This window comes from Pseudochaenichthys georgianus, unplaced genomic scaffold (assembly GCF_902827115.2).
Source record: "Pseudochaenichthys georgianus unplaced genomic scaffold, fPseGeo1.2 scaffold_587_arrow_ctg1, whole genome shotgun sequence".
NCBI classification, from domain to species: Eukaryota; Metazoa; Chordata; class Actinopteri; order Perciformes; family Channichthyidae; genus Pseudochaenichthys; species Pseudochaenichthys georgianus.
The window spans coordinates 1-141,645 of record NW_027263146.1 but is presented as its reverse complement, the minus strand read 5'-3'; the positions used below and the strand labels follow the sequence as shown (position 1 = coordinate 141,645).

Sequence of the window (141,645 nt, the reverse complement as noted above, 5' to 3'; positions counted from 1 at the left end):
TAAGCAGAGTTGTGCAGCTCTGTTTATTGACCTTTCCAAAGCGTTTGACACCGTTGATCATCTCATCTTAAAGCAGAGGCTACTCAGTATTGGCATATCCAGCCTTGCAGTGGGGTGGTTTGTGAACTACCTCTCTGAAAGGTCCCAATGTGTTCATTTTGATGGACTGTCTTCTGAGTGGTTAAACATTTCTAATGGTGTACCACAAGGTTCTGTTTTAGGACCACTTTTATTCTCCATATATATTAACAGCGTAGGTGATAATGTGGATGAAGCTACTTTACATTTTTATGCGGATGATACTGTGATGTATTGTGCAGGTCCCACCATTAAGGAGGCTGTTGTTAAATTACAGGCTGTTTTTAACATTATTCAGACTCAGTTCTCTGAATTAAAGCTTCTTTTAAATGTGGATAAAACCAAGGTAATGCTCTTTTCAAAAGCAAAAAAGACACCAGAGCCTGTTTTAGATATTGTAACTACGCAAGGAACAAAACTTGAAGTTGTTGCCTGTTACAAATACCTTGGCATCTGGCTTGATGATTGTCTCTCTTTTAAACTTCATGTCAATAACCTGCTAAAAAAACTGAGGGTTAGGCTAGGGTTCTTTTTCAGAAACAAGTCCTGTTTCTCACTTGAGGCCAGGAAAAGGCTAGTCACTGTGACCTTTTTACCTGTGCTGGACTATGGGGATCTGGTCTATATGAATGCACCTGCCAATTGCCTGGTCAAGTTAGATGCTGCGTATCACAGTTGTTAGGAGATTTAGTGGACAACTCGTCCGCTTTCTTAAATCTCCTCGCGTCCCTACACAAGCCGTTATCTTACAGGAAGGAAACCCAGAGCATACAAGTAACCGTTTAACAATAATCAGTTTTAATGGTAATATACAATGCAATACAATCAAATACATTACCATACACAACCATATCGTATCAGATGTGTAATGTCAGGAGTTTGGCCTACTCCTGGCTCCTGCCCACAGGCCGCCAGACCTCCAGTCCCAGCGACGCGAGAAGAGAGAGGCCGAACACAGCGGGGTTCCTGTCTATATCCCTCGCTGACCCAAGGAGGAGTTATCTGCGCCTCCCTTCCAGACCAGTGATTGGCTGCCCAAATTATCATCAACACCCCACATCAGGGATGACTGTATGTTAACTCCTGATCTTCCCCCTCTTCCTTTGTCCTCAAAAAACCACATGTTAGCAGGCCCAAAACCAGCCCAGTTTTCTACACAAATCATTTTCAAGCTTCTTCACAGTTTGCATGAATACATACAAATATTTCCTTACAATTCCCTCTTTTGCACTCTTAAAAAAGAGAGTGCAATTTACACAAGGCACTTGCAAAAAACTGCATCCTTGTCTGCTGAGTCTCCATACTTTTTATTCTCAGTGTCCACAGTGAAGGGCACTCCGTCCAGGCTCTCGTTGCAGATGACGCAGCGGAAGCAACCGGGGCGGTAAGACTTCCCCAGGGCCTGCCGGCCTGCATGTCCATGATTAGATGTCCACCTGCGTTGCACTTGTCTGCAGACTGCTGGAACCCAGAGTACAGAAAGTCCTCTTCACAGAAAACCCTTCCTGCGTCATAGTAGAACGCCTTCCCTACTACAGGCGCTGCAGGTGAAGCAGCTGTCATGGTAGAGGCTGCCCATAGCTTGGCAGGCCTGGCTGGCTCCATACACCGTCTTGTTGCACTTAACACACACTCCTGTTTCAGCGGAGAGTGGAGTCCCCTGTGCCGTCCTGGCTTGCCGTGTCTTTGTCCCCTCTGATCCGCTGACGGCGGCTTCTGGGCTGCCTGCTAGAGAGATGTCTTCCTTCTCCTCCGGCTTGCTGATGGCGGCTTCCGAGTCGATGCTGAATAGATGTCCTTTCGATCTTCCTTCTCCGGTCCGATGATGATGCCTCCCGGGACGACTGCTGGATGGATGTCCTCGAGGTCCTTCTCCTCCAATCCGCTGATGACAGCATCCGAGTCGACCTCCATGACGAGAGCCAGATCTGTCCTGATGTCGTCTAGGGTCCTCGCAGGTGTTTTCCCCCGCCACACACTGGCTCCGCACAGTGGTACCAGTTGTCCCCCTTTCCTTGTAGGCGGACGGCATGGGATGTCCTCTGGGTCACTCGGTCGGGGCCGGAGAGCCTGGGGTTGACAGTCAGCCTCCTGCGTCTCGGGTCCCCCTTTCGGCGTCAGCAACCTGTGTGGAGAAATCTGATACAAATCCCTCAAGCCTACGCTCCGGGCTCTGGGGCCCTCGGCTGTTTGACCCACCAGTGTGTGGGCAACTTGGAGCCTGTTGGTGGGGTGTCTTAAAACAACAGACGTGTGTGCACAGGTTTTCTAAATTAATTGTGCTGCTTCAGAATCTTGGACTGTGCCCACTAAATAAGAACCCCAACATCTTTAGGTAAACTAAATAACATATTTCAATAGCTCTGAATTTCTGACAAGCATCTGTGTTTATTTTTAAATGAAATCCTTGAGATCCCATTAAAAATCTAAATATGATTTGAACTGCTAATGTTTCTGGTAAAGAAACACACTAATGTTATGGATTCAAAAACAACCAATATCACGATACTAACAAAGTGAATGGCTTCCTGGTGATACTGCTTCTACCCGTCAGTGCTTAGATATTATCCCACTGAAAAAATGAATACAGAATTCCAACAAACTGTCATCAAATGTCTTTCTATTATAAATGTAGATGAAATGTATATCCCCATAATGACCTAAACAATAAAGTCTATGGCTTTTACGTCTTTACCAGGCTAGTTACATGATGTTGTCTGTTGAAACATTACTCACAGGTCAGCTCCCAGCATTCCATTCTGGACTTACATCTCTCACAGTAGCCCCTTGGCCACTGATTCTCTATCTGTGTTACCTGCTATAACTCAATCAATACTAGAGACATGTCAACATTCATCAAACAGCCTCTTATCCCCAAATATGGAGCAGGTCAATTCTAAAACTGTCAATCAATGGTCAGATTGAACAATGGAGTTGTGCCAGCCGGTTCCTTTCAGTCCCTAAATGAAAAATGTACATTGTAACGTTTACACTCCCCCTTTTTTACACATTTTCTCATGTGTAAATAAAAACCTGTATGGAAGAAAACCTTCAGGTCATAATGGATTATAAGACAATACCAAACATTTTCCCGGTAAACACTTGAGAGTGTTTCTCTCCATCATTCAGTCCTAAAAGAAACAGAATTCCAAATGTCATAGTTTGAGTTTCACATTCTTCAAACCGCCACCTCCTGTGGGAGTGAAACATCATGAAGCAGATTAGATACGGTTTCCCCTTTTGTGCAATGTTAGGAAACCTCTCATTTCACACATTATTATCACCCAAAAATAATGTGTTAGTCCAAAACATGCTTGATTAGTCATCGTTTTAAATCATGCAGTTGCACTGATCAGGTGCAGACATACACTCACTCACACTCACACTGTCAGGTTGTAAAGTCAGGTTTGGTCAGGTTCACCGCAGAGTCAGTCATTGACAGTGCCTTCCCAAGTTACCCTGTCGGTCAGTTGGTCTCAGTCTTTTTGGCCATGTGTCTTGCTCTGCAGAGACTTTGATGTTCCAGCACAGGCCAGCATCCTCCGTCTATACAAATCTGTATATATGGAGCGCCATCATTTATTAATTCACAATTACAACTATAATGTTCAAGATATCTCCAACCCCTCCTTGCTGTTTCCCACATTCCCTGAAAAGTGTCTAGCCAAAAAAATGTCACTTCCTTATTGTACTATTACTATTACTGCAATTCATTTACACCTAATTAGTATTAAAATGACTAATAGATCTATTTCAGAAACATGTGTACATCACTATCTTGTGTCAAAACATTACTAGGATCTGTAAAGATCTGCTATGTATTCCATAACTCATTCTATCAATTTATCTTCAATTATGGTGCACTTAAAGAACAATGTTACCCTCTTTAACAGTGCGTGGAACTCTGGGTGTCTGAACATGAAACCAGTACCTCAAATTGAAATACTATATTTTGTTTAGAACCAGCTTTCCCTTCAACATGACCTATATAAATAAATATTTATCTGATCTTATAGAGCTGTTACTAAAACTCTCCCTTTGAACTGATCAATACTGTAACAAATTAAAACACTACCAAATTCACACACGAATAAAAAGTCCAGTGCATACTTCCTTCATGCCCCCCCCCCTTTTTTTATCAGTGTGTATTAGACTGATTTTCCACTTCCCTTTAATAGTTCCCCTCTTTTCCGCAATTTTTATTTACCACTTGACTAATTTATGGTCTTATCTTCACTTATTTATCAAGTCAATTCAAATTCTTTACAATACATTAGTAGATACCTTGTGGAGTCTTCACAATAACTAATCCCCTCTAGGATATGAAATCCATTCATCTTCAAGCAGATACTATGTCCTTATTTATGTTTTGTTCACGATAACAATGGTATAACAACCACATGTCATCAATTCTGGTCCACCTAAAAACCAATGTTAAACTCTTTAGCAGTGTGTGAAACCCTGGATGTCCGAACATGCAACCATTACTCCCTCCTTTATCAAGGATTTAAAAACAGAAGTCATTTCATATTTCCTATGGTAATAACTATGCTACAATGGTGAAATCAATTATTTAGATTGGAATACGATATCTGGCTTGGCACCAGCTCTCCCTTTAACATTATCCATACAGATAAAGATTTGTCTTATAGAGTGGTTCCTAAAACTATCCCACTACCTTATTCACACGTGAATAAAAAATGTCAAAGAATATTTTGTTAACCTGATGAAAAGATTGAAGAATATGGTTGTACTCTGAACCCTCAGTGTGTTCTCATTTTACTCTAATAGTTTACTGCTATTTTTAATTTAATAAATCTTTCTGTCTTTACGTATTTATGCTTTAAATGTGCGTTTTGTGAATAAGTGTGTTTATGTGTAAACTCACTCATTCCCGTTTTCCTTTTCTCCTCCTCTGGTTTTCTCAAGCCGTGACCCCGGCCTCCTCACTTCTAATCGACCATGCCTACTCCTCTGATTCTGTGTTCTCTTCAGTCCATCAGCTGTAACTTCATCAGCTGTAACTCTTTCAGGCAGCCATTGGCCCAGTTACATCTGCGTGCCTCATCATGCTAATGTTCTTGCACTGCTTCGCATTTCATCTCCTCCTTTACAGTCTCCCTGCTGTTTTTATGGAGGGCGGATTCTGCTCTCATGTCTCACACTTTGCGCTTGTGCTCAGCTTGGAACTTCATGGTCCCGTCTGAGGGACTGATGAGCGTAGATCTCTGCCCGTCAGCATGCTGTTTGGTTCTGGATGCCACAGGTGGAGATAGTTCTGGCTGCAGTCTTGTTGTTGTTGTTTCAGCTCTGGTTCTCTGTCTGTTCGATGGAGAAGGAGGAGTCTCCTGTTGGGTTAGGTCTTTTGTCTGCTTGGAGGGTCGGGATCGTAGCCTTTTCTAACTCAGAGGGGGAGTCCAGGTCTCGGGACGCATTACCTATAAAAAATCTAGCACACTGAGGTTAAATAAATCCAACCCTTTCCACTCTGACTCTTTCTAATCATACTATCTGTCTTAATTGTTAAATGCCATCTAAACAACATAATTGATGTCTACTAATGATATCACAAAAACTCACTCTAAAAATTGTTTCATCCATTGCTACATATTTACCCAACATAACTCTTTCAGGAAACCATCTTCTCCTATACATTGAAAAACGTACATGTTTCCAGCATCACATATTCCACACACTACGAAAGAACATCTACATATTTTCACCAATATTTTAAGCTAGTTTCTATAACAAGATTATCATGTGTGACATAATAATCAGATGTCTTGTTTGCTAACCAAGAATATTAAACTTTAAAATCTCTTTTGACCAGTTGAAGTCCTGCTTACTTCATCCTTAAACTCTTCTTTAATTTGAAACCAAAAAAGGTCTTCCTTCTCCACCATGATCCTATCTCTATATCAAAGTCCAGACAAACTGATGATTTATCTTTATAAACCATGAGGACTGACTCATAAAACACTATTCTCCCTTACTTCAGTTCTAAATCAAATGAGCCAGACAGGAAACCCCCTTTAACCACTTGAAATTGTTTATCTAAGTTGTGTTGCAAGCAGGTTAGATCTGTAATGAATTAAAATCAATATTTAAGGACGCAATATAAGTTAAATATATTGTTAAGCTAATTACTGTTTTATTGTGAAGGCCTCTCTGGCGAACAGCGGCCTTTGGCTTTTATTTTGAAAGGCCGTTCCGGAACAGCGAGTCCGATTCCTAGAAACACGGCAAGTTGACAATCGTTCTAATGCATTAACTATAGTCGTGAAAGAGACAAGGAGGGGGAAGGCCTGTGGAAGCAAGCAATGAACTGAAAATGCCACCAATCCTGTTTTAACGTGATGGCGCACATTGCAAACCTAAGCGCCCTGTCATAACTGACAAGCGTTCAAAAACCTTTCTGCTTATCCCTTAGGCCACTACTTTTTGTTTTATTCATAACCTAAAAATACAATTGTGATGAATAGCTTGCTTTTGTACCATTACATTTACCAACATAAAACAAGGTCTGTACTAATCAACAATGACAACCTACAGACAGCTCATTTATTTAAATATACGCACTATATTGACTTTGCTTTTATTTATCTGACTCAATTAACGTGCTTCCCTTCCTTTCAGCCACTAGATGGCAGCAGCAGAGCACAAATGAGCTTCACTCTTCTGAGCGAATGTCTGATTATCACAGACAATCGGTCACACAGGTTATTCAGGTAAAAATCACACAGATTTATTCCCCGTACAGTTTGTCTAGCCTAGCTTGATAACGTGCCTCATATGTCGTCACGCAGGACTCTCTGCCTACCTTGCGATCAACGTTATGTTTACGTCAGCCTTTCAAATTAATTTTTACAGACAAGGGAAAACGGGAGCCGGTCTCGTCACAATGTAGGTGACGTTAGCGCTCTCTCCCCAGGATTTAACAGATAGCTGTCCACTGACACTTTCGCTTATTCGGTCTCAGACTGCTATTTTACCCCCAGTTATAAACGGCGGATCGATCTGAAATATCGATCATCCAGGTTCCGTCGTGTAGGACTTACACCTACAGCCCACAAACTGCACCGCTTCTACGTCACTTCAGGAATATACTACCTGAGATCCACGCTAACTGCTTTATATTTCTCGTCACGCAGGACTCTCTGTACCTTGCGATCAACGTTCACGTGTTTCATATAACTTTCCTAACATGGTAAAAAATATGCATTGTATACTCCATTCAAACTTCAAAAACACTCTGAAACGCCTACAGACAATCCTACAGGGCCCTGCTATTGTCCGAGGCGTCTAAAAGTGCTTGTTCCCGACCCAGTGTGGTCGTCTGAATCCTTCCACAGCTCATGTTTATTCAGAAACGTCGGAGATCACCATTTGTTAGGAGATTTAGTGGACAACTCGTCCGCTTTCTTAAATCTCCTCGCGTCCCTACACAAGCCGTTATCTTACAGGAAGGAAACCCAGAGCATACAAGTAACCGTTTAACAATAATCCGTTTTAATGGTAATATACAATGCAATACAATCAAATACATTACCATACACAACCATATCGTATCAGATGTGTAATGTCAGGAGTTTGGCCTACTCCTGGCTCCTGCCCACAGGCCGCCAGACCTCCAGTCCCAGCGACGCGAGAAGAGAGAGGCCGAACACAGCGGGGTTCCTGTCTATATCCCTCGCTGACCCAAGGAGGAGTTATCTGCGCCTCCCTTCCAGACCAGTGATTGGCTGCCCAAATTATCATCAACACCCCACATCAGGGATGACTGTATGTTAACTCCTGATCTTCCCCCTCTTCCTTTGTCCTCAAAAAACCACATGTTAGCAGGCCCAAAACCAGCCCAGTTTTCTACACAAATCATTTTCAAGCTTCTTCACAGTTTGCATGAATACATACAAATATTTCCTTACACAGTGCACTGAGATTTGTGACAAACTGTAAAGCATTAACCCATCACTGTACCCTGTATGCAAGGGCTGGTTTGCTTTCACTAACTGTACGGAGGCTCAGTCACTGGTACATTTTTATATACAAAGCCATGCTAGGGAAACTTCCATCTTATATCTGCTCTCTGATCTCACGGAGAATTGTAAGTGGCTACTGCCTGAGATCGAATGCTGTGGTTTTATTAAATGTGCCAACTGCTAGGACTGTCTTAGGGAAGACAGCTTTTAGATGCTCAGCTCCTCTGTCTTGGAATAGTCTGCAAATTAAATGGAAACTGAACAATCTGGTGCCACTAAATGTTTTTAAAGCTCGGTTGGATGCTACTCAATCGGAAGCTGTTGGTACCTGTTTATGTGGATAATTTTGTAAATGATGCTGTATGATGTCCTTTTGTTGTTCTGTTTATGCTTTTATGTTTCATGTGGAACTACTTGAACAGGTCTCCCTTGGAAAAGAGATCAATGATCTCAATGGGATTTTATCTGTATAAATAAAGGTTTGAAATGAAATGAAATGAAGGAAGAAGGCTATAAAATAACCCTGTTTTATTTTCTTCTACAAAATATGTGTTTAGGGAAGGGGGTTGTAAAAGGTTGTGATTGCATTTTTAGTTTTCTGAAGAGGAGGGATATTTTGGATATTTACTATAACTTTTTCAGAGTTTTTACCTTGTGTGAAATTGTTTTTAGGCAACAATATAAAATGTTAATAAAGATCTTTGTTTTTCAGGGGGAGGGCTTGTTATTTGTTGTATTTGCTATACCCTCTCAAATGCAATATTCCTTTACTGATTTGAATATAATGTGAATTTAAAAAGATGGTCTCTAGTAATCATAAATGCACAACAAGCTCCATGAAAAACTCCTCATTCTCAGAGTTTAATCTCAGATAAATGGTGTTTTCCTCTGTGCAGAGAGACAATCAGTGCTGATCAGCAGCAGCTGCTGGAGGTTTCCCTCCTTTAAAGCTGGCTGGTGCTCAGGCAACACTCTCTTGGAAAACTGCAGAGATAGCAGCTGTTTGGAAGCTCGTCTGTGTGCTGACTGTTTGTCTGGCCAGAGGTATTTACCTGTTTGATAATTGTGTTGAAGATGAAGGAATAATGTTTGATTTAACAGCATGTTTCCTGTCCACGGTCTCTGGTTTTCCAGCTGGTGAATATAAGCTGCAAAGGAGACTGAGAGTTGAAAACATTTCATTTTATGCAGTGTTTCTTCTCTGTCTGACACTAACCTTTAATTATACTGTGTCCTACAGATCTGTGTCCCAATGAGATCTCCTTAAAGAGATACTCCACACTTTTCCAGTCGATGGAGTCCATCTTTGAGCGAGAAGCTGGCGAAGGTGAGTCATGTCTTTTCTCTTTTACTGATCTTCATGGGATCGTTTGAGGTACTTTGCCATTTTAAAAACAATTGTATTAGAGTACAGGTATAAAGGGACATTTTGCCACATAACTTAATTTACCTCACAGTTTTAGTAACGTTAAAAACATTTTCAAAATGATTTATTTAAAATTAAACTACAACAGATTACCAAAAGCTGTTTTGTTAAGGCTTGTATAACTTGATAACTTAAAGGGAAATTGAGCGGTAAAAAAAGGTTGCCTATCTCTGTCACTTTAGACTTTTAGAGGAAGGTGCCGTGGTAATTGTAGTCTTTTATAATCTGTTGACTACAGAAGTCACGATGGAGTGGCCTTTTTTCATAAAAACAAAATACAGGATCAAAGTCTGGAGAAGCTAAAATAAATTAAATTTCTGTGAAGTTTTTAATGAAAGGTATTTGTTTCAGTTGAAATGGCGACCAACGAAGTGGAAGCTGAGGCGTCACGTCACCAGAGCGTTCGCCACGACGGGATCAACGAGACGGATAACGTTCGCCACAACGGGGTCAACGAGACGGATAACGTTCGCCACGACGGGGTCAACGAGACGGATAACGTTCGCCACGACGGGGTCAACGAGACGGATAACGTTCGCCACGACGGGGTCAACGAGACGGATAACGTTCGCCACGACGGGGTCAACGAGACGGATAACGTTCGCCACGACGGGGTCAACGAGACGGATAACGTTCGCCACCATGGGGTCAACGAGACGGATAACGTTCGCCACGACGGGGTCAACGAGACGGATAACGTTCGCCACCATGGGGTCAACGAGACGGATAACGTTCTCCACGACGGGGTCAACGAGACGGATAACGTTCGCCACGTCGGGGTCAACGAGATGTAAAACGTTCGCCACGACGGGGTCAACGAGATGTAAAACGTTCGCCACGACGGGGTCTACCAGACGGATAACGTTCGCCACGACGGGGTCAACGAGACGGATAACGTTCGCCACGACGGGTCAACGAGACGGCGATTATCGAGCTTTTATCTTTGCCATAAAATAAAACTTTCATTTAGAAATCTGTTTTCTTTTCCAAATATCAAAACTTTATTTTTAGAGTATGTTATACTATTATTCGTGTATTTCTGCTTTAAAATGTCCTTAATATTCAAATGTGACAGAACTGCTGGTAAAACATCAGTTTTTTTTAATCCATTAGTCAAACTTGGATTCTTTTTGTTCAATGTCATGTTTTAGACCAGTGGACAGAATTTATAGAATCTGTATTTAGGGTTTTCTTTTACAAAATCTCCGTAGACCAAAATATTTCAAATGCAACGGAAAGAAATGCTCCTTCAAGACTGGAATGAGAGGATATAAATCATGATTTATTCATAAAAGATCTGTTTCAGTGCAAACATTTGCAAAATATAATTTGGTTTCCAAGCATTCACTACTCTTCTAAAGAGAAACTTCAGTATTTTTCCTGAACAGTGTCCCATGTCTATTGGGGAAACAATTTTTGAAATGAGTCAAGTATTGTGTAAGCAAAACAAAAGTATAATGGGGGCTCTTTAGAGCAAAAATATCCTGAAATAAACATTTGAACGGTAACTCCCACTCAATACCGAACAAATTATTCATTTGGGGTTGACAAATAATGAAGTTTCCCTTTTTAAAATACATTATATTAGAGTGGAGTTGAATATGTATAGCATCTAATGGAGAATTGTCTTTAAAGTTGGCACATCAGGAAACTTAGTTTTTCAGTGCTTTGGATTGATAGAAAGTTGAACGAAAACTAAGAGCTTAACGGGTAAACTGCAGTACCTAATGGCTTTTATTACGTATAATTTAATGTCATTATTTCTGTCATTGATCCCAGACAGGACGGAATGAAATGTTGTCTTCAGGTTATTTTCCAGCCACCAGTAGCATTTCCTCTACAGTCAGCGGTTTTTCTCGGGGTTTCACCAATCACCACCCCCCTCCGAACTTCCTCACTGTCAATCTTCTCCCACTTGGAGAAAGTCACTGTTTTCACTCCTGCAGGACACACAATCAGAGTCCGTAACATGCATTTACTAAATTAACCCTGAGCCTCGGAATCTAATTAGATCTTAAATTATGTTTTAAGGCATATAGCACATTTATTTATTTCTAAATATCAGTGTATATAGTGTGTAGCCCAAACACACAGAGTCCTTAAGGACTAAAATCTCCTTAAGTGCATACATCTGACTTTATCCATCAGATTCTCTCATTTTTGCCCTATGGGATAAATGCATGCTATGGTCCTGGTTCCCAAAAACATTGGACTCCTTTGTTCACTTCCAGAACATAGTGACATCACTATGAAACACTCACGCTCCTATTGTCTAGCGCTCCAACACATTGTATGTGTTACGGCCCGTCCACACTACAGCTTCGACAGCTTCAAAAATGGTTTCCAACGCGTCTGCCCATTCACTTTGAATGGGGTGACGTCACTTTTCGCCGAACTGCATTTTGGGAAGCAGAGCGGAGCTTTTCTGGCGTTTCATCCTGCAAAAGTTGAGCAATGTTCAACTTTTGAAGCTTCTGAAGCTTTCGGTGGAAGCGTCAGCCAATCAAATCATATGCCAGTACAAGCTCTAGCCAATCAAACTGCTGCTTGTGTGTTGTGAAAGAAACTTCTGATCAGCAATGTGATGAAAGAATGGGAAACTGCTTAATCATCCACTGAAGTTTATTGAGAGTCACACGGCCGGGAGCGTTCACAAGATATTTCACACAACTTTCATCATGTCAAGACCAAGTCAACACTGAGGAATATACAGAAGCACAGCACAGATCTACACAGAAGAAAAGGAGTGGCCTATATTCGCGCGCTTTCCATCCTAATCGATACCAGACATGTTAAAGACAAAGAACCGATCTGTTAAAGCCATCCGCGCATGGTCCACACTTCCCCCACAGGAAGGCAGGGCGCCTCTTGACCTGTGCCCTCCTCAAGTTACAGGCAAGAGCATAGGCGACTTAATGAAAAACATATCTTTGAAATAACAGATTCTCAGAAAAGCTGAGAATCACGAGACACAAACAGATCACATTAAAATATTCTTTAACAGATCCTTCCTTTTATCAATTTATTGATAACCAATTAACATTAGTCTAAGAATATTCCAGTCACTACTTAAATCAAATAAAACGTCCTCAGAGTTGTGTGGGTTCCCATTACATTAATTACATCAAAAGCAGAATAAGATTGAAACACTCAATCACAATGGTTGATACAGACAACCACAATAGAAAAATCATCTCTCTTCAGTGTTTGATTTCTTTTGTCAAAAGGCACAATAATAACACACATGCAATACAAAAATATAATGGTAAAATATATGTTTCAAAAACAAGATCTTTTATCATTTATCACTCAGTTAATCTCATTCATCAAACACAAATTCAAAATCAGCTTACATCTTAAATATTTACCTCAAGGCAATTACTTATTAAAACACAATTAGAATTTAGGATTATAAGAAATCCAATTGAGGTATACAATCAGAATCATGAGAGATCCAGTTAAGATTCCCAGTTAAGGTATACATTCACAGTGATGTATCGATCAATCTGTAATCTGTAAAGGTACAGTGTCCTCAATCTTTAACATTACCTTACGTTTACTTCAATACACTTATTCAAGAGTAAGGCACTTTACTACATACATTTTATTCAAATACATTTGTTCAAAATTTGTAAAGGAAAAGTCAGACATTTTATTGTAACAACCTGAGGAAGGAAAAATCAAAAACATCTGTTCTTTATTCAAGGAAAATCAAAATATCTATTCTTTATTCTGAGTGTCAACTTTAATCAATTTATCAATCACTGAAAGGAGGTACCCATGGTACAGGAACTGCGATGGAGACCCATGGATCTGGAAGGTCAGCGTCGTACATCAACATTGTGTCATTTACAGTTGAATACCCCACTAGCCTCTGTGGGGCCTGGAGGGCAGTCTTGGCAACCCTGCGTATGGCTAATTTAACTACAGTGATCAAACAAATCACTAGGTTTAGCACAACCAAGATAAACACTGCAACAGTAACAACAAATGTAACCAACCCCGCTCCCCAGGATACAAGGGTTCCACTTAAATCCCCAAATGTAAACCCATGAGTTTCATGCAATTCTTTTATCCCGCAGTATCATGAATCATATTCATAACTTCCGGTGTGGCATCAGATACAAAGGAACAGCACTCCGCACCAATTACTTTACATGCGCCTCCCTGGGCAGCTAAGAGGAGGTCCAGCACCATGCGATTCTGTAGTGCTACTGTCCTAACTTCTTGTAATTCTTTGTGTTCAGCTAACATTGCTGTGTTAGATACATTTAGATGATTTTCCACTACTTTGGATAATGCCATGATTTCCTGCTGACTAACATAAATGCCGTACCAAGGCAAAATTAGGCTCGCTATCTGTTGTCCTTTTGTAATGGACCTGCTGTTCCTGTGTAGAGAGGGAAGTATCGCTGCAATCTCATTTGCCTCTACTTTACGGATTAAAGGAATTAGGTAGGCTAGATAACAGGTGCCATAAAAAATGTCATAGGGCACACAGCCATATGCTCGGTCCCCACAACTAAGTAAACTCTCTGTGGGAGGGGAATTCTGGCTAATTTTACCCTCACTATGGTATTACAGTCGCTGTGTCCCACATCTGGAGAGGTGTGAGATCCTGCTTCATTCTGGAAACAGATGGACACATTCTTCCATTCATGTACTACAATTGGGGGAACATATATTGAACAGTCACATGTAGGGGGATTGCCTAGGGGTATTGGTTGCGTACAATCATGTATTTTAACCTCAACGGAGTCCACTGTTCTGGAGCCAAACCAGGGTACCACTGTCACTAAAGCTTCAGCCAATAAAGATGCCATGTGTGGTTGTTTTGTGCATGTTGGACTTGTGGAATTAACCGAACAATTTGTTTGTACCAGAGCTAACTGGAATCTGTATTCAAAAGCTAGGTTAATGTATTTCTTCACATATATTAGTTTTAAAAACATCAATCGTTTGAAACCGTCAGGCAGGTAATTTTTATTTACTGTCTCAACAATGAGAGAGACTAAACCCTCATACTGTTACGGTTTATCAGAGTCTGTTGGATATGAAGGAGTGTAGCAGTCCTCAGCCTCATCGCTAATTCTGGAATCAATATCATTCCAGCTGACTAATTTATAGTCCGCTTTTGTAAAAGGAATTGGGCTAAACATAGGAGAATGCATAGATTCTGGTATATTTTGGCACAGCCAACAGTTGCTAATATTGCGTTCATGTGCATAGTCTAACATTAAACTTACTGCAGAATTAGTTTTAGTTCGTTTAAAAGGAGTGATTAAGGCCTTTTTTGAAAAATCTACATCATCTCCTGAGTGTTTAAGTGGAGTGGATAGAACATTTGTTTTTCTATCTGGTCCAGACATTTTGCATGCAGTAGCATCTGGATTGGGAACCTGGTAATCTGGTTTCCTCACTCTACATGTCGCCTTATCCCTTATCAGTGTCTTAACCTGTTCTCTAGTGCTACACCACAGTTCTGGGGGCTTGTCTTCAATGGTGTTGAGTGCTATTCTCACCCCCTCCGATGCGACACCGTCCGCACGGTACTGGTCCATTGGATATATCTCCGACGTTGAGTGAACTAAGGACACATCAAATATAATAATACAGTTAGGTGGATCACATATTGCTGCTGGACAGTTAAAAGAAAAAGTCTCTGATTTATGATCAGGGAGGGAGACAATCCTCCTGATTCTTCCTCCTTTTCTCTCTCATTGTGTCTCTTGTACCATACTGAATGTCTGTCTGGTGATTGGATACAACCTGTCCTTGTCGCTAGGCACTGATTTGCCCGTTGGTGTCGTTTTTCCCTCAGGGTCTGGGCCCTGAGTGGTCAAGTCGTCTGCGCTCGTAGATAAGAGCACCTTATTTTCTTCCTCAGACGGGCGAGATCCCTCGTCACCTGTCGTTGGGATTTCCACAGCTCCATCTAGCAGGGCGTCCTTGGCCAGGTACAGAAGACCCAGCATTACGATGATGATGACTGCCTTCACACGCCAGCATCCGGTAGAGGAGAGAGACGACATCTGGTAGCGTGAATCCACTCCGGTCTCCCTTGTACTCTCAGTGCTGTTCTGGTCACTATTAACACCTGGAAAGGACCTTTCCACCTGGGAGACAGAGCATCTTTTTCAAGAGATTTGATTAGTACATTATCACCAATCTGAAAGGGGTGGGTGGGCTCCTCTCCCGGCTGGGGGAGCCTGTCAGCCACCTGCCTGTGAAACTTTCTCAACATGTCAGTTAGATATTTGACATAGTTAGTCATGTAATCATCTGTCCACAAAAGAGTGAGTTTATGGGGTGTTACTGGGGGGATAGATCCTGCGAACATTACCCTTCCCATCAATACCTCGCGTGGGCTAAGCCCTGTCATTGCATTTGGTGAACTTCTGATGGAGCACAGAACTAGCGGCAGCACGTCTACCCATTTTAGTCCTGTGGTCAACATTGTTTTAGTGAGTTTCTCCTTTATAGTCAAGTTCATTCTCTCAACCTGGCCTGAGCTCTGTGGGTGATAGAGAAGATGCAATTTCCATTTGAACCCTAACACTGTAGCTAGACTCTGGGTTATCTTAGAAATGAATGCTGGACCTCTGTCACTGTTAATTCCTGTGGGCACACCAAATCTAGGAATAACATCTTTGAGAAGACACTTTACAACTGTTCTAGCGTCTTCTTTTCTGGTAGGGTAGGCCTCTACCCATTTGGAGAACTGGCACACTATTACCAAAATATATTTGAATCCTTGGCATGGTGGCATATGTGAAAAGTCAATTCGCATATTTACAAATGGCCCCCGAGGGGGGCGGTAAGTGTTCATGCTGAATTTGACCACTTCTTCGTATTGTCTGCTGGCATATCATGCATCTATCTACAAGGGTCTGTGTAGCTAGTGTGATGCCTGGAGCAAACCATTGGGACTTTATAATCCCATTCATCCCTCCCTTTCCTCCATGTGATTTGCCATGTGCAACATGTGCCAAAACATGGAGGAACGAACGTGGACAGACCATCCGTCCGTCTGGGTGGAGCCACAAGCTGGACTCAGCGTCAAGTGCACAACCTCGTCTTAGCCATACATCTTTCTCCCTAACATCAGCACGGGCTTGCATGTCCGCGACATCATTAAAGGAAGGCAAAGAAATGGGCTCTGCGGATTGTGTCAAGGGGCATTGGAGCACCATAGAAGAGCAGGAAACTGCTGCTTGTCTAGCCGCGGTGTCGGCTAACGCATTTCCACGCGAAATAGGATCATCAGAATTTGTGTGAGCAGCACACTTAACTACTGCTAGCTGTGTAGGGAGCATGATAGCGTCTAATAGCTGAGCTACTAACGCATGATGTTGAATAGGCTTACCGGCCGATGTTAAGAAACCGCGCATTTTCCACAAGACACCAAAATCATGGCACACACCAAATGCATACCTGGAGTCTGTGAAAATGGTTGCAACTCTATCTTTAGCCAAAATACACGCCCTCAGCAGAGCATACAACTCTGCAGCCTGAGCCGACGTGCCATTTGGCAAGGCCCGGCTTTCTAAAACCTCCCAGTCGTCCACAACAGCATAGCCTGCTAAGTGTACTGTGTCAGGCGGCCTGCTCGCAGACCCGTCTGTGTATAGAATCATATCTGAATTAGGGATAGGAGTTTGCAACATATCAGTTCTGGGGGAAGAAGACATGTCAATCGTTGTGACACAGTCATGTGTTATTTCAAAATCTGGAATTGGAACCAGCGTAGCTGGGTTTAGAGGGGGGGAGCGTTTAAGTGTGATGTGTGGGCTTGAAAGAATTATTGCTTCATAACCAGATCGCCTTGCTGCTGTCATGTGCTGAGTAGCAGAGGTGTTCAGAATATGCAAAACTGCATGTGGGACATGTACTACACAGTCACTGGCCAGTACAATGGGAGAGGATTGTTTGATAACAATTGCAACTGCGGCCACTGCCCGCAGGCATGAAGGCATACCAAGTACCACAGGGGAGAGTCGAGATGAGTAGTATGCAACAGGCCGGAAATTAGAGCCATGCTTCTGTACCAAGATGCCCGTTGCAAAGCCCCCCTTTTCATGGACGTGCAGGTGAAACGGCTGATGGTAATCAGGGAGCCCCAGGGCAGGAGCTGATGTCAGGGCTCGCTTTAAGTCCTGAAAAGCTGTGTGCATGTCCTCAGACCATTGAACAATGTTAGGAGCAGCCTGCAGAGTGGCAGCACGCAGGGCAGAGTCCATAGCAGCGTACTCGTATATCCAGTGTCTGCAATAGTTAGCCATGCCCAAACAAGACAGCATGTCTTTCTTTGTGCGGGATGGTGCCACTTTATTCAAAAGGCAAATCCTTGCTGGCGAGAGGAGTCTGTGTCCATCCCTCAGAATGTGACCCAGGTATGTGACCTCAGTCTGGCAGTACTGCAACTTAGCCAGGGATGCTCTGTGTCCGCATTCAGAAAGTCTTTTCATGAGCAGAATGGAGTCGATGCGACATGCGTCCATGTTGGGAGAAGCTAACAACAGGTCATCTGCGTACTGAAGCAACTTACTACCTCCTGTAAGGACCAAAGTGTCCAGATCTCTCTTAACCGCTGCTGCATACACAGTAGGCGATTCAACATACCCCTGTGGGAGGCGCGTGTATGTGATTTGTTTACCTTTAAAAGTAAATGCAAACAGATACTGGCTGTCTGCTGGATGCAGAGGAACAGAGAAAAATGCTGAACACAAATCAATTACTGTGTAACATTTTGAATCTGGCGGTAATGATGCAAGAATTTAATTAGTGTCAGGCACTATAGGAGCTGTCGGAATGACAATAGCGTTAATAGGTTGCAAATCTTGGACAAAACGCCACTCATCAGGGCGATTGTGTTTAGGTATGGGCAGAATCGGAGTATTACACGGGCTGGTCGTGTAGATTAATACGCCCTGATCGAGTAGAGATTGGATGACTCCTTCAATTCCCAAAATGGCTCTATGGGGTACATTGTATTGTCAATCTGGCATTGGCTTTAAGTGTGACTCTGTGTGGAGGGGCTGAACAAACAAACCCCACATGATTCTTGTGTTTAGCCCATAATGTGGCCGGAACCTCAGAAAAATCTGATGGGGGTACATATTGTGTGAGTGCAGGTGGCTGTAAATGAAGAAATGTGCTTTGAGGGAGAGAAAGTTGCTCAGAGGGATACAGCATGTAATGTTCTTCTCCGAGGTTAATTAGATTATGTGTGTGTGTGTGTGTGAGGGAGAGAAGCTTTTGCAGCCTTCAGCAGAGCATGGCAGTGGGCTGCCATGGCCCCCACTTCCTCAGGTTCACTTCCTGAAGTGACCGCTAGTATGAGGTGAGGGATCGTGTCTGCAGCATAAAAAGCCTGCTGTGAGGGTGTGAGCCTAACAGGCAATGCGCACCCCTGGGGTCCTAAAAATAGAAACTGCTCACATTCCAACTGATCTGAGCTGCTGCAAAAACCTCTTACTGATAGCGCATAGTCATCTGATGAGTTAAAAGCAGCTGTGCAGTGACAATTCAATACAGGCCGCATAAGGGACATTAAGGAAGCACACACAGGGGAAATGCTAGCAATTTTCTGAATTCCTGTTGTTGAGAAAAAAGAAATCATGTTGAAATCTGGAAATGACCAACAATAAAGGTTGTCTTGAGATTATTGAATGAATTGGACAGCTTGATAGACTTTGCTGTCAGGAATAGTCAAAAACAATCCGTCTGGAGTGCAATGTATTGTTGCTTGTAATTTACAAAGCAAATCTCTGCCCATTAGATTAATAGGACTTCCATCTGACATAATGAAAGAGTGTTGGACATGTGATCCTTCGATTGAAATATTAGTGCGCTCTGAAACGGGCTCTGACATAGGAATGCCAGAAACTCCCATTGTTGTAACGAAATTATTGGTTGCTTCACACACTTTTTCCTTCGTGCGCACTGCTGATAATGTTGCTCCACTGTCAATCAAAATGTCTACCGCCTTACCACTGAAATCAACGGGCATAATCGGATCTTCACGCGGGTTATTGGAAAGGCGAATTGTTGCTGCTTGAATGGGGAAATGCTGTGAATTTGACCGTATTTCTTCATGGTACCCCTATCTTCTGTCAAATTGACTTTGCTGACCGTTTTGGCTCTGTTGAGCCTGCCTATCATATTGACTGTTAAGGGGAGGGGGAGGCAATAATGCAGGGTGGCGGGGGGGCTGGGGGAGAGCAGGCAATGTATCCTGCTGTGCTTGCCAGCGCCGCTCGCACTGCCCCGCCCAGTGATCTGTTCCACCACAGACGTGACACGGCATCAACTTTTTTGAATTTGTATTCTGCTGCTGTCTGCCCTTGTCTTGATAACTCTGTGATCTTCTCTGATTTTGATACTGCTGTGTGCGGTTTTGTCCCTGAAACTGCTGGGAGTTATCCGCACTCTGATAAGCCTGTGTATTTTGAGGCAACTTTTGCATCAAATGGGCAATTCTGGGGGTCAGAAATATCTGATTTCTATGTAACGCGCGTATTGTGGCTAATGTTATTTTCCATGTTTTGATTTTCCAGTTCGGAGTGGTCATCATATACGCCTGAGCTGTTTCAGGGATTAAATTATGTAACAAAGTCTGTATGGCGAATAAATCATTGCCCTCCCTTTTAATGCCCGCGTTATTATCCCACACTGTCATGAAACGCTGGAGAAATTCTGGGACAGTTTCTGTTGGGTTCTGTACGCAAGCCGTCACTAGCGAAACATCTGTGTGAGTTTTAGCGCATGCTCTGATCGCAACAGCAGCTACAGTCTGGATCCACATATCACGCGTCTGTGTCGCAGGCCAGTCACCTGCAGGCGTACAGACAGGGAATTTGAATTTGTGCCTTCTGCACGTGGGCCAATCTGCCTTGTATGTTAGGACTATCAGCTGTTTAACATCATGAACTAGACAGTTATAAACTGAGCAGACATTAGTCAACCACGACAGATACTCATCTGGGCTTTTAGTGGGACTTGGAGCGTGATTAGTGACATCCATGACCTCAGCGGGTGTCCAAGGCTTATAAACCGGAACGTCTCCTATTAGAATTTTCGGTGCGGTCACAGCTTCAGCAGAATTATTATCCTGAGATGTTTGCAGTCTTGTGATAATTCTATGCGGGACATAGTTGTTAAAACTGGTGCCGTACGGCGTGTTTGGATTGTGTAACACTTTTGTTGCGGAACCAGAGGTCGGGGTGTGTAATGAGCTGCTATCTGGCATTTCCTCTCCACTGTCCGCTGCACTGTGTTCCTGCTGCTCACTTTCTTGTTGTCTATACTGTCGTGCATGATATGTCAACCCATTTTGATTCATGATAGCTGCAGCTGACATTAACAGATCATCATCGGAGTTTCTTGCCCCAGAATTTGAGAGTCCTATCGCGGGAATTATTTGTGTGCAGAGAGCTACAGCCTGATTTTCCTCCAGCAGCCCAGCGTCTGTTAAAAAGGAAATTAGCTGAGCTGTGCTGGGAGATTTCCCTTGTCTTTTCAGCCAATCGTACATAACTGATTTCGCAATGGCTGCAACGTCCTTTCCGTGTCTTTCCTTAATTCTGGACATGTTCTCTGATTTAACATCAAAAGCAGCCTCTAGGCTAAGCAAATGACAATTCGCTGCGCATTTCGAAACCCTATCAATCAGAGCTTTGAGCTCAATGGAGCCTCGCTCGGCGCCAACTGATTTTTCATTTTTCGGCTCATCATAACCTCTTTTTTCTGCAATAGTCATCCAAGCTTTAACACATTCCTTCATGTATGTTACATCCCAGGAGCAATTCGCCTCATGTTCAATTAATTTGAATGCCTGCCACAACACGGCCATGTCAAAAGTACCCGTTAACGGCCAATCAAACAGAATATTTCCTTTCTGACTATTCTGTTGTGAATGCTCAGAAAGTAACGATGTGAACGGCATAACTTTAGTCCAATCCAAGCTTCTTCCAACAATTCCAGACGGCATATTGGGGGAAAACATGTGAGTGTAATGGCTGTCTGTAATAGGATTTTTTGGATGTATGTTGGTGCGTGAATTATTTGTCCTCTTACCAACCGAATCATTTGTGGAGACAGTATTACCCATGTTTAATGGTTAGTACAATAAAACAAACACTGCAATTAGACAAACAAACATAAACTCTCAACAACCATCAGTGTGACAAAAAAACAAAACTCTTCCAGCTTAGTTTTAATCCGAATTAGGGAGACTTTCAGAGGGGGTTAGAGAAATATCTGTTTAATTATGAGTGCCTTCTTACTCATAATCTTGTATTCAGCAATCCATATATGACATTCTCACACCACGTTTAACCACTTTCTTTAGTTCAAAAATGGCAATAATCGCGGAAATAATGACTATTTACTATTCCTCTCTGTTTGTCTGCATGCGCCTCTCCACAGGGGGGAGAGAATCGGCAGTGCAGCAGGAATGCTGTTGATTTAGGCAATTTATCCTCTGAAATCTCCTGAATTCGGCGATTTGTTTCAATACAAATCTATCACATTGCTTCTAATGCAGAAGCTCCACTTTACTGATGCTCTCTTTCAAGGTCTCTCCAAATATTTGCTGTGTGTAATTGTTCGGTGATTTAATTCCGAGAATCACACAGAGGAAATAGATGAAAGTCTATATTCCGAGGTTATTTATTAGCCCCAAATATTCTCATTGTTTTTACATGGGCCGTGTTTGTTCTGTAAGCACATGCCCCAGCAACAACCATGGGGAAAATCGGCCAGGACAACGTCCCCTTTTGACATCGATTCCCCAAGGTTATGATTAATCCTCCGAATGTAAATGAGTAGAGAAACCAAAAAAAATTGCAGCAGCTCAGTTCTTTCAGGTAATTTAGAATACCGTCAATCACAGACACTGGCAAGCCAATCTCAAAATAGAAATGTACTTACCAGCCTCTGAAGATCTTTTGGTATCCTGTCGTGACGCCAATGTGTGAAAAAACTTCCGATCAGCAATGTGATGAAAGAATGGAAAACTGGAAACTTCTTAATCATCCACTGAAGTTTATTAATAGTCACACGGCCGGGAGCGTTCACAAGATATTTCACACAACTTTCATCATGTCAAGACCAAGTCAACACTGAGGAATATACAGAAGCACAGCGCAGATCTAGAAGAAAAGGAGTGGCCTATATTCGCGCACTTTCCATCCTAATCGATACCAGACATGTTAAAGACAAAGAACCGGTCTGTTAAAGCCATCCGCGCATGGTCCACACTTCCCCCACAGGAAGACAGGGCGCCTCTTGACCTGTGCCCTCCTCAAGTTACAGGCAAGAGCATAGATGACTTAATGAAAAACATATCTTTGAAATAACAGATTCTCAGAAAAGCTGAGAATCACGAGACACAAACAGATCACAAAAATATTCTTTAACACGTGTCAGGGGCGGGAGATTCATCTGATTGGTTGTTGGTCGAGCTTCAGACACGCCCAGCTCCAAGCATTTTTTGAAGCTGTATTGTGGACGGGCCGTTAGGCTAAGGGGCAAGACAGCTCTATACACCTGAACATCAGCAGGAGAGGACTCTTTAAAGCAGAGAAACTACACACCAATAAACACCTGAAAATGAGGAGAATAGGGCCCCTTTGATCGAAGCACAGTGTCAATTAATTAAAGGGACAGCAGGAACCTCTGTTTTCCAGCAGAGCGTTGATGCTTTGTGATCCCGGCTTCGCAGCCAATGTGTTCAACGTTCCCGAGTCCATCACACCAGTGGGGGCCTGTTTTCAGCCAGCCACTACAGTAGAGACCTAGAAAGAAAGATAAAGGACATTTATTTTTCACTGCATGTCTGTGGAACACTACAATCACACCATTTCATGTATACGACTAAGTGTCTCTACAGGCAAAAATACCAATACAAATTGGAAAATAATTCATAAATAATTATTTTTATACATTTTAGTTTTAGTTTCTTAGTAGCATCATTATTGTTACATCTTGAAAATGCAAGTTTCACGAGCAATCAGGTATTTTAGGTGAGGCATGACAGGAAGAAGGCTATAAAATAACCCTGTTTTCTTTTCTTTTACAAAATATGTGTTTAGGGAAGGGGGTTGTAAAATGTTGTGATTGCATTTTTAGTTTTCTGAAGAGGAGGGATATTTTGGATATTTACTATAACTTTTTCAGAGTTTTTACCTTGTGTGAAATTGTTTTTAGGCAACAATATAAAATGTTAATAAAGATCTTTGTTTTTCAGGGGGAGGGCTTGTTATTTGTTGTAGATGCTACCCTCTCAAATGCAATATTCATTTACTGATTTGAACATAATGTGAATTTAAAAAGATGGTCTCTAGTAATCATAAATGCACAACAAGCTCCATGAAAAACTCCTCATTCTCAGAGTTTAATCTCAGATAAATGGTGTTTTCCTCTGTGCAGAGAGACAATCAGTGCTGATCAGCAGCAGCTGCTGGAGGTTTCCCTCCTTTAAAGCTGGCTGGTGCTCAGGCAAACCTCTCTTGGAAAACTGCAGAGATAGCAGCTGTTTGGATGCTCGTCTGTGTGCTGACTGTTTGTCTGGCCAGAGGTATTTACCTGTTTGATAATTGTGTTGAAGATGAAGGAATTATGTTTGATTTAACAGCATGTTTCCTGTCCACAGTCTCTGGTTTTCCAGCTGGTGAATATAAGCTGCAGTGGAGACTGAGAGTTGAAAACATTTCATTTTATGCAGTGTTTCCTCTATCTGTCTGACACTAACCTTTAATTATACTGTGTCCTACAGATCTGTCTCCCAATGAGATCTCCTTAAACAAAGCCGTTGCACTTTTCCGGTCGATGGAGTCCATGTTGGAGCGAGACGCTGGCGAAGGTGAGTCATGTCTTTTCTCTTTTACTGATCTTCATGGTATAAGAAAGTCAACAGATGCTATATTAAAAACACTTTTGAGGTACTTTGCCATTTTAAAAACAATTGTATTAGAGTACAGGTATAAAGGGACATATTGCCACATAACTTAATTTACCTCACAGTTTTGGTAACTTTAAAAACATTCTCAAAATGAATTATTTAAAATTAAACTACAACAGATTACCAAAAGCTGTTTTGTTAAGGCTTGTATAACTTGATAACTTAAAGGGAAATTGAGCGGTAAAAAGAGTTGCCTATCTCTGTCACTTTAGACTTTTAGAGGAAGGTGCCGTGGTAATTGTAATCTTTTATAATCTGTTGACTACAGACGTCACGATGGAGTGGCCTTTTTTCATAAAAACAAAATACAGGATTAAAGTCTTGAGAAGCTAAAATAAATTACATTTCTGTGAAGTATTTAATGAAAGGTATTTTTCAGTTCAAATGGCGACCAACGAAGTGGAAGCTGAGGCGTCACGTCACCAGAACGTTCGCCACGACGTGATCAACGAGACGGATAACGTTCGCCAAGACGGGGTCAACGAGACGGATAACGTTCGCCACGACGGGGTCAACGAGACGGATAACGTTCGCCACGACGGGGTCAACCAGACGGATAACGTTCGCGACGACGGGTTCAACGAGACGGATAACGTTCGCCACGACGGAGTCAACGAGACGGATAACGTTCGCCACGACGGGGTCAACGAGACGGATAACGTTCGCCACGACGTGGTCAACGAGACGGATAACGTTCGCCACGACGGGGTAAACGAGACGGATAACGTTCGCCACGACGTGGTCAACGAGACGGATAACGTTCGCCACGACGGGGTCAACGAGACGGATAACGTTCTCTACAACGGGGTCAACGAGACGGATAACGTTCGCCGCGACGGGGTCAACGAGACGGATAACGTTCGCCACGACGGGGTCAACGAGACGGAAAACGTTCGCCACAATGGGGTCAACCAGACGGATAATGTTTGCCACGACGGGGTCAACCAGACGGATAATGTTCGCCACGACGGGGTCAACGAGACGGCGATTATCGAGCTTTTATCTTTGCCATAAAATAAAACTTTCATTTATAAATCTGTTTTCTTTTCCAAATTTCAAAACTTTATTTTTAGAGTATGTTATACTATTATTCGTGTATTTCTGCTTTAAAATGTCCTTAATATTCAAATGTGACAGAACTGGTGGTAAAACATCAGTTTTTTTTAATCCATTAGTCAAACTTGGATTATTTTTGTTCAATGTCATGTTTTAGACCAGTGGACAGAATTTATAGAATCTGTATTTAGGGTTTTATTTTACAAAATCTCCGTAGACCTAAATATTTCAAATGCAACGGAAATAAATGCTCCTTCAAGACGGGAATGAGAGGATATATATCATGATTTATTTATAAAAGATCTGTTTCAGTGCAAACATTTGCGAAATATAATTTGGTCTCCAAGCAGTCACTACTCTTCTAAAGAGAAACTTCAGTATTTTTCCTGAACAGTGTCCCATGTCTATTGTGGAAACAGTTTTTGAAATGAGTCCAGTATTATGTAAGCATAATGGGGCTCTTTAGAGCAAAGATATCCTGAAATAAACATTTGAACGGTAACTCCCACTCAATACCGAACCAATTATTCATTTGGGGTTGACAGATAATCAAGTTTCCCTATTTAAAATACATTATATTAGAGTGCAGTTGAATATGTATAGCATCTAATGGAGAATTGTCTTTAAAGTTGACACATCAGGAAACTTAGTTTTTTAGTGCTTTGGATTGATTGGAAGTTGAACGAAAACTAAGAGCTTAACGGGTAAACTGCAGTACCTAATGGCTTTTACGTATAATTTAATGTCATTATTTCTGTCATTGATCCCAGACAGGACGGTATGAAATGTTGTCGTCTTCAGGTTATTTTCCAGCCACCAGTAGCATTTCCTCTCCAGTCAGCAGTTTTTCTCGGGGTTTCACCAATCACCACCCCCCTCCGAACTTCCTCACTGTCAATCTTCTCCCACTTGGAGAAAGTAACTGGTTTCACTCCTGCAGGATACAAAATCAGAGTCCGTAACATGGATTTACTAAATTAACCCTGAGCCTCGGAATCTAATTAGATCTTAAATTATGTTTTAAGGCATATAGCACATTTATTTATTTCTAAATATCAGTGTATATAGTGTGTAGCCCAAACACACAGAGTAAGACCTTAAGGACTAAAATCTCCTTAAGTGAATACATCTGACTTTATCCATCAGATTCTCTCATTTTTGCCCTATGGGATAAATACATGCTATGGTCCTGGTTCCCAAAAACATTGGACTCCTTTGTTCACTTCCAGAACATAGTGACATCACTATGAAACACTCACGCTCCTATTGTCTAGCGCTCCAACACATTGTATGTGTTACGGCCCGTCCACACTACAGCTTCGACAGCTTCAAAAATGGTTTCCAACGCGTCTGCCCATTCACTTTGAATGGGGTGACGTCACTTTTCGCCGAACTGCATTGTGGGAAGCAGAGCGGAGCTTTCCTGGCGTTTCAGGCTGCAAAAGTTGAGCAATGTTCAACTTTTGAAGCTTCTGAAGCTTTCGGTGGAAGCGTCAGCCAATCAAATCATATGCCAGTACAAGCTCTAGCCAATCAAACCGCTGCTTGTGTGTCAGGGGCGGGAGATTCATGTGATATGGTTGTTGGTCGAGCTTCAGACATGCCCAGCTCCAAGCATTTTTTGAAGCTGTATTGTGGATTGGCCGTTAGGCTAAGGGGCAGGACAGCTCTATACACCTGAACATCAGCAGGAGAGGACTCTTTAAAGTAGAGAAACTACATACTGATATACACCTGAACATCAGCAGGAGAGGACTCTTTAAAGCAGCGAAACTACACACCGATTAACACCTGAAAATGTGGAGAATAGGGCCCCTTTGATCGAAGCACAGTGTAAATTAATTAAAGTGACAGCAGGAACCTCTGTTTTCCAGCAGCGCGTTGATGCTTTGTGATTCCGGCTTCGCAGCCATTGTGTTCAACGTTACCGAGTCCATGTCCTCCAGCACGGATCGAACCGTGTCAAAACTATTGTTCAAAGTGGTCGCTATCACACCAGTGGTGCCTGTTTTCAGCCAGCCACTACAGTAGAGACCTAGAATCAATCAATCAATCAATCAATCAATCAATCAATCAATCAATCAATCAATCAATCTGTATTTATATAGCCCAATATCACAAATGTTACATTTGTCTCAGTGGTCTTCACAGTGTGTACAGAATATCAGTATGACAATACGACACCCTCTGTCCTTAGACCCTCACATCGTACAAGGAAAAACTTCCGAAGAAAACCCACAGTTTAAAGGGAAAAATGGGAGAAACCTCAGGGAGAGCAACAGAGAGGAGGGATCCCTCTCCCAGGACGGACAGACGTGCAATAGATGCCGTGTGTAAATTGAAAAGATAATACATTTGCAACATAGGTAGTCCAAATGTTTGGAAATGCATGTGTGTATAATAGGAAGATGAATCCACGAGGATATCCATCCAGGACCGATGATCCAGGACCACAGCCACGACTCGCGATCCAGGGCTCGCGATCCAGGGCTCGCGATCCAGGACACAGGACCGCAGGATTATCCATGACTCCGGATCCCGGCGTATATAGACACCAAAAAGAAAGACATTTGGGGAAGCTGGGTTAATGGGAACATGAGAGTACACAGGTATAGACAGAGAGAATGAAGAAGTAAGATGTCCCCCGACAAACTAAGCCTATATCAGCAAAACTAGAGGCTGAATCTAATCAGCCCTAACTATAAGCTTTATCAAAAAGGAAGGTCTTAAGCGCACTCTTAAAAACGGATAGGGTGTCTGCCGCCCGAACACAAACTGGAAGCTGATTCCACAAATGTGGAGCTTGATAAGAAAAGGCTCTGGCTCCCATTGTACTTTTAGAGACTCTAGGAACAACCAACAACCCTGCATTCTTGGAACGCAATGCCCTAGTAGGACAGTAGGGTATAATGAGTTCTTTAAGGTAAGATGGCGCCTTCCCATTAAGGGCTTTGTCGGCGAGAAGAAGAATTTTAAATTCTATCCTGTGTTCTATAGGGAGCCAGTGTAAGGCAGCCAGAACAGGAGTAATGTGGTCCCTTTTCTTAACTCTGGTTAGTACACGAGCTGCAGCATTTTGAATTAGCTGAAGCGACTTGACTGACTTCTTGGTACTCCCTGATAATAAAGAGTTACAATAATCCAGCCTCGAAGTAACAAATGCATGGACTAGTTTCTCTGCATCGTTTTGAGGCAAGATATGCCTGATTTTTGCAATGTTACGTAGATGGAAGTAGGCGGTCCTTGAAATTGATTTTATGTGGGCGTTAAAGGATAAATCCTGATCAAATATAACACCAAGATTCCTTACAGTCTCACTGGAGGCCAAATTAATGCCATCCATAGTTAGTATATCTTTACATAATTTGTTTCGTAGATTCTTCGGGCCAAGTACAATAACTTCAGTTTTGGTCGTGTTTAACATCAAAAAGTTTAAGGTCATCCACGTTTTTAAGTCCTTAAGGCAGTCTTGAATTTTATTTAGATGATTAATTTCATCAGGCTTAATTGATAAATATAGTTGAGTATCATCCGCATAACAATGAAAGTTTACAGAATGATTCCTCACAATATTGCACAACGGAAGCATATAGGAAGCATAGAAAGAAAGATAAAGGACAATCAGGTATTTTAGGTGAGGCATGAATGGAAGAGACGGAGCGGCTGCACGTTGTTGTTTGAGCCCCCTTTTTCCACCTGCCCAGTTGTGCTGTAGCAGGGACCTGCTTCCACTTGTCGTGTGCTGCTGTCCTGGCGAGATTGTACCCCGGGGGGCGTAACGGAGAGACCGGAGCGGCTTCGCGTTCGGGCTGCGGCCTGCTTTACACCTGCTGTAGCGGAGGCCTGTATCCACCTGCTCCACCTGTCGTGCTCTACGGTGCCGAGGACGTTTTACCACGGGGATATCGCTGAGAGACCGGAGCGCCTCTACGCCTCGAGCTGGTCCTGCTTCGCCTATCCTGCTGTACTGAGGAGGTTCTGCACCGGGGATATCGCGAGGAGAACGGAGCGCCTCCACATTTCGGGCCTGCTTGCACGCCTATCCGGATGCTCTGCTGGTCTGGGAAAATAGCCCATATCGGAATTCTGCTGTGCCTGTTAACTGTTTTGGACTATGAGAAGATCTCTAGTCATTCTGAGAAGTCTACTGGATTCAGGTCTGTTCTGCCACCCGCAGTGTGCATCCCCTGCAAAGGTTCGGATGTGTTGCTCAAACAATTACTGGTTGCCTTGTCACAGTCAATCTGCTCGACAAAATATGTTTGTCTTTTTTATTTTCCTGCGATGATGGTTCTTCAGGACTGCTTCTTAAGCTCTAATCACACTCTCGCAGACTTTTCCGGTGTTTCTAAATTAGATGACAATGTATGTGTGTCATTTAAGAGGAAAAGATGCCTGTTTTTTTTGTTGTTATTACTGTCAGGAAATATACAACCTAACCCTGGTCCGCCCAGTAGTAATAGTCAGATCGCTACTCCTGCTGATTTTAAAGCTAGGTCTGGGTTGGGTTTCATCCACTTGAATGTGCGCAGTCTGTTAGGTAAACTAGATTTTGTCCGTATCTGGGCAAAATCGACTGACGCTGACGTCATTGTCTTATCTGAAACGTGGCTAAATAAGTCTATGTTGGCCTCTGACATTGCCTTAAATGGTTTTAATGTGTATCGTACCGACCGGCCTAATAAAGGTGGTGGCGTTGCAATTTATGTTAAGAATAAGCTCAGTGTAACCACATTAGTTTCCAAATCGATCAGTAAGCAATTTGAATGTTTAGCCTTAAATATAGAAGTGGCAAAGGGTCAACAGGTCATGGTGGTGGGCTGCTATAGACCCCCCTCAGCTGTCAAAGACTCCTTGTCTTCACTAGCAAATCTTTTATCACAACTAGAATACAAGGAAATAGTGCTACTTGGAGATTTTAACTGGGACTGGTTAACTGCAGTGTCAGAGGATTTTAAAAACCTTTGTATCTCATTGAATGTTACTCAGATTGTGGACAGTCCTACTCGCCCAAATATTAAGTCCCCTAATAAATCCTCCCTAATTGATCTCATTTTAACTAATGTTCTCCCATAAATATTCATCTGTGGGAGTATTTGCAAATGATCTGAGCGATCACTGTGTTGTAGCCACAATTAGGGACACTAAGGTCCAAAAGGTTAAACCTCGCATTATCATCAAGAGAGACAAAAAACATTTTGTGGAGCAGGGTTTTGTGCATGATCTGTTTGATTTTGATTGGGGTAAAATCGATCTGTGTGCTGATGTAGAAACCGCATGGTCTTATTTTTATCTTGGTTTTATGGAGATCATTGATAGACATGCACCCCTGCGTACATTTAGAGTAAAGGGATGAGACAATACTTGGTTTTCTGCTGAGCTGTCTAGTCTCCTTCATGAGAGAAACAAGGCCTGGGCAAAGGCTAGGAAATCAGGCTCAGAGATAGAATGGCTGCGTTTTAGGCAGCTAAGGAATAGCTTCACTTCAAATGTCAAAAGTGCAAAGTTGAAGTACTATTTGTCAGTTACCACAGAAAACCTAAATAATCCTAGGAAATTTTGGAAAGCAATAAAATCGATATCAACCGGTGAGATCCGTAATGAGCTACCTCCGTGCCTTACCACAGCATCTCTCTATATCGGACAGGGCCACTATGCTAAATTGCTTTAATGAGCATTTTGTGTCCTGTGGTTCTCTATTTGATTCTGTCACTAACTCTGCTTCTGTAAACACCACAGTCTGTGACTCTGAACAACGTGGTCTGGAAAACCCTTTCAGTTTTACCCCTTTTACTGTTGATGTTGTTCATGAAGCCTTATCTAAGCTAGATCCTAGGAAACCGGCTGATCCGGATAACTTAGAACCTTTGTTTTTAAAGATAGCTGCAGATTGTATTGCTCCACCTCTTACTTCTCTTTTTAACCTCTCCCTTAGCACAAATACAATTCCAAAAGTATGGAAGTCTGCTTATGTCTTGCCTTTACTGAAAGGAGGGGAGGCAACTATTTTAAATAACTATAGGCCAATCTCTAAATTGTCAGTTCTGGCTAAGGTTCTTGAACGCCTAGTGAGTGAACAGGTAAAGGAGTTTTTATGTAAAAATGACATCCTGTCTAATCATCAGTCAGGCTTCAGAAAGAAACACAGCACCATCACTGCCACAATGAAAGTGGTGAATGACATTACTAGTATTTTCGATAATAAGCAGAGTTGTGCAGCTCTGTTTATTGACCTTTCCAAAGCGTTTGACACTGTTGATCATCTCATCTTAAAGCAGAGGCTACTCAGTATTGGCATATCCAGCCTTGCAGTGGGGTGGTTTGTGAACTACCTCTCTGAAAGGTCCCAATGTGTTCATTTTGATGGACTGTCTTCTGAGTGGTTAAACATTTCTAATGGTGTACCACAAGGTTCTGTTTTAGGACCACTTTTATTCTCCATATATATTAACAGCGTAGGTGATAATGTGGATGAAGCTACTTTACATTTTTATGCGGATGATACTGTGATGTATTGTGCAGGTCCCACCATTAAGGAGGCTGTTGTTAAATTACAGGCTGTTTTTAACATTCAGACTCAGTTCTCTGAATTAAAGCTTCTTTTAAATGTGGATAAAACCAAGGTAATGCTCTTTTCAAAAGCAAAAAAGACACCAGAGCCTGTGTCACTGTGACCTTTTACCTGTGCTGGACTATGGGGATCTGGTCTATATGAATGCACCTGCCAATTGCCTGGTCAAGTTAGATGCTGCGTATCACAGTGCACTGAGATTTGTGACAAACTGTAAAGCATTAACCCATCACTGTACCCTGTATGCAAGGGCTGGTTTGCTTTCACTAACTGTACGGAGGCTCAGTCACTGGTACCTTTTTATATACAAAGCCATGCTAGGGAAACTTCCATCTTATATCTGCTCCCTGATCTCACGGAGAATTGTAGTGGCTACTGCCTGAGATCGAATGCTGTGGTTTTATTAAATGTGCCAACTGCTAGGACTGTCTTAGGGAAGACAGCTTTTAGATGCGCAGCTCCTCTGTCTTGGAATAGTCTGCAAATTAAATGGAAACTGAAAAATCTGGTGCCACTAAATGTTTTTAAAGGTCGGTTGGATGCTACTCAATCGGAAGCTGTTGGTACCTGTTTATGTGGATAATTTTGTAAATGATGCTGTATGATGTCCTTTTGTTGTTCTGTTTATGCTTTTATGTTTCATGTGGAACTACTTCAACAGGTCTCCCTTGGAAAAGAGATCAATGATCTCAATGGGATTTTATCTGTATAAATAAAGGTTTGAAATGAAATGAAATGAAATGAAATGAAGGAAGAAGGCTATAAAATAACCCTGTTTTATTTTCTTCTACAAAATATGTGTTTAGGGAAGGGGGTTGTAAAAGGTTGTGATTGCATTTTTAGTTTTCTGAAGAGGAGGGATATTTTGGATATTTACTGTAACTTTTTCAGAGTTTTTACCTTGTGTGAAATTGTTTTTAAGCAACAATATAAAATGTTAATAAAGATCTTTGTTTTTCAGGGGGAGGGCTTGTTATTTGTTGTAGTTGCTATACCCTCTCAAATGCAATATTCCTTGACTGATTTGAACATAATGTGAATTTAAAAAGATGGTCTCTAGTAATCATAAATGCACAACAAGCTCCATGAAAAACTCCTCATTCTCAGAGTTTAATCTCAGATAAATGGTGTTTTCCTCTGTGCAGAGAGACAATCAGTGCTGATCAGCAGCAGCTGCTGGAGGTTTCCCTCCTTTAAAGCTGGCTGGTGCTCAGGCAACACTCTCTTGGAAAACTGCAGAGATAGCAGCTGTTTGGAGGCTCGTCTGTGTGCTGACTGTTTGTCTGGCCAGAGGTATTTACCTGTTTGATAATTGTGTTGAAGATGAAGGAATAATGTTTGATTTAACAGCATGTTTCCTGTCCACGGTCTCTGGTTTTCCAGCTGGTGAAGGCTTATATAACTTGATAACTTAAAGGGAAATTGAGCGGTAAAAAAAGGTTGCCTATCTCTGTCACTTTAGACTTTTAGAGGAAGGTGCCGTGGTAATTGTAGTCTTTTATAATCTGTTGACTACAGACGTCACGATGGAGTGGCCTTTTTTCATAAAAACAAAATACAGGATCAAAGTCTGGAGAAGCTAAAATAAATTACATTTCTGTAAAGTTTTTAATGAAAGGTATTTGTTTCAGTTCAAATGGCGACCAACGAAGTGGAAGCTGAGGCGTCACGTCACCAGAGCGTTCGCCACGACGGGATCAACGAGACGGATAACGTTCGCCACGACGGGGTCAACGAGACGGATAACGTTCGCAACAACGGGGTCAACGAGACGGATAACGTTCGCCACGACGGGATCAACGAGACGGATAACGTTCGCCACGACGGGGTAAACGAGACGGATAACGTTCGCCACGACGTGATCAACGAGACGGATACCGTTCGCCACGACGGGGTCAACGAGACGGATACCGTTCGCCACGACGTGATCAACGAGACGGATACCGTTCGCCACGACGTGGTCAACGAGACGGATACCGTTCGCCACGACGGGATCAACGAGACGGATAACGTTCGCCACAACGGGGTCAACGAGACGGATAACGTTCGCCACGACGGGATCAACGAGACGGATAACGTTCGCCACGACGGGGTCAACGAGACGGATAACGTTCGCCACGACGGGGTCAACGAGACGGATAACGTTCGCCACGACGTGATCAACGAGACGGATAACGTTCGCCACGACGGGGTCAACGAGACGGATAACGTTCGCCACGACGTGATCAACGAGACGGATACCGTTCGCCACGACGTGGTCAACGTGACGGATACCGTTCGCCACGACGGGGTCAACGAGACGGATAACGTTCGCCACGACGGGGTCAACGAGACGGATAACGTTCGCCACGACGGGGTCAACGAGACGGATAACGTTCGCCACGACGGGGTCAACGAGACGGATAACGTTCGCCACGACGGGGTCAACGAGACGGATAACGTTCGCCACGACGGGATCAACGAGACGGATAACGTTCGCCACGACGGGGTCAACGAGACGGATAACGTTTTCCATGACGGGGTCAACGAGACGGATAATGTTCGCCACGACGGGGTAAACGAGACGGATAACGTTCGCCACGACGGGGTAAACGAGACGGATAACGTTCGCCACGACGGGGTAAACGAGAGAGATAACGTTCGCCACGACTGGGTCAACGAGAGAGATAACGTTCGCCACGACTGGGTCAACGAGAGAGATAACGTTCGCCACGACGGGGTCAACGAGACGGATAACGTTCGCCACGACTGGGTCAACGAGACGGATAACGTTCGCCACGACGGGGTCAACGAGACGGATAACGTTCGCCACGACGGGGTCAACGAGACGGATAACGTTCGCCACGACGGGGTCAACGGGACGGATAACGTTCGCCACGACGGGGTCAACGAGACGGATAACGTTCGCCACGACGGGGTAAACGAGACGGATAACGTTCGCCACGACGGGGTAAACGAGACGGATAACGTTCGCCACGACGGGGTAAACGAGACGGATAACGTTCGCCACGACGGGGTCAACGAGACGGATAACGTTCTACACGACGGGGTCAACGAGACGGATAACGTTCGCCACGACGGGGTCATCGAGACGGATAACGTTCGCCACGACGGGGTCAACGAGATGTAAAACGTTCGCCGCGACGGATAACGTTCGCCACGACGGGGTCAACGAGACGGATAACGTTCGCCACGACTGGGTCAACGAGACAGATAACGTTCGCCACGACGGGGTCAACGAGACGGATAACGTTCGCCACGACGGGGTCAACGAGACGGCGATTATCGAGCTTTTATCTTTGCCATAAAATAAAACTTTCATTTAGAAATCTGTTTTCTTTTCCAAATATCAAAACTTTATTTTTAGAGTATGTTATACTATTATTCGTGTATTTCTGCTTTAAAATGTCCTTAATATTCAAATGTGACAGAACTGCTGGTAAAACAGAATTTATAGAATCTGTATTTAGGGTTTTCTTTTACAACATCTCCGTAGACCTAAATATTTCAAATGCAACGGAAATAAATGCTCCTTCAAGACGGGAATGAGAGGATATAAATCATGATTTATTCATAAAAGATCTGTTTCAGTGCAAACCTTTGCAAAATATAATTTGGTCTCCAAGCATTCACTACTCTTCTAAAGAGAAACTTCAGTATTTTTCCTGAACAGTGTCCCATGTCTATTGGGGAAACAGTTTTTGAAATGAGTCAAGTATTGTGTAAGCAAAACAAAAGCATAATGGGGGCTCTTTAGAGCAAAAATATCCTGAAATAAACATTTGAACGGTAACTCCCACTCAATACCGAACAAATTATTCATTTGGGGTTGACAAATAATGAAGTTTCCCTTTTTAAAATACATGCATTAGAGTGGAGTTGAATATGTATAGCATCTAATGGAGAATTGTTTTTAAAGTTGGCACATCAGGAAACTTAGTTTTTCAGTGCTTTGGATTGATTGGAAGTTGAACGAAAACTAAGAGCTGCAGTAAACTGCAGTACCTAATGGCTTTTATTACGTATAATTTAATGTCATTATTTCTGTCATTGATCCCAGGCAGGACGGTATGAAATGTTGTCGTCTTCAGGTTATTTTCCAGCCACCAGTAGCATTTCCTCCACAGTCAGCAGTTTTTCTCTGGGTTTCACCAATCGCCACCCCCCTCCGAACTTCCTCACTGTCAATCTTCTCCCACTTGGAGAAAGTCACTGGTTTCACTCCTGCAGGATACAAAATCAGAGTCAGTAACATGCATTTACTAAATTAACCCTGAACCTCTGAATCTAATTAGATCTTAAATTATGTTTTAAAGCATATAGCACATTATTTATTTCTAATTATCAGTGCTATATAGTGTGTAGCCCAAACACACAGAGTAAGACCTTTAACATCTGGTTTAAAACTAAAAGAGCTTTACAAAAAAGACAAAACACAATGAAAGATGTTTGGAGTTTTATTTGAGTTATTAATTTACATTTTTTGTCTAAGAGATGCTGATTTGAAACCGTTGTTACATACAGTTATTGCATTTCCTGTTTCTGCCGGAGAGAGGGGAGGCCGTCCCAAAGCTTGCTGCTGTATTTACTCCCTCCATCTGACAGGAGGGAGCCTCGTTGAGCTGCGAGTGTGGCTACAGACGGAGTTCACTCCATCACGGAAGGGTAGGGTCGAGGGAGTGGTTTGGGATTGGGCCGAAAACACTATTTATCTGAGATTAAACTCTGAGAATGAGGAGTTTTTCATGGAGCTTGTTGTGCATTTATGATTACTAGAGATCATCATTTTAAATTCACATTATGTTCAAATCAGTAAAGGAATATTGCATTTGAGAGGGTATAGCTAGTGATGGTGAGATGAAGCTTTGAAGCTTTCCAGCCAATTGGTTCGCAAAAGGGTTCATCTCATGAGGCTTCATCATGGGCTTCATTTGAACACAAACCCCCCTATTGGTCAAAGTGTGTAAAACAGGCAGATTGGACATCTCAACAGTGTGCTCTATCTCATACCGAGTTCCCATTGAGTAAAGCCTTAGAATAACTCTAAACAACGAACATACAATCATATTTTCATGTTAACAATATTGTATTTATTCCAGTTTAATGATTGTGATTGAAAAGCCTAAGGAGGCTGGTAAATATTGCAAAGAGGGATTGGTATTCCTTAATAATATTCATAAAGTTAACCATGTTGTAGCCTGAGAAAGGCTAAACCATATCAAAGAATACATTTATTAACTACATTATCTCATTTAGCTGTAGCTTTTATAAACAACAAAAAATACGTATTCAGTCGTTGAACCAGGGACCCTGCGGTCATGAGTCAACTGCTTTCCAGCTGAGCCACAGCACACACACTAAAGCTCCCTGAAAACACTGCAACATATTTATTCCTGTATTTATTCATTTATTTGTTCATGTTTGTATTCCTACATTTATTTATGCTTGTATCTATTTATACTTGTTACTTATGTTCCGACCTCTATATAAGTGAGTCAGGTTCCAGTCAGGCTTTCGTCCAAACCACAGCACTGAGACTGCTCTTGTAAAGGTCTTCAATGACATCCACTTAAACACAGACAGTGGCAGAACTTCAGTGTTAGTATTATTATATCTCAGTGCTGCGTTTGACACTGTTGACCACAACATATTACTAGACCGACTGGAAAACTGGGTGGGACTTTCGGAAACAGTTCTTAATTGGTTTGAATCCTACTTAAAGGACAGAAACAACTTTGTTTCTATAAGTAAATACACATCTGAGTTGACAAATATGACATGTGGGGTTCCTCAAAGCTCCATCTTGGGGCCTCTTCTCTTTAACGCCTACATGCTACCACTGGCTCAGATAATGAAGAACAACAAAATAAGTTACCATAGCTATGCAGATGACACACACATTTACGTAACAATTTCACCGGGAGACTATGCTCCAATTCAAACACTGAGTTAGTGCATTGAACAAATCAATAACTGGATGTGTCAGAACTTTCTCCAATTAAACAAAGATAAAACTGAGGTAATGGCAAGAACGTTTAAAAGTTAGCGCTGAGCTTCAGTCTGCAATGTTCAAAACAACAGATAAAGCCAGAAATCTAGGTGTAGTCATGGACTCTGACCTGAGTTTCAATAGTCACATTAAAACAGTTACTAAATCAGCCGACTATCACCTAAATAACATATCTAGGATTAAAAGACGAATGTCACAGCAGGATTTTGAAAAGCTTGTCCTTGCTTTTATCTTCAATAGACTCGACTACTATAATGGTGTCTTCACAGGTCTCACTAAAACATCTATTAGAAAGCTGCAGCTGATTCAGAACGCCGCTGCTCGAGTCCTCACTAACACTAAGAAAGTGGATCACATCACTCCTGTTCTGAAGTCTTTACACTGGCTTCCTGTGTGTCAAATAATTGATTTCAAAAATACTGCTGCTGGTTTATAAAGCTTTGAATGGTTTAGGCTCAAAATACATTTCTGACCTACTGCTAAATTATGAACTATCCAGATCTCTCAGGTCTTCAGGGACTGGTCAGCTTTCTGTCCCCAGAGTCAGAACTAAACATGGAAAAGCAGTGTTCAGTTATTATGCTCCAAATATCTGGAACAAACTCCCAGAAACCTGCAGGTCCGCTGCAACTCTGACTACTTTTAAATCCAGACTAAAGACTTTTCTTTTTGCCGCTGCTTTTAATTGAACTATTCATATCTTAGACTGCACTGTAACTTTTATCCATGTATTTTTAATGTTTCTTTTATTAGCTTTTCTTTTTAATGACTGATTTTAAATGCCATTTTCTTAATGTCTTTCATTTTTTGTAAAGCACTTTGAATTGCCTTGTGTTGAAAAGTGCTATATAAATAAACTTGCCTTACCTTGCCTTGCCTTGTCTTGAGGGTCTGAGCTCTCTTGATTCCATCGTGTCACCGGGCCCGGGTACAGGAGGGGTAATATGATTCTTAGTATACATCCATGGGTATTACTGTATGAGCGTTGTGGTTCAACGGTTCAACCGATCTGAATCACTTTGTGAAGCAGTCACGTGGTATCGACAGGCAACAAGGCTTTGTTTGTCATCGATGACGTCACTGGCCTAAAATGATACAAGCCTCGATACATGCTTCACAAAAAGCTTTTGGGATTACTCGACACACGCTCCGAAGCCTCGGCGCAATACGTAACATCACTAGGTATAGCAACTACAACAAATAACAAGCCCTCCACCTGAAAAACAAAGATCTTTATTAACATTTTATATTGTTGCCTAAAAACAATTTCACACAAGGTAAAAACTCAGAACAAGTTATAGTAAATATCCAAAATATCCCTACTCTTCAGAAAACAAAAAAATAAATTACAACATTTTACAACCCCCTCCCCTAAACACATATTTTGTAGAAAAAAATAAAACAGGGTTATTTTATAGCCTTCTTCCTGTCATGCCTCACCTAAAATACCTGATTGCTCATGAAACTTGCATTTTCAAGACGTAACAATAATGATGCTACCAAGAAACAAAAACTCAAATGTATAAAAATAATTATTTATGAATTATATTTCATTTTTTATGGGTATTTTTGCCTGTAGAGACACTTAGTGGTATACATTAAATGGTGTGATTGTAGTGTTCCACAGACATGCAGTGAAAAATACATGTCCTTTATCTTTCTTTCTAGGTCTCTACTGTAGTGGCTGGCTGAAAACAGGCCCCACTGGTGTGATAGCGACCACTTTGAACAATAGTTTTGACACGGTTCGATCCGTGCAGGAGGACATGGACTCGGGAATGTTGAACACATCGGCTGCAAAGCCGGGATCACAAAGCATCAACGCTCTGCTGGAAAACAGAGGTTCCTGCTGTCCCTTTAATGAATTTACACTGTGCTTCGATTAAAGGGGCCCTATTCTCCTCATTTTCAGGTGTTTATCGGTGTGTAGTTTCTCTGCTTTAAAGAGTCCTCTCCTGCTGATGTTCAGGTGAAGAGAGCTGTCCTGCCCCTTAGCCTAACACGTACAATGTGTTGGAGCGCTAGCCAATAGGAGCGTGAGTGTTTCATAGTGATGTCACTATGTTCTGGAAGTAAAAAAAGGAGTCCAATGTTTTTGGGAACCAGGATCATAGTATGTTTTTATCCCATAGGACAAAAAGGAGAGAATCTGATGGATAAATGATGTTATGCAATTAAGGACATTTTAGTCCTTAAAGTTCTTACTCTGTGTGTTTGGGCTACACACTATATACACTGATATTTATAAATAAATAAATGTGCTATATGCCTTAAAACATAATTTAATATCCAATTAGATTCCGAGGCTCAGGGTTAATTTAGTAAATGCATGTTACTGACTCTGATTTTGTGTCCTGCAGGAGTGAATCCAGTGACTTTAACCGAGTGGGAGAAGATTGACAGTGAGGAAATTCGGAGGGGGGTGCCGATCGGGAAACCCCGAGAAAAACTGCTGACTGTGGAGGAAATGCTACAGGTGGCATCATACCGTCCTGTCTGGGATCAATGACAGAAATAATGACAATAAATCATACGTAATAAAAATTAGGTACTGCAGTTTACCCGTTAAAGCTTTTAGTTTTCGTTCAACTTCCAATCAATCCAAAGCACTGAAAAACTAAGTTTCCTGATGTGCCAACATTAAAGACAATTCTCTATTAGATGCTATACATATTCAACTCCACTCTAATGCATGTATTTTAGGGAAACTTCATTATTTGTCAACCCTAAATATATAATTGGTTCGGTATTGAGTGAGAGTTACCGTTCAAATGTTTATTTCAGGGTGTCTTTGCTCTAAAGGGCACCCATTATGCTTTTTGTTGCTTACATAATACTGGACTCATTTCAAAAACTGTTTCCCCAATAGACATGGGACAATTTTCAGGAAAAATACTGAAGTTTCTTTTTAGAAGAGTAATGATTTCTTGGGGACCAAATTATATTTTGCAAATGTTTGCACTGAAACAGATCTTTTATAAATAAATCATGATTTAAATCCTCTCATTCCCGTCTTGAAGGAGCATTTCTTTCCGTTGCATTTGAAATATGTAGGTCGGACATTTTGTGAAAGAAAACCCTAAATACAGATTCTATAAATTCTGTCCACTGGTCTAAAAGATGACATGTTATTGAACAAAAATAATCCAAGTTTGACTAATGGATAAAAAAAAAAAACTGATGTTTTACCAGGAGTTCTGTCACATTTGAATATTAAGGACATTTTAAAGCAGAAATACACGAATAATAGTATAACATACTCTAAAAATAAAGTTTTGATATTTGGAAAAGAAAACAGATTTATTAATGAAAGTTTTATTTTATGGCAAAGATAAAAGCTCGATAATCGCCATCTTGTTGACCCCATTGTGGCGAACGTCATCCGTCTCGTTGACCCCGTCGTGGCGAACATTATCCGTCTCGTTGACCCCGTCGTGGCGAACGTTATCCGTCTCGTTGACCCCGTCGTATCGAACGCTATCCGTCTCGTTGACCCCGTCGTGGCGAACGTTATCCGTCTCGTTGACCCCGTCGTGGCGAACGTTATCCGTCTCGTTGACCCCGTCGTGGCGAACGTTATCCGTCTCGTTGACCCCGTCGTAGCGAACGCTATCCGTCTCGTTGACCCCGTCATGGAAAACGTTATCCGTCTCGTTAACCCCGTCGTGGTGAACGTTATCCGTCTCGTTAACCCCGTCGTATCGAACGCTATCCGTCTCGTTGACCCCGTCGTGGCGAACGTTATCCGTCTCGTTGACCCCGTCGTGGCGAACGTTATCCGTCTCGTTGACCCCGTCGTGGCGAACGTTATCCGTCTCGTTGACCCCGTCGTAGCGAACGCTATCCGTCTCGTTGACCCCGTCGTATCGAACGCTATCCGTCTCGTTGACCCCGTCGTGGCGAACGTTATCCGTCTCGTTGACCCCGTCGTGGCGAACGTTATCCGTCTCGTTGACCCCGTCGTGGCGAACGTTATCCGTCTCGTTGACCCCGTCGTGGCGAACGTTATCCGTCTCGTTGACCCCGTCGTAGCGAACGCTATCCGTCTCGTTGACCCCGTCATGGAAAACGTTATCCGTCTCGTTAACCCCGTCGTGGTGAACGTTATCCGTCTCGTTGACCCCGTCGTGGCGAACGTTATCCGTCTCGTTGACCCCGTCGTGGCGAACGTTATCCGTCTCGTTGACCCCGTCGTAGCGAACGCTATCCGTCTCGTTGACCCCGTCGTGGCGAACGTTATCCATCTCGTTGATCCCGTCGTGGCGAACGTTCTGGTGATGTGACGCCTCAGCTTCCACTTCGTTGGTCGCCATTTGAACTGAAACAAATACCTTTCATTAAAAACTTCACAGAAATGTAATTTATTTTAGCTTCTCAAGACTTTGATCCTGTATTTTGTTTTTATAAAAAAAGGCCACTCCATCGTGACGTCTGTAGTCAACATATTATAAAAGAATACAATTACCACGGCACCTTCCTCTAAAAGTCTAAAGTGACAGAGATGGGCAACCTTTTTTTACCGCTCACTTTCCCTTTAAGTTACCAAGTTATACAAGCCTTAACAAAACAGCATTTGGTAATCTGTTGTGGTTTAATTTTAAATAAATCATTTTGAAAATGTTTTTAAAGTTACTAAAACTGTGAGGTAAATTAAATTAGGTGGCAATATGTCCCTTTATACCTGTACTCTATTACAATTGTTTTTAAAATGGCAAAGTACCTCAAAAGTGTTTTTAATATAGCATCAGTTGACTTTCTTATCCCATGAAGATCAGTAAAAGAGAAAAGACACAACTCACCTTCGCCAGCGTCTCGCTCCAACATGGACTCCATCGACCGGAAAAGTGCAAAGGCTTTATTTAAGGAGATCTCATTGGGAGACAGATCTGTTGGACACAGTATAATTAAAGGTTAGTGTCAGACAGAGAGAAGAAACACTGCATAAAATGAAATGTTTTCAACTCTCAGTCTCCTCTGCAGCTTATATTCACCAGCTGGAAAACCAGAGACTGTGGATAGGAAACATGCTGTTAAATCAAACATTATTCCTTCATCTTCAACACAATTATCAAACAGGTAAATACCTCTGGCCAGACAAACAGTCAGCACACAGACGAGCATCCAAACAGCTGCCATCTCTGCAGTTTTCCAAGAGAGTATTGCCTCAGCACCAGCCAGCTTTAAAGGAGGGAAACCTCCAGCAGCTGCTGCTGATCAGCACTGATTGTCTCTCTGCACAGAGGAAAACACCATTTATCTGAGATTAAACTCTGAGAATGAGGAGTTTTTCATGGAGCTTGTTGTGCATTTATGATTACTAGAGACCAATTATTTTAAATTCACATTAAGTTCAAATCAGTAAAGGAATATTGCATTTGAGAGGTTATAGCAACTACAACAAATAACAAGCCCTCCCCCTGAAAAACAAAGATCTTTATTAACATTTTATATTGTTGCCTAAAAACAATTTCACACAAGGTAAAAACTCTGAAAATGTTATAGTAAATATCCAAAATATCCCTCCTCTTCAGAAAACTAAAAATTAAATCACAACATTTTACAACCCCCTTCCCTAAACACATATTTTGTAGAAGAAAAGAAAACAGGGTTATTTTATAGCCTTCTTCCTGTCATGCCTCACCTAAAATACCTGATTGCTCATGAAACTTGCATTTTCAAGACGTAACAATAATGATGCTACTAAGAAACTAAAACTAAAATGTTAAAAATAATTATTTATGCATTATTTTCCAATTTTTATGGGTATTTTTGCCTGAAGAGACACTTAGTGGTATACATGAAATGGTGTGATTGTAGTGTTCCACAGACATGCAGTGAAAAATACATGTCCTTTATCTTTCTTTCTAGGTCTCTACTGTAGTGGCTGGCTGAAAACAGGCCCCACTGGTGTGATAGCGACCACTTTGAACAATAGTTTTGACACGGTTCGATCCGTGCTGGAGGACATGGACTCGGGAACGTTGAACACATCGGCTGCGAAGCCGGGATCACAAAGCATCAACGCTCTGCTGGAAAACAGAGGTTCCTGCTGTCCCTTTAATTAATTTACACTGTGCTTCAATTAAAGGGGCCCTAATCTCCTCATTTTAAGGTGTTTATCGGTGTGTAGTTTATCTGCTTTAAAGAGTCCTCTCCTGCTGATGTTCAGGTGAATAGAGCTGTCCTGCCCCTTAGCGTAACACGTACAATGTGTTGGAGCGCTAGCCAATAGGAGCGTGAGTGTTTCATAGTGATATCAATATGTTCTGGAAGTAAAAAAAGGAGTCCAATGTTTTTGGGAACCAGGATCATAGTATGTTTTTATCCCATAGGACAAAAAGGAGAGAATCTGATGGATAAAGTCAGATGTATGCACTTAAGGACATTTTAGTCCTTAAAGTTATTACTCTGTGTGTTTGGGCTACACACTATATACACTGATATTTAGAAATAAATAAATGTGCTGTATGCCTTTAAACATAATGTAATATCCAATTAGATTCCGAGGCTCAGGGTTAATTTAGTAAATGCATGTTACTGACTCTGATTTTGTGTCCTGCAGGAGTGAAACCAGTGACTTTAACCGAGTGGGAGAAGATTGACAGTGAGGAAGTTCAGAGGGGGGTGGCGATCGGGAAACCCCGAGAAAAACTGCTGACTGTGGAGGAAATGCTACAGGTGGCTGGAAAATAACCTGAAGACGACAACATTTCATACCGTCCTGTCTGGGATCAATGTCAGAAATAATGACTTTAAATTATACGTAATAAAAGCCATTAGGTACTGCCGTTTACCCGTTAAAGCTTTTAGTTTTCGTTCAACTTCCAATCAATCCAAAGCACTGAAAAACTAAGTTTCCTGATGTGCCAACATTAAAGACAATTCTCTATTAGATGCTATACATATTCAACTCCACTCTAATGTATGTATTTAAAAAAAGGGAAACTTCATTATTTGTCAACCCTAAATGTATAATTGGTTCGGTATTGAGTGGGAGTTACTGTTCAAATGTTTATTTCAGGATGTCTTTGCTCTAAAGGGCCCCCATTATGCTTTTTGTTACTTACATAATACAGGACTCATTTCAAAAACTGTTTCCCCAATAGACATGGGACAATTTTCAGGAAAAATACTGAAGTTTCTTTTTAGAAGAGTAATGATTTCTTGGGGACCAAATTATATTTTGCAAATGTTTGCACTGAAACAGATATTTTATAAATAAAATCATGATTTATAACCTTTCATTCCCATCTTGAAAGAGCATTTATTTCCGTTGCATTTGAAATATTTAGGTCGACGGACATTTTGTGAAAGAAAACCCTAAATACAGTTTCTATAAATTCTGTCCACTGGTCTAAAAGATGACATGTTATTGAACAAAAATAATCCAAGTTTGACTAATTGATTAAAAAAAACTGATGTTTTACCAGCAGTTCTGTCACATTTGAATATTAAGGACATTTCAAAGCAGAAATACACTAATAATAGTATAAGATACTCTAAAAATAAAGTCTTTTGATATTTGGAAAAGAAAACAGATTTATTAATGAAAGTTTTATTTTATGGCAAAGATAAAAGCTAGATAATCGCCATCTCGTTGACCCAGTCGTGGCGAACATTATCCGTCTCGTTGACCCCGTCGTATCGAACGTTATCCGTCTCGTTGACCCCGTCGTGGCGAACGTTATCCGTCTCATTGACCCAGTCTTGGCGAACATTATCAGTCTCGTTGACCGCGTCGTATCGAACGTTACCCGTCTCGTTGACTCCATCGTGGAAAACGTTATCCGTCTCGTTGACTCCGTCGTGGGAAACGTTATCCGTCTTGTTGACCCCGTCGTATCGAACGTTATCCGTCTCGTTGACTCCGTCATGGCGAACATTATCCGTCTCGTTGAACCCGTCGTATCGAACATTATCCGTCTCGTTGACCCCGTCGTATCGAACGTTATCCGTCTCGTTGACCCCGTCGTGGCGAACGTTATCGTTGACTCTGTCGTGGCGAACATTATCCGTCTCGTTGACCCCGTCGTATCGAACGTTATCCGTCTCGTTGACCCCGTCGTATCGAACGTTATCCGTCTCGTTGACCCTGTCGTGGCGAACATTATCCGTCTCGTTGACCCCATCGTGGCGAACGTTATCCGTCTCGTTGACCCCGTCGTGGCGAACGATCTGGTGACGTGACGCCTCAGCTTCCACTTCGTTGGTCGCCAGTTAAACTGAAACAAATACCTATCATTAAAAACTTCACAGAGATGTAATTTATTTTAGCTTCAAGACTTTGATCCTGTATTTTGTTTTTATGTAAAAAAGGCCACTCCATCGTGACGTCTGTAGTCAACAGATTATAAAAGACTACAATTACCACGGCACCTTCCTCTAAAAGTCTAAAGTGACAGAGATGGGCAACCTTTTTTTTACCGCTCAATTACCCTTTAAGTTATCAAGTTATACAAGCCTTAACAAAACAGCATTTGGTAATCTGTTGTAGTTTAATTTTAAATAAATCATTTTGAAAATGTTTTTAAAGTTACTAAAACTGTGAGGTAAATTAAGTTAGGTGGCAATATGTCTCTCTATACCTGTACTCTATTACAATTGTTTTTAAAATGGCAAAGTACCTCAAAAGTTTTTTTAATATAGCATCTGTTGACTTTCTTATCCCATGAAGATCAGTAAAAGAGAAAAGACATGACTCACCTTCGCCAGCGTCTCGCTCCAACATGGACTCCATCGACCGGAAAAGTGCAAAGGCTTTCTTTAAGGAGATCTCATTGAGAGACAGATCTGTTGGACACAGTATAATTAAAGGTTAGTGTCAGACAGAGAGAAGAAACACTGCATACAATGAAATGTTTTCAACTCTCAGTCTCCTCTGCAGCTTATATTCACCAGCTGGAAAACCAGAGACTGTGGACAGGAAACATGCTGTTAAATCAAACATTATTCCTTCATCTTCAACACAATTATCAAACAGGTAAATACCTCTGGCCAGACAAACAGTCAGCACACTGTAGTGGACATTTTTAGTTATTATCATCCTTTTTCTATTTCTTACATATGCTTAAACCAAATGCTTCTTATTTCCTGATATATTCTTACTATTATTATATATCTCTTCTTCCTCTCCTTCAAGGCCAAAGAGCTGCTTTGGCTACTAAGAGACTCACACAGACACACACGAACTTCCCTGCTCTGAGAACCGTTATGCTATCTCCCTTTGAAGGCCAGGTGTCTAATAACAATATGTGACTGTGTGAATCCAGATTTCTCACGTTCCCACTGGGGTTCTATATAACCTTTGCTTTTCCATTGTTCTGCGCACTCTCGCGCAGACTATCTTATACTCTGTGCGACTTGTGACATATTATATTATTGTATCGTGTATTTGAAGCTTCAAATAAATAACCAAAAGACAGCTTTTCTCGATTCACCATTTATTTGTTTTGATCATTTGACTTGTACTCTCCAGCCGTGTTTGGGCCCTAGATTTCCATAACAAATGGCGTTGTCGGCAGGATCTCTGTTTGTTTGATCGGGGACACCTCCGGACGCTGGTGGCTGCTAGCTCCGGGATCTTGGATCCTCCTCTACCCCGACAAAAAAACAGTACGGGACGAGGGGACCAGCGCGAGGGGTGGAACCGATTGACTTCACGAGATCCAACGAACTCAAAGGGCTTTCAATACTCGGTGAGATGTGCAAAGTCTAAATTGTTTAAAGTTAAACGTAATTAAAACTCCATGACATCTGGGAGAGGGACTGCTCGAAAACAGAGATATTTGGCATATCTGGCATCGACGGATGAAAAATAGTGTTTTGGTGACACGGAGTGTTTTGGTGACACTTTAAAAGACTTTTCTATGGGGGCAAAGCAGGGGAGGGGGTGTGTACAGCCTCCTGAGGGTCCGATTGTTGATGTCATGCGAGCAAAATATGGTGAAGAAAGTCTGTCTAAATTAAATATATGGACGGAAATGTTCGGATTTCCTAAGGGAGGTTCTTTGAGTAAATTAAAAATCAAAAACCTAAGGGATAAATTACAAGAGTGTGAAGATGGAATGAAGAAGAAGAGTACAATTAAAGTAAAAGACTTAGAGAAACTGGACACTCATAGAAAGTGTTTAAAATACTGGGAGGATGAAGCAGAGTGCCGTGAAAGAAGGCAATTGGCCGCGGCAATAAAAAAGATACAGGCTGAGGATAAAAGTGCAAAGGAAGAGAAAAAGTGTCTTGTGTTTCCTCCTCAACATAAACTCCAGGCTTCCCTCTATCCTCTGTTTGCAGGCGTGCGGGACCCTCTCCTCGACTCGGGATTTCCATCCCCTCCTCCACCTCCCCCCGTCTGCTACCTGCTGTGGAGGCTCCTGGAGGGGCTGCTGCTGCTGGACCATGAGGTAAACATACCAGCCGCCGCTGGAGCAGCTGCACAGCATCAAGACACACAGAGAGGGGGCAGAGACGAAGAGAGACAGAGAAAAGAAAATGAAGAAGAAGAAGCAGGACTGAAAAAGATCCATGACAAGAGAGAGAAAAAGAAAAGAGACGCGAAGAAAGCTGAACTCTACAGAAAAGAACACCTCCAAAAAGGAATAACTACATGCCCCGCTTTCCCCGGCCAGCTGACCATGGTCCAGGCTGGCACAACCGCCTGGACCCAAAGTGATGGCCAGGGCAGAGGAGGGGGTTTCCGAGGCCGGAGCAATAACTACAATCGCTGTTTTAACTGCGGACAGACGGGTCATCGGTTCGCTGAATGCCCACACGAGAAGAAGAAAAATAACTTTTGATCGGATAAATCGGACCACAACAAAGACAATTCTTCAAACTGACAGTCGAGGGAGGGAGTGGAGGAGGAAGGAATTCGGTCGGAGGAGACGGACCCCAGGCCAACCACATCTAACCAGGGAAGTGACACACACGCATCATACATGCTATTGAGAAATTAGAAGAATTAGAGGACATGTCTGTAATTAAAAAGGGTACATATTTGAAATATGACAGTGAATATTTGCGTTAAGAAATGTCCCACACATTTTTGGTTGATTCTGGGGCTACACATTCTGTGGTAAAAAAGGGTAGATTTGCCTGAATGCAAATTTAGTGATAGATTTATTCATGTGCTGGGTTTATGAAAAGGAGAAGTTTCTGTACCACTTCAGAGTAAAAATAACGGTGGTAACAGTCATCCATTTCCCACATCAGTAAAAAACAGTTATTCTATCATCTGCCTGCCCAACACATTTACTGGACAGAGATCTGATTCTCCGGTTCGGCTTGGACCTCATTTTTCCACAAATGAGGGTCTTAAAGTCCGACAGCCATCTCCTACGATGGTTCAAAAAGTGTCATTTGATGATAAAGAATTGGTGAATGTGTATCAATGGGCTGCTGACATATCCTGATTCTCAGGAGTTGTTGCGTTTGACTGATCAACGTGGTTTTCCACCTGCTGTGTGGAAACTTCTCATTTTGCATTGTACTGCTAACGTGGTTGAAAGATCCGTGTAAATGCTATGATGAGAGTTTTACTGTTAGAATGTGTGAATGATGAGCTCATATTTAAAAATGTATTGGAATTCGCTGGGTAGCGCTATCTCTGTTAGACTCACACACACACAAGACACAACCAGCTGTGTCAAATCCCAGGGGCGGTCCACACATTTCACTAGCCAGGGGGCCCCACTGATAGATGGAGGGATTTGGGTCCAATCGTTAAAGATTGGGAGTCAGTCACTGATTGGGCACCTACACACACAGAATATGTCATGTACTCTATGTCACGTGACGTGTATCAAAGGAAAATGTGCACGAACGTAGCCGTTCTGCGCACATTGCTGTTGGTTGAGGATAAGGTAATTCTCATATCTCTGAGCTTCCTGCCGCGCTTTCAGATGTGCCATACTCACTCTGGGCAGCTCACAGATATGACGTAGGGTTAATGTCCACGTTCACGTACCGTACCCATTGAAACGTGAAGCTGTTGATGGCCAGTGTTTACCTCTCTGCTTAAACAAGGGGTCATTATTCCGTGTAACGATTCCAGTGTTTCCTGTAAAAAAGATCAGAGACAAACCTCCTGACGAGTGGAGAGTTGTCCAGGATTTACGATGTAAATGCAGCTGTGCATGCACGCTCGTCCGGAATTCTTATCTGATTATTTCCCAAGTTCCAGCCTCTGCAACATATTTACTGCCATAGATGTCTGAAATGTTTTTTTTCCAGTGTTCCGGTACACAAAGACAGTCAATTTTTGTTCACATTTGAATATAATGGTAAACCTTACACATTCACACGTTTGTGTTAAGGCTAAATGGTCATGTCATTTCAGGAGAGGGGAAAACGCTTTCAGATAAGCGTATTGCATTGCTCTGCCAAAACCTGTCACTAAGCGACAGATGATGTCATTCTTGCGTATGTGTTCATAACACACGGCTGTTGTTATGCTTGCTGTGACGTTACATTAGTCCGTTCTCTGCTTGTAATTATGCCGTTACAAGCTTCAAAGTTGTATTTATCATCTGAATTTGCCGAAACAAGTTTAATATTCTGAAAGCCAATATTTGAAGATGTATAAGTGAGGTGTCTTGAGTAGTCAAAATTACCTACAAATCATTGTACACACGTGTACATATTATTCTATTTTTATGCAGCTCTGTGTGATTTTGTAGCTACAATTCAGACTAATATACTACCAGAAGTGGAATAAGTACTCAGATATTGTACTTGAGTAAAAGTAGAAGTACCAGAGTGTTACAGTAACAGTCCTGCATTCAAAATGTTCCTCAAGTAAAAGTAGAAAAGTATTATCAGAATATAGTGAAAGTAAAGACAGTAAAAGTAGTCGTTGTGCAGATTGGTCCATTTCAGAATAATATATATGATATGTTTTATAATGATTGATCATGAAAGTGTTCTCAAAGCTGGTGAAGGTGCAGCTAGTTTGAATGGCTTTGTATTCTGCAGGGTAGCTTGTGGATTCACTCCAGGTGGAACTAAAGTCTGATTTAACACTTGATTATATTTCACATCATTCATCCACATCTGTGAAGTAACTAAAGGTATTACATACATGTAGTGAAGGAAAAGTACACCATGTACCTATGACTTATGTTCATTTCCAACCTAAAAGTACCTAAAAAATAGTAATCAATAATGTATTGAAAAGTTATTTGCTGATTGGTTTTTATATCGGCTCAGCCAGGTTATATGGGAGGCCCAGTCTACGTACACTCTAACAACAAATGCCTTGGCTTAACAAAGAAAATCAAGGCAATAGGTTGCATCGATGGTTATTGAGTTAAGACAACTTCTATTGAAATGTTGTTAAAGCAACAAAGTTATTTGGGTTAGGGGAGAAGGCTTTTCCTCTGCAATCAGAGGTGTTTTCAATTACCACTTACTTAATAATTGGTAGCATAAACACAAGTTTTTTAAGTTGATTACTCCAAAGTTCCAACTTGTTTTACCGTATTATTTAAATATAATCTTAAATTGTATGTACTTAATTACCACATGTTGAACATGAACACATGTTTTTAAGTTGACAACTATTTATAAATTAAGTTGCTCCAAATAATATTGTATTCAATAGGGTTTTTTCTCTTAGCTTTTTCATGTTTTTGCCTTTAAAGAAAGAAATTAATTGATTCCACAACAAAAATATTAGGCAATTCATTTTTTATTTTTGAACTGCAGGTGTTTATTTCAACACATGATGTTTCAAAAGGAGAGACTTCATTTAGTTTGAACATTGCCTGAAGACGGTTGACGTACTTTCCATGGTGTGCACACCTAGACCGGACTTAAAAGACAGACAGGTTTTTATTGTTTGGACTTAAAAGACGTTTCTCTGACCAACGCTGACCTCATTTTGTATGTTGATGGGTCTGCCTCTCGCGACCAAGGGGGCACTAATCGGGTGTTTTTTTTTTTTTCCTGTTGTTTCAGATTCTGCTGTTCTCCGTTCTGGACCGCTTCCATGTCACCTCTCAGCACAGGCAGCAGAGCTCATCACACTAACTGAAGCCTGCACGTTTGCAGAAGGCAAAACCGTGACTATTTACACTGACTCACGATATGCTTTCGGGGTAGTACACGATTTTGGGGCTATTTGGAAGTGTAGACAATTTCTTAAATCTGATGGCAAATCAGTATTTAACCATGCACTGGTTGCAGGCTTACTAGACGCCATTTTGCTCCATCTGAGGTTGCAGTCTGTAAATGTGCCGTACACGCAAGCAGTACAGACCCAGTTTCCCTAGGAAATGCGTCTGCTGACTCAGCCGCAAAGGCAGCTGCCCTGATTCCTCTCGCACCTCACGCACACTCATTTGTTAAAATCCCTGTCTCCTCCTTCACTGACAAAATGTCATCACTGACTTCCATGCAGCAGCTAGCTACGCCAGTTGAGAAGGCTCAATGGAAGGCTGCTGGGGCTGTTTTGGGTTGGCCCAAAGACATTTTTTTCCCTCATTTCGCTAAGTTGACACATGGGTGGGATCATGTGTCAAAAGGGGGGATGTTAGAGTCTATACATCAGGAGTGGTTCACAAGGGGGTTCACAGTAACAGCTCAAAAGCACTGTGAAGCATGCTAATCTGCATTATGCAAAATTACAAACTAACAAAATGCTGTGCAGACACAGGTCTGTCATGGACACAAGCTCTGCCCATTGTGCTGATGTACATGAGGATGCGGAAAAAGAACACGGAGTCAACTCAGCCCATTTGAAATCCTTTTTGGGGCTCCTCCACAGATTGGACTCAAGGCTCCAGGATGTCCTCTTCCCTCCACAACTTTGTGTGAGGATGCTATGTTGTCATATTGTGTTAACCTATCATCCACTTTAGCGACTGCCACTGGTCCGCTTCACCGCCTTCAACCGGGCGACTTCGTGCTGGTCAAGGATTTCCGGAGGAAGAGCTGGAAATCCAATCGTTGGCAAGGTCCCTACCAGGTGCTTCTCGTCACCCAGACAGCGGTCAAGGTCGCCGAGAGAGCTACATGGGTCCACTCCAGCCACTGCAAGGTCGTGGTCACAGGAAAGGAGAACGATAGAAACAGATGACAACAAGTGACATGTCCAAGTCACCAACAGATGACAACAAGTGACATGTCCAAGTCACCAACAGATGACAACAAGTGACATGTCCAAGTCACCAACAGATGACAACAAGTGACGTGTCCGAGTCACCAACAGAGATGACAGCAAGTGACGTGTCCTAGTCACCACCAGCACCACACTTGCACTACATACACCAAAACACACTACACACAAGGTGTCACGAGCGAGTGCCAGCTGAGCGGTTCCATATGCTCTCTGGTTCCTCGTTTGTGTTATCAGTGTGCGAAGTCTGACGGTCCGTGTCACGAAATCGACCGAGAGAATACACTCACACACTCCATGGAACATTTCCCCTCGTGATGAGGGCTCGCCTGAGAGACGACAACGCAACCGTGAGCAATGTGAATGCTACTGGAGAGCCTGGACAATCATAGAATGGTTCCTCTGCATACTTGCCATGATAGTTGTGTTAGGACTAGTCCTATATTTTATGTATCCATTTCAGCACACAGCATGTCAGCCAAAATCGAGGTATCTAAGAGGTACATGGGGAAAGCAGGGCGAACCACATTTATTTTATTTTGTTGTCTGTATGTATGTATCCGGCGCCGACCCGTGTGGCACATTTTACATAGACATCGCGCCCAAAACTCAGACCCCGGAAAAGCGTAAGCAACCTTTGACGCCACTGTTGACATCCATAGGTACATCTACATTTAATCTATACATAGACGACCATAGCAACATTGATGTGGGTCTGACCAGTAATGGGATCACCGGTAACGTCTGGTGGCACACTCTGAGATCATTCTTGCAGGCCGCAGGACAAAATGGGTCATGTTATGCATGCACTCTTTTCCCCCAGGACTCATCAATGTCCGTGCCAGTTCGTCCGCGCTCTCTGACCCAGGTTGAACACCTCTGCGCGTTTATGGCTCTGACAAAGCCCATCAAGGGTGAAGACAGCGTAACCGAGTGGCGTTATGCTAGGCAGCTTCCCCCACCATGCAGCAATCGGTCTAACTCCTCTTTGCGTGCATCCACGCTTGACACCACATACGCAAAGTACCAACCCGTCAGCCATGTGCACCCCAGTCATTTGAGAGGGATGAAACACAACCTCTGCATCCAGAGAGTTTACCACAAAACGTCTCTTACACCACCTTATTTTTTCCTAGGCACTACTACTGGTTGTACTCGCATCCTACGGAACACATGCGGTGACGGTGCTTACAAAATCTCGTATTGTCACATATCTGGTGCCCCTGAGAGAATCCTTTCTAACGTAGCATTCCTTGATGTTAAACATATTTCCCTGCAACTGGCGTGGCCCAGTGATGCTGGGTTTAGCGCGCCAGAAGATTACGTTTGGTTGTGCGGCAACAAGCTCTATCAAGTTCTGGCTCCCCTTTGGATAGGGACATGCACTCTAGTGGATTTGAATCCAGCAGTCACTGTACTCACGTCCTTAATGCACACGACACATCATTACCCAGAGTTCCAACACCCCGACCACCACAAGGTAAAAAGAGATATGACGTCCGCTGGAGCTAAATTCATGGGTGGCCTGTTCCCATGGTGGGGTACAGTAAACAATGCCCATAAATAGATACCTTACACGTCCGGCTAGAGAATCTCACTTACGAAACGACGCAAGGCTTCCAGGCATTGACCCCATTCATAATAGCCTCTAGGAACATGCTCATGCAGCACCAATTCGCTCTTGACCTTTTGTTCGCCTCAAAGGGTGGCCTGTGTCATGTGATCGGTGACTCTGTTGCACTTACATTCCCGACGCCACCAAGAACATCACTGACACCGTGCTGCATCTTAACAACCTGTTAGCTGACATGAAAGCTGATGACATATCCAACGCAGGGGCTGGGACTGGTGGTCCTGGCTTACATCAGGCGGGTGGAAAGCATGGCTGGCTAGTATAGTTACACCCCTGGCGATCATTTTTGGCCTATTAATCAGTTGTACCTGTTTGATTATCCCAATACTGAAGAAATGCGTTTCCAGTATGGTGTCCTCAGCTTTCGTTCAGTATACTACTATTCCATTACAAGACAATCCTTTGCGCCACAGTGAGATAGATCAGCTAGAATCAGAAGAGTCTGATTCCGATTTATCAATATAATCATGTGTGTATCTCCTCTCTTATGCTTACATTATATTGGAGTCTGTCCTCCACAGAAACAGCCAGTTTTCTATGATATATTTGTGATGTGTTTACTTAAACCAGCGATGGAGTGTATTCATTGATGTGTTATATCAGTCTATCCTATCATTTGTTTTTTCTATTGATCAAGTATGATCAAAAGGGGAGAATGTAGTGGAAATTTTTAGTTATTATCATCCTTTTTCTATTTCTTACATATGCTTAAACCAAATGCTTCTTATTTCCTGATATATTCTTACTATTATTATATATCTCTTCTTCCTCTCCTTCAAGGCCAAAGAGCTGCTTTGGCTACTAAGAGACTCACACAGACACACACGAACTTCCCTGCTCTGAGAACCGTTATGCTATCTCCCTTTGAAGGCCAGGTGTCTAATAACAATATGTGACTGTGTGAATCCAGATTTCTCACGTTCCCACTGGGGTTCTATATAACCTTTGCTTTTCCATTGTTCTGCGCACTCTCGCGCAGACTATCTTATACTCTGTGCGACTTGTGACATATTATATTATTGTATCGTGTATTTGAAGCTTCAAATAAATAACCAAAAGACAGCTTTTCTCGATTCACCATTTATTTGTTTTGATCATTTGACTTGTACTCTCCAGCCGTGTTTGGGCCCTAGATTTCCATAACAACACAGATGAGCATCCAAACAGCTGCCATCTCTGCAGTTTTCCAAGAGAGTGTTGCCTGAGCACCAGCCAGCTTTAAAGGAGGGAAACCTCCAGCAGCTGCTGCTGATCAGCACTGATTGTCTTTCTGCACCGAGGAAAACACCATTTATCTGAGATTAAACTCTGAGAATTAGGAGTTTTTCATGGAGCTTGTTGTGCATTTATGATTACTAGAGACCATCTTTTTAAATTCACATTATGTTCAAATCAGTAAAGGAATATTGCATTTGAGAGGGGATAGCAACTACAACAAATAACAAGCCCTCCCCCTGAAAAACAAAGATCTTTATTAACATTTTATATTGTTGCCTAAAAACAATTTCACACAAGGTAAAAACTCTGAAAAAGTTATAGTAAATATCCAAAATCCCTCCTCTTCAGAAAACTAAAAATGCAATCACAACATTTGACAACCCCCTTCCCTAAACACATATGTTGTAGAAGAAAAGAAAACAGGGTTATTGTATAGCCTTCTTCCTGTCATGCCTCACCTAAAATACCTGATTGCTCATGAAACTTGCATTTTCAAGACGTAACAATAATGATGCTACTAAGAAACTAAAACTAAAATGTATAAACATAATTATTTATGCATTATTTTCCAATTTGTATGGGTATTTTTGCCTGTAGAGACACTTAGTGGTATACATGAAATGGTGTGATTGTAGTGTTCCACAGACATGCAGTGAAAAATACATGTCCTTTATCTTTCTTTCTAGGTCTCTACTGTAGTGGCTGGCTGAAAACAGGCCCCACTGGTGTGATAGCGACCACTTTGAACAATAGTTTTGACACGGTTCGATCCGTGCTGGAGGACATGGACTCGGGAACGTTGAACACATCGGCTGCGAAGCCGGGATCACAAAGCATCAACGCTCTGCTGGAAAACAGAGGTTCCTGCTGTCCCTTTAATTAATTTACACTGTGCTTCGATCAAAGGGGCCCTATTCTCCTCATTTCAGGTGTTAATCGGTGTGTAGTGTTTCTACTTTAAAGAGTCCTCTCTTGCTGATGTTCAGGTGTACATCAGTATGTAGTTTATCTACTTTAAAGAGTCCTCTCTTGCTGATGTTCAGGTGTATATCAGTATGTATTGTCTCTACTTTAAAGAGTCCTCTCCTGCTGATGTTCAGGTGTACATCAGTATGTAGTGTCTCTACTTTAAAGAGTCCTCTCCTGCTGATGTTCAGGTGTATATCAGTGTGTAGTGTCTCTACTTTAAAGAGTCCTCCTGCTGATGTTCTGGTGTATATCAGTATGTAGTGTCTCTACTTTAAAGAGTCCTCCTGCTGATGTTCAGGTGTATATCAGTATGTAGTGTCTCTACTTTAAAGAGTCCTCTCCTGCTGATGTTCAGGTGTATATCAGTGTGTAGTGTCTCTACTTTAAAGAGTCCTCTCCTGCTGATGTTCAGGTGTATATCAGTATGTAGTGTCTCTACTTTAAAGAGTCCTCCTGCTGATGTTCAGGTGTATATCAGTATGTAGTGTCTCTACTTTAAAGAGTCCTCTCCTGCTGATCTTCAGGTGTACATCAGTATGTAGTGTGTCTACTTTAATTCAAACCTGGCATACATTGAGATATATGTGAGCCCCTTGCAGTTTTATAATAGTTTGGATTATACCAGAACTGATTTTAAGACTGGTTCTTTTCACTTTGCACATACAGTAAACAAGGTTTTCATTTACTCTCTGCTTCAGAAATATCATCGTGCCCTGTAAATCTTAAGCGTGCAAATAGTGTTACAATATAAATGCAGATGTACATACCTCTTACTGCGTAAAGGAGGATAACATATCCTCCCGTCAGCCTCTCTGTTGAATCAGCAAGTATATCATGGGAAATACTGTATGTCACTAAGTCTTTATACTTAAACAATAGGATGTGGTCTTTGTGTCTGTACTGTCTGTGGTACAGTTGTTTCAGACAGATAAGCTGTTGAAAACCAGCCTGGTTTCCTTCCTTTTTACTAAGTATCCAAAAGCAAGACATCAGTACAGCAGTGTTTCGATCACCTATTAATTTAGTATCTTTAATCAGACTTAAAGTGGACCTATCATGCTATATTTGAATAATATATTGTAGGACCATACCTATATAAAACATGTCTGTGAAGATTATTTTCAAAATACCAAACAGATCATGCATTTTAGCCATGCCTCATTTAGCTCTATTTGCTGTATTCCAGCCCTGTTTTTCCAAGGGCTGATTCTGTGGCAAATGAGCTGCAGCTGACCACGCCCCCCTGCAAAGGAGGGGGGTGAGGCACGAGCATCATGTTACCATGCTGTTACCATGCTGTTACCATGCTGTTACCATGGTGTTCCCATGCCACGGCAACCGCTCATTCCCCTGATTGGTGGAGAGTTGCCCATATAGGCGGAGCTCCTCGTCACTGACGTCAGACTAATTTCAAATCTATATCAGTCTGTATCAGATCCGTTGCAGCCCCGTTTTTAGAGATTTGGGTATGGAGGAAAATAGAGAGGGTTGTGTTTTCTGACGCTGCGTGAGTTCCCTGACACGCCGGGGACACATGTATAAAATACATAAAAAAGTGAATGAAGAGTGTGTCTTCCCAGGGTGTCTTTCCTCTTCACAGTTTTAAAACATGAATCACGCTAAGTCTCCAAGTTAAACTGAATAACTTATTCCTGCTATGGTTTTGCAAAAGATGCATTAACTTGTTTAAACATAGTTGATGTAAATGGGTGACTCACAGCTGGACAAGGGCATCCTTAAAGCCCCACTGATCCTAAAAACACGAACGAACACAGTGCATGGTGGTTTTATTGTGAAAAATCATCATTAATGTTAGAGCCAGTATTTAGTTTTCTATAAACAAAAAGGCCACTTAATCGTGACGTCTGTAGTCAACACAGTATAAAAGACTACAACTCCGACGGCGAGGACCGTTTCCCCGTCGTGGCGAACGTTATCCGTCTCGTTGACCCCGTCGTGGCGAACGTTATCCGTCTCGTTGACCCCGTCGAGGCGAACGTTATCCGTCTCGTTAATCCCGTCGTAGCGAACGTTATCCGTCTCGTTGACCCCGTCGTGGCGAACGTTATCCGTCTCGTTGACCCCGTCGTGGCGAACGTTATCCGTCTCGTTGACCCCGTCGTGGCGAACGTTCCGTCTCGTTGACCCCGTGTCGAACGTTATCCGTCTCGTTGACCCCGTCGTGGCGAACGTTATCCGTCTCGTTGACCCCGTCGTGGCGAACGTTATCCGTCTCGTTGACCCCGTCGTGGCGAACGTTATCCGTCTCGTTGACCCCGTCGTGGCGAACGTTATCCGTCTCGTTGACCCCGTCGTCGAACGTTATCCGTCTCGTTGACCCCGTCGTGGCGAACGTTATCCGTCTCGTTGACCCCGTCGTGGCGAACGTTATCCGTCTCGTTGACCCCGTCGTGGCGAACGTTATCCGTCTCGTTGACCCCGTCGTGGCGAACGTTATCCGTCTCGTTGACCCCGTCGTGCGAACGTTATCCGTCTCGTTGACCCGTCGTGGAACGTTATCCGTCTCGTTGACCCCGTCGTGGGAACGTTATCCGTCTCGTTGACCCCGTCGTGGCGAACGTTATCCGTCTCGTTGACCCCGTCGTGGCGAACGTTATCCGTCTCGTTGACCCCGTCGTGGCGAACGTTATCCGTCGTGGCTACGTTATCCGTCTCGTTGACCCCGTCGTGGCGAACGTTCTGGTGACGTGACGCCTCAGCTTTCACTTCGTTGGTCGCCATTTGAACTGAAACAAATACCTTTCATTAAAAACTTCACAGAAATGTAATTTATTTTAGCTTCTCAAGACTTTGATCCTGTATTTTGTTTTTATGAAAAAAGGCCACTCCATCGTGACATCTGTAGTCAACAGATTATAAAAGACTACAATTACCACGGCACCTTCCTCTAAAAGTCTAAAGTGCCAGAGATAGGCAACCTTTTTTTTACCGCTCAATTTCCCTTTAAGTTATCAAGTTATACAAGCCTTAACAAAAACGCTTTTGGTAATCTGTTGTAGTTTAATTTTGAATAAATCATTTTGAAAATGTTTTTAAAGTTACTAAAACTGTGAGGTAAATTAAGTTACGTGGCAATATGTCCCTTTATACCTGTACTCTATTACAATTGTTTTTAAAATGGCAAAGTACCTCAAAGTTTTTTTAATAGCATCTGTTGACTTTCTTATCCCATGAAGATCAGTAAAAGAGAAAAGACATGACTCACCTTCGCCAGCTTCTCGCTCCAACATGGACTCCATCGACCGGAAAAGTGCAATGGCTTTCTTTAAGGAGATCTCATTGGGAGACAGATCTGTAGGACACAGTATAATTAAAGGTTAGTGTCAGACAGAGAGAAGAAACACTGCATAAAATGAAATGTTTTCAACTCTCAGTCTCCTCTGCAGCTTATATTCACCAGCTAGAAAACCAGAGACTGTGGACAGGAAACATGCTGTTAAATCAAACATTATTCCTTCATCTTCAACACAATTATCAAACAGGTAAATACCTCTGGACAGACAAACAGTCAGCACACAGACGAGCATCCAAACAGCTGCCATCTCTGCAGTTTTCCAAGAGAGTGTTGCCTGAGCACCAGCCAGCTTTAAAGGAGGGAAACCTCCAGCAGCTGCTGCTGATCAGCACTGATTGTCTCTCTGCACAGAGGAAAACACCATTTATCTGAGATTAAACTCTGAGAATGAGGAGTTTTTCATGGAGCTTGTTGTGCATTTATGATTACTAGAGACCATCTTTTTAAATTCACATTATGTTCAAATCAGTAAAGGAATATTGCATTTGAGAGGGTATAGCAACTACAACAAATAACAAGCCCTCCCCCTGAAAAACAAAGATCTTTATTAACATTTTATATTGTTGCCTAAAAACAATTTCACACAAGGTAAAACTCTGAAAAAGTTATAGTAAATATCCAAAATATCCCTCCTCTTCAGAAAACTAAAAATGCAATCACAACATTTTACAACCCCCTTCCCTAAACACATATTTTGTAGAAGTAAAGAAAACAGGGTTATTTTATAGCCTTCTTCCTGTCATGCCTCACCTAAAATACCTGATTGCTCATGAAACTTGCATTTTCAAGACGTAACAATAATGATGCTACTAAGAAACTAAAAATAAAATGTATAAAAATAATTATTTATGAATTATTATCCAATTGTTATGGGTATTTTTGCCTGTAGAGACACTTAGTGGTATACATGAAATGGTGTAATTGTAGTGTTCCACAGACATGCAGTGACAAATAAATGTCCTTTATCTTTCTTTCTAGGTCTCTACTGTAGTGGCTGGCTGAAAACAGGCCCCACTGGTGTGATAGCGACCACTTTGAACAATAGTTTTGACACGGTTCGATCCGTGCTGGAGGACATGGACTCGGGAACGTTGAACACATTGGCTGCGAAGCCGGGATCACAAAGCATCAACGCTCTGCTGGAAAACAGAGGTTCCTGCTGTCCCTTTAATTAATTTACACTGTGCTTCGATTAAAGGGGCCCTATTCTCCTCATTTCAGGTGTTTATCGGTATGTAGTTTCTCTACTTGAAAGAGTCCTCTCCTGCTGATGTTCAGGTGAATAGAGCTGTCCTGCCCCTTAGCGTAACACGTACAATGTGTTGGAGCGCTAGCCAATAGGAGCGTGAGTGTTTCATAGTGATATCAATATGTTCTGGAAGTAAAAAAGGAGTCCAATGTTTTTGGGAACCAGGATCATAGTATGTTTTTATCCCATAGGACAAAAAGGAGAGAATCTGATGGATAAAGTCAGATGTATGCACTTAAGGACATTTTAGTCCTTAAAGTTATTACTCTGTGTGTTTGGGCTACACACTATATACACTGATATTTAGAAATAAATAAATGTGCTGTATGCCTTTAAACATAATGTAATATCCATTAGATCCGAGGCTCAGGGTTATTTAGTAAATGCATGTTACTGACTCTGATTTGTGTCCTGCAGGAGTGAAACCCAGTGACTTTAACCGAGTGGAGAAGATTGACAGTGAGGAAGTTCAGAGGGGGGTGGCGATCGGGAAACCCCGAGAAAAACTGCTGACTGTGGAGGAAAATGCTACAGGTGGCTGGAAATAACCTGAAGACGACAACATTTCATACCGTCCTGTCTGGGATCAATGTCAGAAATAATGACTTTCAAATTATACGTAATAAAAGCCATTAGGTACTGCCGTTTACCCGTTAAAGCTTTTAGTTTTCGTTCAACTTCCAATCAATCCAAAGCACTGAAAAACTAAGTTTCCTGATGTGCCAACATTAAAGACAATTCTCTATTAGATGCTATACATATTCAACTCCACTCTAATGTATGTATTTAAAAAAAGGGAAACTTCATTATTTGTCAACCCTAAATGTATAATTGGTTCGGTATTGAGTGGGAAGTTACTGTTCAAATGTTTATTCAGGATGTCTTTGCTCTAAAGGGCCCCCATTATGCTTTTTGTTACTTACATAATACAGGACTCATTTCAAAAACTGTTTCCCCAATAGACATGGGACAATTTTCAGGAAAAATACTGAAGTTTCTTTTAGAAGAGTAATGATTTCTTGGGGACCAAATTATATTTTGCAAATGTTTGCACTGAAACAGATATTTTATAAATAAATCATGATTTATAACCTTTCATTCCCATCTTGAAAGAGCATTTATTTCCGTTGCATTTGAAATATTTAGGTCGACGGACATTTGTGAAAGAAAACCCTAAATACAGTTTCTATAAATTCTGTCCACTGGTCTAAAAGATGACATGTTATTGAACAAAAATAATCCAAGTTTGACTAATTGATTAAAAAAAACTGATGTTTTACCAGCAGTTCTGTCACATTTGAATATTAAGGACATTCAAAGCAGAAATACACTAATAATAGTATAAGATACTCTAAAAATAAAGTCTTTTGATATTTGGAAAAGAAAACAGATTTATTAATGAAAGTTTTATTTTATGGCAAAGATAAAAGCTAGCTAATCGCCATCTCGTTGACCCAGTCGTGGCGAACATTATCCGTCTCGTTGACCCCCGTCGTATCGAACGTTATCCGTCTCGTTGACCCCGTCGTGGCGAACGTTATCCGTCTCATTGACCCAGTCTTGGCGAACATTATCAGTCTCGTTGACCGCGTCGTATCGAACGTTACCCGTCTCGTTGACTCCATCGTGGAAAACGTTATCCGTCTCGTTGACTCCGTCGTGGGAAACGTTATCCGTCTTGTTGACCCCGTCCGTATCGAACGTTATCCGTCTCGTTGACTCCGTCATGGCGAACATTATCCGTCTCGTTGAACCCGTCGTATCGAACATTATCCGTCTCGTTGACCCCGGTCGTATCGAACGTTATCCGTCTCGTTGACCCCGTCGTGGCGAACGTTATCGTTGACCTCTGTCGTGGCGAACATTATCCGTCTCGTTGACCCCGTCGTATCGAACGTTATCCGTCTCGTTGGACCCCGTCGTATCGAACGTTATCCGTCTCGTTGACCCTGTCGTGGCGAACATTATCCGTCTCGTTGACCCCATCGTGGCGAACGTTATCCGTCTCGTTGACCCCGTCGTGGCGAACGATCTGGTGACCGTGACGCCTCAGCTTCCACTTCGTTGGTCGCCAGTTAAACTGAAACAAATACCTATCATTAAAAACTTCACAGAGATGTAATTTATTTTAGCTTCAAGACTTTGATCCTGTATTTTGTTTTTATGTAAAAAAGGGCCACTCCATCGTGACGTCTGTAGTCAACAGATTATAAAAGACTACAATTACCACGGCACCTTCCTCTAAAAGTCTAAAGTGACAGAGATGGGCAACCTTTTTTTTACCGCTCAATTACCCTTTAAGTTATCAAGTTATACAAGCCTTAACAAAACAGCATTTGGTAATCTGTTGTAGTTTAATTTTAAATAAATCATTTTGAAAATGTTTTTAAAGTTACTAAAACTGTGAGGTAAATTAAGTTAGGTGGCAATATGTCTCTCTATACCTGTACTCTATTACAATTGTTTTTAAAATGGCAAAGTACCTCAAAAGTTTTTTTAATATAAGCATCTGTTGACTTTCTTATCCCATGAAGATCAGTAAAAGAGAAAAGACATGACTCACCTTCGCCAGGCGTCTCGCTCCAACATGGACTCCATCGACCCGGAAAAGTGCAAAGGCTTTCTTTAAGGAGATCTCATTGAGAGACAGATCTGTTGGACACAGTATAATTAAAGGTTAGTGTCAGACAGAGAGAAGAAACACTGCATACAATGAAATGTTTTCAACTCTCAGTCTCCTCTGCAGCTTATATTCACCAGCTGGAAAACCAGAGACTGTGGACAGGAACATGCTGTTAAATCAAACATTATTCCTTCATCTTCAACACAATTATCAAACAGGTAAATACCTCTGGCCAGAACAAACAGTCAGCACACTGTAGTGGACATTTTTAGTTATTATCATCCTTTTTCTATTTCTTACATATGCTTAAACCAAATGCTTCTTATTTCCTGATATATTCTTACTATGTATTATATATCTCTTCTTCCTCTCCTTCAAGGGCCAAAGAGCTGCTTTGGGCTACTAAGAGACTCACACAGACACCACGAACTTCCCTGCTCTGAGAAACCGTTATGCTATCTCCCTTTGAAGGCCAGGTGTCTAATAACAATATGTGACTGTGTGAATCCAGATTTCTCACGTTCCCACTGGGGTTCTATATAACCTTTGCTTTTCCATTGTTCTGCGCACTCTCGCGCAGACTATCTTATACTCTGTGCGACTTGTGACATATTATATTATTGTATCGTGTATTTGAAGCTTCAAATAAATAACCAAAAGACAGCTTTTCTCGATTCACCATTTATTTGTTTTGATCATTTGACTTGTACTCTCCAGCCGTGTTTGGGCCCTAGATTTCCATAACAAATGGCGTTGTCGGCAGGATCTCTGTTTGTTTGATCGGGGACACCTCCGGACGCTGGTGGCTGCTAGCTCCGGATCTTGGATCCTCCTCTACCCCCACAAAAAAACAGTACGGGACGAGGGGACCAGCGCCGGGGTGGAACTGATTGACTTCACGAGATCCAACGAACTCAAAGGGCTTTCAATACTCGGTGAGATGTGCAAAGTCTAAATTGTTTAAAGTTAAACGTAATTAAAACTCCATGACATCTGGGAGAGGGGACTGCTCGAAAACAGAGATATTTGGCATATCTGGCATCGACGGATGAAAAATAGTGTTTTGGTGACACGGAGTGTTTTGGTGACACTTTAAAAGACTTTTCTATGGGGGCAAAGCAGGGGAGGGGGTGTGTAACAGCCTCCTGAGGGTCCGATTGTTGATGTCATGCGAGCAAATAATGGTGAAGAAAGTCTGTCTAAATTAAATATATGGACGGAAATGTTCGGATTTCCTAAGGGAGGTTCTTTGAGTAAATTAAAAATCAAAAACCTAAGGGATAAATTACAGAGTGTGAAGATGGAATGAAGAAGAAGAGTACAATTAAGTAAAAGACTTAGAGAAACTGGACACTCATAGAAAGTGTTTAAATACTGGGAGGATGAAGCAGAGTGCCGTGAAAAGAAGGCAATTGGCCGCGGCAATAAAAAAGATACAGGCTGAGGATAAAAGTGCAAAGGAAGAGAAAAAGTGTCTTGTGTTTCCTCCTCAACATAAACTCCAGGCTTCCCTCTATCCTCTGTTTGCAGGCGTGCGGGACCCTCTCCTCGACTCGGGATTTCCATCCCCTCCTCCACCTCCCCCCGTCTGCTACCTGCTGTGGAGGCTCCTGGAGGGGCCTGCTGCTGCTGGACCATGAGGTAAACATACCAGCCGCCGCTGGAGCAGCTGCACAGCATCAAGACACACAGAGAGGGGGCAGAGACGAAGAGAGACAGAGAAAAGAAAATGAAGAAGAAGAAGCAGGACTAAAAAAGATCCATGACAAGAGAGAGAAAAAGAAAAGAGACGCGAAGAAAGCTGAACTCTACAGAAAAGAACACCTCCAAAAAGGAATAACTACATGCCCCGCTTTCCCCGGCCAGCCAAAGTGATGGCCAGGGCAGAGGAGGGGGTTTCCGAGGCCGGAGCAATAACTACAATCGCTGTTTTAACTGCGGAGAGACGGGTCATCGGTTCGCTGAATGCCCACACGAGAAGAAGAAAAATAACTTTTGATCGATAAATCGGACCACAACAAAGACAATTCTTCAAACTGACAGTCGAGGGAGGGAGTGGAGGAGGAAGGAATTCGGTCGGAGGAGACGGACCCCAGGCCAACCACATCTAACCAGGGAAGTGACACACACGCATCATACATGCTATTGAGAAATTAGAAGAATTAGAGGACATGTCTGTAATTAAAAAGGGTACATATTTGAAATATGACAGTGAATATTTGCGTTAAGAAATGTCCCACACATTTTTGGTTGATTCTGGGGCTACACATTCTGTGGTAAAAAAGGGTAGATTTGCCTGAATGCAAATTTAGTGATAGATTTATTCATGTGCTGGGTTTATGAAAAGGAGAAGTTTCTGTACCACTTCAGAGTAAAAATAACGGTGGTAACAGTCATCCATTTCCCACATCAGTAAAAAACAGTTATTCTATCATCTGCCTGCCCAACACATTTACTGGACAGAGATCTGATTCTCCGGTTCGGCTTGGACCTCATTTTTCCACAAATGAAGGGTCTTAAAGTCCGACAGCCATCTCCTACGATGGTTCAAAAAGTGTCATTTGATGATAAAGAATTGGTGAATGTGTATCAATGGGCTGCTGACATATCCTGATTCTCAGGAGTTGTTGCGTTTGACTGATCAACGTGGTTTTCCACCTGCTGTGTGGAAACTTCTCATTTTGCATTGTACTGCTAACGTGGTTGAAAGATCCGTGTAAATGCTATGATGAGAGTTTTAACTGTTAGAATGTGTGAATGATGAGCTCATATTAAAAATGTATTGGAATTCGCTGGGTAGCGCTATCTCTGTTAGACTCAACACACACACAAGACACAACCAGCTGTGTCAAATCCCAGGGGCGGTCCACACATTTCACTAGCCAGGGGGCCCCACTGATAGATGGAGGGATTTGGGTCCAATCGTTAAAGATTGGGAGTCAGTCACTGATTGGGCACCTACACACACAGAATATGTCATGTACTCTATGTCACGTGACGTGTATCAAAGGAAAATGTGCACGAACGTAGCCGTTCTGCGCACATTGCTGTTGGTTGAGGATAAGGTAATTCTCATATCTCTGAGCTTCCTGCCGCGCTTTCAGATGTGCCATACTCACTCTGGGCAGCTCACAGATATGACGTAGGGTTAATGTCCACGTTCACGTACCGTACCCATTGAAACGTGAAGCTGTTGATGGCCAGTGTTTACCTCTCTGCTTAAACAAGGGGTCATTATTCCGTGTAACGATTCCAGTGTTTCCTGTAAAAAAGATCAGAGACAAACCTCCTGACGAGTGGAGAGTTGTCCAGGATTTACGATGTAAATGCAGCTGTGCATGCACGCTCGTCCGGAATTCTTATCTGATTATTTCCCAAGTTCCAGCCTCTGCAACATATTTACTACTGCCATAGATGTCTGAAATGTTTTTTTTCCAGTGTTCCGGTACACAAAGACAGTCAATTTTGTTCACATTTGAATATAATGGTAAACCTTACACATTCACACGTTTGTGTTAAGGCTAAATGGTCATGTCATTTCAGGAGAGGGGAAAAACGCTTTCAGATAAGCGTATTGCATTGCTCTGCCAAAACCTGTCACTAAGCGACAGATGATGTCATTCTTGCGTATGTGTTCATAACACACGGCTGTTGTTATGCTTGCTGTGACGTTACATTAGTCCGTTCTCTGCTTGTAATTATGGCCGTTACAAGCTTCAAAGTTGTATTTATCATCTGAATTTGCCGAAACAAGTTTAATATTCTGAAAGCCAATATTTGAAGATGTATAAGTGAGGTGTCTTGAGTAGTCAAAATTACCTACAAATCATTGTACACAACGTGTACATATTATTCTATTTTTATGCAGCTCTGTGTGATTTGTAGCTACAATTCAGACTAATATACTACCAGAAGTGGAATAAGTACTCAGATATTGTACTTGAGTAAAAGTAGAAGTACCAGAGTGTTACAGTAACAGTCCTGCATTCAAAATGTTCCTCAAGTAAAAGTAGAAAAGTATTATCAGAATATAGTGAAAGTAAGACAGTAAAAGTAGTCGTTGTGCAGATTGGTCCATTTCAGAATAATATATATGATATGTTTTATAATGATTGATCATGAAAGTGTTCTCAAAGCTGGTGAAGGTGCAGCTAGTTTGAATGGCTTTGTATTCTGCAGGGTAGCTTGTGGATTCACTCCAGGTGGAACTAAAGTCTGATTTAACACTTGATTATATTTCACATCATTCATCCACATCTGTGAAGTAACTAAAGGTATTACATACATGTAGTGAAGGAAAAGTACACCATGTACCTATGACTTATGTTCATTTCCAACCTAAAAGTACCTAAAAAATAGTAATCAATAATGTATTGAAAAGTTATTTGCTGATTGGTTTTTATATCGGCTCAGCCAGGTTATATGGGAGGCCCAGTCTACGTACACTCTAACAACAAATGCCTTGGCTTAACAAAGAAAATCAAGGCAATAGGTTGCATCGATGGTTATTGAGTTAAGACAACTTCTATTGAAATGTTGTTAAAGCAACAAAGTTATTTGGGTTAGGGGAGAAGGCTTTTCCTCTGCAATCAGAGGTGTTTTCAATTACCACTTACTTAATAATTGGTAGCATAAACACAAGTTTTTAAGTTGATTACTCCAAAGTTCCAACTTGTTTTACCGTATTATTTAAATATAATCTTAAATTGTATGTACTTAATTACCACATGTTGAACATGAACACATGTTTTTAAGTTGACAACTATTTATAAATTAAGTTGCTCCAAATAATATTGTATTCAATAGGGTTTTTTCTCTTAGCTTTTTCATGTTTTTGCCTTTAAAGAAAGAAATTAATTGATTCCACAACAAAAATATTAGGCAATTCATTTTTTATTTTTGAACTGCAGGTGTTTATTTCAACACATGATGTTTCAAAAGGAGAGACTTCATTTAGTTTGAACATTGCCTGAAGACGGTTGACGTACTTTCCATGGTGTGCACACCTAGACCGGACTTAAAAGACAGACAGGTTTTTATTGTTTGGACTTAAAAGACGTTTCTCTGACCAACGCTGACCTCATTTTGTATGTTGATGGGTCTGCCTCTCGCGACCAAGGGGGCACTAATCGGGTGTTTTTTTTTTTTTTCCTGTTGTTTCAGATTCTGCTGTTCTCCGTTCTGGACCGCTTCCATGTCACCTCTCAGCACAGGCAGCAGAGCTCATCACACTAACTGAAGCCTGCACGTTTGCAGAAGGCAAAACCGTGACTATTTACACTGACTCACGATATGCTTTCGGGGTAGTACACGATTTTGGGGCTATTTGGAAGTGTAGACAATTTCTTAAATCTGATGGCAAATCAGTATTTAACCATGCACTGGTTGCAGGCTTACTAGACGCCATTTTGCTCCCATCTGAGGTTGCAGTCTGTAAATGTGCCGTACACGCAAGCAGTACAGACCCAGTTTCCCTAGGAAATGCGTCTGCTGACTCAGCCGCAAAGGCAGCTGCCCTGATTCCTCTCGCACCTCACGCACACTCATTTGTTAAAATCCCTGTCTCCTCCTTCACTGACAAAATGTCATCACTGACTTCCATGCAGCAGCTAGCTACGCCAGTTGAGAAGGCTCAATGGAAGGCTGCTGGGGCTGTTTTTGGGTTGGCCCAAAGACATTTTTTCCCTCATTTCGCTAAGTTGACACATGGGTGGGATCATGTGTCAAAAGGGGGGATGTTAGAGTCTATACATCAGGAGTGGTTCACAAGGGGGTTCACAGTAACAGCTCAAAAGCACTGTGAAGCATGCTAATCTGCATTATGCAAAATTACAAACTAACAAAATGCTGTGCAGACACAGGTCTGTCATGGACACAAGCTCTGCCCATTGTGCTGATGTACATGAGGATGCGGAAAAGAACACGGAGTCAACTCAGCCCATTTGAAATCCTTTTTGGGGCTCCTCCACAGATTGGACTCAAGGCTCCAGGATGTCCTCTTCCCTCCACAACTTTGTGTGAGGATGCTATGTTGTCATATTGTGTTAACCTATCATCCACTTTAGCGACTGCCACTGGTCCGCTTCACCGCCTTCAACCGGGCGACTTCGTGCTGGTCAAGGATTTCCGGAGGAAGAGCTGGAAATCCAATCGTTGGCAAGGTCCCTACCAGGTGCTTCTCGTCACCCAGACAGCGGTCAAGGTCGCCGAGAGAGCTACATGGGTCCACTCCAGCCACTGCAAGGTCGTGGTCACAGGAAAGGAGAAACGATAGAAACAGATGACAACAAGTGACATGTCCAAGTCACCAACAGATGACAACAAGTGACATGTCCAAGTCACCAACAGATGACAACAAGTGACATGTCCAAGTCACCAACAGATGACAACAAGTGACGTGTCCGAGTCACCAACAGAGATGACAGCAAGTGACGTGTCCTAGTCACCACCAGCACCACACTTGCACTACATACACCAAAACACACTACACACAAGGTGTCACGAGCGAGTGCCAGCTGAGCGGTTCCATATGCTCTCTGGTTCCTCGTTTGTGTTATCAGTGTGCGAAGTCTGACGGTCCGTGTCACGAAATCGACCGAGAGAATACACTCACACACTCCATGGAACATTTCCCCCTCGTGATGAGGGCTCGCCTGGAGAGACGACAACGCAACCGTGAGCAATGTGAATGCTACTGGAGAGCCTGGACAATCATAGAATGGTTCCTCTGCATACTTGCCATGATAGTTGTGTTAGGACTAGTCCTATATTTTATGTATCCATTTCAGCACACAGCATGTCAGCCAAAATCGAGGTATCTAAGAGGTACATGGGGAAAGCAGGGCGAACCACATTTATTTTATTTTGTTGTCTGTATGTATGTATCCGGCGCCGACCCGTGTGGCACATTTTACATAGACATCGCGCCCAAAACTCAGACCCCGGAAAAGCGTAAGCAACCTTTGACGCCACTGTTGACATCCATAGGTACATCTACATTTAATCTATACATAGACGACCATAGCAACATTGATGTGGGTCTGACCAGTAATGGGATCACCGGTAACGTCTGGTGGCACACTCTGAGATCATTCTTGCAGGCCGCAGGACAAAATGGGTCATGTTATGCATGCACTCTTTTCCCCCAGGACTCATCAATGTCCGTGCCAGTTCGTCCGCGCTCTCTGACCCAGGTTGAACACCTCTGCGCGTTTATGGCTCTGACAAAGCCCATCAAGGGTGAAGACAGCGTAACCGAGTGGCGTTATGCTAGGCAGCTTCCCCCACCATGCAGCAATCGGTCTAACTCCTCTTTGCGTGCATCCACGCTTGACACCACATACGCAAAGTACCAACCCGTCAGCCATGTGCACCCCAGTCATTTGAGAGGGATGAAACACAACCTCTGCATCCAGAGAGTTTACCACAAAACGTCTCTTACACCACCTTATTTTTTCCTAGGCACTACTACTGGTTGTACTCGCATCCTACGGAACACATGCGGTGACGGTGCTTACAAAATCTCGTATTGTCACATATCTGGTGCCCCTGAGAGAATCCTTTCTAACGTAGCATTCCTTGATGTTAAACATATTTCCCTGCAACTGGCGTGGCCCAGTGATGCTGGGTTTAGCGCGCCAGAAGATTACGTTTGGTTGTGCGGCAACAAGCTCTATCAAGTTCTGGCTCCCCTTTGGATAGGGACATGCACTCTAGTGGATTTGAATCCAGCAGTCACTGTACTCACGTCCTTAATGCACACGACACATCATTACCCAGAGTTCCAACACCCCGACCACCACAAGGTAAAAAGAGATATGACGTCCGCTGGAGCTAAATTCATGGGTGGCCTGTTCCCATGGTGGGGTACAGTAAACAATGCCCATAAAATAGATACCTTACACGTCCGGCTAGAGAATCTCACTTACGAAACGACGCAAGGCTTCCAGGCATTGACCCCATTCATAATAGCCTCTAGGAACATGCTCATGCAGCACCAATTCGCTCTTGACCTTTTGTTCGCCTCAAAGGGTGGCCTGTGTCATGTGATCGGTGACTCCTGTTGCACTTACATTCCCGACGCCACCAAGAACATCACTGACACCGTGCTGCATCTTAACAACCTGTTAGCTGACATGAAAGCTGATGACATATCCAACGCAGGGGGCTGGGACTGGTGGTCCTGGCTTACATCAGGCGGGTGGAAAGCATGGCTGGCTAGTATAGTTACACCCCTGGCGATCATTTTTGGCCTATTAATCAGTTGTACCTGTTTGATTATCCCAATACTGAAGAAATGCGTTTCCAGTATGGTGTCCTCAGCTTTCGTTCAGTATACTACTATTCCATTACAAGACAATCCTTTGCGCCACAGTGAGATAGATCAGCTAGAATCAGAAGAGTCTGATTCCGATTTATCAATATAATCATGTGTGTATCTCCTCTCTTATGCTTACATTATATTGGAGTCTGTCCTCCACAGAAACAGCCAGTTTTCTATGATATATTTGTGATGTGTTTACTTAAACCAGCGATGGAGTGTATTCATTGATGTGTTATATCAGTCTATCCTATCATTTGTTTTTTCTATTGATCAAGTATGATCAAAAGGGGAGAATGTAGTGGAAATTTTTAGTTATTATCATCCTTTTTCTATTTCTTACATATGCTTAAACCAAATGCTTCTTATTTCCTGATATATTCTTACTATTATTATATATCTCTTCTTCCTCTCCTTCAAGGCCAAAGAGCTGCTTTGGCTACTAAGAGACTCACACAGACACACACGAACTTCCCTGCTCTGAGAACCGTTATGCTATCTCCCTTTGAAGGCCAGGTGTCTAATAACAATATGTGACTGTGTGAATCCAGATTTCTCACGTTCCCACTGGGGTTCTATATAACCTTTGCTTTTCCATTGTTCTGCGCACTCTCGCGCAGACTATCTTATACTCTGTGCGACTTGTGACATATTATATTATTGTATCGTGTATTTGAAGCTTCAAATAAATAACCAAAAGACAGCTTTTCTCGATTCACCATTTATTTGTTTTGATCATTTGACTTGTACTCTCCAGCCGTGTTTGGGCCCTAGATTTCCATAACAACACAGATGAGCATCCAAACAGCTGCCATCTCTGCAGTTTTCCAAGAGAGTGTTGCCTGAGCACCAGCCAGCTTTAAAGGAGGGAAACCTCCAGCAGCTGCTGCTGATCAGCACTGATTGTCTTTCTGCACCGAGGAAAACACCATTTATCTGAGATTAAACTCTGAGAATTAGGAGTTTTTCATGGAGCTTGTTGTGCATTTATGATTACTAGAGACCATCTTTTTAAATTCACATTATGTTCAAATCAGTAAAGGAATATTGCATTTGAGAGGGGATAGCAACTACAACAAATAACAAGCCCTCCCCCTGAAAAACAAAGATCTTTATTAACATTTTATATTGTTGCCTAAAAACAATTTCACACAAGGTAAAAACTCTGAAAAAGTTATAGTAAATATCCAAAATATCCCTCCTCTTCAGAAAACTAAAAATGCAATCACAACATTTGACAACCCCCTTCCCTAAACACATATGTTGTAGAAGAAAAGAAAACAGGGTTATTGTATAGCCTTCTTCCTGTCATGCCTCACCTAAAATACCTGATTGCTCATGAAACTTGCATTTTCAAGACGTAACAATAATGATGCTACTAAGAAACTAAAACTAAAATGTATAAACATAATTATTTATGCATTATTTTCCAATTTGTATGGGTATTTTTGCCTGTAGAGACACTTAGTGGTATACATGAAATGGTGTGATTGTAGTGTTCCACAGACATGCAGTGAAAAATACATGTCCTTTATCTTTCTTTCTAGGTCTCTACTGTAGTGGCTGGCTGAAAACAGGCCCCACTGGTGTGATAGCGACCACTTTGAACAATAGTTTTGACACGGTTCGATCCGTGCTGGAGGACATGGACTCGGGAACGTTGAACACATCGGCTGCGAAGCCGGGATCACAAAGCATCAACGCTCTGCTGGAAAACAGAGGTTCCTGCTGTCCCTTTAATTAATTTACACTGTGCTTCGATCAAAGGGGCCCTATTCTCCTCATTTCAGGTGTTAATCGGTGTGTAGTGTTTCTACTTTAAAGAGTCCTCTCTTGCTGATGTTCAGGTGTACATCAGTATGTAGTTTATCTACTTTAAAGAGTCCTCTCTTGCTGATGTTCAGGTGTATATCAGTATGTATTGTCTCTACTTTAAAGAGTCCTCTCCTGCTGATGTTCAGGTGTACATCAGTATGTAGTGTCTCTACTTTAAAGAGTCCTCTCCTGCTGATGTTCAGGTGTATATCAGTGTGTAGTGTCTCTACTTTAAAGAGTCCTCCTGCTGATGTTCTGGTGTATATCAGTATGTAGTGTCTCTACTTTAAAGAGTCCTCCTGCTGATGTTCAGGTGTATATCAGTATGTAGTGTCTCTACTTTAAAGAGTCCTCTCCTGCTGATGTTCAGGTGTATATCAGTGTGTAGTGTCTCTACTTTAAAGAGTCCTCTCCTGCTGATGTTCAGGTGTATATCAGTATGTAGTGTCTCTACTTTAAAGAGTCCTCCTGCTGATGTTCAGGTGTATATCAGTATGTAGTGTCTCTACTTTAAAGAGTCCTCTCCTGCTGATCTTCAGGTGTACATCAGTATGTAGTGTGTCTACTTTAATTCAAACCTGGCATACATTGAGATATATGTGAGCCCCTTGCAGTTTTATAATAGTTTGGATTATACCAGAACTGATTTTAAGACTGGTTCTTTTCACTTTGCACATACAGTAAACAAGGTTTTCATTTACTCTCTGCTTCAGAAATATCATCGTGCCCTGTAAATCTTAAGCGTGCAAATAGTGTTACAATATAAATGCAGATGTACATACCTCTTACTGCGTAAAGGAGGATAACATATCCTCCCGTCAGCCTCTCTGTTGAATCAGCAAGTATATCATGGGAAATACTGTATGTCACTAAGTCTTTATACTTAAACAATAGGATGTGGTCTTTGTGTCTGTACTGTCTGTGGTACAGTTGTTTCAGACAGATAAGCTGTTGAAAACCAGCCTGGTTTCCTTCCTTTTTTACTAAGTATCCAAAAGCAAGACATCAGTACAGCAGTGTTTCGATCACCTATTAATTTAGTATCTTTAATCAGACTTAAAGTGGACCTATCATGCTATATTTGAATAATATATTGTAGGACCATACCTATATAAAACATGTCTGTGAAGATTATTTTCAAAATACCAAACAGATCATGCATTTTAGCCATGCCTCATTTAGCTCTATTTGCTGTATTCCAGCCCTGTTTTTCCAAGGGCTGATTCTGTGGCAAATGAGCTGCAGCTGACCACGCCCCCCTGCAAAGGAGGGGGGTGAGGCACGAGCATCATGTTACCATGCTGTTACCATGCTGTTACCATGCTGTTACCATGGTGTTCCCATGCCACGGCAACCGCTCATTCCCCTGATTGGTGGAGAGTTGCCCATATAGGCGGAGCTCCTCGTCACTGACGTCAGACTAATTTCAAATCTATATCAGTCTGTATCAGATCCGTTGCAGCCCCGTTTTTAGAGATTTGGGTATGGAGGAAAATAGAGAGGGTTGTGTTTTCTGACGCTGCGTGAGTTCCCTGACACGCCGGGGACACATGTATAAAATACATAAAAAAGTGAATGAAGAGTGTGTCTTCCCAGGGTGTCTTTCCTCTTCACAGTTTTAAAACATGAATCACGCTAAGTCTCCAAGTTAAACTGAATAACTTATTCCTGCTATGGTTTTGCAAAAGATGCATTAACTTGTTTAAACATAGTTGATGTAAATGGGTGACTCACAGCTGGACAAGGGCATCCTTAAAGCCCCACTGATCCTAAAAACACGAACGAACACAGTGCATGGTGGTTTTATTGTGAAAAATCATCATTAATGTTAGAGCCAGTATTTAGTTTTCTATAAACAAAAAGGCCACTTAATCGTGACGTCTGTAGTCAACACAGTATAAAAGACTACAACTCCGACGGCGAGGAACCGTTTTCAACCATTCAACTACCATTTAAGTTACCAAGTTATACAAGCCTTGACTTAAAAAGAAAGCAAGAAAGAATACATAAGTTGTTTGTTATTTTATTTGAGTTCTGCCTCTTTTGTTTTGACTATTGTAAAGGCCTGTTTTCTTTTATGTGTACAAAGTTTGGTATTTGTTTTTGAGAATTGCACAATATCATAGCAACTCATCAACTGTGAGTAACACAAGTATAAAGGAAAGAAAACGAGTTAGAAATGTTTGTTTAAGGCGTCTAGTGGCTTGATAGAAAATAAGGAAGGAAGCCACGACAGTTAGATTTGCTCTTCATCTGTAGTATTATGGTCTGAGGTGCAGGGTGTGCACGGATCTCAGTGGAAGTGTGACTAACCAACCTGTCTTTCTGATTCTTCCAGAAACTCTTATTAAATCCTGTTTTTATTTAAAGATGTACCCTTGCCCTCTACACCTCATATTTTTGAACACACTGTGATGGAAATATCCAGATGTGTGTGAGAAATCCTGTGTTTTAATAACTTGCAAATAACAAACTGCTGCTGTCTTATAAATGATGCCTGATGACGACTGAACTGGATCTGCTGACGTTTGATTTTTAGTGTTAATATCAATATAATTCATACAGAGAATATTCAGCCAAGCTTAACATAGACATTTTAAATGTGTATTTATTAACTCTCACTTGATACAAATGACACAGTAGACAGTTACATTACAGACGGACAACCTAACATATTGGTCTCTTGGAAAACAGCAAGATTACTTTTCCAATAGCTAATAAAAAGGATTAAAATTAAACTCAGGTACATTTGTATAGTTTTTACACTCTATAACAATTACAAAAGAGAAGGAAACCAATAGCAGTCCCATTTTCAAGACCTACTGTCTGATTAAACATTGAAGCACAATCTATGATGAGGTTGAAAGAAGAACTTAAACATTGTTCAAAAGAGGAAGAAGCAAGTTACAGATATTTATAAAGGATACTAAGAAGAACAGCTGTGAGGAAGAGAATGAGGAACTGGTTTAACCTTCATTTAACAACAAGGAGTCAAATGTAAGCATCATTTTAGAAATACAAAAATAACACATCGTATATAAATATTTGGAAAGGTGGAATTAATGGATTAATATGAGGATTACAATTCAACAATAAGTAAGGCGTTCGAAGAATCAAACTGTGTGTGTATGTGTGTGTGTGTGTGTGTGTGTGTGTGTGTGTGTGTGTGTGTGTGTGTGTGTATGTGTGCGCGCGTGTGTGTGTGTGTGTGTGTGTGTGTGTGTGTGTGTGTGTGTGTGTGTGTGTGTGTGTGTGTGTGTGTGTGTGTGTGTGTGTGTGTGTGTGTGTGTGTGTGTGTGTGTGTGTGTGTGTGTGTGTGTGTGTGTGCGTGCATGTGTGTGTGTGGCCTAGCATTACTATACTTGTGGGGACCTAAATCTGTTTACACAGTCACGTGTGGGGACTCGCCTCCCTTATGGGGACAAAATGGAGGTCCCCATGAGGGGAATCATTAATTTTAGGGTGAAGACTTGGTTAGGGTTAGGTATGTGTTGGTTATGGTTAAGGTTAGGATAGGTCTCCAGGAATTGCATGTACTGTAAGTCAATGTAATGTCCCCTGAAATGATGGAAACATGGTGTGTGTGTGTATGTTTGTAAAGATGCATGTGTTGTGCAAATTCTCTCTTTGTTTCTTTTTTCCCAATTTTACTTTTATCGTGACATTTTCACTATACAATATATACACATTGAAGGATTGCTGCAGATATGATAAGTAGTTAGCATGTGTGTAAAATGATACCGGGTAACTCATCTGGTTACGTTGTGGGGACCTAAATCTGTTTTTACACTCACGTGCGGGGACTCGCCTCCCTTATGGGGACATAAGGAATTTTACCATTAATTTTAGGGTGAAGACTTGGTTATGGTTAAGGTTAGGATAGGTCTCCAGGAATTACATGTAACTCAATGTAATGACCCCAGAAGTGATGGAAGCATGGTGTGTGTGTGTGTGTGTGTGTGTGTGTGTGTGTGTGTGTGTGTGTGTGTGTGTGTGTGTGTGTGTGTGTGTGTGTGTGTGTGTGTGTGTGTGTGTGTGTGTGTGTGTGTGTGTGTGTGTGTGTGTGTGTGTGTGTGTGTGTGTGTGTGTGTGTGTGTGTGTGTGTGTGTGTGTGTGTGTGTGTGTGTGTGTTGTGCAAATATTGTCTTTGTTTCTTTTTTCCCCAATTTTACTTTTATCGTGACATTTTCACTATAAAAAATATACACATTGAAGAATTGCTGCAAATATGATAAGTAGTTAGGATGCTAAATGTAAGCTGATGCACATTTCTGTTTGCACCCCCACTCTAGCAGTAAAGTGTGTGTATACTGTATACTGTTCATTAAAATAAACAGTTTACTCCAGCTCCTGCTACATGTTGTTGTTTACTTCTTTCACTCCTACCTACTGCTACTTAACACCATGGAAACTTGAGGGTAAATGTTTCCTCTTCAATGTTTCACTTATTTCTGTTTCATCCAGGTGAGTCTCCCTCTGGTTTGATGCATCGGAAATAAATCATGTAAAGTTCTGGTGAGTTATTTCTCAGGAAGTTGTTTTGGGTTTGTTTTCATAAATACAGCTGAGTGAGAGCTTGCTGACCTTCACACCAGGTCCTCCTGCTCCCCTGGTTCTTCTGTCTGTTCTGCAGAGACCATGTTCAGGTCTGAGACGTTCTCATACACAGGACAAGGGTCTAACTGATGGAGAGACAACGAGAGGAGAGTCAGAGGCCATCATTTGAGAGAAATACAATTCTATTTTATATTAAACCAAAATTAGGAAACCAAGTAATGTGTGATGTGTGACCTCGCTTATTAACAACAGGTAATAACCAGTTTCTAGAGTAGGATCTGTCACTGTGGAAATACACATTGGTAGTTCCTTTAACCAGTTTAGCCCTAAGCCTGTTTTTCAGGTCTCAGGCTCGAAAATGACATTCCCAGAACAAATACCCATATCTTCCCTTCTAAAAGGGGTACATTAATAATATTTTTTCTCAAAGTAATGATAAACCTGTGAGTTGGATGTAGAAAAGTCAGAATCAATATAGATGTTTTTATTTTAAAGAAAATTCAGATTGAACATGGTAAAAAACTGTAAATTATAGTGTCCGTCCAAAGAATATGTTGTACATATAGTGAAAACTATCCTTGGATGATGGGTTAGTAGACTAAAAGCTTTAGGAATCCAAAGTACAACATATAATAAGTACCCTGTATCAAGATTGAGGCAAAACAAGTGATATTTGACCTTTTTAGAGAGATTTAGCAAAAAAAACCTCTTCTGGGGCCATTTGGGTATATTTTCCTTATCTCTGGCCCCCCTTGGTCGATTTTGACATGTGACATCTCTTTCTGACCGTCAGAGCCAATAGAATCGAAGGGGAATCGTCCCGCACACACTCATGTTAAAAAGAAAAAGGCGTCTTCGCGCAAATTCCATAGTGAAGCTGTCTCTAGGTCTGACATCTCAAAACCGAAAAGCAGATTTATTGCTCATGGATTATCAGAAATCATTCAAAGGGACACAGACACATTGGATTAACCTATGGATTAACTTCAGCATCGTTTTTATCGTTTTAATGCAATTGAAGACCACTTTTGACCAGATTACGACCAAGGTGAGCCATTTTGCCGTTTTTGGCTAACTAGCTGTCTTCATGTGTGCTCTTGTTATTATCTCCGAGAGTTTGTATGATTGCGTGATAATGAGGATAACCATCGATTCTGTGTCCTCCACGATGTGAAACGATGGGTTGAGATGTGCAGCAAAGATAAATAATAAGGTTTTGTGAGTGAATTTCGGTGCAGTCATCTGTTAGCATGGTTCGCTCGCTGCTAATTCAGAGGCTCAGCATTAGCATTGTGGGGGTTTTTTTGAAAAAAAAATTAAAATGATCAGTTCGATGTTAGTTTCTTTCCGTTACATGGATATAAAACATTCATAGTTTATTACATGAACATGCCCTCAGACACTGTTTTCTGCAAGATATTGCAGGAGGCCCCCGGAACCGGGGTCTCTCGGGCTTAACAGGTTAAGAACGTAGTTACTAAGGTAAATGCACATTTTCAAGATGACCCTATTTAACAACAGGTAATAACCAGTTGCTGGAGCACGATCTGTCACTGTCTCACCTCCGCAGTCTCTATGAGCTCATTCGCTTCAGTGGTGGAGCTCACAGCCTTCTTCTTCTTCCTGAATTTAATCCAGAAAAAAAAAACTGATTTATGAATAAAAGGATCATAAAAAAACATTTTTGAGAGTCAGTACACAGGGGAACATATCAATGCTGGATATGATTATGTATTTGCAGAGTTACCTCATCCAGAGACAGACAAGGAGCAGAGGAACCAGCACCAGAACCAGCAGAACCAACCTGGTGATGTTCATGATCATTGGGGATTTATCTAGAAATGGAGGTAAACAGTTGTGAGATAATTTACTGTAACACACTTTAACTGGAACCTTGAACAAAAACAAGCCTGTTTGCTTTCAGTGAATGTTGGAACGAGGTACCCATCGACACCAGAACAGCAGAAAGGTCACACAACTTGCGTCGTAGACTGAAAAACAAATATGTTTCGACTGCACGATGGCATTAATATAAAACAAATGTATATTTAAAAAACGTCCTATTTCTGTATTCTTAAAATAGTTTGGCTTCTTTGAACCGAGGTTGGACTGTGAGGAGTTTGAAAAAGCAGCATTTAAAACTAAAATGTTGACTTTAATTAAATGTATTATGTCAACATATTTCACACAACTGTATCAGGATAATTGAATGCAATAATGTTACATTTAAATTCAAAATAATAGGTGCACCTTAATATATGTGGTTCCAACTAACCTAATACAGTTATTTGACCTTTGTTGACATAATACATTTAATTAAATTCAACGGTTCAGTTTTTTCCGTGTGCATACATGACCGGAAGTCTTCTCCCTCTGTGCCGCTGCTTGGCACCAGGCCAGCGCACCAATTGTGCGCACCGGCTATTTAAGCTGAGGTGCCAAACTTGGTCCCTCCCATTTCCGCTTCTCCTGTGGCGGCTGCAGCCTGGCGTGGTAACGCAAATTGTTTGGCGTGGCAGCATTCATGTCCTGCTCTCTTCCGGACAGGTAAAGCACTGTGCAGTCTGTCATTTATTCAAGCTACACACTGCTGACACTTTCCCATATTAGCGCAGCTGATGTCGTTAGAAGAGGCATTTGCCCTGCCAGAGGCTCCGTGATAGCAGCGTTGCACACTGTTGGTGAGTGCCGTTGTCTGCTCTCTTTAAATCTGCTGCGTAGTTCCCCTGCCTTATCGATTATTTATGTCACAGCGGGATTTGGCCGTGGGATTTGCAGGTCTCATTCCCTCCCTTGTCGGCTCTGTGGCTGCGCCTGGCTGCACGGGGTGGTACGTATGAGCGCCCCCCCCCCCATATTGTAAGTTAAACCGTCACTTTCATACAGATTTTGTAGTAATTCTAATCCCCTTTCCAGGGGTGTTCCAACTATTCTCCCTCCCCACCTTTGGCCATCATTCCCGTCCCGTGCTGCTGTTTTGGCTCTCTGTGAGTGTTGGGCTCTCTGTGAGCTTCGCTCGTCGCTGTGGCTCGTCGCTGTGGACAGGCCCAGACTGCTTGCTCTGGCCTGTTGCTGGAGCCGTTCTTGGCGTCAGGGAATTGTCCATTACATTTGCTTTCATTTGATTGAATTTGTTTATTCCTTGCAGTCCTTTACATTGGCTTTAATTTGGTTTAATTTCTTTATTCATTTGTTGTTTACATTCATTCAGATTTGGTGTATTTTGTTGTTTCCTTTTGTTTATCCTTTTGTCAGAACTATAACATTTTATCCTGTGCCGGATAGGTGCTGTGGCCCTGAGGCGGCAGACTCCCTGGTGGTGGCAGTGGTTTTCTTCACGTATTCGTTTTGAGTGGTGTGCAGTGTCACGGGTGATTTATTTTGGACTCCTTACTCCCCTTTTTGTTAACTGCCGCTGTGGTAAGCCAAGCCCTGTCCGTTTCCCCAAAGTGGGTATTTTATTCAAATGTATTGTGTGTGGTGTTTTTAGATATTTTGTATGTTATAAATAAAACTGTATTCTGACCCTTAAAACTGTCTCTGCCCGTGGTGTAAAACAAACCTGATTGTTCTTATCAGCATTAGACCTTTATAATTTCCTGGGGGCGAAACTCCCCCAGGTGGCGTTGTTCGCAACCGACTCCTAACACCTACCCTCACCACACCGCCACACATACAACTCCTAAAATCTCCTGAGGCTGCTCAGTGAATTTTATCCAACTGATAGGCGAGATTAGCTGAGGAAAGTTTGTAGTTATGATCAGTAAAATATCCCCCTGTAGATTGAACCTTAGAATGAACTGTTTCACTCACATTTCACTTCAATAAACAACTTTTCCGATGTCCTCCTCCCCAGCTTGTTCTCAGCTGTACAGAAATACTGTCCAGAGTCAGAGGCCTGCGTAGAGCTGAAGACAAGCTGTGGTTCTTCATTCAGAATAGAAGAGTATGAAGTTTCATCCTTGTACCAGGTGTAGTTAGCTGCTGGGTTAGCATCACTGCTACAGGTCAGAGTCACTGAACTGCCCTCCTCTCTCTCAGCAGAGGGACTCACTGACACAAAGGGGAGCTTTGGAGCATCTGGAGGAAATGTGGAAACAAAACTCAGTCATACAATAATAGAGCTGAAAAAGTAGTAATGAACACAACCTTCCCATGCCATAAATGGACAGATTCAACCTTTAAATAAGTTGTTTGACTCACATTTCACATCAATAAAGACATTTTCAGATGTCTTCCTCCCCAGCTCGTTCTCAGCTGTACAGAAATACTCTCCAGAGTCAGAGGAATTGATGGAGCTGAAGACAAACTGATGTTCTTCATTCAGAATAGAAGAGTATGAAGTTTCATCCTTGTACCAGGTGTAGTTAGCTGCTGGGTTAGCATCACTGCTACAGGTCAGAGTCACTGAACTGCCCTCCTCTCTCTCAGCAGAGGGACTCACTGACACAAAGGGGAGCTTTGGAGCATCTGGAGGAAATGTGGAAACAAAACTCAGTCATACAATAATAGAGCTGAAAAAGTAGTAATGAACACAACCTTCCCATGCCATAAATGGACAGATTCAACCTTTAAATAAGTTGTTTGACTCACATTTCACATCAATAAAGACATTTTCAGATGTCTTCCTCCCCAGCTCGTTCTCAGCTGTACAGAAATACTCTCCAGAGTCAGAGGAATTGATGGAGCTGAAGACAAACTGATGTTCTTCATTCAGAATAGAAGAGTATGAAGTTTCATCCTTGTACCAGGTGTATTTAGCTGCTGGGTTAGCATCACTGCTACAGGTCAGAGTCACTGAACTGCCCACCTCTATCTCAGCAGAGGGACTCACTGACACAGAGCGAAGCTTCGGAGCATCTGGAGGAGAAAAGGGGTAGAAATACAACTGTGAATGTATAACGGCCCGTCCACACTACAGCTTAAAAAAAAGCTTGGAGCTGGGCTTGTCTGAAGCTCGACCAACAACCAATCACATGAATCTCCCGCCCCTGACACACAAGCAGCGGTTTGATTGGCTAGAGCTTGTACTGGCATATGATTTGATTGGCTGACGCTTCCACCAACACATTGTATGTGATTGGCTAAGGGGCGAGACATATCTAAGTGGTTGACCAATCACAACAGAGCCGGCCTGCTAACCAATCAGAGCAGACTGGGCTCTGGTTTCAGACAGAGGGTGAAAAGAGGTGCTGCAGCACAGGCAGTATGAGAAAAATAAAGAGCTTTTTGAATATTAAAGCATGGAGACATGTCACAGCAAAGAGAGAAAATAAAAATATGAACCTGAGAATGAGCATAAAATGTCCTCTTTAAAACAGTGCAGTGAACTCACACACTGAAGGAGAACGGTGATTCTCTTGTCCGTTTAAAGCACAGGAATAGATGTCTGCTGAACCAAAGTTGACTAAACCAGAGTAAGATATTCCTGTCCAAAGTTCCTCTCCATTCTTGTACCAGATGTAGGGAGTATTATTAGGTACATGACAGCTGGTCTGACACTTCAGCTCTGCCTGGTCTGAATACGCTCTGCTCACCTTCAACTGGAGATCTGGATTTGTGAAGAAGAAACAGGAACAACAAAACTCTCAATATGCGTGCAAAAACCACTAAACATTTGGAAATACAGTATAAAACATGAGTGTTACCTGTGACAGACAAAGTGACTCCAGGTGAACCAATATATGATCCACCTTTTTGGATGATTATCCTGAACTTGTACTCGGCTGAGTCGCTCTCTCTCAGGTTTCTGATTCTCAGAGTGCAGGTGTTGTTTTCACAGAGATCCTCTACACGACCTGCGTACTCTGAGTCTGTTTTCAGATCTACAGGTTCACCATCTTCCTTTTTAGTAAACCAGAACGTTTTCTTAACTATGGTAAACCACACTTTGAATGGGTATGTGTAGGTGCATCTCATTTCCACTGTTGATCCTTTTACTGCACAGATCTCAGTAGAAGAGTAAGTCACTCCCCAGTCATCCTGACCCTGAACCACTGAAACACAGAGCACAACAGAAGCTATAATCAGACTCATATCAACATCAAGAGACACATTTTCGTTGGTGAAGCAGCTTAGTCCACATTTCTCACAACTACATATTCTCCCACGCTATCAAAGTAAAATATTGTTATAGCGCTAACCTTTTGGATACAAACGATGACTGTTTTACTGCAGATTTATATTATTTTACATTACATTTAGCTGACGCTTTTATCTAAAGTGACTTACAATAAGTGCATTCGACCAAGAAGATACAAACTAGAAGAAAACAGAATCATATAAGTACATCAGGTTTCATAGAGCCAAGTATTTCAAGTGCTATTCAACTGGCTTTAGATAAGCCAGCCCTTTGTTAGTATATAAGTGCTTTGTTAGTAATTGTAATGCTCAAAGTGGAGTCGAAAGAGATGAGTTTTCAGTCTGCGCCGGAAGGTGTGTAAGCTATCTGCTTTCCTGATGTCAATGGGAGCTCATTCCACCATTTTGGAGCCAGGATAGCAAACCCACGTGTTTTTGCTGATGGGAACTTGGGTCCCCTCACAGTGCGGGTGCAGCGAGCCGTTTGGTTGATGCAGAGCGGAGTGCACGTGCTGGGGTGTATGGTTTAACCATGTCCTTGATGTAGGAAGGGCCAGATCCATTCACAGCATGGTACGCAAGTACCATTGTCTTGAATTGGATTCTTCATTTGTTGTAGAGCGTGTATCTGCAGCAGCGGTTTGTAGCAGCGATGTTTGCAGTGAAGGACAGGTTGTTATCTAGGGTCACCCCCAGATTCCTTGCAGTCTGAGTCGGGGAAACAACAGAGGTGCCGATGTTGATAGTCAGGTCAAGAGTGGGACAATCTTTTCCCGGAAGAAAAAGCAGTTCAGTCTTATCAAGGTTGAGCTTGAGATGATGAGCAGACATCCACCGAGAGATGTCTGCTAGACAAGCAGAGATGCGTGCGACGACCTGGGTCTCTGAGCGGGGAAAGGACAGAATTAATTGGGTGTCGTCAGCGTAGCAGTGGTATGAAAAACCATGCGGGCTAATGACTGATCCGTGCGAGTTTGTGTACAGGGAGAAGAGGAGGGGACCAAGAACAGAGCCCTGAGGAACCCCTGTAGTTAATTGACAATGGTCGGACTCGGACCCTCTCCAAGTAACCCTGTAGGTGCGGTCTTTGAGGTATGAGGTGAGGAGGGAAAGTGCAGAGCCTGAAACTCCAAGTTCTTGGAGAGTGCGAAAGAGGATCTGATGATTCACCGTGTCGAATGCAGCGGACAGGTCCAAAAGGATGATGACAGAGGAGAGGGAGGCTGCTTTAGCTGTGTGCAGTTCCTCACAGACAGCCAGGAGAGCAGTTTCTGTGGAGTGACCTGCCTTGAAACCAGACTGGTGCTGATCCAGAAGGTTGTTCTGATGGAGATAGCAGGAGAGTTGTTTAAAGACTGTGCATTCAAGTGTTTTAGACAGGAACGGGAGGAGAGAGACAGGCCTGTAGTTTATAACATCAGACGGGTTGAGAGTGGGTTTCTTTAGGAGAGGGTTTACTCTTGCCTCCTTGAGACTGTTTGGAAAGTGACCAGAAGTTAGAGAAGTATTGATGAAATGGGTGAGAAACAGTAGAATATCAGGAGGGATAGTTTGAAGGAGGTTTGATGGTATAGGGTCCAAACCTTTTTTTCAAAGTAGTTAACAAAGTCGCTTGGAAAATAGTTTTTTGGGATTGGAGTAGGAAGAATGGATCTTATCTTGAAAGAAAGTGCTTTTTGCCTGAGAGATCGAAGCAGAGAAAGAGGAGAGGAGAGCTTGATAGGTTAGGACAGGGGTTGGCAACCCGCGACTTTCGAGCAAAACAAAAATAAGAAGGAAATACAAATATTTGTAGGACTTTTTATATTTTGTTGCACGGTTGAAAATATTTAGTATCTTGTATTTTGAGGTGATACTGTGACACATAAAACAATTTAAAAAACTGTTTTAATTAGGTCAACTAAAATATGCGTCATATCCTGCTACGGTCCCGCGCCAGCGCCTTTTCTTGCAGGTGGATAACCTGACCCCGGCTCGATGAGCGAACTATGGATAAATCAAATAAAAGTATCGGAGACACACAGAGGGTTTACTTCTGCGTGGACAGAGTTATCTGCTTTCACAGCAAACGATGCTGGCTTACCGGGATGTTTGATATGTGGAGAGAAGTTCTCAAAGGTGCTGATTTATTTTAAAGTTGGCTTGTGTATTTCTTTTTGATTCTCCTTATACGAGTTATTTGTTTATTATTAGAGGTAACAAGTTTTCTATAATGTAATAAATATTAAATGCAAAAAAACTGTAGTTTTTGTCTATGATGTAACAACATATACGGGAAATAATTTGCTTGGGTATTCAACTTTTGACAAAGTTGATTATTTTCTCCTCTCACTGTCTCCTTTCCCACGTCATAGGTCTACGGCCTTGGGTATTGCTGCTATCTCTCTTAAGGAGGTAGTTCACTGTTCAGGGACGAAGGTTCCCTGGCGCGCATTCTTTCCTATGGACGACAGCTCTAGTTAGATTCAGGGTCCATAATGCTTAGTCTCACTGATGAAGAATGTTGATTATTACACTCCGAACTAGTTAAAACCTCGAGCTGCATAAAGAGTTCTTCAGAATTGGTTTGGCAACCGCTGTGTCAACTCGTGACTGTGGTGGCTGTACTATTCCAGTCGCCTCCCTTGTGTTTGTTTTCCCTTTCCCTGTCTGTGTTTGTGTGGGCGTGGTGGCTGTCACTCCTGGCTCCCAGCTCAAACCTCCTCCTGCTGTAATCAGCTGTGCACCCTCCCCTACTACACACCTGATTCCCATCAGCATTTACAAATGCCATATCAGCGGAGGCTCCACAACCTGTCAGAGCCAGATTGTTGTTTAACCCACAGTGGTAAAACTCTCAGCCTTCTTAGCCTTAGCTATTTTCCTCAACACCGTATATTCTTCTTTCGTGTTCTTCTTGTGCTCCAGGATCACTCTCCGGCCGCCGTGCTGTCATCACCAGCCGCCATTTCCAGCCGGATTACTCTCCACGCTCCTCCACCTCAAAATAAATATTTTTCCAACACTCTGCCTTGTCCTGCGTTTGGGTCCTCTCGGAAAACGTAACAGAACGATCTGGCCAGCGGACACAGGCCACCGGTCAAAGACTGTGGACGAACTCAGCCAAGCCCTGGCCAGTGAAGGCGCTCTCGTGGGGCATCACGAGGCGGTTCTCCGTGAAGTAGTGGAGACTCTCCAGAACCTTTCCACTAATGTACAAAGGATCGGCACGCAAGCAAAACTGCTCACCTCACAGTCTTCTCCCCCGCAGCCCGCTGCACAGCCGACAGCCCCTCCCCCCCTCCTGCCGCACCTCTCCATCAGCTACGAGAGGCTGTCATTCCCACACCGGAGCGATACGCTGGAGATTTGGGTATTTGTAGAGCCTTTCTGTTCCAGTGTATGTTTTTGAGCAGCAGCCTAGTACTTATCATACAGATGGGGCTAGGGTAGCATATGTAATGAGTCTGTTGAGGGGGAGTGCTTTAGATTGGGCTACAGCTGTTAGGGAGAGTCAGCCACAAATTTGCTGGTCATATGAGACTTTCATTTCCGAAATGAAAAAGGTTTTTGATCACCCGGTACGGGGGAGGGACGCTTCCAGGCGCCTTCTTTCTCTCCGGCAGGGCTCCCGTAGTGTAGCCGAATTTTCAGCTGAGTTTAGAACAGTTACTGCTGACTCACGCTGGAATAACGAGTCATTGCAGGATGCTTTTCTTCAGGGGCTGAACGAAGCAATTAAAGATGCGCTAGCTACTAGGGATGATCCAGTTAGCTTGGATAATTGAATTGCCACAGCCATCAAGATTGATAATCGCCTCAGAGAGAGACGTAGGGATAGGAATAGCCGTCACCCCAATCTACTTCTCACCTGATCCTCAAATTGGCACTGCCACTACCCCAATCTCCAAATCCTTCCCAACTCCTTACTCGGTCTCACCCCCTGAAGATGAGCCCATGCAAGAAGGAAGGGCCCGCCTATCACCATCTGAGCGTGCTAGAAGGATCCAGGCTGGGGAATGTGTTTATTGCAGCCAAACCAGTCATCTCGTTTCCTCCTGTCCTAATCTGCCAAAAGGTCAGGCTTGTCAGTAGCTGTGGGGATTCTGGCAAGCCCTTCCTCCTCTCTCAACCCCCGACCCAGAACGCAGCTAGAAGCCGTGCTTTGCTGCAACCAACAGTCCCTACCCCTACTTGCCTTTGTGGACTCGGGGGCGGACGAGAACTTTTTGGACATGGACATTGCAGCTCAGGCAGGAATTTCCTGCAAAGTGTTAGATTCGCCTCTTAATGCTAATGCTCTAAATGGAAAATTCCTGGCCCAAGTCACTCACCGCACCAAGCCAGTAAACCTCATTCTGTCTGGAAACCATCGTGAGTTTATTCAGTTTCACCTAATTTCCTCACCTCATGCCCCCATAGTGTTGGGCCATCCCTGGTTAAGAACACACAACCCCCAGATTGATTGGGTAACTGGCTAAATCATTAGTTGGAGTTTTTTTTGCTTATCCTCTTGCCTGCAGTCTGCCCTACCGCCAGCAGAGGCCGCCTCTCCACCACCCAAGATCGAACCGCCTGACCTGTCATCTGTCCCCACTGAATATCATAACCGAGGAGAGGTGTTCAGTAAACAGCGAGCTCTTCCTCCTCATCGACCCTACGACTGTCCCATTGACCTCCTTCCCGGGCAACACACTCTCACTCCCTAAGCGTCCAATAGCGACGTTTGGTCAGTGTCCGTGGCGTCCAATTGTGACGCTCCTTCAGCGTCATAAAGGGACGCAAATAGCTTTCAACTGATTGCAATGTATTCCCATCTGCGTCGGGATTTGACGCTCATGGAAGCACGGCATTCGTTTGTGTCGGCTGCCCTTAAAGGTAATGTGAGCGTCCATTCCCAGGAGTAAAGGATGGCAGAAGACACTACACTACCCATAATCCCCAGCTATCGTTTGGACTACACCATGTGCTCTGTTTGACAAACCCCGTGATAGTCCTCAAGCTCTGTGATTGGAGAGGGTGCTCCGAGGGTTAAGCCGATTCTAACAGCACTTGAAATGGGATGGAACCACGGCAGACTGTCCAAAACAGGATTTGAACGGGTCTACCGGGTCCCCCCTCCCCCACCCCGTCCCCAGAACTACACATGCTGGCTATTCTGTTTCGCAACATGTTCTCTATGGCACGTCTCTACTGGGAGTTGTAGTTTTAAATTTGTTTTCCCATAATAAGAAGTTGCCAGTATTAAACTGTGTACATCCCTGGAGGTTTAGGGGACAGGAAACACTCACATTTAAAACATATAATTAATAAATGGGTGAAAATTGCTTGTGCCCATTATGGGCAGTATTAATATATATACCCACATGCCAGCTAAGGTCAGAAGAGCTTTATTTAACAGCTGGTCTTATGTGTGTGACCCCTCCAGTTGTTCATTGATAAGCCTGAAACATGCACGTGTCAAGGTTCAGAGGCACATTTTGCAAATATGGCAGTAGCCATCGATCAGCTTAAGATAAGATATACTTTATTGATCCCAAGTTGGAACATTTGCGTTACATTAGCATGTGTAACAGTTAAATATGCAGTTGTGTTTATTTGAAAATCATTTAGTATAATCACACAAATTCTGTGTTTTATATTCAACAATTCTGTGTTTTTTATTTATTGATTGTTCAATACCTGACAAGGCCGGAGATGAAATATCTACATACATCTTATAGGAGTATAATACATTATGTACAATATCAGTTAAAATAAGTGCTTCAACATAGTTAACATTGCTGGAGGTATGCACAAATATTGATAGATGTCTTGTAATGCACTATTGAGGAACCTGCAACCCAAGTTTTTCATTCAGTGCAGAACTACACCACAGTTGTGTAGGCCTATATGATATGTCAATAAACCTTAGAAAATCTTGAAATCTTGAAAGGGATGTGCAAAATAGTCATTACATACAGTCTTTAATTAACTATTAGTAGAGAATAACGAGTAATGAATATACTTTATAGGGATCGTATTAATATCTAATAATTAAAATAATTAAATTCAATAACATGCTTTAACCACCAGGTGTCCCTTTATATCAGCTGTGCACCTTTATGGTGTAAATACAGCCTATCCACCAATTGGATCAAATATAAAAGTGAGCCGAATTAATGTTGATACTGCGAGGAGACGTATTGTGTGAAAATAAATGTAAGATGTTGTTTAATGGCTGATATATGTATGATCCACGTCACGTTTCCAGTGTTGGCGGCAGTTCCTCATGTTTGTCTAGAAGTCTTCTCATCAGGGCTCTATAAATACAGAACTACGTCAGATATGTAATATTTAATGCAGCCGAACCGTGTATTACAATGCCGTTATGTGATGACTTTCAAAGAGAAAAGCAAGTACACTCGGAATAAAGTGTTTTCGGTCTGTTTCCGGTATTTGTTAATGACGATGTGCTGTGAGATGTGAGACTGGAATTGCACAGGGGAAAATAACGTATCTTTAGATGCAGATTTTGTTAAACTAATACGTTTGCGCTGTGGACCAACACTATACTTTGACGGGGAAGGGGGTAGCAATAAAGATAACACCAGTAAACAGTTACACAACATAACAGAAATAATATCGATAGCATCGTCCGTAGCAACCACCTTGGTAACAATGAAAACGTTGTATAGACACCATTTCCTGAAGTAATCTTCGTAATAACTAGCAAACTAAAGATCATGTACATCCACTGCACACATAATCTGAAATAACAACTCATATTTCTCGCATCAAATGACATCAAAACGCATTTTAATGGCCAAAGTAACTTTAAATAGGCATTTTACACCGAGAATAAAACGAAGTTCGGCCATGTTTTTTTTTTCTGCAGGGAGAAATGTGAAGATCACGTGACATAGACGCCAGCCATTGGAATGAATGGTGAAAAAAACGTAGGGATCTTACAATTTCAGAGGCGTTTTCGTAGAAATACTACGTCCGTATACGTTGTGGACCAACGTAGTTATTACACGTTTTTTTGTGAGACTGGGTTGGTAAAGAGAATGAAATGAAAAAGTGATCCGAGGTGTGAAGCGGGTTTACAGAGAGGTTAGAAGTAGCGCAGTTCCTTGAGAATATGAGATCAAGGTCATTGCCAGCTTTATGAGTTGGTGGGGATGGAGACAGTGAGAAAGCAAAGGCGGTTAACAGAGATGTTAGTTCGTCTATCTTCCCCGTCTGGAGGTTGAAGTCTCCGAGAAGTACAGCGGGAGGGCCAGTTTCAGGGATGTGTGAGAGGAGATTATCTAATTCCTCCAAGAAGTCCCCCAAGGCGCCTGGTGGACGGTAGAGAACAACAATGGTTAATTGTATAGGATGGGTTACAGCAACGAGAAAATCGGCATAATCGAGTGTGACTATTAAAAAATAAATCATTACGTCGGGGTAGCATTTGCTTGGCATTTCCGGTTATTTCTACACTGGTTACCATGGGTTAACAATACCGTGTAACTGTCACGTTTGAAGGGACAAAGTTGTGACATCTTCACGTCTCCCAGCATGGTAAATCGTCACATATTCACGTCTTGCCGTGATACCGGGTTGGTCTGGGAGAAGGAATATGCTGTGGAGAGAGCTGCTGGGGTGCATGTGTTGGATGGAGTATTCCAGGTCTCAGTGATGCGGCTTTCACACCAGCGCTTTTCCCTTTCTAGCTCCGAGCGGGAGCTTTTCTGGTTCAGCTCCGGTTTCCCTTTTCTGCTCCCGCTCTGTTCACACCGCCCAGAGCTGCCGCTGCTGCGTCATGACGTCACCGTTTACGTGCCTGCTTCATAAAATCCAAACCGCGCGAATATCCCTCACATCGACAACAACAACAATGGCCGATTGTATTGAAGCGCTGTTCGCTTTGGTTATCCTCTTATGAAACGAAATGGAAGGCATCGGACGACTTTACAAGGGACGACTTTACTTGGAACTTTACAAACATCACATGCGAAATGCAAGACTTCTTTGTGGTCTTCAGCATCTACTTCAACCCGCCTCGACGTAAGAGAGACGTAAGAGAGACGTAAGCGACGCCGCCTCTTAGCTCCGAAGCTCTTACCTCTAGACCGACAATTTTTTGGAGCTGGAAGTGAACCGGATTCCGGAGCTTTGAGGCGGCGCCTCTGCGGTGTGAACAGGAAAAAACGGTACTTTTCAGGCTCCAGCTCCGAGCCGAAGCTGAAAAGGCGTTGGTGTGAAAGGGGCATGAGAGCAAGGAAATCCAGAGACTGCAGGGAGGCGTAGCCAGAAATGAAGTCAGCCTTAGGAACAGCTGACTGGCAGTTCCACAGGCCACCTGAAACTAGATGTTGGATCTCAATGGAGCATGTGGGATAGACGAGAGCAGGCCGGATATATAGCGATTAGGAGATGCACGGGGCCAGTGATAATTGCGAGAAGACACATGAACAAGTCTTATTTCTACCTTTTTGCCTTCATTAGATGGACCCCCTTTTTGTACATGGCTTTCTCGAACAGGTGAGCTACATGAGCGGCCCCTGTTGTTTTATTTGACTAATCTGAGCCTAGGGTTGAGGTTGAATTGTCATAAAAAATCAGGTCCTATTGGCAAGGTTGAGCAGCGCAGGGTGGACCCAAGTGCAGACAGACGAATGTTTTGACTGAAAATAAACTTTATTCAAGGATTATTGGATAAATGCAAAACCGACAAGTACTCTCATTCCCTCTCATCGCAAAAACAACCCACCAATCCCATAACTTAAATACATACATGACCAATCAAGAGACAAGACACAGCTGGGGACAATACTTGCGCACCGATTATTTTCATAAACTTAGCTTCTTCTGTATTCTGAGGTACATTCACTGCCTTAAAATATAAAGAGATGTACAGTACCTTGTGTAGAGAGAAGGAAGACTACAAATCCTCTCACTGGTAAACTCATAGCTGCTCCTAGCGTCTCTGATGATAAATCAGTCAGATCACATAATGGAGAAATAGGACGGTTGCTCTGTTGCTATGTCAATGTGCTAAAAAACTGCGTTTCCTTCCTCTTTACAGTGAAAATAGGGATGCTTAAAATAAGGCTTTTGGTTAGAATGAAGAACTTATTCCTGCTATGGTTTTGCAAATGATGCAATTTATTTTGGATGAAAATGGGTGACTCACAATTCAACATTGAAATCCCTGAAACCCCACGGATCCTAAAAACAGGAACGAACACATTGCACGGTGGTTTTGTTGTGAACATCATCATTAATGTTAGATCTGCTCTTAACCTGTAGTAATATGGTCTGAGGTGCAGGGTGTGCAGAGATCTCAGTAGAAGTGTGACTAACCAACCTGTCTTTCTGACGCTTTACCAGAAACTCTTATAAGACCATATTTGTTCAAAGATGTACCCCTGCCCTCTACACTTCATATTTTGTAATGCACATGAGATGTGTGTGAGAAATCCTGTGTTTTAATCATTTGCAAATAACAAACTGCTGCTGTCTTATAAATGATGCCTGATGACGACTGAACTGGATCTGCTGACGTTTGATTTTTAGTATTAATATCAATATAATTCATACAGAGAATATTCAGCCAAGCTTGGCATAGACATTTTTCACTTTTTAAATGTGTATTTATTAACTCTAAATTCATAGAAATAGCACAGTAGACAGTTACGTTACAGACGGACAACCAAACATATTGGTCTCTTGGAAAACAGTCACAGAGTCACATTTGTATAATTGTTTACACTTTAGAAACTATAACAATTAAAAAAAAAGAGAAGGAAACCAATAGCAGTCCCATTTTCAAGACGTACTGTCTGATTAAACATTGAAGCACAATCTATGATGAGGTTTAAAGAAGAACTTAAACATTTTTTTAAAGAGGAAGAAGCAAGTTACAGATATTTATAAAGGATACTAAGAAGAACAGCTATGAGTAAGAGAATGAGGAACTGGTTTAACCTTCATTTAACAACAAGGAGTCAAATGTAAGCATCATTTTAGAAATACAAAAATAACACATATCTATACGTATATAAATATTTGAAAAGGCGGAATGAATGGATTTAAATATGAGGATCATAATTCAACAATAAGTAAGGTACAGTATTTGAAGAATCAACCTGTGTGTGTGTGTGTGTGTGTGTGTGTGTGTGTGTGTGTGTGTGTGTGTGTGTGTGTGTGTGTGTGTGTGTGTGTGTGTGTGTGTGTGTGTGTGTGTGTGTGTGTGTTTGTGTGTGTGTGTGTGTGGTGTGTGTGTGTGTGTGTGTGTGTGTGTGTGTGTGTGTGTGTGTGTGTGTGTGTGTGTGTGTGTGTGTGTGTGTGTGTGTGTGTGTGTGTGTGTGTGTGTGTGTGTGTATCATGACATTTTCACTACACAAAATATACACATTGAAGGAATGCTGCAAATATGATAAGTAGTTAGGATGCTAAATGTAAGCTGATGCACATTTCTGTTTGCACCCCCACTCTTTCAGTAAAGTGTGTGTATATACTGTACATTCAAATAAACATGTTGCTCCATATCCTGCTACATGTTGTTTCTGACTGCTTTCACTCATACCTACTGTTACTTCACACCATGGAAACTTGAGGGTAAATGTCTCCTCTTCAATGTTTCACTTATTTCTGTTTCATCCAGGTGAGTCTCCCTCTGGTTTGATGCATCTAAAATAAATCATGTACAGTTTTGGTGAGTTTACTAAAATTAGGAAACCAAGTAATGTATGATGTGACCTCGTTTATCAACAACAGGTAATAACCAGTTGCTAGAGTTCGATCTGTCACTGTCTCACCTCCACAGTCTCTATGGGCTCATTCGCTTCAGTGGTGGAGATCGAAGCATTCTTCTTCCTGAATTTAATCCAAGAAGAAACAGATTTATAAATATGAGAGTCAGTACACAGGGGAACATATCAATGCTGGATATGATTATGTATTTAAAGAGTTACCTCATCCAGAGAAAGACAAGGAGCAGAGGAACCAGCACCAGAACCACCAGAACCACCAGAACCACCAGAACCAACCTGGTGATGTTCATCATCATATGGGAATTATCTAGAAATGGAGGTAAACAGTTGTGAGATACTTTACTGTAACGTACTTTAACTGGAACCTTGAACAAAAACAAGCCTGTTTGCTTTCCTGGATCAATAAATGTTAGAACGAGCTGCCCATCGACACCAGAACAGCAGAAAGGTCACGCAACTTGCGTCGTAGACTGAAAACCAAATCTGTTTCGACTGCATTAATATAAAACAAATATATATATAAAAAAACTTCCTTTTTCTGTATATTCTTAAAATAGTTTGGCTTCTTTGAACCGAGGTTAGACTGAGAGGAGTTTGAAAAAGCAACACTTAAAAAACAAAAATGTTGACTTTAGTTAAATGTATGATGTCAACAATCACCACATAACTGTATCAGGATAACTGAATGCAATAATATTACGTTGAAATTCAAAATATTAGGTTCAACTTAATATAATAATCTAACCTAATACAGTTATGTGACCTTTGTTGACATAATACATTTAATTAAAGTCAAAGTTTCAGTTTTTTCCGTGGGCATACAACTCCTAAAATCTCCTGAGGCTGCTCAGTGAATTGTATCCGGCTGATAGGCGAGAATAGCTGAGGGAAGTTTATAGTTATGTAAAATATCCCCCTGTAGATTGAACCTTATAATGAACTGTTTCACTCACATTTCACATCAATAAAGAACTTTTCCGATGTCCTCCTCCCCAGCTTGTTCTCAGCTGAACAGAAATACTGTCCAGAGTCAGAGGCCTGCATGGAGCTGAAGACAAGCTGTGGTTCTTCATTCAGAATAGAAGAGTATGAAGTTTCATTCTTGTACCAGGTGTAGTTAGCTGCTGGGTTAGCATCACTGCTACAGGTCAGAGTCACTGAACTGCCCTCCTCTATCTCAGCAGAGAGACTCACTGACACAGAGGGAGGCTTTGGAGCATCTGGAAGAGATGAGTAGAAAAACAACTATTACTGTAAAGGCTAAATCAAACTAGCTTTTCTTTAGTAACCCCTACTAGAAGAGGCAGCAAACCTTAACGATAATGACAAAGTGCAAAAGCAGAAGATGTTTAAAGAGGCCCTGTTATGCTTTTGGGGGTTTCTCTTTCCTGTAGTGTGTCATATAGATTTGAGTGCATGTAAATGGTCTGCAAAAGCTAAAATCCTTGTGTTCCTGCAGAGGGAGTTTATCTCCATCAGGGAGAGCGCTTGCACTCCAACACATTGTACGTGATTGGCTAAGGAGCGGGACATCTATAAGCGGTTGACCAATCACAACAGAGCCGGCCAGCTAACCAATCGGAGCAGACTGGGCTCTGGTTTCAGACAGAGGGTGAAAAGAGTTGCTGCAGCACAGGCAGTATGAGAAAAATAAAGAGCTTTTTGAACATTAAAGCATGAAGACATGTCACAGCAAAGAGAGAAAATACAAATATGAACCTGAGAATGAGCATAACATGTCCTCTTTAAAACAGTGCAGTGAACTCACACACTGAAGGAGAACGGTGATTCTCTTGTCCGTTTAAAGCACAGGAATAGATGTCTGCTGAACCAAAGTTGACTAAACCAGAGTAAGATATTCCTGTCCGAAGTTCCTCTCCATTCTTGTACCAGATATAGGGATTATCAGTTGCCCGACAGCTGGTCTGACACTTCAGCTCTGCCTGGCCTGAATACGCTCTGCTCACCTTCAACTGGAGATCTGGATTTGTGAAGAAGAAACAGGAACGACAAAACTCTCAACATACGTGCAAAAACCACACCACACAATTATATTATTTTGAGCTACTGAACATTTGGAAATATAAAACATGAGTGTTACCTGTGACAGACAAAGTGACTCCAGGTTCACCAAAAAACTTATCATAGTGTGTTATGATCCTGAACCTGTACTCAGCAGAGTCGCTCTCTATCAGGTCTTTGATCCTCAGAGTGCAGATGTTGTTTTCACAGAGGTGTTCTACACGACCTGCGTACTCTGAGTCTGTGGTCAGATCTACAGGTTCACCATCATTCTGTTTAGTGAACCAGAATATTTTCTCAACTGTGTTAACTTTGCCTCTCCATGTAGATGGGTATGTGTAGCTGCATCTTATCTCCACTGTTGATCCTTTGACTGCACAGATCTCAGTAGAAGAGTAAGTCACTCCCCAGTCATCCTGACCCTGAACCACTGAAAGACAGAGCACACCAGAAGCTATTATCAGACTCATATCAACATCAGGAGACACATTTTCATTGGTGAAGCTGCTTAGTCCACATTTCTCACAGCTACATATTCTCCCACGCTATCCAAGTATAATAATGTTATAGCGCCAACCTTTTGTAGGGTAAAACTCTGACTGTTTTATTGCAGTTTTAGATTATTTCTATCGTTTTGACTTCATTGGATGGACCCCCTTTTTGTACACGGCTTTCTTTAACAGGTGAGCTACATGAGCGCCCCTTGTTGTTTTATTTGACTAAACTGAGCCTAGGGTTGAGGTTGAATCGTCATAAAAATGCAGGTCCTATTGTTAAGGTTGAGCAGCGCAGGGTAGACGTAAGTGCAGACAGACGAATGTTTTAACTGAAAATAAACTTTATTCAGGGCAACTGGATAAAAACAACAAGTACTCCCATTCCCTCTAATTGCAAAAAGAACCCACCAAACCAGAACTTAAATACATACATGACCAATCAAGAGACAAGACACAGCTGGGACAATACTTGTGCCCCATCAAAATCTTCAACACTATTTACATTTTTTTCATAAACTTAGCATCTTCTGCATTTCTGAGGTGCATTCACTGCCTTAAAATATAAAGAGATGTACAGTACCTTGTGCAGAGAGAAGGAAGACGACAAATCCTCTCGCTGGTAAACTCATAGCTGCTCCTCACGTCTCTGATGAATCAGGTATCACATACAGGAGAAATGGGACGTTTCCTCTGTTACTATGTCAATGTGCTAAAAAACTGCCGGGGATCCCTTCCTCTTTACAGTTTGAAAATAGAGATGACTTAAATAAGGCTTTAGGTTCAAATGAAGAACTTATTCCTGCTATGGTTTTGCAAACGATGCAATCAAACAGCTGGACATGGGCATCCCTGAAGCCCCACTGATCCTTAAAGCATGAATGAACACAGTGCATGGTTGTTTTGTTGTGAAAAATCATCATCGATGTTGGTGTTAGAGCAAGTATTTTATTAGAAAAAAAGGCCACCTAATCGTGACGTTCCTTTAAGTTACAAAGTGATACCAGCCTTAACATAGAAAGACAGCAAGAAAGAATACCTAAGTTGCTTATTGCTTTAGTTGAGTTTTGCCTCTATTGTTTTGACTATTGTAAAGCCTGTTTTCTTTGTGTAAAAAGCTTGGTATTTTATTTTGAGCATTGCACAATATCATCCCACCATCGGAGGCCAAGCAACTCATCAACTGTGAGTAACACAAGTATAAAGGAAAGAAAACGAGTTAGAAATGTCTGTTTAAGGCATCTAGTGGCTTGATGGAAAATAAGGAAGGAAGCCACGACAGTTAGATTTGCTCTTCACCTGTAGTATTATGGTCTGAGGTGCAGGGTGTGCACAGATCTCAGTAGAAGTGTGACTAACCAACCTGTCTTTCTGATGCTTTACCAGAAACTCTTATAAGACCATATGTGTTCAAAGATGAACCCTTGCCCTCTACACTTCATATTTTTGAACGCACTTTGATGGAAATGTCCAGATCTTTGTGAGAAATCCTGTGTTTTAATAACTTGCAAATAACAAACTGCTGCTGTCTTATAAATGATGCCTGATGACGACTGAACTGGATCTGCCAACGATAGATTTTTAGTATTAATATCAATATAATTCATACAGAGAATATTCAGCCAAGCTTGACATAGACATTTTTCACTTTTTTAATGTGTATTTATTAACTCTCACTTGATACAAATGGCACAGTGGACAGTTACATTATAGACGGACAACCTAACATATTGGTCTCTTGGAAAACAGCAAGATTACTTTTCCAAAAGCTAAAAAAAAGGATTACAATTAAGCTGAGTCACATTTGTATAGTTGTTTACACTTTAGATACTTTAACAATTAAAAAAAGAGAAGGAAACCAATAGCAGTCCCATTTTCAAGATGTACTGTCTGATTAAACATTGAAGCACAATCTATGATGAGGTTTAAAGAAGAACTTAAACATTTTTAAAAGAGGAAGAAGACATGTTACAGTTATGTATAAAGGATACTAAGAAGAACAGCTGTGAGGAAGAGAATGAGGAACTGGTTTAACCTTCATTTAACAACAAGGAGTCAAATGTAAGCATCATTTTAGAAATACAAAAGTAACTATCTATACGTATACATATTTGGAAAGGTGGACTGAATGGATTAATATGAGGATCAGAATTCAACAATAAGTAAGGTGTTTGAAGAATCAACCTGTGTGTGTGTGTGTGTGTGTGTGTGTGTGTGTGTGTGTGTGTGTGTGTGTGTGTGTGTGTGTGTGTGTGTGTGTGTGTGTGTGTGTGTGTGTGTGTGTGTGTGTGTGTGTGTGTGTGTGTGTGTGTGTGTGTGTGTGTGTGTGTGTGTGTGTGTGTGTGTGTGTGTGTGTGTGTGCGTGCATGCGTGTGTGTGTGTGTGATCTAGCATTACTATCCTTGTGGGGACCTACATCTGTTTACAGACTCACGTGTGGGGACTCGCCTCCCTTATGGGGACATAAGTACAAATACTGTCTTTCTTTCTGTTTTTCCCCAATTTTACTTTTACCATGACATTTTCATTATAAAATATATACACATTGAAGGAATACTGAATATATGATAAGTAGTTAGGATGCTAAATGTAAGCTGATGCACATTTCTGTTTACACCCCCACTCTTGCAGTAAAGTGTGTGTATATACTTTACATTAAAATACACATTTTACTCCAGCTCCTGCTACATGTTGTTGTTTACTTCTTTCACTCCTACCTACTGTTACTTAACACCATGGAAACCTGAGGGTAAATGTTTCCTCTTCAATGTTTCACTTCTCTCTGTTTCATCCAGGTGAGTCTCCCTCTGGTTTGATGCATCTAAAATAAATAATGTAAATTTCTGGTGAGTTATTTCTCAGGAAGTTGTTTTGGGTTTGTTTTCATAAATACAGCTGAGTGAGAGCTTGCTGACCTTCACACCAGGTCCTCCTGCTCCTCTGGTTCTTATGTCTGTTCTGCAGAGACCATGTTCAGGTCTGAGACGTCCTCATACACAGAAAAAGGGTCTAACTGATGGAGAGACAACGAGAGGAGAGTCAGAGGCCATCATTTGAGAAAAATGCAATTATATTTTATACTAAAGGGGACCTATCATGCAAAATGCACTTTTGTACGTCTTTTATACATGAATATGTGTCCCCTGTGTGTCAGGGAACTCACCAAGTGTCAGAAAACACAACCCTTTCTCTTTTCCTCCATACCCAAATCTCTAAAAAAACGGGGCTGCAACAGATCTTATGAAACTATTAGAATGTCCCTCTGGCTCCCTCGTCACTTAAATATGAAACACCTGGCTTAGAAATGTTGACAATCAGTAACAGGTAATTAACTGAATAACTTTATTTAATGATATGGTTACTTACAAACAATACAAATCAGTGACATCAAATGAGTTTTACAAATTTAAAAAAAATGTTTAACAAAACACTAACTTATGATGATAATGAAGCAGAAGTTAAATATGAATAAAATGAAAATTATCAACATGTAAAACAATAAAAAGGCAATTAAACTGAACATCAGAGCAGAACAAGATTGTGGTAAATATATATTGTACATAGAGAAATGTGGGCTACTTTGAGAAGCTTCAAAATTGTTTTCTGTCTTGGAATTTATAAATTACAAGCTTCAGCATACGTTAGCTACATGATACTAGTAATCTAGCAGACCATATATTTATATGTATGTTTAAACTATTTGAACACGGTTAAGAGAACACAGATGTTATGTCAATACTCTTGGTTTTTTGTTGACTACGCTGTACAATGCAGATGGATCCTCCGCAGCCTCATGACGCTCTGATCTGTTGATAAAGCAAAACATAAACTCACATTACTGACTAAGAACATGTTTTGGAAGGATGAAACAACATAATCACTTTATGTAGCAAAGGAAAATGATATTTTACTCACTCTGCAGTAGCACTGTGACCTTTTAAATGTGACAGTAGAGTGGTCAACATCTTCCTCCTTGTCCTTCTCGTCTTTCTTGTGTCTGCGGAGATGAGCGGGCTTGATGTTGGAGTAGAGAGCATCGTCCTGGTTTTTAATGAATCTCACGCTGGCATAGCAAACCTCGGCCTCCGGCTCTGGTGTTGCATTCTGTACTTCAGCTGAAGGGCGGTCATACATGCGTACCTGAAGGAAAAATCACAAAGACAAACACAACATATATTTCTAGTGGTTAGTGTCTCATAGAATGCCAAATTACCATTACGTTTGCAATGGGGCTTCTTTGCAAATTCAGTACATTTAAAAATTCCAAATCAGGCACCAAAAACTCCTCGATTTATTAAATGTCCTCATCTTTTAGGGTCAAGCTCAATTTTCAAAGCCTAAAAATGATTAAAAGGTTTGAGGCATAGACTGTATTTAAGAAGTTGACATGATCAATATGAATTTGGCTAATTATGGTGTTGAAGCCTTGAATTTGGTATTTTGCCCACTACCACCTCAATGTTCTGTTCTGAACAAAAAACATGTTACAAAAACTTTTTTTAGGACTGCAAATTGGTTCAAGTTGTAAAAAAACAACTGTGGACAACATTATGTTTTTTGATAACAAGTCACATTTTTGCTAATATACTCTAAATGGGAGCATAACTTACAACAAATAAGTTGTGCTGTATTAAAGAACACTTTAAATCAGCAAGTAAGACCATAACCTCCTCAGGAAAATGTTTACTGAGGTCATAAATCATGTTAAAAGTAGGCAAATTCTCTCATAGAATTCTACACAATCAGATTCTGTGTTATAGCCAGTGGATTCGCTCTCTGCTGGCCATCGGAAAGAATGCAGCCTTAAGGCACTTTGGCATTGGCTTCATCTTTCAGACCTGAGGTGGCTGCTTGCTTTGAGATCACTTCTGTTATTGTCATTGTATCCCCCAATATTTAAAAAATGCTTACATGTATGGAAAGGTTGACATCCCAAGCAATGGAAAGACCAAAGACACCTTACACATAATGTTGATAACCGTATGACACAGAATGAAAAGACAAAAGCATAGCTATGGATTTATTTATATATTAATTGAATTTAACAGGAGGAAAAAAGAAAGTATGACAGGTACTGAATGGTAATTGCCTGCACACTGGTAAGCACGGCAAAAAGGCTTCCGATTCACCAAACTCACACACAGACGACAGACTCACACACAGATGGCGACAAAGCTTCACCGAAAAAGTACCACATGGTCCATGAAGAGCATCTTGATTACGTTTATTTTGGTCTTTAAACCTACAGACAGGGATCAAAGCCTCAACACTGTGATTAATGGATGCTCGATTCTACCTGTGAGAGAGATTTTCTTTTCAGCAATGTAGATGGAAGGAATGGAGGCTGGAGTCCGCTTTATATCAAACACCTGAGTTTATTGAGAGCCACGGCCGGGAGCATGGGCAGGGTTCTCACACGACTTAATCACGTGATTCCCCAGCCAACACTGAAGATTACACAGAAACACAGCGCAAATCTACACAGATAATCAAGGAGGAGCCTCTATTTCGCGCGTCTTCTGATCGATAATCACAAGAACCTGGATTCAGAGACAAAGACAGTCTGTTAAAGTCCTCTGGCAGTTAGTCACAGTCCCCCAACAGGAAAGCGGAACCTTTAACCCTTTAACCCCCTGCTCTAAGTTATGGCAGACCTATGTGAAACACAAAATGCTTTTTGGTACAAACACACAACAAAATATTTCCCTCACAGATCCACGCTTTTATCAATTCATTGATAACCAATTAACATTAGTCTAAGAATAGTTTCAGTCACTACTTGAATCAAATAAAACGTCCTCAGAGTTGGGTGGATTCCTCATTACATTAATCACATCAAAAGCAGAATAAGATTGGAACAGCCAATCACAATGGTTGATACAGACAACCATAATAGAAAATCATCTTTCTTCAGTGTTTGATTTCTTTTGTCAAAAAGCACAATAATAACACACATGCAATACAAAAATATAATAGTAAAATATATGTTTCAAAAACAAGATCTTTTATCATTTATCCCTCAGTTAATCTCATTCATCAAACACAAATTCAAATTCAGCTTACATCTTTAAAGATTTACTTTAAGGTAATTACTTATTAAAACACAATTAGAATGTAGGATTATAAGAAATCCAATTGAGGTATAAAATCAGAATCAATAGGGATTCAGTTAAAAATTCACAGTTAAGGTATAAATTCACAGTGATGAATCGATCAATCTGTAATCTGTAAAGGTACAGTGTCCTCAATCTTTAGCATTACTTTTCGTTTACTTCAATACACTTATTCAAGAGTAAGGCACTTTACTACATACATTTTATTCAAATACATTTGTTTAACATCTGAAAAGGAAAAGTTAGGCATTTTATTTCAACAACCTGAGGAAAGAAAAGTCAAAATATCTATTCGTGTGAAACCGTCAGGCAGGTAATTGTATTTACTGTATCAACAATGAGAGAGACTAGGCCCTCGTACTGTTAAGATTGCTCAGAGTCTGTGGGGAAAAGTTGTACCAATCCTCAGCCTCCTCGCTAATTCTGGATGCTATGTTCAGCTCACTAAACCAGCTTTCGTGAAAGGAATTGGGCTAAACATGGGAGAATGCATAGATTCTGGCATATTTTGGCACCGCCAACAGTTGCTAATATTGTGTTCATGTGCGTAGTCTAACATTAAACTTGCTGCAGAATTAGTTTTAGTTCGTTTAAAAGGAGTGATTTAAGGCCTTTTTGAAAAATCTACATCACCTGCTGAGTATTTAAGTGGAGTGGATAGAACATTTGTTTTTCTATCTAAATGTAGCATGCAGTAGCACCTGGATTGGGAACCTGGTAATCTGGTTTCCTCGTTGTACATTTTACCTGGTAATGATTAAGGATAGTAACATTGTCTGTTATAATATTAGAAATATCTTATTGTTCAATACATTATCAATCTGAAAATATCAATTAATTTATTTTGTTTAGTGTGAAAGTGTAATCTGATCTGACAATTAATTTATTTGTTTAGTGTGAAAGTGTAATCTGATCTGACAAAATATATTTGTCACCACTATGTAACACATATCTGTTCATCGGAAATATAAGAACTATCATTAATTGTACATCTGTAATCATCTGGTCATTCAATTCAAATGTTATCTTTGTACAAGAGCTCGAAGAACATGTCCTCCTGACTCGTTCTCCTCCTCTCTTTATGACACAGAATGTCTGGTGTGTGAAGGCATCCTGATACTGTAGATTAGCACTGAGGTGCTGATTGGCTCAAAACTCTTCTTCCCCAGAGCACCATATTTCAAACCCCCCAATTGCTCTGCTTTTTGTGGCTCATTCAGTGAGCACTTTATGATCTCCCAGTGAACCAGAGGCTCATCTGCCTGCATTCCTTCTGCTATCTGCTTGAGAGCAGAGCCTATTCCAAGTGGCACATCCAGATGCCACCCCCCGTGATGGGAGAGGTTAGGAAGAAATCTGCCCTTCCAAGAACCATGGAGCCTCTGAAGCCATCGCTCGTCCTGCAGAGTTGTCTGTTTGGCCCCCCCCCCGAGCAGTAAGATGAAGAAGCATCCCATCCCATCAGAAAGTTGAAGATTAGAATCCTCTCATCTCGAACGACCTCGTGCCTCCTTGCCCGTGGCTGGGGGTGCTCTCTGCAGCCAGAGGGTGTGACCCTCTCTCTCTGACCCTTGACCTTCAGAGCTGTCCTAGTGATTGGGTTAACACTTGATAGGGATGTTTTCCTGGGTGCAGACAACTCAAAGTAATGGATTAGCACATTATCATTCAATTACAAAAATAGGATAGGCCCCTCAGAATTATTTGGGAGCCTTCCTGACACATGCACATGCATACATGTAAGGTTTGTGTTAGTCATTTAACATGCAAGAATCATATACTCATCAGTCCAAAGCAGAGAAATGTTATTTTAAGTTAAATGTGAGCTAGTCCCTGTGGATATAACCCGTTCTCAATTATTCTAAATATTATATTAATTCACCATTTACCGTTTGATAAAAGATTAGTTTATCAGAAGTACATTTCCTCTTCCATAAACATAGGTTTGAGAAATGAATGTTTCAATATGAGATCAATTACTCAAATATAATTGACTCTCCCCTCCCTTTTCTTACATATGTCACATAATGTAATAACAACGTAGGAGTCTATTTAAACATGGTATCGTCTATAAGCTATTAATCGAGAAAACTCAGTATCAGCACGCAACTTGCAAATAACTCTTCTCTCTTTCCTATCCCTCTCTTCCTCATCTCTCTATTCTCTCCTCCACATCTCTCTCTATTCTCTCTCTCTATTCTCTCTTTCTATTCTCTCTCTTATCCTCATCTCTCTATTCTTTCTTCCACATCTCTCTCTATTCTCTCTCTCTATTCTCTCTTTCTATTCTCTCGTCCACAGCTCTCTCTATTGTCTCTTACTTCAGTTAGATATGAAATAAAACATAGAAGTCCATGTAAGCATGGTAGAGGTCATAATCCATCAGTCGAGAAAACTCAGTATCAGCTGTGCGCAACTAACAAAAACAATTGTGAGAACCATATATTATGCAGGAAATGCACACCTTTGTTGAAAAAACAAAACAAAAAAACAAAGCATCTCTGATTTGGGAGGAACAGCTTCAACCCCCTAAACATCTGAGTCACCACTGAAGGAGCATGAATGATAGTGGGCGTCTGAGGGTGTCTTTACTGAGAAATGTCAAACAAATTCAAAACCTTACATTTGAAAACAGGTTTGCATTCCTCCACTTAAGGTGACGTTATCATTGGAAACAATAAGAACAAACTATTTTGATATAGAATCTATAAATTGAATCTTTAGAGCAGAACAGAATGGTTGTATTTTTAGCCTAAGCTCCGTGCAGCCTCATGGTCTATATAATGTGAATATATGTAGTAGACAGTAACAGGCCCCTGACAACAGGCCTATACTAAAAATGGTAGGGGCTTTTCACAGCTTGCCAACCTGCAGGCATCCTCTGCATAGCAGTATGGATAGCCTTAAAAAACAAACAAACCCACTCTGTGGTAACGAGAGTCATATTTCTGACCCTTGTGCCCAAGTGAAGCCGTTTGACTCATCTGACTGACCCAAGGGTTTGGAGCTGGTGTGACAGGGAGGCTTCCAAGTGTTCAGAGCAGACGTCAAGCTTTCAGTTCATGGCTCGGTGGGGGGGAGCAGACCCATGTGAGACAGTATCAACGGCTGTAAAGTTCAGTTTGAGGAATGTCATTCTCTCTGTGAGCAGGGAATGGTGTCCATTCTCGGACCAGACCATTAATGTCATGTAGCGCAGCCATAGCATCTCTGTGACTGCACTCAGCCGGTCTGTAGTAGGGCAGAGCTGGGTGACTTTTAGTGAAGCCGTCCGAAGCCATAGACAACAAACGGAACACAGGATCATCAATGTCTCTCTTTACCAGTGGCTCAATCATAAAAGAAATTAGTGGGGAAATGTGGAACACTAATCCATCATGTGAAATGTTGAGGTAATTTAAATAATTACTTATGGGATGAAATCAAATTATCATTAATATTAGAAACTAAAGTCAGTTAAAATAGGACTTGCACGGATCAGAATCTAATCAATACACCATTTTCCCAGCTCTGTAATGAAATGGATGACAAGCAGGTATGCAAACTTGTCACCTTTTGAATCCAAACTAGGTCGTTTGTGTGATTCATGTAGATCTGCAATACAAATATTATTTGGGGCATGGGCAAGGTTGCCAACTCTGGGTACCTGGCTGGATTGAGATTTCGATATCATGGGTTTAATTACACACATGCGCACGAAATGACTGCTATCGTGTCAGTAGCGGGACCTTAGCATATATGTAGGATATGTATATAATATATATATATAAATGCACAATATTGGACTCAGACTATAAAAGGGCACACAGTTTCATTCACTAATGAAAGTCAAACACATGTTTGTTTCCACTGTTTTATTGTGTGCCTGTCATGATAAGCAATTAATTGACTTATCAGCTCCTGAGTATTTTTTTTTTTTTGTTGGGTAATCTATGGTAGGGCTAACCCATACAGTGGTGGGGCTCAAATCAGTATTTGAAATGTAATTACATATTGATTGATTGATTGAAGAGTTTATTAACAGCTTGTATATTGGGTACAGTACAGCTCAAAAAATACAATTGTCAAGGGGATGCAGACCAGAGAAAGACTTTCGTCTTGTTTACATCAGGGTCCCCCATTTCCAATTCATCATGTCATTTAAGACATATAAGACATATTTGACATACAGATGGCTATATCGCCCCCTTGACGGTGAAACGCCACGCATGAGGTTTGGATTATTTCCCTGTCTCAATCCAAATGGAACTGTATGAAATAAAAAGGCACATTTGTGTGACAAAATTGACATGCTGAAAACCCAACCCCGCAGCGGCGCTGTCTGAGGGGATTTTGTTGAAATACTAACATAAAATACACATTCTCTCTTGAGATGAAAAAGAAATCCATCGACAGTATTACTATACGACATATTTAAATGAAGCTGAACCTGCTGCTCCTCACAGAGGAAAAAGGCTGTGTGAACTACTTTACATTTGTGGATAAGGGTGGATATCCCCCACTGTCCTGTGTGTGAAAAATGGAAGACAGCCCACACCTATCAATCATCAAACCGTGGGGTCCCATTTCATTTTCAGCATGAAGCGAACTGAAAAACCTTTCCGGCTAACGTTAGCTTTAGTACTCTTGTTCTTGAGTAGAAGTACCAGAGTGTAGGAATACTACGTTACAGCAAGAGTACTGCATTAAAAATGTTACTCAAGTGAAAGTAGAAAAGTATTCTCATCAAAATATAGTGGAAATAGCGACAGTAAAGGTAGTCGTTGTGCAGATTGGTCCATTTCAGAATAATATATGATGTGTTTTATAATGATTGATCTGGTAGACCTGCAGCTAGTCTGAAGTACTTTGTAGACTGCAGGGTAGCTGGTGGATTTACTCCAGGTGGAACTAAAGTCTGATTTAACACTTGATTATATTTCACATAATTCATCCAGATCCGCAAAGTAACTGAAGGTATGAAATACATGTAGCGGAGTAGAAATACACCATGTACCTCTGAACTGTAGAAGTAGAAGAATAAAGTGGCAAAACATTTAAATACTCAAATAAAGTACAAGTATCTCAACATAGTGCTCAAGTATAGTCCCTGTTGAGTTTATGAACTTAGTTACACCAGTGGCTATACAGATAGAAAGACTAAGCCTTACACAGAGGCATGAAAACACATCTATGAAAAATGCTCAACAATGCTGCCAGAACCACAAACTGACTGCTACAATTAAAATAAATGCCTCTATCCATCTCCATCAGATGTATATAGCACCTTTCAACGCAAGGCAATTGAAAGTGCCTTACAAAAAATGAAAGACATTAAGCATTAAAAGAAAAGCTAATAAAATAAGCATTAAAAGGACAAATACATGGATAAAAGTTACAGTGCGGTCTAAAATATGAATAGTTCAATTTAACAGAAAAAACAGAAATGTCCTATGTGGGTCTCAGAGGGTTAAAAGGAAAAGTACATGGATAAAAGTTGCAGTGCGGTCTAAGATATGACTAGTTCAATTAAAAGCATAATAACTGAACGCTGCTTCTCCATGTTTAGTTCTGACTCTGGGGACAGGAAGCTGACCAGTCCCTGAAGACCTGAGAGATCTGGATGGTTCATCATTTAGCAGGAGGTCAGAAATGTGTTCTGGGCCTAAACCATTCAGTGCTTTATAAACCAGCAGCAGTATTTTGAAATCTATTCTTTGACACACAGGAAGCCAGTGTAAAGACTTCAGAGCAGGAGTGATGTGATCCACTTTCTTAGTGTTAGTGAGGACTCGAGCAGCAGCGTTCTGAATCAGCTGCAGCTTTCTAATAGATTTTTTAGTGAGACCTGCAAAGACACCATTGCAGTGTCCAGTCTACTGAAGATAAAAGCATGGACAAGTTTTTCCAAATCCTGCTGTGACATTAGTCTTTTAATCCTAGATATGTTCTTTAGGTGATAGTAGGCTGATTTAGTAACTGTAAATCACTTACACGTGTGTGTGTGTGTGTGTGTGTGTGTGTGTGTGTGTGTGTGTGTGTGTGTGTGTGGTGTGTGTGTGTGTGTGTGTGTGTGTGTGTGTGTGTGTGTGTGTGTGTGTGTGTGTGTGTGTGTGTGTGTGTGTGTGTGTGTGTGTGTGTGTGTGTGTGTGTGTGTGTGTGTGTGTGTGTGTGTGTGTGTGTGTGTGTGTGTGTGTGTGTGTGTGTGTGTGTGTGTGTGTGTGTGTGTGTGTGTGTGTGTTTGGTTGGGGGTAGCCAGATGTTCCTCTTTGTGCCTTTAGGCCATAAAACCCCCAATGGTCGCTCTGTGGTCTTGCTCAGATTCTCTGCCCCTCCAAAGGTCACGCCTGTGATTGACCTCGGGTGCAGGATTTTAGGAGCAGAGGAAAGGGGAGATTCCGTCCAAAATGCAAACCTCTCCATGACTTGTCTTTAAAACATTCTTTAAGTCCTGTATTAAGTCTTCTGTTATGTAGCGGTAAATCCCATTTAAAAATGAAGAGCAAAATAGTTTAGTTTACTTCTCTGTCTGTTCGGATTTGGAAATGTTTATGATTTATTTTGTGTGCTCGTGAACGAGAGAAGGAGAAAACAACATCTACCTTTGAACTGCAATTACTTATCTTAAAAATTGCAACATTATACTCCTTTAAAAAATTGCTCAATTCATTTAAACACATTTATTATGTGCACAATAAAACCTCAACAAGTATATTGATCCTGGCTTAACCAGCGACTTTTACTCTATTGTTCATAAGCTCAGTATTTGACAACTATTAGGATTGTAGTAATGTCTGTATAGACCAATTGTACTAGAAATAATTTGAAACAGTTTAATAAAGAATGTTAAACTATATTTAAACTGTAATTGAACTTCAACGTATATCAATTATCTGATTCCAGTGGCCAGTTGGAAACAGACAATCAACAAGGTTTTCATTTTGCAGCAACAGCGCAAAAGTTTCAATTACTGTCTGACTACATTGCATTTAGCTGACGCTTTTATCCAAAGCGACTTACCTTAAGTACATTCGACTAGGAAGACACAACCTTGAAGAAAACAGAACCCTATAAGTACATCAGGCCTCACAGAGCCAAGCACCTCAAGTGCTTCTCAACTGGCTATAGATAAGCCAGTCCTCATGTCTGAGTCTGGTTCTGTCTTATCTTCTTTGTTTTGGAATGTGTTCAATACATTACGTTTTTTTTTATTATTCATTATTACCATATAATACATAGATTTAAGAATAAATGAAACAAATAATACAACATTGAGCTGTTTGAGCTTTTCATCTTTACATTATTGTTTTATTTCTCTCAAGTCATTTAATTTTGGTGAAATAACTGAAGTTTTAGTTCATTTTACCCTGGCTGTGGACTGATTCATTATGAGTTGTTACAACGCATGCACAAGACGGCGGGTAGACAAACAAACACGAAACAATTATACAAACAAACACTGCAGTTAGACAAACAAACATAAAAACTCTCAACAACTCAGCCTGACAAAAACTCTTCCAGCCTATTTTAATCCGAATTAGGGAGACTTTCAGAGGGGCCACTAATTATGAGCCCTCTATCCTCATAATTCTCGTGTATCTGCAAACACAGCCAAATTCAGCAATTCATACAACATTCTCAAACCACACATTGGGCACTTTCTTTAGTTCAAAAGCGTCAATAATCGCGGATAATGCTGTATGCTCCTTTTTTCTACGTGCAGCTCTCCCCAGGGGGCGGAGAATCGGCACCTCAGCAGAAATGCTATTTATCCTCTGAAAACTCCTAAATTCGGCGATTTGTTTAAATACAAATCTTGCGCAAACACAGCCAAATTCAGCAATTCATACAACATTCTCAAACCACACATTGAGCACTTTCTTTAGTTCAAAAGTGTCAATAATCGCGGATAATGCTGTATGCTCCTTTTTTCTACGTGCAGCTCTCCCCAGGGGGCGGAGAATCGGCACCTCAGCAGAAATGCCTAAATTCGGCGATTTGTTTAAATACAAATCTTGCGACATTGCTTCTAATTCAGAAAATCCACTTTGCTGGTGCATCTCTCAAAAGTTTCTCTGAATATTTGTTGTGTGTAATTGCCTGGTGAGTTAATTCCAAGAAGCACACACAGAGGAGATCGATGAAATTCGATATTCCTAGGTTATCATTAGCCCCAAATATTCTCATAGTTTTCACATAGGCCGTGTTTGCTCGTAGACACCTGTCCCAGCAACAAACACGGGGAAATCGGCCAGGACAATATCCCCTTGACACCGATTCCTGAGGTTATAGATTAGCCTCCAGATGTAAATGAGTAGAGAAACCCAAAAAAAAATGCAGCAGCTCAGTTCTCTCAGGTAATTTTAATACACCGTTGATCTCAAACGCTGGCGAGTCAATCTCAAAATAGAAATGTACTCACCAATGTCTGAAAGATCTGAAGGTGCCTGTCCGTGACGCCAATCTGTGAGAGAGATTTTCTTTTCAGCAATGTAGATGGAAGGAATGGAGGCTGGAGTCCGCTTTATATCAAACACCTGAGTTTATTGAGAGCCACGGCCGGGAGCATGGGCAGGGTTCTCACACGACTTCATCACGTGATTCCCCAGCCAACACTGAAGATTACACAGAAACACAGCGCAAATCTACACAGATAATCAAGGAGGAGCCTCTATTTCGCGCGTCTTCTGATCGATAATCACAAGAACCTGGATTCAGAGACAAAGACAGTCTGTTAAAGTCCTCTGGCAGTTAGTCACAGTCCCCCAACAGGAAAGCGGAACCTTTAACCCTTTAACCCCCTGCTCTAAGTTATGGCAGACCTATGTGAAACACAAAATGCTTTTTGGTACAAACACACAACAAAATATTTCCCTCACACTACCTCCTGAGTCACATTTCCATTAGGTAAAATATTTAGTTTGGGAAAAGGACGTTACCAAACAGGGACATGATGCACTGTTGAAATTAGTTGCAGGTGACGGTTGACCCTAAGTGACACCTGAAATCTGCTTTCTCACCTGAGCGTCGTTGTCTGGTCTCTCTCCAGCTTCCGTGGTTGGTTTCGAGGACCTCTTTCTTCTGGAGAACAAAGTGAATTAACAAAGAAATTAATCTCAACATTAAATAACTGTGTAGCATAACTGAACGTAATCAAAGTAAAACTGAACTGCTTACCTAATCAACAGAAAGGCAATGAGGAATATGATACCCACAATAACAGCAGTTATTGATCCAGCAGCGACTGATTTCATTGAACCTGGGAAACAGTGACAATTAGCTTTTGTATTACAGCTATTTTTGAGTTCCTTAACATGTAATGATTAGTCATTAAATCTGAGATCTTAAGAGAGAAGCATTTAAAATAGTAACTCATCACAGTTTGTTTTTGCTTTTGCGTCCCATAAATGATCAACAGCACAAGGGTGTTTTTAAAACCGGAAACAACCGTTGATATTGGCGCCCCCCAGACTAACGATTAATAGTTGACTTTGCACTCAAATGTTCAAATCTCTGTTTTGGATTCTTCAGAGCAGTCAGCTGATCCCAACTTAGTGATGAGGTTAATCACCTTATCAGGAATGCTGCCCACTCAAAATAAATATTTCCTGGAACATTTGGGAAACTATAGTTTTCGATGCCAAAGAGAGGGACTTGATGATATTCTGGCAATCTGTCCGGTGACTGAAAAAAAAGGGAGGGAAGACCTTTTCTAGCATCTTGTCAAAAGTGAAGAAGTGCTGACCTCGACCGGGAGAGCACAGAGTGTTGGAAAACTTGCAAGTAGTCAAAAAGCCTCACTTTAGCAAGATGACAAGGGGTAAGGCACAAATAATATCGGATGGGTTGTACTGGTTGACACCCCAATGCAGAGTAATGCAGAGGTTGTTGTCGATGCCTGGGCCTAGCAGAAAGGGGAAGTAGACTATGTGTGGTGCTTGAAATGATTGGGGTATCACAAACAAGTCCGGCAACTTCAAGCAGCAAACCTCAGATTTAGAATTCAAAATAACAATTCTGTCCAGAGAGTGTAACAGTTAATTGCATCTTGGATCTTCAAAGAATTGTAGTGCTAAAGTTGCTGCGCCTCTTGGGAGGTCCTGAGGTGTGAAATGACTTACCTGCCACACCAATCAGAGGTAAGGTGGAGTTACTACGTCCTAACTTGTTCTGGGCTCCGCAGGAATACTTCCACTGTGTTCAGCTCTGAAGTCAGTGATGGTGAAGATCTGTCCTGAAGCTTTTGGAGAGTCTTCATCGTCCTGTACCAGGTGTAGCTAGCTGCTGGGTTAGCATCACTGCTACAGGTCAGAGTCACTGAACTGCCCTCCTGTATCTCAGCAGAACTCACTGACACAGAAGGAGGCTTTGGAGCATCTGGAAGAGAATGTGTAGAAGTGTATCTTTAGTAAAGTAGATCTACTAATTCCCTACTTGATATCATCAAACGTTGGTTTACTCTCTCAGCAGACATAAGAGGACCAAACAAATAAAACTAGAAAAATGAAAAATGTCTTCATCCCTAAGATTTACATAACGAAAGCCAAGTAGGCAAATCACAGAGTAACACATGGAGAGCTCATGTCACGAATGGCCCAAATCCTTCAGCTGCAGCCAATAAAGAGTCATCCCTTTATCAAACACAGAGGCATTTTGGACTGAAACAAATGAAACCTTAGAAGTAACAGTAACATATTACGTTACATGAAATCCAACTCTTTTTAGAGGTATTGCTTCCAAGCTCGCATGGACTGGAGGAATGACTCAAGGGATCACAAACCTTCTTTTAACGTACACATGGCATGTGAATATGTTAGACATCAAAAGGTGATAGACGTCCTCTATGAATTTATCTCAGATAATGTTTCTACCAGGGAAAGATCATCACAGATTAACAATCACTATCTCTACTCAACACATTTGTATTTAGTGAGTTGTTGATGTTTTGGACTTACATTGGACATCTATGTGTACTGATGTAGAGTTGATCTGGCCGTACTTATTCTCAGACTCGCAGTGGTAGTTCCCTTTGTCCTCTAAGGTGATAGAGGCGAGTTGATGAATGTCTTTTGACCCCCAAGGCAGTGTTTGGTTGTCCTTGTACCAGGTGTAGTTAGCTGCTGGATTAGCGCCACCTTTACAGGTCAGCTGCAATGATTTGCTAATCTCTATCTCAGCGGAGGGACTCGCTGACACAGAGGAAGTCTTTGGAGCATCTGGAGGACAAAAGAGAGAAACCAGTTTTTTGGGCACATGATTACAACAAACCAGAAGCAGCGACACAATGAGTAAGCTCACTTCACTTCCACCTACAACTGAAACCCTGCTCCATGAGACAGGGTGTTATCACATCTGCAAAGATGGCAGTTTAAATATTTCCTGATGGACCTGATGATGACATTTGGCCACAAGTTTTCTCTTCATGGCCTCATCTTTTTGAGGAAGATGCATCGCAACAATTTTAAGTGTCTCAAAATCTTCTCACGCTGAAGACAAACAACGTTTCTCCACAGTTTGTGTAGCAATGTGTCTCTGGGACCTCAAATGTTGCAATAACAAAAGTGATTGCAACATGTTATGGCTTTACTTAGAAAGGCGCTGCATGTACTTTACATGTTTTAACACAGCACCAGTGGCATTAAATGTGTCAACATGGTTTCAAGCTTGGTCAGTTAGGAGACTGACCTCCTGCGGTTTTATACACACAACTGGAAGGATATAAGAAAGACACATTTCCAAATGTACATTGAAATAATGAGTTGTTGAGTGGCCACGGTCAGGATGAATATTCATCTTTAGCACATATAGAATTTAAAATGTAAGCACGAGTCCATAGCACATTTTATGCCAGAGTCACAGTATTTGCATTTGTAGTATTATTATACTGTATGCTTGGATATTTATCAGACATGCCTGATTAACATAATGTGAGGCGTCCATTAGAATGGTTTCTATGTTTTGTTATTTGACCACTAGATGGCGTAATGGGGCAACAGCATATAAGTGATCTCCAGGCACAGGTGCATTGATTGTGACTGGGAGGGCAATAGTTTTTTGAGCGTTTTTTGAGCGTGTCTATCGTGTCTGTGACAACCCGGTATCACGGCAAGACGTGAACATGTGATGATTTACCATGCTGGGAGACTTGAATATGTCACAATTTCGTCCCTTCAAACGTAACAGTTAGACGGTATTGTTAACCCATGTTAACCATGCGATGTGAAATCCGAAAACATTTTTTCAAATAAAATTATACTTTATTCCGAGTGTGCTTGCTTTTCGCTTTGAAAGTCATCACATAACGGCATTGTAATACACAGTTCGGCTGCATTACATATTACATATCTGCCGTAGTTCTGTATTTATAGAGCCCTGATGAGAAGACTTCTAGACAAACATGAGGAACTGCCGCCAAAACTGAAAACGTGACGTGGATCATAAATATATAAGCAATTAAACAACATCTTACATTTCTTTTCACACAATACGTCTCCTTGCAGTATCAACACTAATTCGGCTGACTTTTATATTTGATCCAATTGGTAGATAGGCTGTATTTACACCATAAAGGTGCACAGCTGATATAAAGGGACACCTAGTGGTTAAAGCATGTTATTGAATTGTATTATTTGTATTATTAGATATTAATAATAATAAGGCATCCGACAGAGCTCTCCTTACACACAGACTGGACTTTTACTGAAACCTAAGGTCAAAAGAGGATGAGAAGCACTCCTATGATTACTGATGTTACTGAGGCTTGCCCCACTGCAGCTGCTCATTCTGACTTTCTTCTGCTCATAATATATTCAGCCTTTCTTCCATGTTGGCACTACTGTGCATTTATTTGTCTTGGATTTACACTTTTTCCAAGTTATGGGAAAGTCCTGCTCCAGTTCTTGAGGAGAAATGTGTTAACAAAGATGACCCTAGGCCAGGGGTGTCAAACTCAAATACACAGTGGGCCAAAATACAAAAATGGGTACTATTCGAGGGCCGGACTGGTTCAATGTTTATTGCAAAACATATTGAAATGAACTTATTGCACATATTAAACCTGGAACTAACAAAGCTTCAATTATTGCCTATAAAAACAACATTAAACATTAAATAATCAGTTGCATTCATTTCTTATGGCTCTATCTTTAGCTTTTCCAGAGTCATTTCTTTCAGGCCAACAACAGCTTCAACAAAACTATTCCCCTCAAAGAGAAAACCAAACATGTCCTGTTGTCGTGAGAGACAAAATGCAGAAGGAAACATCCATTAAACTCAGGTTGCTGCTCTGTGATGCTAGTTCAGACACTTGGCATCTCATCTCGGGGTCAAGTTCATCAATGTTTGGGGTCAGGCTCTGAGCTGAGGAGACCCTCAGGATGGAGTGAAGGTTTACGTGCAATATACCGGCGGGCCAGATCTAATAGTGATTAGAAATTACATCCACCACGGGCCTGATTTGAGTTTGACACATGTTCCCTAGGCGATGTTGTTTCTCATAGTACATGTTGTACAGGGTATTTAAATCACAAAATGTGAATAGCTGTGTCGATGTATTTTAGACTTTGAAGGTGGAGTGACAAATGGATGGGTCATTTTTTGATTCTGTGAATTTAGACCAAACAAAGCTTCTATAATCTCCTGAAGCTTCTCTGTGAATTTCACCAGGCTTAAATGTAAAGCCAGTAGATATAAGAAACTAACAAAAAATACTCACAATGCACATCAATAGAGATGTCTTTAGATGCCTTCGTCCCCAGCTTGTTCCCAGCTGAACAGCAATACTGTCCAGAGTCAGAGGAATTGATGGAGCTGAAGACAAGCTTTTGTCTTATTTGTAGAACATAGATGTCTGCATTTATCTTCTTGTACCAGGTGTAGTTAGCTGCTGGGTTAGCATCACTGCTACAGGTCAGAGTCACTAAACTGCCTTCCTTTATGTCATCTGAGGGACTCATTGACACAGAAGGAACCCTCGGAGCATCTGGAGGAGATGGGATAACAGAGATTATTCCAAGACTATGTGTTGTTTACTGGATTAGAAAAAAAAGTATTACAAGTTTAAACTCCAGAGTGAAGCTGCATTTTGGATTGAAGGTGGTCCTACAAAATGCATGTTTGACGGTTTAAATCTGGGTCCCAAATCTGCATAAAATGTCACCCTTAAACCACGATACATTGTACTAAGATATCCGGATCTTAACGGACAGTTGTTGAGTATCTCCTCTCACACATCCCTGAAACTGGCCCTCCCGCTGTACTTCTCGGAGACTTCAACCTCCAGACGGGGAAGATAGACGAACTAACATCTCTGTTAACCGCCTTTGCTTTCTCACTGTCTCCGTCCCCACCACTCATAAAGCTGGCAATGTCCTTGATCTCATATTCTCAAGGAACTGCGCTACTTCTAACCTCTCTGTAAACCCGCTCCACACATCCGATGCACCTTCTTCATTTCATTCTCTCTACCCCTTTCCAAACATAACAAACTAATCTCTTGTCATCCTGCAGCCGGTCCGCCGTAACCTTCGTTCCCTCTCCCCCTCTACCTTTGCCTCATCGGTGCTCTCCAGCCCTCCCTTCCTCTGACTCGTTCCAACTCCTGCCTCCAAACTCTGCTGCAGAAACTCTCCTCTCTACTCTCTCATCCTCTCTGGACTCTCTCTGTCCTCTCACATCTCAGCAGGCCTCGTCAGTCCCCTCACTGCTCCCTGGCTAAATTATGCACTGCATGCTAATAGAACCGTCCTTCGGGCAGCAGAGCGGAAACGGTGGAAATCCAAACACCGCGACGACCCTCCTAACCTATCAGGCTCTCCTCTCCTCTTTCTTTGCTTCGAATCTCTCAGGCAAAAGCACTTCTTTCAAGATAAGATCCAATCTTCCTATTCCAATCTTAAACACCTATTTTCCATCTTCTCCACCCTCTTGGGACCCCCCCAAAGCCCCTCCCCCCTCCCCACTTCTGTCAAGCGACTTGTTAACCATGTTTGAAAAAAGGTTGAGGATATTCGCTCTTCTTTGTCTGATCACCTTTACTCACCGCCGGGTCACCAGACCCCTCCTTTCACCCACACACTAACCTCCTTTTCCCCTCTCTCTCCAAGTGAGGTTCTTACCCTCATTACCTTCTGCCCCGCCCTACCACATGTCCTCGTGGACCCTATCCTTTCAAAACCTCCTTCAGACTATCGGTGCCTGATATTCTACCGTTTCTCACACATTTCTCAACACTTCTCTAACTTCTGGTCACTTTCCACACACTCTCAAGGAGGCGAGAGTAAACCCTCTCCCAAAGAAACCCACTCTCAACCCGTTTGACATGTTATAAACTACAGGCCTGTCTCTCTACTCCCGTTCCTGTCTAAAACACTTGAACGCGCTGTCTTTAAACAACTCTCCCATTATCTCCATCAGAACAACCTTCTGGATCCGCACCAGTCTGGTTTCAAGGCAGGTCACTCCACAGAAACTGCTCTCATTGCTGTCACTGAGGAACTGCACACTGCCAAAGCAGCATCCCTCTCCTCTGTCATCATCCTTTTGGACCTGTCTGCTGCATTCGACACGGTGAACCATCAGATCCTCCTTAGCACTCTCCAAGAACTTGGAGTTTCAGGCTCTGCACTTTCCCTCCTCACCTCATACCTCAAAGACCGTACCTACAGGGTAACTTGGAGAGGGTCCGAGTCCGACCCTTGTCAATTAACTACAGGGGTTCCTCAGGGCTCTGTTCTTGGTCCCCTCCTCTTCTCCCTGTACACAAACTCGCTCGGATCTGTCATTAGCCCGCATGGTTTTTCATACCACTGCTACGCTGACGACACCCAATTAATTCTGTCCTTTCCCCGCTCAGAGACCCAGGTCGTCGCACGCATCTCTGCTTGTTTAGCTGACATCTCTCAGTGGATGTCCGCTCATCACCTCAAGCTCAACCTTGACAAGACTGAACTGCTTTTCCTTCCGGGAAAAGATTGTCCCACTCTTGACCTGACTATCAACATCGGCACCTCTGTTGTTTCCCCGACTCAGACTGCAAGGAATCTGGGTGTGATCCTAGATAACAACCTGTCCTTCACTGCAAACATCGTCGCTACAACCCGTTGCTGCAGATACACGCTTTACAACTTCTGGTCCAGGCTTTCGTCACCTCACGCCTAGACTACTGCAACTCCCTCCTGGCTGGTCTACCTGCATGTGCCATCCGACCTCTGCAGCTCATCCAGAATGCAGCGGCTCGTCTGATCTTCAACCTTCCTAAATGTTCCCACACCACGCCGCTCCTCCGCTCTCTTCACTGGCTTCCGGTAACTGCTAGAATTCACTTCAAGACACTGGTACTTGCGTACCATGCTGCGAATGGATCTGGCCCTTCCTACATCCAGGACATGGTTACACCGTACACCCCAGCACGTGCACTCTGCTTTGCATCAGCCAATCAGCTCGCTGCACCCTCGCTGCGAGGGGGACCCAAGTTCCCATCAGCAAAAACACATGGGTTTGCTATCCTGACTCCAAAATGGTGGAATGAGCTCCCCATTGACATCAGGACGGCAGAAAGCTTACACACCTTCCGGCGCAGACTGAAAACTCATCTCTTTCGACTCTACCTCGAGCGATAGAATTACTAACAAAGAACTGCTAACAGAGCACTTATATACTAATAAAGGACTGGCGTATCTAAAGCCAGTTGAGTAGCACTTGAAATGCTTGGCTCTATGAAACCTGATGTACTTTATGATTCTGTTTTCTTCAAGGTTGTGTCTTCTTGGTCGAATGTACTTATTGTGAGTCGCTTTGGATAAAAGCGTCAGCTAAATGCAATGTAATAGTAATAGTAAATGCATAGTTCTCAATTGCTTCCATGTACTGCACTAAACAGCCCCTAACCAATAACAAATACTGACTTTATGATGAACCACACATTTGTTTTTATGTCCCTCTCCTCCAGTCAAATGGTGCCCAGTACTGACTTGTTGGTTGTTACTGAGTATGTTACCACCAATAAGACAAATATATAAACAATTGGTGGGTCATACAAAAATATAACGGTGAAAGCAGGTTAGTAAGGAAGGAATTTGAGATAACTATTGACATTAATTAAAGCAAATATTAGTGCATTTACAAAATATTCAGTAGGTGTTTAGCATTTAAGTAAACATTACCTACTCTATAAAATGTGATTAGAAGTTACTGCCTGTACATCATTTATTACCTACCCATTATCTGGATTCCATGCAAGTTGAAGAGAGTTTTTATGATCATTCAAATATTCTCATGCAGAACTAGACAGATTTAAGCTGAGTTACAGCGGACTGTAAATGACATCGATAATAACCGATACTCACATTTCACATCAATAGAGATGTCTTTAAATGTCCTCCTCCCCAACTTATTCTCAGCTGTACAGTGATACTGTCCAGAGTCAGAGGACTGGATAGAGCTGAAGACAAGACGTTGTCCTTCACTGAGAGGAGGAAGGCCTGATTTTGTATTCCTCTTGTACCAGGTGTAGTTAGCTGCTGGGTTAGCTTCACTGCTACAGGTCAGAGTCACTGAACTGCCCTCCTTTATCTCAGCAGAGGGACTCACTGACACAGAGGGGAGCTTTGGAGCGTCTGGAGGAGATGCAAAAACAAATAATTGTCTAGGTTACAATTAGTGTTTTAACAGTACATGTTGTACAGGATATTTTAAATCACAAAATGTGAGAAGCTATGTGTAACTGCATTGTATACTTTGAAGGTGGTCTGACCAATGGATGGTTCACGGTTTAAATCTAAGTCCTTGAACTACACTAAGCCTCTGTTATCTCCTGAAGCTGCTCAGTCTTTTACAGCAGACTGTAAATATAAAGCAAGTAGATGTAATAAAGAAGTTAAGGTTACTCACATTTCACATTAATAAAGGTGTTTACAGATGTCCTCCTCCCCAGCTCGTTCTCAGCTCTACAGAAATACTGCCCAGAGTCAGAGGACCGGATGGAGCTGAAGAGAAATTGTGTTCCTTCACTGAGAAGAGGAACGTTTGGATTTCCATTCTTCTTGTACCAGGTGTAGTTAGCTGCTGGGTTAGCTTCACTCCGACAGGTCAGAGTCACTGAACTGCCCTCCTTTATCTCAGAGGGTCTTGACAAAAAAAGGCGCCTCGGAGCATCTGGAGGAGAAGTGTGAACAGTATATATTAACAATGTGTTGCTCACTGCATTAGCTCAAAGGTCTCTACATTATTGAACGCTGAATGAAGCTGCATTTCGAGTCATTACAGAGCATTGAATGAGGAACTCATTCCAAAATAACCCTAACTTGAAGGACAGTTGTTGAGTATTTACTAATCACATTTTACACTGAAGTACACTGAAGTACAGTGAAGAATCTAAAACATTGACTTTAATTAAATGTATTGGTTTTTTTTGCATTAGGTGAGTTGAAAGCAATAATATTAAGTTGAACCTAATATTTTTCATTTAAAATGTATATTACTGCTTTCAACCAAATACAATTATGTGTAATTTGTTGACATAATACATTGAATTCAAGTCAACGTTTCAGTTTTTTCACTGTAGCTAAGGAATATATTATAGAGAAACAACCGTTAGTTATTATGTAAATGAATTCATATCTACTGTCAATAATCATTCATGGGTATTTCTGAATTGTTATTTGTCACAATCTGTCTGTGTTGTGTTTTGTCTTGTCTAGATCTGGGGTTACGTAGTGTAACCCAGCTTCTATGAGTATAGGCGCAGCCCTCTAAGGCTATCGTTATTGGGTAATCCCACTGCACGTGTGCAGCACTGACAGACTTAATCCACGCCCACCTATGACGTGGGCCCCACCTCCAGGCTCACTTCCGTATAAATAGGAAGTAGGCCCTACAACCTGCTCCCACACAAACAGCTTTTCTTCAGATATTTGCGGAGCCAGTGGGGCCCGAATCTTAGAGGGCTGCGCCTATACCCATGGAAGCTGGGTTACGTAACCCCAGTTCTATTTCGTATAAGGCTTCGCCCTCTAAGGCTATCGCTATTGGGTTAAGGGCGAAGCAGGATGTAGTCCACGCCCCACTGGTCCGTCCGTTACCAGAAGCACAAAACACACCTACTCAATTAATAACCCATGTCCATTTCGCCATGCGTAATGGAGCATCACATTCCCAGGGAATATAGCATTTCAAAAATGAATGTTCTCCATCAGGGAAAGAAGGTAGGCTAAACAGGCTACCTGTCGTTATAAAACGTAGAGACCAAAGTCCCACTTGTTAAAACGATCAAAGAGGGGGAAAAGGGCAGCTCTCTAAGTGCCGACAGGCAGGAGAGAGGGCACGCAGTTGAGTCCCCGACATTACTCACTCTGACAGGACACTCAGTACTGAGTGTGTCAGAGAGGAGTGGGAGAAATCCCTCAAAATAAACACGAATAAAAGAACAGGGGAAGACCAAGATGCAGCAGTGCAAATGTCTTCCACTGTCATTCCTCCATGCAACGCCGTAGAGGAGGAAAATCCTCTGGTGCCGTGCGCTTTGATGTTTTCTGGGGGATCCACCCCAGAGGAGAGATACGCCTGTGACACAGCCTCACACAGCCAGTGTGACAGGCGCTGTGCCGACAGAGGCTGCCCTATTGAGCGCTCTCTGTAATGCACAAACAGACGAGCTGCGTAAAGCAGCCGTGCGTGCAATATAGCTCTAAAAGAGCTTGTGATCACCTTTGGCATAAAAGCCGGGTTAGGGCGCAAAACAGCTGAGCTGCCATCTCCTTGGATCCGGAGACATGAAGGAGCCACAGAGAGAGCAGACACATCACTCACCCTTTAGCTGATGTCAGAGCCAGGAGCAGAGCTACTTTGGCTGACAGAAACTTCAGGGGGACCGGATCTAAAGGTTCAAATGGAGCTTTACTCAGTGCGCGTAACACTAAACCAACACCCATTGAGGCGCCAAAGCGCGTGACACAGGTCTGAGTCTCTGTGCTCCCCGTAGAAAACGTTTTGTCAGAGGGTGACTAAACATCGTGCTGACACCAATCTACGTGGCAAGATGAAATGGCAGCAGCATATGTTTTTACCGTGCTATAAGCCAATTCCGACAGGAACGACAGCACGAGGCACGGAACGCTGTCCATGTGTAGGATGTGTGTTCAGCAGCTGCGCTGATCGAACACCTCCCTGGCGATTTATGTAGGCCGCCGCTGCTTTGTTGTCTGTTCGAATCAACACATGTTGATTGTACAGCAACAGGGCGAAGTGCTGGATTACTTTCCATATAGTAATTCCAGCACGTTTATATGGAGAGACATGTGAGCCGGCCACTGTCCCCCCACTGCCTGCGACATGCACGTTCCTCAACCTGCGAGAGATGCGTCTGTGAACACTGCGGTGTGTGACGTCACTCTGCTCAGGGGCACCCCCACTGACGTGGAGATTTTTCCAGGAGGTTAAATCCAAACCCACGGAAGGAGGAATGTATACCATGCGTCTCCTCTGACGCACGGGGTCGATGCACAGGCGAATAAACCACCTGGAGTCTCCTCACTGTGAAGGAGACCCAGGGGGATCACCACGTGACCAGCTGATATCATGCCTAACAGCTGCATCACGGAGAGGGCTGTCACCGCCCCGCGGGGTGTGACGCGCCGGAGGTGAGCTGTCCGAGCTGCTTAAAAACCAATATGTTTTAAAGACAGCCGGTTTATGGTGCGAGCCATGCTGCCTATAACCGACAGGTCAGGGGCAGCCGGCTTAACCAGTGAGCCTTGCTGCTTATTATTATCCATCTGTCCATCGAACACGCGCGTCGCCACTCTGAGTAATACTCTGAGAGTGCGCGACCTGCTCTGGATGTGCTGTGGTTGTCATGGTGACGAGCCACGTCAGAGCCCTCGCTGCCGTTGCCCGTGAAGCAACCCAAGAGGGGCCCGGTCCGAAAAGGCTGCGAGGGGGCCTCCACACGCTGCATCTCACACCGGCTCTCATCCTGTCTCTGTTTAGGAGAATGCTCGTAAACTGGACATTGAGGCGCGTTCACGCTCAAACCCGCTGAGGAATGAGCGGAGGTGTGTGCAGTGCTATTCACACAGTGCGTAACAACAGCCCTGGGCTCATTACGACCGTGTATAGTAGGCACATCTGGGACAGAGGAAAAAACGTGATGCCTGCTAACCGACAGATTAACAGCTGCACCGGAGGAGAGCTGTCACTTTCTCCCCTCTCTGCTGTGAGAGTCGCGCTCTCATGCGGGCTGAGTTCAATTCCACTCCCAGTTAAATGTCTGGGAGGGAAGAGGACAGCTCTTCTTCCAGTTGATAATGAAACCCAGGTTTGACAGATGAGATACGAGCTGTATCGTCTGAAAAACCGCTTCCTCCCTGGAGCAAGCCAGCCACAGCCGGTCGTCCAGGCAAAATAACTCATCCCCATTCTGAGTAGCTGCTCCAACCGTCTCCACCCACTTTGAAAAAAGCGCGTGGAGCCAGGAATGAGAAACGCAGGAATTTGCTGTGTTTCGGGATGATGGTTACGTGGAGGACTGCATCCTTCAGGACTATGGATGTGCACCTCCCTCGTGAACACTCCAGCACCTGTTTGATCGTCAACATGGGAAAAGGCCATTCCCTTGTTGGACACTGACAGATCGAGGATGGGTCTCATTCCCCCCGCCCCGTCTCCTTCGGAACCAGAAAATAGCGGGAGTAAAAAAAAATGATTTTCTTCCCTTTGAGGAACCCTGGAAAAAAGCTTCCTTTAACCAGAGTTCCTGCCGCTCTGCACGGAGCGCGAGACACTGTCCCTGGGATTACAGGATTCCCTGTATCTCGTAGAACTGCGGGGGGAGAGGCGAACTGCAGAGACTACCCTCTGCCCATCCGCCTGCTCATCCATCTGTCCCTCAGACACACGCGCCGCCACCCTGAGTACCATACAGTACTCTGATAGCGCCGGGTGTACATTCTCTGGATGTGCTGTGGTTGGTGGCAAACCACGCCAGAGCCCTCCACACGCTGCATTTCACACAGACTCTCAATATGTCGTCGTTTAGGAGAAGACTCGTAAACTGCGCGTTCACGCTCAACACCACTAAGGGATGAGCGGAGGTGTGTGCAGTGCTTTCCACACGATGCGTAATCATGGCCCTTCTCGTGGGCTTATCACGACCGTTGGTAGGAGGTGTCTGAGACAGAGGAAAAATCCATGCTGCCTAAACCCAAAAAGTTTAAGGTAGACGGATTTGAATAGCAAGCGCTGCTGTTTTATTAACCGATAAGTTTAAAAAAAACAGCCGGCTTAGGCAGCGAGCCATGCTGCCAAGTAAGCAATAGGCTATTTGAGCTGGCTTAACCGGGGAGCCTTGCTGCATATTAACTTCCCTCTGTCCATCTAACACACGCGCCGTCACTCAGTGAGCGAACCTGCTCTGGATGTGCTGTGGTTGTCATGGTGACGAGCCACGCCAGAGCCCTCCAGACGTTGCATTTCACACAGGCTCTCCTTATGTCGCGTTTAGGAGAAGGCTCGTAAACCGGACATTAAGGTACGTTCACGCTCTCAACACCCCTGAGGGATGAGCGGAGGTGTGTGCAGCGCTGTCCACACTGTAATAATGGCACTCGTGGTTTCATTACGACCGTGTGTAGGAGGTAGGTTTGGGACAGAGGAAAAAAATCTGAGCTGCCTAAAAACCAATAGGTTTTAAAAACAGCCGGTTTATGCAGCGAGCCATGCTGCCTATAACCGACAGGTTAGGGAAAGCCGGCTTACCCGGTGGGCCTTGCTGCTTATTATTATCCATCTGTCCATCGAACACACGCGTCGCCACTCTGAGAGCGCACGACATGTTTTGGATGTGCTGTGGTTGTCATGGTGACGAGCCACGTCAGAGCCCTCGCCGCCGTTGCCCATGAAGCAACCCAAGAGGGGCCCGGACCGAAAAGGCTGCGAGGGGGCCTCCACACGCTGCATCTCACACCGGCTCTTATCCTGCCTCTGTTTAGGAGAAGGCTCGTAAACTGGACACTGAGGCGCGTTCACGCTCAAACAACAAACAGCTGGCTTATGCACCTCCACACGTTGTATTGCACAGCGGCTCTCATCATGTCGCCTTTTAGGAGAAAACTGGACATTGAGGTTCACGCTCAAACCTGCTTGAGGAATGATTTGAGGTGTGTGTAGGAGGCACATCTGTGACATAGGAAACAAACCCGGGCTGTCTAATTAACCGACAGGTTTTAAAGACAGCCGGTTTGAGCCGTTAGCTCTGCTGCCTAACAACCGACAGGCTGGGAGGCAGCCGCTTATGCAGCTTTTTTTATGTCATCCGGAGGAGAGCTCTCCTGAACCGGGGGAACGGGGAGATCAGGCGGCTGCCTTTCCGATGATCTCCGGGAGTTCCTGGAGAATACCGCCTAACGACGGCAGAGCCGTGATGGCGGATAGAGAGACCCGTTGACCCGGTGTTAGCCCGGCAGCCGAACCTAGGCTCGGCTACCGGGCTGACACCGGGCCCCGGCCCCGTCTCCCCCGACTGGAGGAGAGAGAGACAGGGCGGGGGAACCACATGGTGATCCGTGAATGGAGGGGAAGGAGTCGCCTGACTGCTGCCCGCCACTCGGATCCAATAAATAAAGGGCTTGGTCCACAGAGTAAGACTCCTGGACTAGCCAATCATCCTCGGCCGCGGCAGCGAGAGCGTCCGCTCTCCACTGTCTGTGGGCCAGAGCGAGACGGACACAATGAGTGCACGACACCTGGGGAGTGAGAGCCACGTTTGCATGCTCTAATCCCCGGCAGGACTCACACCGTGAGCTCCGGTCGTAACTCATATGTCGGGTTGACACCGGGCCCCGCCCTGTTTCCCCCGTCCGGAGGAGAGGGAGGATGGGGCCAGGGGAACCAGGAATGTTTGCTTTCTAGTAAACAGCTCTGAAAAGAGCTGTTTGGTCCCTTCTCTAGTCACAACTCAAGTCCCTTCTCTAGTCCCTTCTCTAGTCCCTACTCAATTCCCTTCTCAAGTCCCTCCTCTAGTCACAACTCAAGTCCCTTCTCTAGTCCCTTCTAGAGGTTGCTGCCTTATCTTTCTTACAGTGCAGACGCTTTTCTGCTTGCTCCTGCCTCTGCTTACTTTTTATGCTGATTTTCCTATTCTTATTCTCTGAAAACTTCGAGCAGCGGCTCCTGGACATTAACCGATCACTGGGACAGTTCATCTTCGTAAATAGACGGAGGTTTTCAGCCATATTTCAACATTTTTACGACGACCCCAGTCTTACAGTAGCGTGGCCTAGCAACAGCTAAAGCCTGGTAGGCTACTGCATGCTATTTAGCTTAAGCTAGTTGGTAGAAAAATGCCTCCGTTCTCTACAGATGACTTCCACAAACTTCTACAGAAGATAGTTGTGCTGGAAATGAAAATGCAACGGTTGGAAGTTAACGTGGAAGTGAATGGACTATGTTGTGGGAATGACACCACTTTACCAGTGTTGCAAAATAGTGGAAAAGGGTATGCTAACTCACAGCTAGTTAGCAGCTACAAGGATTCCAAGGAACAGGAGGGCTGTGTACCGGGTAATAAATCTACAAGTGGTAGTCCTCCCTGGAACTCTCTGGGTGCAAAGCCGAAGAGTAAATCATTTCCATGGGATTTGGGAGGACGGATAACAGGCAGAGCCCAACACTCAGAAATATGTGATGCGACCGGCTGGCCTGCATTGCTATCACCCAGGAAGAGTGCCTCTTCAACCCCTAAACAGCAGTGGACAGCTGCTAAAGGGAGAATTACAAAAAATCCTCCTAAACCACCAAGTGTGCCAATCCAGAACAGATACGCTCCGCTGACCGAGAGCCGGAGATCTCTTTCTGATGACCTGGATAACCCGTCCTCTTCACACAGCAGGGTAAGGACCAATAGCTACTCCAAAAGTAAAAGACTAGAGGGAAAGCTAACGACTGGGCCTGAAACTCTGATTGTGGGTGACTCTGCTGTAAGAGATGTAAAAGGTCTGTGTAGTAAGAACAACATCAAAGTACTCTGTTTTCCCAAGGATGTGGTCTCTGACTTGGCTGAGAAGATCCTGCATGTTGGGGCTGAACATCCGACTGTGAAGAATGTGGTTCTGCACATTGGAACAAATGATGTTGTGAAACAAGAGTCAGAAGTGCTGAAAAAAGACTTTAAATGTCTGTTGGAAACTGCCAGCTCTCTAAATGCAGAGGTGTTCATCAGTGGCCCTCTACCGCCAGTCAGAAGAGGAGTGGAGAGATTCAGCAGATTGTTTGCACTGAACACCTGGCTTTCAACTGTCTGTACTGACCATTCTGTGCATTTTATTGACAATTTTAACTTTTTCTGGGATCGCAGACATCTTTTCAAGGCAAATGGAGTTTGCCTGAACAAGTCAGGAGTGAAATTGTTTATCTCTAACATATTCAACTGCCTGCGTCATCAATCTGTTCCCTCTGCCAAGGACAAGCGGCAAGAGGAATCAAAACAGGAGATAGACACAACACATCGCGCAGAAAACCCTGAAGAAGTATCACTGCACCCGCCTGAGGAATGTTCTGATTATGGGAGACCTATGAAACACACGGAGGAGTCCCCACCGCCCGTCACCCCCCCCCCCCCCCCTATCAACGCCTTTGAGGATACTCCGTTCACCCTTTCACCCACGCCCACCATCCTGGAGATCGTTGAACACATGAAGGAGATACAGAGGGCTGGCACCGATTCCTTCCTGGATTTCAAAGACCAAACTAAGGCGTTACGCAGGGCTGGCAGCATGTCCTTTACCCCCGCCCCTCAACGACGCCCACCAAAATCACCGAAGCAGAGATGCGCACCATCTCTCCCTGCTTCATCACCATGCCTACCACAATCATCCAAACCAAAACAATCTGCAAACTGATATCTGCTGGGTCCAGGCTCAAGGGCGTATGGCACTCTCAACTCTTTCCAGGACATGCCAGGGCCCTGCCTGCCAGTAGCTTTGCCGATATCTGTGTTGATAGGTAATAGATTAAGAGCGGTAAATCATCTTAGATACAGGAAGCGCTCAAACGTTTGTGTGAGTTTATCTAATTTAGCAGTGATTCCATGTCAGCCACAGCTTGTTACAAAAAACATGACTGATAGTGTGTTTAACAAACTTAAACTAGCTTTATTAAATGTCAGGTCTTTGGCAGGAAAAACATTTTTAATCAATGATTTTATCACTGAGCACAATCTTGATTTTATGTTTTTAACAGAAACTTGGATTGAACAAAATAACAGTGCAGCTGTTCTTATCGAATCAACCCCTCCCAACTTTAGTTTTATGAGTCAGGAAAGAATGCATAGGAAAGGGGGTGGAGTTGCTATTCTGTTCAATGATTCCCTTCAATGCAGGAAGACATCGTATGGAAACTTTGATTATTTTGTGTGGCCCTTCAGCTGAAATGCTCCTCTCGAGCTCTGTTCCTAAATATCTATAGACCACCCAAATACTGTGCAAGCTTTTTTGATGACTTTACTGAACTGCTGTCTATAGTGTGTATTGACTTTGACCGTCTAGTCATTGTTGGTGATTTTAACATCCATGTTGACAACCCCCAGGACAGAGGGGCTAAAGAACTGTTTTGTGTTCTTGATAGCTGTGGACTGACTCAGCATGTGACGGAGCCCACGCACAATAAGGGGCACACTCTGGACTTAATTATCTCAAAGGGTCTGAATATCTCTAAGGTTGTGGTGACTGATGTTGCGCTCTCTGACCATTCCTGTGTTTTCTTTGAGAGCTCTATTTCTGTTCACACAAGTGTTCAAAAAGAGGTAACCACAAAGCGATATTTAACTGAAAATACTAGGGAAATGTTTACTCAGAATTTTTCTTCCACACTTGCCCCTGCTAACATCTCAGTAGATGAGCTAGTAGATAATTTTAATTCAAAAATTAAAAATGTTATAGATGCCATTGCTCCAATTAAGGTAAAGGAAGTGACTGGGAAGAAAATATCTCCATGGAGAAAGGCCATGACCGTTAAAACAGAAAAAAGAGAATGTCGAAAAGCTGAACGCAGGTGGCGAAAAACAAATCTTCAGGTTCACTTTGAAATTTATAAAGAGAGACTTGGCCTTTATAATTTGGAATTGAAAAACGCACGACAATCATTCTTCTCTGACATCATTACCAAAAACAACGCACGTGCCTTGTTTGCTACCGTCGACAGACTAACTAACCCCCCAGTGTCAGTAGCCTCTGAATTTCTAACCAACAGGGCGTGCAATGATTTTGCCTCCTTTTTCACTGACAAAATTCAGAAAATCAGACAAGCAGTCAGTGCCTCTGCATCAGGAACAGCAAATGTGCTGTCTCTGTGTCCACTTAACATCAATTCAGACATCATGACACAATTCCATCAGATTAATGATAAAAACCTAGAGGACATTATACAACTTCTGAAGTCCTCCTCCTGCTGCCTTGATATTATTCCAACAGGATTTTTCAAAGATGCTTTGCCTTGCATGGCCTCAGAACTACTTCATATAGTAAACAAATCTCTTCACTCAGGTATTTTTCCACAGGCCCTGAAAACTGCAGTCATTAAACTGCTCTTAAAAAAGAATAATCTAGATGCTTCAGTAATGAACAATTACAGGCCCATATCAAACCTGCCATTTCTAGGTAAGATCATTGAAAAAGTTGTTTTTCAACAGTTGAGTAATTTCTTGCATTTAAATAGTTGTTTCGATGTGTTCCAGTCAGGCTTTCGTCCAAACCACAGCACTGAGACTGCTCTTGTAAAGGTCTTTAACGACATCCACTTAAACACAGACAGTGGCAGAATTCATTACGTGTTAGTATTATTAGATCTCAGTGCTGCGTTTGACACTGTTGACCACAGCATATTACTAGACCGACTGGAAAACTGGGTGGGACTTTCGGAAACAGTTCTAAATTGGTTTAAATCCTACTTAAAGGATAGAAACAACTTTGTTTCTATAGGTAAATACACATCTGAGTTGACAAATATGACATGTGGGGTTCCTCAAGGCTCCATCTTGGGGCCTCTTCTCTTTAACATCTACATGCTACCACTGGCTCAGATAATGAAGAACAACAAAATAAGTTACCATAGCTATGCAGATGACACACAAATTTACGTAACAATTTCACCAGGAGACTATGCTCCAATTCAAACACTGAGTAAGTGCATTGAACAAATCAATGACTGGATGTGTCAGAACTTTCTCCAATTAAACAAAGATAAAACTGAGGTAATGGTCTTTGGAGCCAAGGCAGAACGTTTAAAAGTTAGCGCTGAGCTTCAGTCTGCAATGTTCAAACCAACAGATAAAGCCAGGAATCTAGGTGTAGTCATGGACTCTGACCTGAGTTTCAACAGTCACATTAAAACAGTTACTAAATCAGCCTACTATCACCTAAAGAATATATCTAGGATTAAAAGACTAATGTCACAGCAGGATTTGGAAAAACTTGTCCATGCCTTTATCTTCAGTAGACTCGACTACTGCAATGGTGTCTTCACAGGTCTCACTAAAAAATATATTAGAAAGCTGCAGCTGATTCAGAACGCCGCTGCTCGAGTCCTCACTAACACTAAGAAAGTGGACCACATCACTCCTGTTCTGAAGTCTTTACACTGGCTTCCTGTGTGTCAAAGAATAGATTTCAAAATACTGCTGCTGGTTTATAAAGCACTGAATGGTTTAGGCCCAACATACATTTCTGACCTCCTGCTAAACTATGAACCATCCAGATCTCTCAGGTCTTCAGGGACTGGTCAGCTTTCTGTCCCCAGAGTCAGAACTAAACATGGTAAAGCAGTGTTCAGTTATTATGCTCCAAATATCTGGAACAAACTCCCAGAAACCTGCAGGTCCGCTGCAACTCTTACTACTTTTAAATCCAGGCTGAAGACTTTTCTTTTTGTCGCTGCTTTTAATTGAACTTTTCATATCTTAAACTGCACTGTAACTTTTATCCATGTACTTTTTCCTGTAATGTTTAAACGTAATTAAACTCCATGACATTTATGAGAGGGACTGCTCGAAAGCAGAGATATTTGGAATATCTGGCATCGACGGATGAAAAATAGTGTTTTGGTAACACGGAGTGTTTTGGTAACACTTTAAAGACTTTGTTATGGAAGCAAAGCAGGGGAGGGGGTGTGTACAGCCTCCTGAGGGTCCGATTGTGGATGTCATGCGAGCAAAATATGGTGAAGAAAGTCTGTCTAAATTAAATATATGGACGGAAATGTTCGGATTTCCTAAGGGAGGTTCTTTGAGTAAAATATTCATATTTTAGACTGCACTGTAACTTTTATCCATGTATTTTTCCTTAATGTTTATTTTATTAGCACTGTAACTTTTATCCATGGACTTTTTCTTGTAATGTTTAATTGAACTATTCATATTTTAGACTGCACTGTAACTTTTATCCATGTATTTTTCCTTAATGTTTATTTTATTAGCTTTTCTTTTTTAATGCTTAATGTCTTTCATTTCTTTTTTGTAAAGCACTTTGAATTACCCTGCGTCGAAAAGTGCTATATAAATAAACTTGCCTTGCCTTCCCTTGCCTTCTCTAGTCGCTTCTCTAGTCCCTACTCAATTCCCTTCCCTAGTCCCTTCTCAAGTCCCTTCTCTAGTCCCTCCTCTAGTCCCCTCTCTAGTTCCCTCTCCAGTCCCTCCTCTAGTCCCTTCCATAGTCCGTTCCCTAGTCCCTTCTCTAGTCCCTTCTCTAGTCCCTTCTCTAGTCCCTTCTCTAGTCCCTTCTCAAGACCCCTCTCTAGTCCCTCCTCTAGTCCCTCCTCTAGTCCCTTCTCTAGTCCCTTCCCAAGCCCCTTCTCTAGTCCCCTCTCCAGTTTCATCTCGAGTCCCCGCTCGAGTTCCCTCTCGAGTCCCCTCTCAGGCCACCTCTCGAGTCCCCTCTCCAGTTTCCTCTCGAGTCCCCTCTCCAGTTCCCTCTCAAGTCCCCTCTCGAGTCTCCTCTCGAGTTCCCTCTCGAGTCTCCTCTCAAGTTCCCTCTAAAGTCCCCTTTCAAGTCACCTCTCGAGTCCCCTCTCAAGTCCCTACTCCATGTCCTGTGCCGTTGGAGGCCCCGCCGACTACTCTTCTGCCGGGGGTCCTGCCAATCTTATGTCCTGCGCCATTGGAGGTCCCGCCAACTACTCTTCCGCTGGGGGTCCAGCCAACTCCATGTCCTGCCCTGTTGGGGGTCCCGCAGACTACTCTTCCACTCGCGGTCCTGCCAACTCCATGTCCTGTCCTGTTGGGGGTCCCACCAACTATTCTTCTGCCGGGGGTCCTGCCAACCCTATGTCCTGTGCCATTGGAGGTCCCGCCGAAAACTCTTCTGCCGGGGGTCCTGCCAACCCCATGTCCTGTTCCGTTGGAGGTCCCGCTGAGAGTCCCGCTGAGAGTCCTGCCAATCTCATGTCTTGTTCTGTTGGAGGTCCCGCCGTCACCTGTCTCGCCGGGGGTCCTGCCAACTCCTGGTCCTCTTCCGTGGGGGATCCTGCCGAAGCCTGTCCCACCGGCTCTGGTTCCTGTCCGGCCGACTCCGGGTCCTGCCCGTCCTCCGGGTCCTGCCCGTCCTCCGGAGTTGTCCCGTCACCGCCTTCTTCGCCCTTGGGCCCGGCCCCCTGAGAGCCGCGGTCTTCGCCCTCGAGCCCGGCCCCCTGAGTGCAGCTGTCTTCGCCCTCGAGCCCGGCCCCCTGAGAGCCGCGGTCTTCGCACTCGAGCCCGGCCCCCTGAGTTCGCCCGCTGTGGCCTTCGACACTCCATGGACTCTGCCTTGCCCCTGGGCCGTCCACCCGAGACCACCTCCATGGACTCTGCCTTGCCCCCGGGTCGTCCGCCCGAGACCCCCTCCATGGTCTCTGCCTTGCCCCCGGGCCGTCCACCCGAGATCCCTTCCGGGCCCTCCGCTGTGCTCCTGGGCTGTCAGCCCAAACCCGTTCTCCTGACCCCCTCCACCCACCGCCCTGGTGGCCCCCTGTGTTTTCTCCTCCCTCCTCCCCTGTCTCTTGTTTCCTTGATTAGTCCTGTGTGTATTTAAGTTCTGTTTTTTCTGTCTGTCATTGTTGGTTCGTCGTTTGTCTGTGACTGTGTTCACCGGGGAGTGTTCTGTTCGTCCGTGTATCCTTGAAATAAAGGTATTTTCAGTGTTATCTGCATTTGGGTCCTGCTTGCTTCGCTCACCCGTAACAGTTATTGGTCATAATAAAGTAATGATTTGTCATTATGCCGTTTAGTGTATCACTTAATAAAGTCAAAACTATTAATTGAGTCATGGAATTTAAGGATTTAGAGATAGCCTTGTACACCAGTAAATATTAGTTAAATATAACAATATTTAACAGTCGTTCCTCAATGATGTCATCATTAGCAACTCTATACAATGTGATTAGAAGATACTGCCAGTTCACTTTTCATTACCCGCTTGTTCTCTGGATCCCATGTAATGTAAAGCAAGCTGAGCTGAAGAAAGTAGTGATGATAAGTACCATCTTCTCTTGAAACAGCTAGACAGATTTAAGCTTGTTATCTTTAAATAAACTGTCTTACTCACATTTCACGTCGATAAGGATGTTTTCAGATGTGCTCCTCCCCAGCTTGTTCTCAGCTCTACAGAAATACTGTCCGGAGTCAGAGGACTGGATGGAGCTGAGGACAAGTTGTGGTCGTTCACTGAGAAGAGGAACGTTAGGATTGCTATTCTTCTTGTACCAGATGTAGTTAGCTGCTGGGTTAGCATCACTGCTACAGGTCAGAGTCACTGAACTGCCCTCCTCTATCTCAGCAGAGGGACTCACTGACACAGAGGGGAGCCTCGGAGCATCTGGAGGAGAAGTGTGAACAGAAAATATTAAGATTGTTTTTCACACTAGATTAGCACAAAGGGCATCTACCTTATTGAACGCTGAATGAACTGTAGCTGCATTTTGGACTTTGAACACAGTTTGACAAAATGCATGTTGGACGGATTTAACCTTTGTCCAAAACGTGCACAACATTGAAACTTTACACCCCAATAAGGTACACTTGATTTTAGTCGATACAGGGCAACGAATGAAGACTGTGATGTTAATCACTACGAACTAAAATGTATTATTGAAGATTATTATAATGTTGTACGTCTCTCTGTACGAGAACCTCGTTTCATTTATTTGTAATTATCTTATTGTTTGTTCACCTCCTTAAGCTGTTTTTGGGTTGAGGAGCTTGGGGGAACGCTACAAAACTCAGTATTAAAGGTTTTTATTACATTGTTCATATTATAATAATTTACCTTAATGGGTTAAATATATTGTGAATATAGCTTTAGTGTTGTTTCCATGTTATGCCATAGTGTCTGAGGTATAGAGTTATGAGTAAGTGTTGTCAGTGCACTGAGGCAGGACAAAACATTAACACAGTATTTCTTAGACAAAATAAATGAATACATATTAGAGGGTGTGGTACTTTAAAGAAAAGCAGAACATTGACACGTGTAAAACTAAGATAACAAATAATGAGAGTTTATGTTTAAGTATTCGACTGCTAATTGCTTTCCAGTCGACAAAAACATCGATTACTTCCTGTATGCTGCACCTGCTACATCTCTCCTCATTGACAGAAGGAAAGCATCTGGCTTCTCTGCAGAAATGTCTAGATATTTATCAAACTACGATATCCACTAAACAACATTCATTTAAAGTTATGTTGAGGACTGCAGGACGATAGAGGAAGTTCAACACAACGATGAATTGGCAATTATTTAAAGCATGTGTTGTTTGTTAATGTAGGTACTGTATGTACAGTCATTATTTCCATCCATACAGACATAGTATTAGCATGCTAAATGGTGCTGTATTTCTAAAGGGTTTGAACTATCTTACAATATAAATGTGGATCGTACAGTACGTCTCACAGAGAGGAGGAAGACAACAAATCCACTGCAGTTAAACCCATAGCTGCTGCTTTTATTGTTTCACCTCCTTAAATTATCTTGTGGGCTCTCATCAAGATTACATTACGCTGCAGGTGCTTGCAAAGTCTAAATGTCTCATCTTGCACCTGCAACCTCGAATGACCTAATTTAACATATCTTTCTTTGTGGGGTGTCTAAATGATTTTCTGTTATTGTTGATATGTAGTTTTGTTTGTAATTCTTCTTTGTTCAAAATGAGGTCTCCACCTAAATCAATATCATCTGTATTTTTTTTTACCCAAGATGGCTTATTTACTGGCTGTAGTTAAGCTTTCTGTTTCTATATATATAACTGCGGCATCTGCATTCAGATTCAGAAGACTCCTCTGAAATTGGCATTGTAATGTCATCGTGTGTGTGTGTGTGTGTGTGTGTGTGTGTGTGCGTGCGTGTGTGTGTGTGTGTGTGTGTGTGTGTGTGTGTGTGTGTGTGTGTGTGTGTGTGTGTGTGTGTGTGTGTGTGTGTGTGTGTGTGTGTGTGTGTGTGTGTGTGTGTGTGTGTGTGTGTGTGTGTGTGTGTGTGTGTGTGTGTGTGTGTGTGTGTGTGTGTGTGTGTGTGTGTGTGAGTAAACTCACACACTGCAGGCGAGGGGAAGTCTTCATTTCCTTCAAAAGCACATGAGATCAGGTCTGCGTGGTGAAGCAAGCCTTTATAAGAAGATCTCGTTGTTGTGGGGATTTTCTCTCCGTTCTTGAACCAGACGTAGGAAACACCACCAGCTGGACTGCAGCTGCTCTGACACTTCAGCTCTGCTAAGGTATCAGACTGCTGGACTGCTGCTGTGATCACCTGCACCTGCAGAGCTGGATATGAGAAAAAGAAACATTTGAAATGACACAATATTATATGACTTGGTCCAGCGGTTTATTTGTTATGTGGGGCTCTTTGTCGTCAGGGGTGGGGGGCTCATAGATGAAGAGCACAGTCTTTTTTAATAGTCCCATTTAATTTACATCTTAAAATATTGCAATATACACTTTTACAGCTTTTCCGATATCAAAACGTGATAAAGTGCCATTTCCAAACTAAAGGGATGTGAAATGCAACTACAAGTGACTGAATGTTATCAAGCAGGACCATGGGGAAAGTGATAATCACAATTATATATCATAATTATTTATTTTTGTAAGCGACAAAACATTAAGAAACTGCTCTGACTTGTTGTGCTAATCGTGCTAACTTAAAAACTATCCACCTTATTAGAAAAAAATTAAATTGCAATTTCACTTTTTGTTGCAATAATTAAGAATTAGAGAAATCTTCCACCCAAAGGTTGCATTCTGAAGTCAAATGCATCTCTAAAAACTTTTAATGTAAAGACATGTGAGGTCCAAACATCTCTATCGCTGGCTGGTGGTTTAGCAATAATTTAATATGCAGCAATGCTAACTTTTGTTTCGTAAACATATTAATTGTTGAATAGCTGCGAGGCTGATGACGTGAGAGCGAGGACTGTATTTGAAGGTATAACGTGTATTTTCATCAGTGTGTTGGTCAGTACCTGTGACCGTCAGAGTGGTTCCAGGTAAATCACTCCTCCATTCAAAGCTTGGTGTTTTGAATTTGAAGAGATACTGAGCTGAATCTGAGTCTCTCAGGTCAGAGATCCTCAGAGTGGATCCTCTCTCTGTCTCAAGGATCTGAACACGACCTGCATACTGGGAGTCTGTACTAAGGTCCTGATCACTACGCTCAGGTCTGAACCAGAATTTAGATTGAACATATTCATAACTGCTGTACGTGCAGGAAATGTCCACTGAGGATCCTTTGAAGGCACAGATGCTTCTTTCACTGTAAGCCACAGTATTGCAGGCTTGACCATTAACACCTGAAAATAAAATATCTTTGGTTAATCATTATGAAAATGTAATTGCCTTAACTCAGGGCTGAATGTATTGCTGGGGACAGTGTCTCCCTTTTATGTAATAAGGTAAGGCATCATGTTGGTGGAAGACTGTAAGTGAACTCACACACTGAAGGAGAGGGGGAATTCTCATATCCTTTAACAGCACAGGCATAGCTTTCTTCAGGATAGAAATAGTCATTAAAAGAATCTCCTTGTTTTCGTGATTTCAGTCCATTCTTGTACCAGATGTAGGGAGGACGAGAAGTTGGAGGGCAACTGCTGAGACACTCCAGTGTTGCATATATAGAGCCTATGTAGCGATATATGTTGCTCACCTTTACCTGGAGACCTGGATTTGTAAGGAACAAACATGTTAATCTGAACTGTCATCGTACGTGTTGTAGATGCAGTAACATTCACTGCAGTGTTGACCAAATGTTGAGCTAACTTACATACAAACAAAGTGTTACCTGTGACAGACAGAGTGACCGGTTCACCAACATACACGTCTTGGCTTGTTGTGATCCTGAACCTGTACTCAGCTGAGTCGCTCTCTCTCAGGTTTCTGATTCTCAGAGTGCAGATGTTGTTTCCACAGAGATCCTCTACACGACCTGCGTACTCTGCGTCTGTGGTCAGATCTACAGGTTCACCATCTTCCTGTTTAGTGAACCAGAATGTTTTTTCTACTCTGTTTGCCTTATCTTTCCATGTAGATGGGTATGTGAAGCTGCATCTTATCTCCACTGTTGATCCTTTCTCTGCACAGATCTCAGTAGAAGAGTAAGTCACTCCCCAGTCATCCTGACCCTGAACCACTGAAACACAGAGCACATCAGAAACTATAATCAGACTCATCAGTAGACAGACTTTCTTAGCATTACCAAACACATCTTTTTACTATTTTATATTATATTGATTTACATACAGAGGAATGTTCTGATGTTTGTTTCTAACTGGGTTTATACTTTTAAAGGTTATATATAATGTTGACGTAGGACATCATGCAGCAGTGTATTTAACCTTTAACGCAGTATTTACCTGATAAATACTTAGATTTCGAACCAATGGAGGCAGACATGAAGAAAATAAAAAAGCTACGATCATGTACGTGCGTGCAAACAGACGTTCATGCATTCACGGACACACACCTTCACACACACTTGACCTTCAGGGTCAAAACTGTGGCCGCCATGAAGAGAGAAAGAGCGTTCAGTTGCTGGGCGCAGCTAAAAACAGTAAAGTTTTTGGCAATAAAAGAAAACAATGCGCTAAAAGATGAGATGATTGAAGTCAGATGATATTCATTAGTGACTTTTTATCCACGTTGCAACTCCTACCGTAACTTTCTTATATGCATTACATTATCAAATACAGCTGCTGAATGTCTAATGCTGAGAAACACTTGCTAAAGTTAAGTGCGTGGACTGCAGGATGAAAGAGGAAGTTCAACTGAGCGATACATTTTAATTAACAATTATTTAAATTTAAAAAAGTCTTGTTTTGTAATATTTACAATCATTATTTCCATCAACACAGACATAGTTGTACCATGCCAAACACTCTGTATTTCTGAGCTGCATCAACTGTCTTACAATATAAATGTAGATGTACAGTACCTTGTACAACGAGAAGGAAGACGACAAATCCTCTCGCTGCTGCTGGTAGACTCATAGCTGCTCCTCACGTCTCTGATAAACCATCAGGTAGATCACATACAGGAGAAATACTGTTTGTCAGTGAGTCACCAAAAAACGCTTGTACATCGAGGAGGGTGTTTTCTCTGTCACTCGTGCAGCTGTGTTAAAAATATATCAATGTGTTAGGAACTGCCCTTGTTTCCTTCCTCTTAACAGTTACAAGATACAAGAGACGGTAAACATAGTTAAACTGAAGAACTCTGTGGTTTTGCAAACAATGCATTACTTACTTGTAAACATCTACATATGAAAATGGGACAGCTCAACATTGCCATCCTTAAAGCCACAATGTGTGTACAAACATGGACGAACACGCTGAATGGTTGGTTTATCGTGAAAAATCATCATTAATGTAAGAATTTCTTCTTCATCCGTAGTCTTCATCCTACTGCATATAACCAGCTAATTATGGGCGTCCACGTTTAATTACATTTTACCACAATTTCCAGCAGCCAATCATTGTGCTGCAGTCAAACTTTACATCTGCTCTCCCCTCAATTCAAAGTGCTTTACAAAAAATGAAAGACATTAAGCATTAAAAAAGAAAAGCTAATAAAATAAACATTAAAAGGAAAAATACATGTATAAAAGTTACAGTGCAGTTTAAAATATGAATAGTTCAATTAAAAGCAGCGACAAAAAGAAAAGTCTTCAGCCTGGATTTAAAAGTAGTCAGAGTTGCAGCGGACCTGCAGGTTTCTGGGAGTTTGTTCCAGATGTTTGGAGCATAATAACTGAACGCTGCTTCTCCATGTTTAGTTCTGACTCTGGGGACAGAAAGCTGACCAGTCCCTGATGACCTGAGAGATCTGGATGGTTCATAATT

At 42.3% G+C, this 141,645-nt stretch overlaps 6 protein-coding genes across 6 annotated transcripts; 3 read left to right on the top strand and 3 right to left on the bottom strand.

Moving 5' to 3' along the window:
* Nucleotides 1-9,033: 9,033 nt before the first annotated feature.
* LOC139433537 (GRIP and coiled-coil domain-containing protein-like) lies at nucleotides 9,034-10,456 on the top strand. The gene is made up of 3 exons (XM_071202582.1): nucleotides 9,034-9,101; nucleotides 9,298-9,384; nucleotides 9,835-10,456. The coding sequence occupies exons 2-3, from the start codon at nucleotides 9,351-9,353 to the stop codon at nucleotides 10,275-10,277; spliced, it is 477 nt and encodes a 158-aa protein (XP_071058683.1). The 5' UTR covers nucleotides 9,034-9,101; nucleotides 9,298-9,350; the 3' UTR covers nucleotides 10,278-10,456.
* A 13,499-nt stretch (nucleotides 10,457-23,955) lies between these two features.
* On the top strand, nucleotides 23,956-26,013 carry LOC139433536 (GRIP and coiled-coil domain-containing protein-like). Its single transcript, XM_071202581.1, has 3 exons — nucleotides 23,956-24,064; nucleotides 24,263-24,349; nucleotides 24,828-26,013. Exons 1-3 carry the CDS (start codon nucleotides 24,028-24,030, stop codon nucleotides 25,460-25,462), a joined length of 759 nt encoding a protein of 252 aa, XP_071058682.1. The 5' UTR covers nucleotides 23,956-24,027; the 3' UTR covers nucleotides 25,463-26,013.
* Nucleotides 26,014-33,311: 7,298 nt separating this feature from the next.
* On the top strand, nucleotides 33,312-35,621 carry LOC139433535 (GRIP and coiled-coil domain-containing protein-like). The gene is made up of 2 exons (XM_071202580.1): nucleotides 33,312-33,368; nucleotides 33,707-35,621. The coding sequence occupies exon 2, from the start codon at nucleotides 33,712-33,714 to the stop codon at nucleotides 35,203-35,205; it is 1,494 nt and encodes a 497-aa protein (XP_071058681.1). The 5' UTR covers nucleotides 33,312-33,368; nucleotides 33,707-33,711; the 3' UTR covers nucleotides 35,206-35,621.
* A 5,260-nt stretch (nucleotides 35,622-40,881) lies between these two features.
* On the bottom strand, nucleotides 40,882-43,235 carry LOC139433534 (GRIP and coiled-coil domain-containing protein-like). The gene is made up of 3 exons (XM_071202579.1): nucleotides 43,170-43,235; nucleotides 42,885-42,971; nucleotides 40,882-42,403 (listed from the first exon to the last, which is right to left on the bottom strand). Exons 1-3 carry the CDS (start codon nucleotides 43,219-43,221, stop codon nucleotides 41,406-41,408), a joined length of 1,137 nt encoding a protein of 378 aa, XP_071058680.1. The 5' UTR covers nucleotides 43,222-43,235; the 3' UTR covers nucleotides 40,882-41,405.
* A 33,695-nt stretch (nucleotides 43,236-76,930) lies between these two features.
* LOC117443338 (myelin-associated glycoprotein-like) lies at nucleotides 76,931-98,886 on the bottom strand. The gene is made up of 17 exons (XM_034079325.1): nucleotides 98,802-98,886; nucleotides 97,804-98,154; nucleotides 97,471-97,683; nucleotides 96,656-96,922; nucleotides 95,904-96,009; nucleotides 95,748-95,805; nucleotides 95,578-95,619; nucleotides 93,848-93,962; nucleotides 84,546-84,893; nucleotides 84,233-84,448; nucleotides 83,491-83,757; nucleotides 83,101-83,367; nucleotides 82,711-82,977; nucleotides 80,645-80,732; nucleotides 80,460-80,520; nucleotides 78,925-79,022; nucleotides 76,931-77,279 (listed from the first exon to the last, which is right to left on the bottom strand). The coding sequence occupies exons 1-16, from the start codon at nucleotides 98,848-98,850 to the stop codon at nucleotides 78,927-78,929; spliced, it is 2,811 nt and encodes a 936-aa protein (XP_033935216.1). The 5' UTR covers nucleotides 98,851-98,886; the 3' UTR covers nucleotides 76,931-77,279; nucleotides 78,925-78,926.
* Nucleotides 98,887-100,934: 2,048 nt separating this feature from the next.
* LOC117443337 (cell adhesion molecule CEACAM5-like) lies at nucleotides 100,935-140,830 on the bottom strand. The gene is made up of 17 exons (XM_034079323.2): nucleotides 140,739-140,830; nucleotides 139,590-139,937; nucleotides 139,244-139,468; nucleotides 138,775-139,101; nucleotides 137,849-138,076; nucleotides 135,873-136,142; nucleotides 122,200-122,463; nucleotides 121,656-121,925; nucleotides 118,025-118,291; nucleotides 115,266-115,526; nucleotides 114,432-114,687; nucleotides 113,488-113,569; nucleotides 113,331-113,391; nucleotides 102,134-102,358; nucleotides 101,958-102,024; nucleotides 101,134-101,231; nucleotides 100,935-101,039 (listed from the first exon to the last, which is right to left on the bottom strand). The coding sequence occupies exons 1-11, from the start codon at nucleotides 140,791-140,793 to the stop codon at nucleotides 114,464-114,466; spliced, it is 2,739 nt and encodes a 912-aa protein (XP_033935214.1). The 5' UTR covers nucleotides 140,794-140,830; the 3' UTR covers nucleotides 100,935-101,039; nucleotides 101,134-101,231; nucleotides 101,958-102,024; nucleotides 102,134-102,358; nucleotides 113,331-113,391; nucleotides 113,488-113,569; nucleotides 114,432-114,463.
* Nucleotides 140,831-141,645: the final 815 nt, after the last annotated feature.

Excerpts from the sequence above, each read along its gene's own strand:
- LOC139433536 (XM_071202581.1), top strand. The coding sequence starts at position 24,028 with ATGCTCGTCTGTGTGCTGACTGTTTGTCTGGCCAGAG. Across the intron at positions 24,065-24,262 it reads GACTGTTTGTCTGGCCAGAG|ATCTGTCTCCCAATGAGATC; the intron begins GTATTTACCTGT and ends TGTGTCCTACAG. Across the intron at positions 24,350-24,827 it reads GGAGCGAGACGCTGGCGAAG|TTCAAATGGCGACCAACGAA; the intron begins GTGAGTCATGTC and ends GGTATTTTTCAG.
- LOC139433535 (XM_071202580.1), top strand. The coding sequence starts at position 33,712 with ATGGCGACCAACGAAGTGGAAGCTGAGGCGTCACGTCACCAGAGCGTT.
- LOC139433537 (XM_071202582.1), top strand. The coding sequence starts at position 9,351 with ATGGAGTCCATCTTTGAGCGAGAAGCTGGCGAAG. Across the intron at positions 9,385-9,834 it reads TGAGCGAGAAGCTGGCGAAG|TTGAAATGGCGACCAACGAA; the intron begins GTGAGTCATGTC and ends TATTTGTTTCAG.
- LOC117443338 (XM_034079325.1), bottom strand. The coding sequence starts at position 98,850 with ATGAGTTTACCAGCGAGAGGATTTGTCGTCTTCCTTCTCTCTGCACAA. Across the intron at positions 98,155-98,801 it reads CTTCCTTCTCTCTGCACAAG|TGGTTCAGGGTCAGGATGAC; the intron begins GTACTGTACATC and ends TCTGTCTTTCAG. Across the intron at positions 80,733-82,710 it reads GTTGTTTATTGAAGTGAAAT|ATAAATCCCCAATGATCATG; the intron begins GTGAGTGAAACA and ends CTCCATTTCTAG.
- LOC139433534 (XM_071202579.1), bottom strand. The coding sequence starts at position 43,221 with ATGGCAGCTGTTTGGATGCTCGTCTGTGTGCTGACTGTTTGTCTGGCC. Across the intron at positions 42,972-43,169 it reads GACTGTTTGTCTGGCCAGAG|ATCTGTCTCCCAATGAGATC; the intron begins GTATTTACCTGT and ends TGTGTCCAACAG. Across the intron at positions 42,404-42,884 it reads GGAGCGAGACGCTGGCGAAG|TTCAAATGGCGACCAACGAA; the intron begins GTGAGTTGTGTC and ends TATTTGTTTCAG.
- LOC117443337 (XM_034079323.2), bottom strand. The coding sequence starts at position 140,793 with ATGAGTCTACCAGCAGCAGCGAGAGGATTTGTCGTCTTCCTTCTCGTT. Across the intron at positions 121,926-122,199 it reads CACCTTTATTAATGTGAAAT|ACGCTCCAAAGCTCCCCTCT; the intron begins GTGAGTAACCTT and ends CATCTCCTCCAG. Across the intron at positions 115,527-118,024 it reads CATCTCTATTGATGTGCATT|ATGCTCCAAAGACTTCCTCT; the intron begins GTGAGTATTTTT and ends TTTGTCCTCCAG.